This window comes from Furipterus horrens, unplaced genomic scaffold (genome assembly GCF_987537825.1).
Source record: "Furipterus horrens unplaced genomic scaffold, mFurHor1.1.pri manual_scaffold_11, whole genome shotgun sequence".
Classification (NCBI taxonomy): Eukaryota; Metazoa; Chordata; class Mammalia; order Chiroptera; family Furipteridae; genus Furipterus; species Furipterus horrens.
Window position 1 is genome coordinate 6,256 of NW_028327181.1, and position 120,628 is coordinate 126,883.

Here is a 120,628-nt window from a genome sequence, read left to right on the forward strand (position 1 = left end):
CCGGTATGTAGTCTGAGACACTTCAGATCACATCCCTTCGGACCCAGGATGACCGTGTAGTGATAAGCAGGCAAGCGGGACCATGAGAGGAAGCGATCGGCATCGCACTTGAAGTGCAGAAGCACCCAGAGGCAGCAACCGGGAGCGACGGAACCCCAACCCGTAACACTCCAGTTATACGAGGAGCCTAAATGATGCCAGTCTGCAGACAGCCTTAGCGAAGCTGTCATTCTACAGGATGCCCACAGCAGGAAAGCGGTCCGTCAGAAATGCAGTCCGAACCTTATCATAGGCTAAGCTTGGGCATGTAGCAGAGGCACTTGCAGGTCATCCCAGCAGAGAGGAACCACCGGGAACGGACCGGTTTCCCTCACAAAACCGGGCCTGTGTTTCCACAGCTGCACAACAGCTCGCATTCTTCCTAAGGACCGCCTCACCCTGGGGAGAGAACAGCAGGCATGGATCGCACAACCGTAAAACACTGTCTTGCGGTCCATTCTGATGCGGTCACGGGGAACGGAAGGTGGCAACGGGAGTTTCCCTCTTCAGTCGTGCACATGTGACAGTCTGTCCCGTGACATGCAAGTAAAAGTCATAGAATGCAAGGTTCGGCACAGTGAATCGTAACTGTCTTGGGGGCAGTACATGTACGGGAGCATGAGAACCGTGTTCAGGCTAGATCACAGAGCACTGTCCCCTCTGGGAACTGACCAGCCTCCTGCACTACTCTCCAAAACGTTCTTGCAGCCCCTCAGCATTTCTTCACACTAGCAACAGTGCCGTGGACCCTGCTGGCCCGAGCTCCTTTACCAAGGCAACTTGCATTGTAATGAGGCAACATTCAGAGAAGAGCAGATGGCATGGGGCCATGCACCTACAGGTGTACAGTTTTGTCAGCATTCGGAAACGTCAAGGGTTCCCGGTGCGATTCCCAGGAAGTGGACATTCAAAGCGGACCGCTCCCAAGCACGCTGTATGGCAGAACAGAGGGCAACCGCATGAGGTAACAGCCAACCTACGAAGAGGATCCCATCCTCAGGGGTTCAGAAAGGAAAGGTGGGCAACGGTCTTAGAGCAGGAAACCCATGGGGCAGAACCCAGCCCTCACAGGCATTGAACAAAGGCAAATTCAATCGCCTGATACAGAAGTACAACGTTGCCAAGCACGTCGACGTGGAACGGGGACAACTCTAGCTCAGCTGAACCAAGTGGAAAACAACATCCAGCAACATAGAATCCTTTCTGTCCAGAGTAGTCACAGGTGAGGAAAAGGAAGGCACAGGACAAGCACGGAGCGGAAGTCCTGTGCGCAGAAACGGAAGAGAAACGCTAGCGAAGGGGAGGAGACACGGGCGTCAGCCAGCATCACGGGGCTCTCCCCAGGGAAGGAAAGGCACAGGACGGCAGCAGAGCGGCGTTCCTTGCAACCTGCACTGTGATGCAATTCCCAGAAATGTCCACAAGACGGCAGCACAGAGGCGCTGTCAGAGGTGCTCGCCCTGAACAGGGTCGTGCAAGAGATACTCAAGAGCATGTATTTCAGCTGTGTACTCAGTTGATGCTGCGGTGGCTGAGTGGAGTAAGTGCTTCCCTTGGAACCCTGATGACCTGAGTTCGGGTCTTGGCGAGAGCAGGGACATCTGCACTTGCCCGGGGTGGCCTTTTTTTGGAGCACAGGAGAGACTGCCGTCACCTGTCACTTTTCCCAGGCTCCCCACATCTCCATGAGTCAAGGAAGAGAAGCCATCAGGACCCAGAGCTGACAGATACACACAGCAGTCTCATTGAAAGTGGAGCCAATCCGGTGGTAATAATGCGAGAGAGAGCCACAGGTTGCCAGAGCACCGGGACACAATGACAAGAAGGGACAGTGTGTCCTTCCCATGGAACGGCAAGGCACAGGCAATAGAGTGCCCTTGAACCAGAACTATATCGAGCACCGATAGCCAAGGACAGTGGGAGAGCCGAAAGTGCTCCTGGCTGCAACCACAGGGGACACCTACCACATCACCTCCATGAATTGAAGTAGCAGAGACCACAGTGCTCTGAAGGCAGATCCAGACATGGAAGCTGCTGTAAGGGGTATCTCTTTGGAGAACCACACACCAACCACACTGAAGCTTAAGCTGCAGAAACAGACAGGGGCTGGCCCTCATTCCCAGCGCCAGCAGAAGAAGGCAAGCAATCCCCAACAGGAAGCTCCAGGAGAAACACAGCCCACTGCAGCTCAGTGGAGTAACTGCCATGACACAGGCCAGAGGGTCAGCGGTAAAGTCCCTGTGGTGGGCCAACATTCTGGACCACCGTCGTATTCCACCTTCATGGGCCGACATCCTTGCAGTCACGAAGTGGATCTAACAACAGTGGCGGCTCTAGAATCTTCCCCCAGAAGATTCATGACATGCACAGGAAGAGAACACAAGGCACAATCTGTTCTTGCACTAACAGAGCGCTGTCAAGGAAGGGAAGGCAAAGTCCACGGCAGGAACGCGTTAGCCTGGAGAGCACACGTGCATGGATCACCGAATAGGCCTCCTTTCATCATCATAGGACAGAGGAACACACGTGGAAGGGTGCCACAGTGTTTGTTCCTGCAACGAGGACAGACACAAACGGTCAGGAAGTACAGCAGTGCCAAGGGGAGATGGAACACACACAGGGCAGTCATGCTCAGCGACAGCAGACAGAAAGCAGAGCACGGGGACCCTGAAACCAGGAGTACTGGGCCTCAATTGCCCAGATAAGAAAGCTGCACACACCACCAACCCTCCGTGAACAATGCCAGCAATGAAAGAGAACAAGGAAATCAGACCCAGCACGTTCACCACAAGCACCGGAGACGGTGCGGGGAAGGGCAGAGCAGGCGGTCCTCTTCCCTAGGACCTCTCCAACGCAGTTGCCGGGAACAAAAGCAACAGACAGCACGTCTCATCACAGAGTCACGGAAAGGAAAACGGGGCACAGCAAGCAGTTCTGCCTATTCACCTGCAAAGGCCTGCAGTTCATGGACGTGTCCACAAGACGGCAGCACCGAGACAGCCCAGCGATTCAGTCCAGGTGAAAGCATGCTCCATGCAGCACGGTCAAGTACCTGTGGAAGCAAGCGAAGCGGCGCAGCTGAAAATGGGAAAATGGATTTAGCGCCTGCCTTGCATACAGAAAGGCAGGGGTTCGAATCACAGCGTGGCTGATCGCAACATTTTTACACAGGCGTCATTTTCTGGGTCGCGAAAGAGGAAACCCATCAGCAGAAACCCAGCGGCGGAGGAAACAGCTCAGCCCCACACTGGGGCCCCGCAGGTGCTCAGTAGGGCGCCGCCGAGGGGGTGCGGGCCGAGCGGGAGCCCAGTATCCGAACGGGAAAGGACCGACGAGGCTCAGAGGGGAGCAGCCCGGGAGGCTTCTGGCGGACACTTTCTCGGGACGGCGGGGGGCCTCCCGGGTGCCCAGGCACAATCACCACCCACCTCAGCTCATGTCCCTCCCCGCTGCTGCCTCTGCGTCCCAGGGCAGGCCCGCTTCCCCGCGCTCTGACCTTAGTCACGGGAGGAAAGGCTGTGCCCTCTCTACACACTCGCCTCGGGAAGCCACAAGTGCTTTCCGACGAGGGCAACGTCGCTCTCCGCAGCCGCGCTCCTCCGCCCCCGCTCGGTGCCTCCACCCCCACTGGGCAGATAACACCCCCCCTCCGCCACGTTCTGAAACTTCTGTGACGACCACCGGGCCCCTCCCCCCGCCGTCTCTTCACACCTTCGCGCCACCAACTGTCTGGCTGACGCCCGAGGCGCCCTACACCGGCCACACCCCCACCGCCCACACACACACAGAGGAGTTGGGGGCGGGGGCGGGGGCGGGGGGCGAGTCACAGCCCTGCTCCCGCTGGGCCGCGGAAATAACACAGAAGGGGCGGCTATGGGTGGGAAAGGTGACTGGAATGTCAGAAGACCTAGGGAACACGGGGTGGGGTGGTTTCTGCCATCGGGATTGCAGGGACTCAGCCTTTACGAGCACCGCGGGGGACAGGAGACCCCGGGGGTAGTGGCAGTACCGCTGCTGCCATGGGGGGCTCTGCCCCAGGAATGGTGGAAAGGTGCTGAGGGCCATGACGGCTTCCAGAAGGGTGCTCCTGTGCCCTCAGCAAGGGGGGGGCACTCCCTCAGCCATAGGATAGGACACACCTACAGCCAGGCAGGGGTGGGGACACACAGACATGCAGAGACACACACACACCCACCGTTCACAGGACAGGATACACATTACCCAAAAAGCACACAGGACCCTATGAAGCTCACTGTTCCCATGGAAAGGGAAAACTTCCTTTGCACCAAAGGAAAAGCCATGAGAAGAAAGCACCTCACTCAATCAGGAAGATGAGTGAACGGGAAACAACTCATCTTTGGAGAAGCGTCACAGAAGCCAAGGACCGCACTTGGGTAAAGGTGCAGGTGTTGGCAGACATCTCGCAACCACACTCAGGGAGGCCGTACATTATATAGGCCGCACACCCGTGCCACTATCACGCGGCCAGGGCTGTAGGGTGGCACTGGGAAACCAAGCAGACTCACCCTCCAAACCCCTCGGGGAATCAGGCAACGGTGGAGCCCGGCCCCCTTGGCGGCATCCACATCCCCCTCTTAACAGCTGCCAATCCCACAGGCGGCACCGCCACCGTTGTAGCATCAAGGGACTGAAATAGGAAGCTACCTCACACAAGACAGTCCGCCCTCAGATCTAAGGTAAATGGGGATGGCTCACCCCGGCTCTCCTACACACACCCCACCAGACAAGGGAAGAGCCCCGCTGTAGATGATGGTGCAGTGCCAGGAGGAGCCAGGGCAGACGGAGTGGGCCCTGGGTTGCAGGGTAGCCAAGGCCATCAGACGGGAGCAACTCCTGAGGGTGGGTGGAGGCACCTTATGGGGAATGGCGGAAGGCTCCCAGGTCCCCCAGGAATGATCCCCAGGAGCCCCCCCAGCTCATGTCCCTCCATCAGGGCACCCACTTTCTCCCCACGCAGTCATGGACAGGACCACGGGCCAGCACTTGTCCCTCCTTCCACCACCTCTGGCTCAGAGATGCCCACTTCTCCGCTCAGCATATCACTCTCCATAGGCCCCAAATGACATTCCTCTTCAGTGGCAACAAATTTTCTTAGTTGGGGAAGATACAGAAAAAGGCACAGGCAATCCCCTCAGCCCCCCACTCTGCGGCCACCACCCTGTCGCATCAGCGGCCCAAGGAACCAGGGCCGGGCCCCCTCCGGAGTGTCCTTGCCTCTCCCGAGCACCCTCCACACATACAACACAGATGCGGTCAAACCCCTGCCATGCCAGGATGAGTCAAAGGCACGTTCCTGGCACCATCCACACACCCACAACCCCCTCACCCCGTCAGGACCACAGGGCAATAAAGGGACCACATGCAAGGTAGGGAAAGGCATCTTGAAGAGTGTGGAAAGGGTGATCCAACCGCAAGTGGCCCTCAGCTCCAAAAATAGGCCATACTCCAGAACCCTCATAGACAAACCACAATGGCAGTTCCACATACAGCCAGCCATTCCAGCCTCCTCAGCTCTGAGATGCTGGACACCCGGTCGAGAGTCACGTGACCTCCCTTAAGGCCCCTGTTCGTATCAGGGTCTCCGCAGTGTCTCTGAACTCACTCTCCTCTTCCTCTGCCAACCAGGCTTCTCTGATCAAGGCCAAAACTGTAGCTGCCTCCAGGGAATAACCCAAGACTGCTGGACTCAGCCCCAAACAACTAAGGGGCACACTTGGCAGATGAGAAGCTCATGGTGCAGGGGTGACAGAGGTTGGACCCCACAGACCCATCACAGGAGGGCAGAGAATCAATGTAACCCAACACTAGACTCAAAGGGCCCCGATAGGAAGGCAAGTGGCCCAGGCCGCTCATTCCAACTCTCAAGAAGCCCTTCAGCTAAGGGCCCTCTTTCCCCAAGGCACCGGGGGTCCCATCGCACAGAATGGAGACTGGGACACCTGCCTGCCTGAAGCCAGCAGCACTGCAGAGCAGATGCACTTCCAAGGAACCCAAGGATGGCAACAAATGGGGGAGGGTGACCATCCATCTGTCTACAAGTGCCACCCTCACACCGCTACCCCAACCATAGTCCTCCTTTCAGGATGAGCTTGAAAGGACACACAGGGCCTCTGCTGCAGCTGCCCTACTCCACACGACTGACTGCAACTCACAAGCAGCAGCCAGAAGATCCATGCAGGGACCGGGAGTCCTAAGGCACTCAGAAGGTATCCAGATGTCCACTCCCCAGGCGATGAACAGCTGTGCCGCTGGACCGGTTCCCACAACCCTTCAGAGGGTGCTTTTCCAGTCCTCAGATCTTAGAGCTGGAGCCCCACCCTAGTAAAAGACAGAGATCTAATTACACAGCTGGCCCCCCAAGACCCCACCCAGTCACACTGGGGGGGGGTGCTCCCCGGCACACAGCTATCCCCAGAAAATACAGCGCTTAGTTTCCCAATGGGCACATACCTACAGCCACTCCACAGTCAACAAACTGCTTCCTAAAAGTACACAAGTGCCCGGCATCAGCCACCACACACTGCAGCGCACACCAGGGCCATACGTTTCAGGAAGAGGCAACAACCATTAAACACAGGAACTCCACATACATTGCAAACACAGAGAGAAAGAAGCACACAGGGACAGAGGGAGGGAGGAAAGGACACAGACAAAGAGACACGGGTAACAAACCCACAGTTGTGAATGAACACCTCAACAGCACCACGACACAGACAAGGCAGCACAAGAGTGACCACAAACAACCAACACAGCATGACTCTGTCCACTGTCTGGAAAAGACAAAGCCACCGCCTCCCCTCTATCCTAGGGGGAAACGGCACCTCTCACTTCTCCACTCAAAAGCAGACCAGCTTTACCACGGTGACACAGTACTAACAAACACGGCTGTCCTAAAGAAAGTAGGAACGGCACACGTCGCATGGACATCCGCTGCACTGAAACTGACACAGAGCACACCTGACTACAGGCTCCACGAGCCACATACGTCATCGTCACAATGGTGACAGAGTAAAACCAGATTCTTTCACGTGGGCCCTTGGTGTAAAACCCAACTAGTGTTGAGGAAAACGGGTCTTTACTTTCAGTATCCCAACCTGGGGGAGACATTAGGCACTTCAGCTCACTAGCCCTCTTCTCCCACAGGACCCAGCACATCCCTTGCTCCCCAAGCCAAAAACAGGCCCAGAAGTTCCCCATCCCAGATCTGTCACCTCTCTCCTTTGGGATCTCCTGGACGATGTCCTCTCTCTCCTTATAACAATCCAGGAAAACGTGTGCTTGGCCCTATTAGAGCACCATCAAGTTCTCTGCACTCCTGATACACGCCGTGGATCTCATCCCCCCCCTCTAAAATGTTGCCCCCTTTTCTTGAATCCCTGACTGCGTCCTGTAACGCGATGGGCGTGGTAACGAGTTCTGACCACTCACAGAACTTTGCGCAGGCTCTAGGCTCTTTCTGCACCGTTCAGTGCTCAAAGCCCTGCCCATCGCCTGGGGGCCTTGGGAGAACCTGAGCAACTCAGAAACTAGAAACTGGCCATTGTCATGCAAAGGTACCTTAAAACGCTTCCTCAAAGCTGTTTCCTTTTCCCCACCCCCCAACCGGCAGACTCCAAGGACTTTTGGAGACCACCACTCACCTCATAGGGAACGAATGTAATAGAAAACTCGTGCCTACGACCCTAGTTCCACCCTCCCGGGCCCTCTCCCATCCTACTGCCTGCTCTTCCAGCTTCAACAACGAAAATGACCGCAAAAACAAAAATTCTTGAAACTCTTAAGCATCCTTCCATAATACCTGAGGAGACCATTTCGGAACATATTCACATTCCAGGGCAAAATACATGGAAAACCTCAGATAGGGCCTTGGAAAAAACCCACTCACACTTCTAAGGATCCGTGACCAAGGTCCTACGAGGCAGACACCTTTCCCTCTCCGTACAAATTCAACTCCCTTACCCCTACCCACCCCCAAATACGTCCCTCCTCAAAGCAAAGGACTGGCACTCATGGACTCCAAGGCTCTGGAACGCCGTGGGCAACCCGGCCGACCTACTGCAAGCTTCCCACCCTGAGCTTTGCCCACCCTACCCTTGTTGCTCCCCTTCACGAATCAAACATTCCATGCACACTAACAGACTTCCTGGTACCTCATACCTAACTTTATTCTCTAAGTTCGGAAACATGCCTAAAGCCCAGAACACCCTTCATTTTTTCGGAAACAAAAAACATGCTGTGACAAAAATGGCGACGTACACCATACCGGCCTGCAACATTCACCAGAGGACCCCGTCACTGGATGGCCACCGGGTCCAGGGTGGGTGCTCTGTGGCAGGCTTCCCTGGGAACGTTTCTTCCCTGGTCCTAAACAAAATTTACTCTTCCTAGGACAGTTGAACCTGACGACCCCATCGATATACACAAATCACTTCATTCCGTTTCTGGGTCCTTGAGAGGAGGCAACTGGAAATGATGTTCTGTCAGGTCATGGACACCTGAACTTTGGTGATCAAACAGACCCTGCATCTAGCATTTCCCAAAACATAGGTGAAGAGACTGAAACTTTCCAAAAGGAAATGCTCATAGACTAAGCCCAAAATGTTAACTAAGCTGCTGTGGGAGGGGGAAACCCATGAGATGTTAATATCCGACTAACACTAAACATATCAATAAGCAAACTCCCCCTTACCAAAAGGGCTAAAAAATAGCTGCCTGAAGACAGGACCTACCATGGCGATTCCTACGGGACCACCAGGAGGACCAGAAGCTACCCCCACCGCCTCCGCCACCCATCTCCCTGGCTCCTAAGAGACGTTCATTCAGTACGGAGAATTTCCTTTCCCTTGAACACCCTTACCTCTTCCTTGGCTCCCTCAATAAACCGGTGATCTGTTCCCACAGCAGTCTCTAGGTGATTTCTCACAGCAAGGCTACCCTAACAGCTTCATATTCCCCCAAAGGGCCCAAAGGATCCTCTGACCCTAGGGAACACCATCCACAACCTCACTGACCCTAGGCTTTCTTCTCAGCTACGAATGGAACCCAGACCCCCTATACCCACACTCACCAGACAAGGGCACCAAGAACTATCCCACGCCTCCCTTCATACAACAGACACTTTTTTTTAAGAGTGGAATAACCAGCAACAAAGAAGAAATGCATAGATTAACAGAAACATGAAGAAGGCCATGGTTTTTTCTGTTGTAACAAAACCCACGGGTTTCTACGATGGAAACATATCCCACAAGCTGTGCGGTTCTTACGTGCCCGATGGCCCACCACCAGAAGCATAACTCTCCATACCACACTTTAGTGACAATTAAAAATTTTCCTTCTTTCATAGTTATAGACAGTTCCATGATTTGCAAAATTTCTGCATTTATGTCTTATTTTCCCTAAAAACACCCTCAAACACAGTCTGGTCTCCCCTATGAAACCAGACTCCTCTTAAAAAAGTCACACATACAGTTTACTCTACTTTCTAGACACAGTTTAACTTGATCGGCATCTCCAAATCCTTCGACCCTGACTGGGGACTCATTCCCTATGGTGAGCTGCCCTCCAGCTTTTCGTCCAGAAACACGTGCAGTTCCCAGCCTTCTTGGGAACTGCACAGAATTCTCCCTTTCCTTTAAATCCGCATGGTGTTCTCACCTCCAAGCCACATGATGTTCTGTCCCTAAAACCTCTGCCACTTACTAAATCCCTGACTGCACCTTGGACGCAGTGGACATGATAACCCGTTATGACCATTCACAGAACCTTCAACACACTGTGAATGCTCTTCCACACCGTTCCTGGTTCCTGACCCCCTCCCATTGCCTTGGACTTGGAAAAACCAAAGTGATTTGCACAACAAGGACACTAGCCCATACCCAAACACGTGGGAAGACACCTTCCTAGGAGTCTCCTTTCCCCATCTCACAACCCACAGTCTCTGCGGATTTTTGGACCCCCCCCATTCTGTGACACTGCCACTGCCAAATGGCCACAGTCATGCCTGGCAGAACGATGACATGTCCTCTGCTTCCTGAACTACTTCACTAAGCTTCAAACTCTCCTGCTTCCCAACAGTCTAAAACCAGGCTTGGGTAGGCTGTGCGGGTGTCACAGACCTTCCATCGTCACTTTCCACAGTCTGACATAATTGCTCAACACCTGTTCCTTGGCTGACAAGGCTCACAAGGTTCTAAATCTCTAACACCTCCCACTGGGCTCCCATACTTTGCAAAGAGTCCTTCCGATATCTCTGCGATTCACCTTTTTCTTACCACAGAAAATACATTCTCAGCCGCTCAGGATTCATGATGACTTTAAAGCCCCTGCCCATGCTTCTCAAGGAAGGAAATTCTACAAGAGTCTATAACAGCCTACTGAAAGTTCTCTTCCACCTTCAGGTATTACTTCACCGCTCAGTGAGGCAGTTGTATATTCACAGATCTGCAGCCCTTCCCACAGCCAAAAAAGCCAAACCTACGTACATAATGAAGAGATGCAGCTGGCTGCTTCTGTCCCTAATAGCATCTAAAGCCGCCCACCTCCCCTGTCCCCCTCCTTCTCTGTGTTTCATGCTGGATACTCCACAGTGGCAATCACACAGGATGACCTAACTTCCCTCAAGGTGAAAATTAACTCACGTTGCTCCGGTGATAGGTCTGCCACCGATTCTCCTTTCACTTTTCTCCTTCTGGTTGGCTGGGCTGTCCAATTACATTTTCCCACTTCCAGGACCTTGGTGACAACGACCTCCCCTCCTTTCATCTCCGATATCCTGGGTCCTCAGAAGCTATCAGAGTTAAGCTGTGGAAAGCCCCTTTCCTCATTGGTCAACAGGCTAATACAGTCCATTCTGACTTACAGACCCTCTAATGACATTTGCCCTTGACTCCTAATTATTTTTCACTGCTTTGGGACTCTCCGCTTTTCCTTTTTTCTTACAAAAGGCTGTCAATTCTACACTTAAAATGACAAATACCTGCCTCTCCGACACAGCATAGAAAACAGGGTCACGGTAAAACTCGGCCCATTTCTCAACTACTGCCAGAACCTTCCTCTCCTCTCACTGCTTCTCTCCAGACCCTGCCCTCAGACAACAAGTACCATCGTAGAGGAGATCCTTCTAAAACAGGTTAGCCTACAATCCCAGCCCACCTCTCACCAGGAATACTTTTACACAGATGCCTTGATGACTCCTCTTTAAGAGCATCCTCCATTTTCCTAAAATATACCCACCAAAGCTAAAGTGGAGTAAGCCAAAGACATCTAGGGGGCAGATGTTTTAAAACACTACAAACCTCTCCGGTTCAGTGCAAGAGCATCCTACCAACCGACATTCCTTGCATAACATCTCCAATCAAACTTCTACCATTCCCCCTCTCCCTCCTTCTCCTGCTCCTTCCAGGAAAGTAGCCACACAGAGAAAAACACTGACATGGATAGAAATGATCCACCTTCATCTAAAACTATCCCTGCTCTCTGGAAAACAACATGGATACAACAAATCTCTGCAGCCTGACCACAGCATCATGTCACCAGACACATACACTGCTTTTCGGTGGGGAGCGACGGGACACCCCGTGAACCGCTGTCCACCCCCTCAGGTGATCCAGGGGGACACTTCCAAATACAACAAGCAACTCGCCTTCATTCTATCTCCTCTCACCACAGATATCCAATAGCTTTATGCTGAAAAACCCAAGGGACACCCTACATCCCACTAGCTGACTCCGGGAATAAGGACACGGGGATCCTCTCAGAGCCCAGAACTCTCTTATCTTTGTGTTTCTCTTTCTCCTGGACCATTCCTTCTCTCACCTTCTCTTCCCTCCCCCTCCTCCTCCCCTCCCCCTGCCTTGCCTTTTCTCTTCTTTTCTTTTCTCAATAGGACACCAGCCAAGAAACAGAGATGCCCTCCATTCCCACCCCAACCCCGCTCTATCACAGCTGGAATTCACTACTCTCAACTAGGACAACTTGGACACTCAAAAGTATCACAACAAAGAGGCTCATTTTCTTCTGCAGTACAATACAGATGGACCTCCACACAACGTAGGGGACAACGGGACATACCCTGACTGTCAGAATAGGGATGATGGCACCCTACTCCGATGCCATCGACTCTACTTGGAGGCCAGAACAATAGCCAGAGATTCTGAAAAGACACATCTCTTCTCTGCCAAAGAATAGATCCACTTGGGTAACTGGCGGTGACATTCCAATGGACACCCATTCTAATTTCCGCACCCATCTCCCAAAAGTAGGCAAGGGAGGCTGCCTCCCCTATATTCACAGGAAAATCTACTGGACCCCAGCACACCAAGCACCCAACCCCTCAGTAGACAACGATGACTTATCCTCTACCTTGCTCCACCACATACCCAAAGTGGCCAACTCAACAACCCACTCCATCATGGAATACTGACAAGAGACAGGACTACCTCCCATCCCTATCTGCCCTCCTACCCATGAGACAGATGGCACGCATGAAAGGCCCCACTCGGGGACACACATCCTTCTCAGTAGCTCACCTGCTATGACACTGGAAGACTTGGGCAAGCCTCCCTGAGGATCCCTCCCTGCTTCCTACATGACTTGCATATCTTCACCCTTCCCTGGGATATGGCCTACAGACACCTGTTTTTTTGATCACATGCTGCTCTAAAAAGGAAAAGGCAATCATTTCTAAAACACAGGGACCTAAAACAAGCAGACCAACTTCATACTTCAGACACTGATGAGAACGTGAGCATGGCCCCTACAAACCAATGACAAGCAAATTCCTGAACCGCTCCATAGACCCATGAAAAAACACCACAGGGACTTCCAGCAAAGATGGAGGCCTAGACGGACACGCTGCATCTCCCTCCACAACCGAGAAAGAATACAACGACCTCAAAAGTAGACACAACCAAAAGCTCCACAACATCGAGCTGCACGGAAGTCCAGCAAACTAACGTGGAGAGAAGAAACACTCACCAAGTAGGAGCAGCACAGCATGGCCAGATACGGCACGGTGTGGTGGCACTGGCAACAGCAGCACGCCAGGAGAAAGTACACCCACACGTTTTTGAAAACTCAGCAGAGACACCTGGGCAGTGCTCCCAGCACCACACCAGGTCTCTCAGCACCCAGTCCCAGCACCAAACCAGCCCTCTCAGCACCCAGTCCCAGCACCTGGGAAAATCAAGCCTCATTGCTTCTGACTATACAAACCAGTGGAGGTTGAAGCAGAGGCAGAAACTGATAGTCTCAGCACAGTCTGCTTTTTTAAAAGGACCCCAAGGTCCTTGAATGTCCACAGACCCACCCACCCACCCACCCACCCACTCTGGGAACAACGGCCAGGAAAGCAGCTAGAGGAGCACCAATCCAGTGTGCAAGTGGGACGGGTGCCTATAAAAGGCACGCGGCTTGGTGAAGGGGCCTTCTCCATGTGGGATAAAGAAGCTAAGTTCTCGATGTGGCTTAGAGAAGGGGTCTCCAGGCTGCTTTAAGAGGCTCTCGCCATGCGGTTTTGAGGAGAGGAGATCCATGCGCTTTGCAGGAAGAAGGCAGTTTCCAAGGAGGCTGAGAATCCAGGCGGTTCTGCATTAAGACCTGGAGGGCACCACAGCACAGAAAGGACCTCCCTAATCAGAATTGAGTGATTGGCAGCTGCTGCCAAAACTGAACTGTGTTTGGAAAGTGGGGAAACGGTTTCTCTAACTTTTCTAAAACTAGCCTGGTTTGGTAGGGGGGAGGCAAGGATATGTGTTTATGGGTGTTTTAAAGAACATAATACTTAACAGCAGAAATCCGCATATAATCTAAATCTAGATAACTGTTAAATAAACAATTCTTTTTCTTTTCACTAAATTCTGGTATTCAGAGTTATCATTTTGGTGGCGGGCAATCGGGCCCCTGACTAAAGAGCCCGTGGGTTTGTTTTCAATTGGAGCAGCCCAGGGGTTCTGTCACATTGCCTCCACGGTCACTGAGAGGCTCATCCTGCTCAGATGAGTCTCAGGACCTGAGCACCCCCACCCTTCTTGCTCCTTGACAGCGGGTCTCAGACATGGTTGCAAATCACTGGGGATTCCATAGAAACGCTGATTTTGGAATCAGGGCTGAGTGGGTCCCGGTTTCTCATTTCTGATGGGGACACTGCTGGTTCCCTGCCTACTTTGCAGCGTGGTGGAGAGCAGAGGGAAGAGAAGTGTGGGGGGAAAGAGGGGTTGAACAAGATGGCGGGCCTGCTGGAAGCGGCAGTGTGCGGGAACAAGATGGCGGAAGTGCCCCGGAAGTGCGGCAGAAGGTCAAACTTCCCGGAAGCGGCTTCTAAGTCCTCCGGGGGCGGGGACGAGGTGCCGGAACCCTATCGGAGGATGTGTAAGACCTTCGGGAGCCGGACAGAGGACCCCGAAGTCCCACGGGGGCAGGGAGGAGGACGCGGCAGTTCTTCAGGGGTGGGGACAGGGTGGCGGAAGACTCCCGGAAGCGGGGCGAGACCGAACACCCGGAATACCTTCGGGGTGAGACCAAGATGGCGGCGCAGGCTGCGTAGACCTTCGAGGGTTGGGCCTCGGCTGCGTGAGACCTCCTAGGGCGGGAACAAGATGGCGGGTCCGCCGCAAGCGGAAGTCGCCCGGAAGTCCTCTGGGGTGGGACCGGGAGGACGGAAGTGTCCCGGAAGTGCGGCGGAAAGTCAGACTTCCCGGAAGCGGCTCCTAAGTTCTCCAGAGGCGGGGCCAAGGTGCCGACAGCCTGTCGGAAGCGGGGCGGAGGGTGTGTAAGACCTTCGGGAGCAGGATAGAGGGCCCCGAAGTCCCACGGGGACAGGGAAGAGGACGGGGTACAGAATACAGAATGACATGCACACCTACCACACCCACTAACTGAGATATGGCGAGGCCAAACTGGATTTTTATCTTGTCATTCGTGGGTGTTCCACAGGACGAACCCATCTTTCGTCGCCTCGAAATAAATCCTTAAACAAGCTATCTTCATGTTTTGCAATAAAGAACGGTTCAGCTTATCCTGTCTAACAAATTTTTAAAAGTTAGCGTACTGGCTTCTCTCCTACAAATAACTTTTAAAAGTTCGTCATCATTAGTGAACCAAACTATTAGTTAGGCTATTATTAATAGTACTTTTAAGATGAAATATTAATACAATTCTTTGTGATCAATAAGGAACACGCCAGTTCAGATATGTTTTTAAGTTAAATCAGAGGACTCTCATGGAAATAGGCAGAGTTCCATAAGAAGCACTTGGTACTCAGTACAGACTTATTTAACTTCCGAGTAACAGAAGCCTGTAAATGACCAGTTAGGGGGTTGCTTGACACAAAATTTCAAACCTAGAAAACATGTATGGAAGTAAAATAAACGTATCAACGGTAGATGTAAAATAAACGTGCTTTAATTTACATGTTTTTAGAAAAGATTTTATTGATGTATTTTTAGAGGGGAAGTGGGGAGAAGCAGAGGGGGAGAAACATCAGTGTGTGGTCACTTCTCATGCACCCACACTGACTGGGGACCTGGCCTGCAACCCAGGCCTGTGCCCTGACTGGGAATCGAACCAGCAACCCTTTAGTTCACTCAATCCATGGAGCCACACCAGCCAGACATACATGATTTTAATATACAAAGATATATGAAGTACATAGTAGGTGCTCACTTTGTTGAATGCATACATGAATGAATACACGAGTCCATACCATCTGACAATTCCCTTTTCCTTCCAATATTCGGAGTTTCATCGTCGGTCACGAAACAACTTTCACCTAGTTGCAGAAATTTGCTATTAAGGATGATGAGGCATTAGCCTGCGCTTCTTAAAATTGGAGACCTAGTCTTACTCAGATTTGAGTATGAAGAGAGGGGATAACAGCACGCTGGTTAAGAACACAGGATTTTCAGGTGGACGGCTTGGGTTCCTTCCAGCCTCTAACACCTGCTGTCTGACCTGAAAGCAAGTTACCTCCTTCTCTGCATATCAGTTTTGCCTTCTGTAAAACTGACCACGGTGAGGACGAAATAAAACTGTGCATGGAAGTGCCAGCACGGGGTCATTCTGATTATTCCACAAATGACTACTAGAGTAATGGTAACTGATAGACCTCCAAAGACACAAATACACAGAAATATTGCAACAAAAGCAGTCACTGCCTGCAGAGCTACTGATTCTGCCTGAAACCTCCCGGAGGGCCACTAAAGGTCGTTTCCCTACAGATCACCCGAGGAACGGAACCTTGCAAAATACGAGGGAAGAGCTTGTCTGTGGAACTGGGCACTCTCTGCACAGTACAATGACAGTTCAATAAGAAGCTTTCCCAGAGTCTACACCCTTTAAAGCTAATAATGATAATTAGAAGAGCAACCTACTAATAGCACACAGATGACATATTTCAAAAAAAAAAAAAGTGAAGGGGTTCAAGCAGTGACGCACACTAAAAACAGTATAAGAACAAAAATAAGAAGGTATTGGACCAATAGTTAAAAATACAAACAACACGGGAGAAAAACTGGGACAACTGTAAAAGAACAACAATTTAAAACAAGACCAAAAAATTGCCAATAACAGGAGACAAAGTAAACTGGATACATAAAAGGTATAAATAAGAAACATGACATTAACACTCTGAGAGACTTAAGTTTTGGCTGTACAAATTCAATTTTAACTTTGAATATCATTTCTCTAGTACTGTCTCAAATTTGGGGAGTTAGAAGAATGATTTACCTAAAAAGTTTGGTGATTAAGGAAGGACAAAGGACTGCAAAGCTGAAAACCTTATTTTGAATACTTGGCACCACCACTCGTTTAGCTGTGAACCTGCACATGCCACAATATCCTAACCTACATCAATATGGATATCTATTGGCACAATGTCAATAATTGTTAAAAGTGTATGGCAAGAACTCTTCAAGTCATTATATTTGAATGTTTTATGTATGTTTAAATTTTTTAATTCTAGAAAATTAATAAGAAAGAATAACTTCTGCTTTGCTGCCTCACTGTTGTGCAGAAAAAATTAAATAAGCTATATTATCTCACTAAGTCAGGTAGTATCTAGGTAGTTTGCCATTCTTTTTTTTTTTTTACCCCCGCTACGACTACTCACACTTAGTGTGGTGGGACAGACGCGCGCTCTGCACAGTCTCTCGCTGGCCTTACTCCTCGCTTTCGGGGTTCCTACAGCCACCCCGAAAGAGCACTGGGCCTGATGATGGGGTACATACGAAGCGTTTCTGGAAATCTGTTAGCTCTTCTGAAGCTCCATCCAGGAAGGCTAAGTCTATTAAAGATAGAAGCCTGTTAACCCTAGGCTCATTAACGCTAAACCTATCAACCCTGAGCCTAGCCATCTAGCCCTATCCGTACAGTGGACTCGGTGAGCTTCCCTTAGCTGTAATTCCCAGAGTTCCCCACAGGAGGGCAGCACTGAGACAGACGGGGAGCCACAGCCGGCAAGCACACTGACAGGTTGATGGAAGAGTTCCTCTGGAGCGCACAGGAGCAGGTGAAGCGCGTTGAGTTCAGTGGACTTAAGTGGCTTCTTGGCAATCCCAGAGCCTGGTGTCTGAATCGAGAGATGATGATTTGCACTTTCTAAAAAAGTCTGAGCACCATCAGATTAAGTAAATGTTGAGTTTACTATTGTAATTTGATACCGTAAACCTCTCCATAGAATTGCGGAGGACGTGTAAGACCTTCGGGAGCAGGACAGAGGACCCCGAAGTCCCGGGGGGGGGGGGCAGGGAAGGGGACGCGGCAGTTCTTCGGGGGCGGGGACAGGGTGGCGGAAGACTCCCGGAAGCGAGGCGAGGCCGAACACCCGGAAGACCTTCGGGGTGGGACCAAGATGGCGGGGCAGGCTGCGTGGACCTTCTGGGGTTGGGCCTCAGCTGCGTCAGACCTTCTAGGGCGGGAACAAGATGGCGGGTCCGCGGGAAGCGGAAGTCGCCCAGAAGTCCTCTGGGGTGGGACCGTGAGGGCGGATGTGTCCCGGAAGTGCGGCGGAAGGTCGGACTTCCCGGAAGCGGCTCCTAAGTCCTCCAGGGGCGGGGCGAGGTGCCGGAACTCTATCGGAGGATGTGTAAGACCTTCGGGAGCAGGATAGAGAACCCCGAAGTCCCGGGGCGGGGGTGGGGCAGGGAAGGGGACGAGGCAGTTCTCCGGGGGCGGGGACAGGGTGGCGGAAGACTCCCGGAAGCGGGGCGAGGCCGAACACCCGGAAGACCTTCAGGGTGGGACCAAGATGGCGGGGCAGGCTGCGTGGACCTTCTGGGGTTGGGCCTCAGCTGCGTCAGACCTTCTAGGGCGGGAACAAGATGGCGGGTCCGCGGGAAGCGGAAGTCGCCCGGAAGTCCTCTGGGGTGGGACCAGGACCGCGGAAGTGCGGCAGAAGGTCAGACTTCCCGGAAGCGGCTCCTAAGTCCTCCAGGGGCGGGGGCGAGGTGCCGGAACGCTATCGGAGGATGTGTAAGGCCTTCGGGAGCAGGATAGAGGACCCCGAAGTGCCAGTGCGGGGCAGGGAAGGGGACGCGGTAGTTCTAGTTCTTCGGGGGCGGGGACAGGGTGGCGGAAGATACCCGGAAGCGGCGCGAGGCCGGACACCCGGAAGACCTTCGGGGTGAGACCAAGATGGCGGGGCAGGCTGCGTAGACCTTTGGGGGTTGGGCCTCGGCTGCGTGAGACCTCCTGGGGCGGGAACAAGATGGCGGGTCGGCCGCAAGCGGAAGTCGCCCGGAAGTCCTCTGGGGTGGGACCGGGAGGGCGGAAGTGTCCCGGAAGTGCGGCGGAAGGTCAGACTTCCCGGAGGCGGCTCCTAAGTCCTCCAGGGGCGGGGCCGAGGTGCCGGCAGCATGTCGGAAGCGGGGCGCAGGGTATGTAAGACCTTCGGGAGCAGGATAGAGGGTCCCGAAGTCCCACGGGGACAGGGAAGAGGACGGGGTAGTTCTTCGGGGGCGGGAGACACAGAGTGCAGAGAGAAGAGCATTCCAGAGAGGGTGAGGGACAGACAGAGGGCGGTCCAGAGGGGGGGCGGGGGTCCAGGACAGAGCATCAGCAACAAGGCAGTGGCGAGTTGCAGGTCAGAATGAAGAAAGTGGACTTTATTCTCAGGACGAGGGAAAGCAGGGGCTGATTCGGGTTTATATATAAGATACTATCTGTGTGTGTGTGTGTGTGTGTGTGTGTGTGTGTGTGTGTAGCGGAGTGGGAGGGTGTCCTCTTAAAGCAAAAGAATACGGCAGTACAAATACAAAATTGGGTATCAAACTGAAAATCAGAATGAGAAACTTCACCAAATTACCGCAGTGGTTCGATGAGCCGACATACCCGTAAGGCACCCCCCCCCGCCCCCCCCCCCCCCGGCGTTTCCGGCATCACGGGACCTGAATCCCCAGATGGTAACTGCACACACCTTAAGGATGAAGTTTGCCACAGACGAGCTTCTGACTTGGCACATGTCAAGCCCTGTTCCTCTCCCACTGTCCAGGAACTTCCAATGATGGTGACAACTTCTGTTCCTATGCCTTCCTGTCACTATACTGGGTATGCAGGCTCAGCGGGTGGGTGAGGAACACGTCCTGAGAGCCATTTGGACCCTGAGGTGAGTAACAATAACCTCACTACGCATGGAAGTATCTGCGAACAAGTATGTTCCGCTGCAGAAACAGACGGTAGCGCTTATTAACCGCAGGTAGAAGACCTTACTTTTGCAGACTTTACAAAAAGCACGAGCATGGAACACATCGTGAGGGTCCCTTCCCAGGCCTCCGAAGCGAGGGGTCCTGAAGCTTAAGCTTCACTCACTTCGCAGCAGATCTGTGAAATTCTCGCATGGGGAACCGACGGAAGGGTTCAATGTGCTCTGAGGAGAGCTGGAGGGGACAAGTGTGGGAGGCCGGCACTGCGGCGGTGGCCCTGGAGCCTTCCTGGGCTGAGACCAGGGCCCCCCACCCCACCCGCCTCAGCCAAGACCGACTGCTCTCGTCTGCGGCCCCTTTTCCTCTGTGGCCATAATCTCTCCTGCACAGGACCTGCCACGCGCCCGCCGTGGGCCTGCCGCGGCGTCCGCAGCTGTCATCCCCCCGCCCGTCTGGTCTGGGTCGGCTCAGCCCACGGTCGTTCTTAAACCAAGCGCTGGAGACGGAGAGAGGGCACACCCAGCCACCCCGAGGGATGTGCCACCTGGGGCAGAGGAACAGACAAACGCATTGTAAGAACCATAGGTAAGGGGAAAGGTAAACTCGAGTTCTCTCTCTGGAGTAGAGGGGGAGAGGGAAATGGGATCTGAGGAATCCAGAGGTGCTCAGAAGCACTGATGACTGATTACTGTAGCGGGTGCAGGGCTTGCACTGTAAACGGGCCTTTCACGTGTTTTCGGAGCGGTTTGTGTGAACACGTGTGTGTATACATGTGCACGCACACACTTCCGGTCCTAGGAAGAGCCATCGATGTCGATGGCTGGCAACAGGTACAAGAATGTGATTCCCACAGAGGCCGAGGGCCACGGGTTCTCCAAGACGGTAGGGACACAGCAAGGGAGGCCTTCAGGGCACAAGTCCCATCTTTCCCTGCTGATGACACTCGCACCCACCAACTTTAGCCTCTTGTGTCCCGGCACCTCCAGGGCTGCCCCAGGACACTGAAGCATGAAGGATCACAGACCCACTAACCCCGGTGAACAACAGTGACTGCTACAGACAATTCTCCTTCACCGTTTCCATTCTTACCGAGTTTTATTCCCAGAAAAGGGGGGAGGGGGGTAGAAAGGCCCATGAAGAGCAGTCACCGCTCAACTTACAGAAAGGCGAGGCCCCGATCAGAGGCTACCATCCCTCTTTCCCACCGTCCGGGTTCAAAAGCCAACACGTGCTCACTGTGGAAGAGGGCGGCTGAAATGGGGCTCAAAAGATTTATAAGACCCCCAGTTCTGTCTTCCACGTATCCTTTTCTTTTTGTTCTTTTTCTTTCTTCTCACGCTCAGCCTTAGCTTCTTCTTCCTCGTGTCTTCTGATCAGCTGTTCCACTTCCTTCTGTCCGAGGACTCCGATGACCGTCTTTTCATTCTCTCTGGTCGGCGTGGCAATTTCCACTGGGGGCAAACACACACACGCACGGCTGCGTTATAGCAATCACAGGTGCTAAAGTTGTTGCAGCTACCTTAAAATACCGTTTACATTCATCGCCGTTGCAAAATCACGTTAGGTACCTATCGCTAGGTTTTACAGCAACACAGAAATACTCACGGCGCCGTTATTGCCAATGCGTGCGGCCTTCCATCCCCCGTAATTTCCGCTTGGGTCGCTCCGATAGAGCTGAAAGCTGTAACGCTTATCCCAGCCAATGGACAGCAGCGAGACGCCAAAGGCACGTTTTTCCCTTTAACCAAAAAAAGAGGACCGTCAAGCACATCAGCCGCCCAAAGGCAGTATCGCTACAGTCACTCGAGCTCCCCGAACGTAGCTGAAGCACCTTTCTTGTGAAGCTGAGCATTCGTAAGTGGCTCTGTTCTGGCCACCACAGACTAAGGCCCACCAAAACGTCCACTTGCTTCCGGGAGATGGGCACAGCCAGGAGACGGAGTTAAGACCCGGAGGACCGCTACTCCGTGCTGAGTTTAATTATTAGGTAAGAAAAGCAATCGGTTCCCAGATTTAAAAAGGCTATTTCTGCCTCTCGATGGTCTATTAATAAAACATATGATAATACATATCGCGGAAACCACGAAGCGCAAATGTACAAAAAGTTTTTCACTTACTTTTCAATTCCTTTTTACCATCTCATAAAAAAATTATTACCTAGAAAATGTTTCCCCTTTCTGGAATAAATATGCCCCAGATTTCCTACCTCCAAACTGCGCGTACGCTTGTTTGATATCACAGAGCGCTGTCACCAACTGCTCATGAGGAATTGGCTCCCGATACTGTAATAAATAAATACCTAGGATGAAAACACTGGCATAGTCATCATTTTTTCCTAAGACACAAAAATCTAAGCAAAACATATTCTGGACATAAACCTGCGCCATGGGGGGACATTGACAGTCACCTGTCATTTGAAAGGGGAGCAGGGGAATGTCAACATCCTAACAATCTTATGACCATAGCATTTTATAAGTTCGGGTTAGAAAAAAGAAGCAATTTTCAATTAATAAATCTGCGATGACTCTCATCTTGGCAAAAACGAGTTCTCCTTAGAGATATCAAGCAAACTGACTTATAGATCACCAGTCACACTCTCTCTGAACATACCTTTGGGCAATGAGCCTCAGTTCGTTGGTCAGAACGTTAGCGTCAGAAGTTACGCCGGCCACGGTGCAAGCCATGCCCCTGGAGGAAGAAAAAAAAAAAATGTATTCATGTGTCTGTAAGCAGAGCAGGTGTCTGAGAGGGCCTTTAAGAAGTATTTGCAAAGCCCCAAGTTCCATGATAAGTTTACCATGCTCGTGTCAATGCTCTGGTTTTCTTCTGAACAGACAGAAACTACAGAAGGTTTATCTTTGCAGGACAAACCTGACGTCGTTTATAACGTGAAAGATACACAGCGCCCCCTCCAGTTCTTCGATAGGCGTATTCAGCGCCACGATGCCGAACAGGGCGAGAGAAGGAGCACTAGGAAGCTAAAGCAAGTCCCGAGAGGGTCCAGAAGCAAGACAGAGGTTTTGCCAGAGAGGAAGAAAAACTACCCCCACTCCTGGGTCATCGGTATTCTCACCTCCAAAGGCCTGGCTGGCCGGGGCGGAGGGAGGGGGCTCAGGGGCTAGGCTCCCAGGAAAGGCGCCTTTCCTTTCTTTGCTGCAGCTCCCCGAGGGCTGCGCTGGCTCCCCTAGAGCTGGCACCCTCTGTCACCTGCTGTCACTAAACCTCCGCAAGCCTGCCGACTGCCGAGTGGCCCGTGGCCCGGCGGTGACTCTGGAGGGATGACGCTTCCTTGGACACGCATCCAAAGGCCCTAGAACCGGCACCCGCCTCGTCCCCCCACTCAGGGGGGAAGTCTCTGACGGGCAAACCCAGTGCCCCGCCGGCTAGGAGTCCCGCGCGCCCAACGACGCGAAACTGACGGGGCTCATCTAAACTGTTCCCAGACCTCCAGGGGTAAGATTCAGGACACTTCCACACAATTCCCGAGTAGCCGTTCTGAACACTCGGGGAGCCTGCCACGTGTCAGACCCTGCGCTAGTGTATTTCACTCGTTTTACTCTAGTTCATTAAATGGCCACCACCACTCGAGGCGGCACCGAAGCCCAGAGAAGGAAAGCAACGGGTGCGAGGCCACACAGACTTAACCCAGGCCTGCACACCTACCACGCCTGTACTCCGAACGGCATAGAGTAGTTTCTCCACCTAGGGCTTGGCCCTGCACGTCAAAAGAATAACGCATCGTCCTAAGCCTCAAGCCTCAAGGAGTTTCAAATAAGAATCAAAAGTGTCCACCAGTAAAGGCACAATAACAAGCGTTCGCTTCAAGTTTACTACGGCACACGGGCCAGCCCTTCCGAAATACGTGAGATCCTACGTATGTGAGCACGTGAGATATTGAAACCCTCTCCCCCCTGTGAGCTCACTTACTCATCATCGAGCTTATAAATTTTTTCAGGGACAACAACTTCATCAAGCAGCTTGTGGATGTTGCGTCGCTCTGCTGCAAGCCAAACACCGTCGTTCGCTAAAGTTCCCGGACAGGTGCCCGCACGTCCGATGGCCTCCATGGCGTATTCAAGCTGGTACAAGCGACCTGCAAAACACAAGCGGTGAGAAACCGAGACTCCCTTCTGGATGCTTGCACCACTGGGCCAAGAGAGTCAGCGGGAACCCTGACAGGCTCTACCCTCGAGTCCCTCTCTCGTTCTCTCGTGCTGCGCGTGATCGACCTGGTGACCATAATGACATCAAAACACAAGAGAGCATGAACTATACAAAAAGTGTCTTGACTTCCGCCCCCCCACCCCCACCCCCCCAAAAGTCAAGCACTTAAAAATACTTTTGAGACAGATTCTACAATTCCTATTTTGCCTCCTGGAGAAAATATAGTGGTCCTGGAGTCATAGCTTCGAGACCGCAAAGGAAAATATATACCCATGACTCCCGTCCACTGAAAGTAACTCCTGCATAAAACACATCCTGGCACCCAGAGTCCAGTGTGTAGCAGGGAACCGATCATTTCTTCCCACTCCCATTTTCTCACGCAGGTCCGTGAGCTGAGTACCAGACCCTCTGTCAGGCGATAGATTACGGACGTGTGCGGAACTTACCGTGTGTTCTGAACTTTACGTCTCCTGTCAAAAGAAAGTAAGATCCTTACTAAAACGAAAGTTACAACTGAAAAAGCATTTCCACGGCTTAAAACCGTTCCATCCACCCCCTTCTTTGGCCGAGGTGAGGGACGCAAACACGATTTGACACAGGTGGAGACCGAGGCACCGGGGCTGGAGGGGAAAATCGAAAAAGCCCTTTTTTGGAAAAAAACCAACGCAGAAAAGGAGCCCAAATGAGACACGGTAGAGGCAGAAAGAGGGATGAGACCCTGCAGGTCCAAGAGGAAGAACTGGGGAAGGAGAAAGAACGGGGCGTCCAGGCGGAGCAGGAAGCTTCAGCAGAAAACACTGAGTCAGACGCCTCACGGGCAAGAGACAAACGGCCGAAGCTCAAAAAAAAAAAAAAAAAAAAGAATCGCAGCCGCTCGAAAGCTAAGCCAGTATCCCGACCACGGAGTCCAGGAGGACGGACACGTGAAGAGGGGCAGAGGCTTCTCCCGGGAGGGCTGGGGTCCTGCACGCGGAAGGAGGCGAGGGGTTGGGGGTGGGGGCGTGGGGCGACCTCGGCCCCCAGAGCACATTTCCCAAATAGCGGAACACCAGACGAAGGCCGCAGGACCGGCGCGCCCAGACGAGATTTCTTAAAGGTGGGCCGGGCCTCGGGGCCTGCCTGGCACTTTGGGAGGCGGTGACCTGCGACGAGGCCGCCGGAGAGTCCTCATCCCCATGCTCCACGCCGGCGCAGCCGGCACCCCCGCGGCGCCCGAAGGCAGGTAGTAACCGGAGAAGAAAAACTAGAATCGAGGGCTACACGAAGGGCCTCATGCCACAGGAAGAACCCACTATCGCCCCGCCGAGTGTCCGCTGCCCATGTGGCCCACGCGCGTGCGCAGAACGATCTCGCGGGGTGGGGGGGGGAATGGGGCGGGGAGAACGGGCCGAAGATACGGAAGTCCTCCGGGAGGGCGGGGCCGAGGACAAAGAAGCCCTTCGGGGGTGGAGACAAGGTGGCGGAAGACTCCCGGAAGCGGGGCGAGGCCGAACACCGGGAAGTCCTTTGGGGTGGGACCAAGGTGGCGGAAGCGTGGCGGAAGTGCGGCGGAAGGTCAGACCTCCCCGGAGGCGGCTTCTAAGCCCTCCGGGGGCGGGGACCAGGTGCCGGCAGCCTATCGGAAGCGGGGCGGGGGCGGTGCAAGACCTTCCTCCACATCTTTCCAAACAGTACATTTCACTTACAGCGAGTTTACGCGGCGACACATTCAGCAGGCTATTTATATCGCCCTGCTTTTCTCCCCGCCAGGCCGGTCATGTATCATGCTAAGTCCATCAACATTTCTTCTGAGAAGGAGCCAAGTCCATTTTTATTTCCTCTGGGAGATGCTGGGACTAGGTTCATTTGCATGCAGTTCATTTGCGTACGTCAAAAGTCCGGGTGGGCGTTCCAGCCGCCGCCAGGTTCTGATGCCAAAATCTTTGTCAAAGCCAAAATCTCCGAGTGGCCAGCCTGCCACTGCCTCTCTGACCTCATCTCCTGCACTCCTCCCCAGGGGTCCCTCGCCTCTAGCCACACGGGCCTCCTCGCTGCTCCGCAAACACACCGGCACACGCCAGCCTCAGGGCCTTTGCACTCGCGACAGTTCCCCGGCCTGACACACCCTCCCCGGGGTAGTCCCACGCCCGGCTGCTTCTCAGGGACACCTTTCCAGACCATCCTATTCAGACCCCGACACGCCCTGTCCTCCTTCCCAGTGTATTCTTCTCCAAGCTCAGCAACACCCAAGGAGCCGAGGCACAGGCTTGAATCTCTGTGAAGCTGCTACGTAGAAAAAAATACCGAGGCCACAGCTAGAACGGCAGCTTCGTAAAGCTTGTACTACACTCTGCGTCCCTAGAGTGACGCCGCCGCCGGGCGTCCCTAGAGTCGCGGAGAGGACAGAAGAATAAATAGCTTAGCGGACGGCCCCCGAGCGATTTGACCTACAGAGGAGGATGGCATTGAATACAGAATGACATGCACACCTACCACACCCACTAACTGAGATATTTCGAGGCCAACTGGATTTTTATCTTGTCATTCGTGGGTGTTCCACAGGACGGACCCATCTTTCGTCGCCTCGAAATAAATCCTTAAACAAGCTATCTTCATGTTTTGCAATAAAGAACGGTTCAGCTAATCCTGTCTAACAAATGTTTAAAAGTTAGCGTACTGGCTTCTCTCCTACAAATAACTTTTAAAAGTCCGTCATCATTAGTGAACCAAACTATTAGTTAGGCTATTATTAATAGTACTTTTAAGGTGAAATATTAATACAATTCTTTGTGATCAATAAGGAACACTCCGGTTCAGATATGTTTTTAAGTTAAATCAGAGGACTCTCATGGAAATAGGCAGAGTTCCCTAAGAAGCACTCGGTACTTAGTACAGACTTATTTAACTTCCGAGTAACAGAAGCCTTTAAATGACCAGTTAGGGGGTTGCTTGACACAACATTTCAAACCTAGAAAACATGTATGGAAGTAAAATAAACGTATCAACGGTAGATGTAAAATAAACGTGCTTTAATTTACATGTTTTTAGAAAAGATTTTATTGATGTATTTTTAGAGGGGAAGTGGGGAGAAACAGAGGGGGAGAAACATCAGTGTGTGGTCACTTCTCATGCACCCACACTGACTGGGGACCTGGCCTGCAACCCAGGCCTGTGCCCTGACTGGGAATCGAACCAGCAACCCTTTAGTTCACTCAATCCATGGAGCCACACCAGCCAGACATACATGATTTTAATATACAAAGATATATGAAGTACATAGTAGGTGCTCACTTTGTTGAATGCATACACGAATGAATACACGAGTCCATACCATCTGACAATTCCCTTTTCTTTCCAATATTCGGAGTTTCATCGCCGGTCGCGAAACAACTTTCACCTAGTTGCAGAAATTTGCTATTAAGGACGATGAGGCATTAGCCTGCGCTTCTTAAAATTGGAGACCTAGTCTTACTCAGATTTGAGTATGAAGAGAGGGGATAACAGCACGCTGGTTAAGAACACAGGATTTTCAGGTGGACGGCTTGGGTTCCTTCCAGCCTCTAACACCTGCTGTCTGACCTGAAAGCAAGTTACCTCCTTCTCTGCATATCAGTTTTGCCTTCTGTAAAACTGACCACGGTGAGGATGAAATAAAACTGTGCATGGAAGTGCCAGCACGGGGTCATTCTGATTATTCCACAAATGACTACTAGAGTAATGGTAACCGATAGACCTCCAAAGACACAAATACACAGAAATATTGCAACAAAAGCAGTCACTGCCTGCAGAGCTACTGATTCTGCCTGAAACCTCCCGGAGGGCCACTAAAGGTCGTTTCCCTACAGATCACCCGAGGAATGGAACCTTGCAAAATACGAGGGAAGAGCTTGTCTGTGGAACTGGGCACTGTCTGCACAGTACAATGACAGTTCAATAAGAAGCTTTCCCAGAGTCTACACCCTTTAAAGCTAATAATGATAATTAGAAGAGCAACCTACTAATAGCGCACAGATGACATATTTAAAAAAAAAAAAGTGAAGGGGTTCAAGCAGTGACGCACACTAAAAACAGTATAAGAACAAAAATAAGAAGGTATTGGGCCGATAGTTAAAAATACAAACAACACGGGAGAAAAACTGGGACAACCGTAAAAGAACAGCAATTTAAAACAAGACCAAAAAATTACCAATAACAGGAGACAAAGTAAACTGGATACATAAAAGGTATAAATAAGAAAAATGACATTAACACTCTGAGAGACTTAAGTTTTGGCTGTACAAATTCAATTTTAACTTTGAATATCATTTCTCTAGTACTGTCTCAAATTTGGGGAGTTAGAAGAATGATTTACCTAAAAAATTTGGTGATTAAGGAAGGACAAAGGACTGCAAAGCTGAAAACCTTATTTTGAATACTTGGCACCACCACTCGTTTAGCTGTGAACCTGCACATGCCACAATATCCTAACCTACATCAATATGGATATCTATTGGCACAATGTCAATAATTGTTAAAAGTGTATGGCAAGAAATCTTCAAGTCATTATATTTGAATATTTTATGTATGTTTGAATTTTTTAATTCTAGAAAATTAATAAGAAAGGATAACTTCTGCTTTGCTGCCTCACTGTTGTGCAGAAAACATTAAATAAGCTATATTATCTTACTAAGGTAGTATCTAGGTAGTTTGCCATTCTTTTTTTTTTTTTTTTTACCCCCGCTACGACTACTCACACTTAGTCTGCTGGGACAGACGTGCGCTCTGCACAGTCTCCCGCTGGCCTTACTCCTCGCTTTCGGGGTTCCTACAGCCACCCCGAAAGAGCACTGGGCCTGATGATGGGGTACATACGAAGCGTTTCTGGAAATCTGTTAGCTCTTCTGAAGCTCCATCCAGGAAGGCTAAGTCTATTAAAGATAGAAGCCTGTTAACCCTAGGCTCATTAACGCTAAACCTATCAACCCTGAGCCTAGCCATCTAGCCCTATCCGTACAGTGGACTCGGTGAGCTTCCCTTAGCTGTAATTCCCAGAGTTCCCCACAGGAGGGCAGCACTGAGACAGACGGGGAGCCACAGCCGGCAAGCACACTGACAGGTTGATGGAAGAGTTCCTCTGGAGCGCACAGGAGCAGGTGAAGCGCGTTGAGTTCAGTGGACTTAAGTGGCTTCTTGGCAATCCCAGAGCCTGGCGTCCGAATCGAGAGGTGATGATTTTCACTTTCTAAAAAAGTCTGAGCACCATCAGATTAAGTAAATGTTGAGTTTACTATTGTAATTTGATACCGTAAACCTCTCCATAGAATTGCGGAGGACGTGTAAGACCTTCGGGAGCAGGACAGAGGACCCCGAAGTCCCGGGGGGGGGGGCCCGGGAAGGGGACGCGGCAGTTCTTCGGGGGCGGGGACAGGGTGGCGGAAGACTCCCGGAAGCGAGGCGAGGCCGAACACCCGGAAGACCTTCGGGGTGGGACCAAGATGGCGGGCAGGCTGCGTGGACCTTCTGGGGTTGGGCCTCGGCTGCGTGAGACCTTCTAGGGCGGGAACAAGATGGCGGGTCCGCGGGAAGCGGAAGTCCTCTGGGGTGGGACCGGGAGGGCGGAAGTGTCCCGGAAGTGCGGCGGAAGGTCAGACTTCCCGGAAGCGGCTCCTAAGTCCTCCAGGGGCTGGGGCGAGGTGCCGGAACTCTATCGGAGGATGTGTAAGACCTTCGGGAGCAGGATAGAGGACCCCGAAGTGCCAGTGCGGGGCAGGGAAGGGGACGCGGTAGTTCTAGTTCTTCGGGGGCGGGGACAGGGTGGCGGAAGACTCCCGGAAGCGGGGCGAGGCTGAACACCCGGAAGACCTTTGAAGAGGGACCAAAATGGCAGGCATACCGGAAGCAGGACAGGGTGCATAGACCTTCGGGGGTTAGGCATCGGCTGCGTGAGACCTTCTAGGGCTGGAACAAGACGGCGGGGTATGCCGGAAGCGGATGTCACCCGGAAGCCCTTTGGGGTGGGACCAGGAGGACGGAAGTGTCCCAGAAGTGTGGCGGGTGGTCAGACTTCACGGAAGCGGCTTCTAAGTTCTCCAGGGGCAGGGACGAGGTGCCGAAACCCTATCGGAGGATGTATAAGACCTTCAGGAGCAGGACAGAGGACCCTGAAGTCCCACGGGGACAGGGAAGAGGACGCGGTAGTTCTTCGGAGGCGGGAACAGGGTGGCGGAAGACTCCCGGATGCGGGGCGAGGCCGAACACCCGGAAGACCTTCGGGGTGGGACCAAGATGGCGGGCCTACCGGAAGCGGGACAGGGTGCGTAGACCTTCAGGGGTTGTGCTTCGGTTGTGTGAGACCTTCAAGGGTGCGAACAAGATGGCGAAAGTGTCCCGGAAGTGTGGGAGAAGGTCAGATTTCCCGGAAGCGGCTTCTAAGTCCTCCAGGGGCGGGGACGAGGTGCCGGCAGCCTATCGGAAGCGGGGTGGAGGATGTGTAAGACCTTCGGGAGCAGGATAGAGGATCCCGAAGTCCCACGGGGACAGGGAAGAGGACGGGGTAGTTCTTCGGGGGCGGGACAGAGTGCAGAGAGGAGAGCATTCCAGAGAGGGTGAGGGACAGACAGAGGGCGGTACAGAGGGGGGGGTCCAGGACAGAGCATCAGCAACAAGGCAGTGGCGAGTTGCAGGTCAGAATGAAGAAAGTGGACTTTATTCTCAGGACAAGGGAAAGCAGGGGCTGATTCGGGTTTATATAGAAGATACTATGTGTGTGTGTGTGTGTGTGTGTGTGTGTGTGTGTAGCGGGGTGGAGGGGTGTCCTCTTAAAGCAAAAGAATACGACAGTCGTCGTCGGCAGCCGTCCGTCTCGAGAGACGATGGTGTAGCTTCTCAAGAGTCTATCTGCACCGCCGAGAATGGCTGTGCAGTCTGACTCGGGAGTGACATGGTAGTATCTGTCTCCCGTGTTGAATCAACATCTTGCGATGACGCTGAAGCTACAGAGCCTGGGCAGGGTGATATGGAGGGTCTGCTGTTGCCCATGCAGCAGACCCCCCCTCTCTTCGCAGCTTAAGGGTCCAAGGGAAAGACGGAGTCAATACAGCTTGGCTTCAGGTACGCCGCAGGAGTTGCCGGTGTTGACTACAATGTCAAACCGCCTTAGGGACTCCGGCTCCGGATTTTCTGTCGGGGTTTACTCCCTTAGCCTTTCCCCTGAAGAGGTATGCCGCAAGGCAGCGGAGGTTTTTTGGAGTCAGAGCTTTCCTTCTCAGTACAAATGCAAAATTGGGTATCAAATTGAAAATCAGAATGAGAAACCTCACCAAATCACCGCAGTGGTTCGATGAGCTGACATACCCCTAAGGCATCCCCCGGCGTTTCCAGCATCACGAGACCTGAATCCCCAGATGGTAACTGCACACACCTTAAGGATGAAGTTTGCCACAGACGAGCTTCTGACTTGGCCCATGTCAGGCCCTGTTCCTCTCCCACTGTCCGCGAACTTCCAACGATGGTGACAACTTCTGTTCCTATGCCTTCCTGTCACTATACTGGGTATGCAGGCTCAGCGGGTGGGTGAGGAACACGTCCGGAGATCCATTTCGACCCTGAGGTGAGTAACAATAACCTCACTACACATGGAAGTATCTGCAAACGAGTATGTTCCGCTGCAGAAACAGACGGTAGCACTTATTAATTGCAGGTAAAAGACCTTACTTTTGCAGACTTTACAAAAAGCACGAGCACAGAACACATTGTGAGGGTCCCTTCCCAGGCCTCGGAAGTGAGGGGTCTTGAAGCTTAAGCTTCACCCACTTCGCAGCAGATCTGTGAAATTCTCGGAAGGGGAACCGACGGAAGGGTTAAATGTGCTCTGAGGAGAGCTGGAGGGGACAAGTGTGAGAGGCTGGCACTGGGGCGGTGGCCCTGGAGCCTTCCTGGGCTGAGACCAGGTGCCCCCCCCGCCCCCCCAGGCTGCTTCACTGGTAGGGAAGCACTCAAGGTGATTCTAACATGCAGCAAATGGAGCCTCAAACATTTGTGCAGAGCTTGTTAAAACAGACGTCTGGGCTCTACTCCAAGATTTTTCTTCATTCTGTGGGTCTGGGACGGGACACCAGAATCTGCACGGCTGTGGATTCGGCGCCGCTGCAGGTGAGAACGCCCCGCAGCGCCACGGTCAGAGGCCTCGAAGGAAGCAGCAGCAAACCTAAGCGGAGCCCCCCCCCAGCCAAGACCGACTGCTCTCGTCTGCGGCCCCTTTTCCTCTGTGGCCATAATCTCTCCTGCACGGGACCTGCCACGCGCCTGCCGTGGGCCTGCCGCGGCATCCGCGGCCGTCTTCCCTCCACCCATCTGGTCTGGGTTGGCTCAGCCCACGGTCGTTCTTAAACCAACCGCTGGAGACGGAGAGAGGGCACACCTGGCTACCCCCAGGGATGTGCCACCTGGGGCAGAGGAACAGACAAACGCATTGTTAAGAACCGTAGGTAAGGGGAAAGGTGAACTCGAGTTCTCTCTCGGGAGTAGAGGGGGAGAGAGAAATGGGATCTGAGGGATCCGGAGGTGCTCAGAAGCACTGATGACTGATTACTGTAGCGGGTGCAGGGCTTGCACTGTAAACGGGCCTTTCACGTTTTATCGGAGCAGTTTGTGTGAACACGTATGTATATACATGTGCACGCACACACTTCCGGTCCTAGGAAGAGCCATCGATATCAACGGCTGGCAACGGGTACAAGAATGTGATTCCCACAGAGGCCGAGGGCCACGGGTTCTCCAAGACGGTAGGGACACAGCAAGGGAGGCCTTCAGGGCACAAGTCCCATCTTTCCCTGCTGATGACACTCGCACCCACCAACTTTAGCCTCTTGTGTCCCGGCACCTCCAGGGCTGCCCCAGGACACTGAAGCATGAAGGATCACAGACCCACTAACCCCGGTGAACAACAGTGACTGCTACAGACAATTCTCCTTCGCCGTTTCCATTCTTACCAAGTTTTATTCCCAGAAAAGGGGGGAGGGGGGTAGAAAGGTCCATGAAGAGCAGTCACCGCTCAACTTACAGAAAGACGAGGGCCCGATCAGAGGCTACCATCCCTCTTTCCCACCGTCCGGGTTCAAAAGCCAACACGTGCTCACTGTGGAAGAGGGCGGCTGAAATGGGGCTCAAAAGATTTATAAAACCCCCAATTCTGTCTTCCATTTATCCTTTTCTTTTTGTTCTTTTTCTTTCTTCTCACGCTCAGCCTTAGCTTCTTCTTCCTCGTGTTTTTTGATCAGCTGTTCCACTTCCTTCTGTCCGAGGACTCCGATGACCGTCTTTCCATTCTCTCTGGTTGGCGTGGCAATTTCCACTGGGGGAAAACACACACACGCACGGCTGCATTACGGGACGCACTCGGCACGCACAGGCGACCTGTTCAACCCCCCCCCCCTTGTTGGCCTTCGCTCACCACCCCTTCGTGTTTTGTGCTTCATATGATTCACGGATACTTTTATTCACGTTTTTGCGTCAACAATCTTTCTTCTCCTCACCCATTCCAATCTTCTAAGCTGCTGTTTTGTCCCTTCCTTAGAAAAAGTCCCACGAGCCAAGTGCCCGAGCCAACCCGCTGTAAGCTGTGCTGACCAGAAGGAACCGCAATTTCCTCGTAGGAACCTCTCTGACACGGTCCAGGAAACTGACCGAATCAGAGGAGGGGACATAACCTACCCTTTTCAGCAGAGAGCTTGCTCACGTCCATGGTCTTGTCGAGGACTTTGACAGCTAAAGCAAGTGCTGACTTCTTTGTAGTCTTGTTTTAACATAGACACAGCTGCCTACGAAGCAGAAATAATCATCAAAAAGAACGTCCTTTAAATGTCTGCATTTTTCAGGAACGTGGACTGGGCAGAAGACTGATGCCTGAATTATTATTAGCATGTAACCAATGTAAGCAATTATGCTGGGGGGCGGGGGGACATGGGATGGGGTGGAGGGGGAGTGTCGACACTCTGTGAATGGAATCTTTAACCCGGGGCCTCAGACCTCCAAGACTTTGTGATAGAATTCAAGGGGATTATCAACCAGGATATGAAAAAAACTGTATCTTATTTCAACAACTTGCCTTTGAAAATTACTATTTCCTTTTGTTACAAACGTAGGCAATAAACCCCAGTGGTATTAGCAGAACCTGCGACTGCATCACCAATAGCAATCACAGGTGCTAAAGTTGTTGCAGCTATCTTAAAATACCGTTTACATTCATCGCCGTTGCAAAATCACGTTAGGTACCTATTGCTAGGTTTTACAGCAACACAAATACTCACGGCGCTGTTATTTCCAATGCATGCGGCCTTCCATACCCCGTAATTTCCGCTTGGGTTGCTCTGATAGAGCTGAAAGCCGTAACCCTAACCCTAACCTAACCCTAAACCCTAACCCCTAACCCGACCCTGACCCTGACCTGACCCTGACCCGACCCCGACCCCAGGCACTGTAGGGCAGTGGGGTTGTCAGTGGGAGTTCACCTCCCAGGCTGGCGGGTGGGCGGCTCCTTAGGGTCTCCTGCTTCACCTGTCCTGGAAGCCAGGCCACCCACCGCCATGCCACTGAGCAGGGCCTCTGGATCTTGGGGTGTCTACTAGAGCCTGCTAGGACGCTTGGGAAAGTCTGTGACACAGACACAGGAAGCCTGACCCTTGGGGAGGCCCAGGGTCCTTAAAGATTCCCAGGAGGCATGGTTTGCCCCTAGAGGGTATTCCCTGTGAGGAGCAGTCATGAAGGCTGGAGTGGCCTGGGTTGTGTGTGCACAGGTGTTTGGGCATGTGGCGTGTGGGCACAGGATGGGGCCCCTGGGCCGTGGGGAGCCTGTCTCAACTACTGCAGGGCTGTTGTGAAGTGGACCCTGGGGCTCCTGCCAGATGGTGCCCAGCTCGCCAGGGCTGGGAAGCTGCCTGGTGGTTGGCCGGCACCTGACCTCTGTGCCACCACCGGGGGCCTGACTCTGAGGGAGTCTGTGGGTGGCCTCAGCCGAGGTCTCCCCCTCAGGACTCCCAGGACACCCCTCCTGGTCTTCATGCTGGAGGCCTGTTGCCCAGCCCTGTGGTCACAGAGCACACTGAGCCAGTGTGTGTGTGCTGGGAGAGGGTGAGTGCTGGCTCTCCGGAGGGTGAGTGCTGGGGGAGGGTGAGTGCTGGCTCGCAGGAGGGTGACTGCTGGGGGAGGCTGAGTGCTGGCTGGGGGAGGGTGAGTGCTGGGGGAGGGTGAGTGCTGGCTCGCAGGAGGGTGACTGCTGGGGGAGGGTGAGTGCTGGCTGGGGGAGGGTGAGTGCTGGCTTGTGGGAGGGAGACTGCTGGGGGAGGGTGAGTGCTGTGGCTCTTGGGAGGCTGAGTGCCGGCTCCCCTGAGGGTGAGTGCGCGCCCAGGAGGGTGAGTGCTGCGCGCTCGCGGGAGGGTGAGTGCCAGCTTGCCAGAGGGTGAGAGTGCGCTCCGCAGAGTGTGAGTATGCACTCCCCGGAGTGTGAGTGTGAGTGCGCACTCCCCGGAGTGTGAGTGTGAGTGCCCACTCCCCGGAGTGTGAGTGCGCACTCCCGGGAGCATTGCAAAGAGGCAAGAAATGGAAAATCAGGAGCGCGCGATAAGGGGCATAGCATGAGGATGGGTTTGTAAGCATGCTGCACCATCAAGGGTTCCCGATGGGATTCCCATGCAGCACACATGCAAAAGGGATCTCTCCCGAGCACATTCTTTGCAGGCAAGATGGCAACCACAACCGAGTAATAGCCTACCTAGGAAGAGGATCCGACCCTCAGGGTGCAGAAAGGACAGTTGGACAGCGGTGCAAGAGAAGAAGATCCACAGGATACAAGCCTCTCATAACAGTCAGTGTCCAAAGGCTAAATCGGAGACTTGACGGGAAAACGGTATGTATCCAAACACAGTGATATGACACAAGGGCATCTCAAGCTTACCTGACCGACAGGGAGAACAACATCCGGCAAAGTGGAATCCTTCGCATCCGGAATAGTCACGGCCAAGGACATGACAAGCACAGGACGAGAACGGGGCTGAAGTCCTGTGCGCAGAAAGGTAAGAGAATCACTTGTGAAGGGGATGAGAAAGAGGCATCAGCCATCCTCACATACCTCTCCCCAGGGAATGGAAGAGACAGGACCGAAGCAAAGGAGTGTAACTCGCAACCTGCGTTGTGATGCAATTCCCAAGAATGTCCACAAGACGGCAGCACCGAGACGCTGTCAGAGGTGTTAGCGCTTAATGGGGCTGCTCGGGAAGCACTGAAGAGTATGTGTCTCAGCTTCATTCTCAGTTGAGGCAGGGGTGGCCGAGTGGAAGAAGTGCATTTGCAGGAACCCTGGAGACCTGGGTTCGGGTCTTGGTGAGAGCACAAACACCCACAGTACCCCGTTTTTTGCCTTTTTGGAGCACAGGAGAGACAGCCATTTTGTGGCTGTCACCTATCACTTTTCCAAGCCTTCCCACCTCTCCATAAGTCCAGGAAGAGAAGACATCAGGACCAAGAGTGAAGCGACGTGCAGATCAGTCCTACTGAAACCAGAGCCAACCAGTGAATGGTAACGGAAGGGAGAGTCACACACTCCCAAAACGCCATGACACAAGGAACACAAGGGACAGGGGGTCCTTCCCATGGAGCAGCAAGGCCCAGGCAGCACAGTTTCTTCCAACAAGTTGAAGAACTGTATGAAGGTTTCATGGCAAAGGACAGTCCAGAAACAGGGAGTCTGCAGTGGGAAAGCCCTCTTGGCTGCAAGTGAGGGCAAGACCTAGCACATCCATGTGAAGAAGTGGAAGTGCGGATACCACAGTGTTCAGAAGACCAAAACACACAGGCGAGCAGCTGTAAGGGGCATTTCAGTAGACACCCATGTACCAAAGGCACCTGCGAGAGAATCAGCAGCCGAAACAGACACTGGGTAGCCCTCCTTTCCAACTGACCGAGGCACAGGAGAAACACTTGCACAACAGGGAACCCCAGGAGAAGCTCAGCACACTGCAGCTCAGTGACGGGATCACCATTCTGCAGTCAGCGGGGACCCGGAAACGTGGAGCACAAAGTCCTCGGGAGCCAACCGAAAGAAAGTGTCCGCGACACCGACCCTCTGTGAACAACCCCAGCCCGGGCAGACAAGAACCAAGAAACCACATCCAGCGCATTCATGACAAGTATCAGAGAAAGTGTGGGGAAGGGCTGAACAGGCATTCCTGTTCCATAGGACCTCAGCAAAGCAGTTGCCGGGAACCGAGGCAACACACAGCACCTGTAATGATGGAGTCACCGAAAGGAAAAGACGGCACAGCAGGAACGGGAAAGCAGTTTTCCTGCTTACCTGCGCAGGCATGAAGTTCCTTGACGTGTCCACGAGACTGGAACGTGGAGACGGCCCATTGGGTCGGTGCAGGGGACGCACACTCCACGCGTCACGATAGAGAACCGGGGAGAGTGCGTGAAGCAGCGCAGGTGAGTGTGGGCGAGTGGATTGAGCGCCGGCCTGGGATACAGAAAGCAGGAAACTCCGTTCACACCCGGGGCCGCACTGAGTTTTTAGACACAGGTGTTGTGTTCTGGGTTGCCTAAGAGAAGAACTCTCAGCAGTCAACCTCATCGTTTTTGTCACCTCATGTGCAAAGTCCTGTGAGCATAGGAAAAAGAAAGACTCGGGAGGGGAGGCACAGCAAGCATCCTAGACTTTCCAGTAAAAAGGGAGTAAGAAACCGCACAACTCAGGGAACCGGAACCACACAGCGACCCATATCCAAATCGTGCATCTCCTCTAAGAGGCGCTGATTGTCATTCCAAGAACTGGCAGACACAGAAGAGGCAGATCCTTTACAGACATCATAACAGCTTAGGAAGGAAAAAATTCTGCAACCCATACAAGTCTATGTGGAAACCTAAGGGGTCTGAGAGTGGGGTGACATGGAGATTAGCAGGGTAACAGAGAAACAAGTTTCAAGAAAAGTGACAGTTAGGTGGTCCAAAGCAGACGGGGACATAGGACAGAGTGCAGGAACTGAATTTGTAAGGCTGCATCCTATGAGTGACGAACCTCAACAGTCATGAGATAAGAATAGGAAGCGAAACTAATAAGAAACAAAAGGGATGAGGAAATGCTGAGAAAGCTCTGTGCGGCACGCTCTCACATACTCTACAAGTAACTTTTACAGAAATGTAGCAGTCAGGCTGTTCCTTGCTCCCACTTAGTCGCTAGCCCCCCGAACTCCATCCTCCGTGACCCATAGGCTACATGCTGCACACATAGTCACTGAGGCCAGACCTTCAGAGGACCAGATCCAGCAGCAAAGGCACATAATCCAGCAAGACCTCGCAGATCCATGATCCCGGCCAAGCATGGCACTCTTCCCTTTGTCAGTTCAGCTGTCACCGTCCCTGACAGGAAAGAGTCCATGAGAGGCCTGGAAGTCCTGTCCAATGCAACAGAGCGACACAGCTCGTCCCGGAGCTCCAGGAAAGGCATGGAGAGGAGTGGCAAAATGTTCTCAAGGGAACATGGGACAGAAATGCAGGTTTTCTCATTGGCCGCTTGGAAAACCAAGGAATGAAGCAAACCATTGCAGCAACGAGGACACTCACAGTGAGAAGCCGCAGAGGGAAGTGCCTGAGAAAGGAATTGACTGAGGTACCGAGAGAAAGAAGCAGGGACCACCCTGAACGTTATGTCTCAGCAGAGCCAGCGGGCAGCAGTGGAACAAAAGGGTAGCTGCCTGGATTCCCAGCGAGGGAACAGATGAGGACAACGGAAGAGATGCCCTGTGGGAGATCCTGAGAAGCAGCCACGGGAAAACGCGCATCTCCCTGGAGGTGTCCAGACACACATCTCTGCATAAGTAGAGGCTACCTGATGCTGTCAAGGCAGAAAGGAGAGCAGCAGTCACAGGGGGCACCCACAGCAATGCACAGAAGGAGTGCAACCTTCGAGACACACAGGGAGGAGGCAGAAGTGGAGTCAAAGGAGTGACGGTGGCAACGGCCGATGGTGATTCAACCCGTATCATCAGAGCCGGAACACACAGGTCCTGTGAAGAGCAAGAACGATAGGATGGGGACCTTGATGGCACACATCGAAGAAAAGGAGGGTGAAAAGACTGTCCTGCGAGGTTCCTCGTGGGCCCTTGGGAAACAGACAGGAAAGTCGGGGTAAGAACCTGCAGGTGGTGGCAGGACACAGCACTGGAAAGGGAAGGAGGGAAGAAGCAGCCCAGACAACCAGTTTCCTGCCTCACGCATAGCCAGTGACGTGCAGTACCCAGAAATGTATGCAGGGCGGCAGCAAGGAAGTACCCTGGGAGGTCATGCTTGGGAGGAAACTTAGCTGAAAATCTATCGAGACCAAGCCCTGAACCTGCCTTGACAAAACAAATGCAATACAGCTCAGTGGATAGCATTCCGGTATGTAGTCTGAGACACTTCAGATCACATCCCTTCGCAGGGAGAGCACACCGGTTTTGCAGCATAAATCCTGTTCCTGGGTTGCAGGAGAGGCAACTGTACACACAGAGTGGGAACATATCAGGCACCTGTTGCATCTCCTGTCTACAGAAGTGAAACCATGCCCTCTCTAGAGAACTAGGCAGACTGAACCGGCAGTCATAGCACGGAGGAAACAGAAATCGGTCGATAACCACAGGAAACTTTGAGAATCAGAATATCCATCACTAAGTACCCAACCGAAATGAGCATTCTCTACACCCACTGTTCAGAAAGGGTCCATGCACATCGTAGCAGGGAAAGCAGAAATGCTGCCTTTCACGATGTGCTGGCAGCAAGGTTCCTAAGCCCCAGGAGACAGGAAAAGGAAAGGGCTCCCTCCTCCACAGCCATGAACAGACACTGGGAAAAGCTTGAGTAACTATTGCATTATGGAGGGACTGACCAGTGTGTCACCGGGAAGGGGAAAGGACCACGGGACAGCAAGGTCTCCTGTCTATGGCAGAGGCAGAGAACAGTGCCGTGGCCCACTCTGACCCTCAGAGGAGAAGAAACTGCATGTGATTAGCTATCCCCCGGGAGGGACATTCCTGCCCTGCCACCATGAAAATCAGCAAAGGAAACACAGTCCAAGGAGAGGTTGACTGCTCACAGGGCTCTCATGGGAGGCAACAAAGGAACATGTGCAGAACGCAGGAGCGAGAAAACATGGAGCAACACATGCTGTGAGGCTGGGAGAGGTCAGGGTGCATGCGGCCATTTTACGGGGAAGCACACTTTAGCCAGCACAGAGGAGCAAGAGAACAGAAGAGGTGGTGAGGCAGAAGTGCTCATAGAGGAATGAAAAGCAGAACGCTCTCACATGACATCCAGAGAAGTCAGGGGCATCCTCAGAAGCAGTGTCTTCACGATAGACACCATAGGTGAGCAGTGTTGCCGGCCACCTAGTCTCAGAAGTATTCCACGGAGAATGCCAACACAGGACTGGGGAGAGGCACACTCAGAAGCCATCCTGTGCTGTTCCCGGAGGAACAGAGAGCTAGCAGGCCATCCCCAAATACAGAGGGTTCCAAGGATCAAGCGCACACCTGCAGACCGTAGGACCACAGACTCAGTTCCTGACGATGCCGGACACTGAGCCACGGCCACGTGCACACCGGGGAGCATTTACCAAGAAGGATGATCATGCCCCTACCCCTTCCCCTCCCATCCCTCTGCATAGCCAGCGAGCAAACAGGGACTGGTGAGAAGGAGAGTGGCGTGCGTGAGCATAATGCAGCGCAGCATGCCGAGCGAGATGGAGTGCATGGAAATGAATGTCAAAGGCGGCAGACCCCAAGGCGGCACAAAATACCAAGTGATAGCTATGCCAAGCCTCCACGAAGCATGCTCTTCCCGCGTTGGCGGCCCGCGATCCAAAGAAGTCACACCCCCCAGCGGCGTAACATTTGGGACGAGAATCAGATCGCATGGGTGACTGCAAACTCCCCTCCCATTGCAGCCTTGAAGAAAACCTTTACGGAAGCAACGCAACAAACAGGTTGCCGACCACACGCGATCAAAATGTTATAGTGAAGAAGGAAAACTAGGTACCCGGCTGTCCTGTCCCCCACCCACAACTGCTGGTATCGAGGACTGCCTGACCCCCGACAAAACTGCGGGGATCCTTCTCTGCAGACTGGACCTCAACTATGTCCGTCTGGTCCAACGGGGGACGGAGGGGAAACGGAGGCGGGCCCGCCCCTCACCCGGGGATCTCACAAACTTCGTGGAGGAGGCGAGGAGCACTGGCAGATCGGCCTCAGCCGCTGACCCGACGCTCCTGGGCCTGGTCTCAGAGTGCGGCCGCGCTGTCCTGAAATCACGGACACTCGATCCTGGCGAGGGAGGAGGGAAAGCCTTCACATGCTAGTACCCCTTCCACGACCTGGGAGCAAAACCCCTGGAAACTGACGGAAGAGCGTCCAAAACAACACTCACTGAAATTTGTTGGAAAAGGCGCCCGGACATAACTTGCAGTCACTGCCGCGACGTCGGTGCGCTGCCGGCCGCAAACCGAATCCCAACCGAAACCATGATTGGGCCTCATGGACCCCGACACGTACCTAAGTTCGGGGAGTCGTCCTGACGCCTCACTCCGCGGTTCTGAGGACACAGGCCTCGCTTGACACGGCCCCCACGGGGCCTGCTGCCGCCGGACACTGCCGGACTGCTACCGAACGAGGGCGTTCTTTCGTGGGGCGCCTCGCTGGAGCACCCAACGACGAGCGCGGAAGAAAACGGCTCTGCATGGAAAATATTCCGACCTGGGCAGGGCTCTCAGAGGGAGCGCTCGCGGCCCGATTCTCTCACGAGCGCCGGCGCGTCCCTTGACCCCCAAAAGGAGAGAAGCCACACACACACAGAACTTCCCCGTCCCTTCCCCGTCTGCTCGCTCCTTCGGGATCTGGGGCCTCCAGATCCAGGCACGGGCCTCCACGTAACCATCTGCTGAAACCTCTGTGGTGCCGCACGGCACCCGGCACGGTTCTCGTTCCCCCTTCCAACGGCTGCCGCCGTCTTTTCAAGCTCCCGACTGCAGCCCCACAGACACTGGGCCTGGTAACAGGCTGCGACCTTTCCCAGAACCTGCCGGAGCCCCTGAACTCTTTGTCCTCACCTTCCTAGGGTTGGCTCCCCTCCCGTCTCCTGGGAGACAGAACGACCAAAGCCATTTGCATCACTAAGACCCTATCTGTGCCCCATACATATGCAAAGGCCTCTCCAAAGCTCTCCCCTTCCCCCATGCCCCACACCGCAGGCTCTGAAGAACTGGGGGACCCCAGCTCTGGACCTTCACCCCCGACCGCTTGGCTGCCGATAGTGCTGAACACGGCCTATGTCCTTCCTGGGATCACGACCTGCAGATGGGAACGGACCGACTTCTCTCATCTCAGATGACACTCCCCCTCCCCCACCTCCACCTTCTGCGGGAAGCCCCTTCGACTCCCCCCTGCCTCTGGCTGCCCTGAAACCCGGCGTTGTCCAGAGGTGGTGACTCTTGGACCGCCAACCTGCTGGCTGGACAAGGGGGTCAGTTAGCCAACCTTGGACTGCTCACGCGTTTAGTCTCCGTGACAAAATAATACGTGGCTAGGAAAACACAGTTACATGAGTGCATATTGAAGGCACATGGTACCGCTTTCAAAGAGGATCAAAACTACCCATTCGGTGCTTCTCAAGCCGAGAACCTCTAACCCCCAGGCAAGAAAAACAGCTGTTTGAGATGGCCATGAGGGTGGAGGAAGGGAGGCTGCGGCAAATACAGGTGACGGAGGCCGACGACCCAAACAACGCCGGAGGCAAACCCCCAGGTGGATGAATGACCCGCCAGATAAGTCAATGGTGCTGAGATCCAGACACCCTGCTCTTGATCCACAAGGGTCCCTTTGCGCCCTGGACCTGAAAGGCTGCCTTTCCATCTGCTGCCAGGAAAGCGAACTGAAGTGACACGAAAGACCTGCCTTCTTGCAGCTATCGAGGAGGAGTGCCCTAGGCTGAGAAGCCACCCGAAAACAGTTCAGAGGCAGAGAAAGATCTAACTGTTACAGAGCCCCTGGGCTGCTCCAATCGAAGCTGAACCCATGGGCTGTTTAGTTAGGGGCCCGATGGCCCACCGCCAGAATTAGAACTCTCAATACCAGAGTTTAGTGAAAAGAAGAATCGTTTATTTAACAGTCATATAAATTTAGATTATTTGCGGATTTCTGCCGTTAAGCCTCATGCTCCTTAAAACACACACACACACAGATCCTTGCCTCCCCTAACAAACAAACCTAGCTCTAGAAGAGTTAGAGGTACCGTTTCCCTACTTTCTAAACACAGTTCAGCTTTACCAGTAGATGCCAACCATCCAATTCTGATTAGGGAGGCCTTGTCTGTATTAAGGTGTCCACCACCTTTTAATCCAGAGCCGTGTGAATCCCCACCCATTCCATCCCAAAAACCACAAAGGTATTCCCCCTTTGTGAGAAACGCTCACAATAAAAACTGGGACACAGGACTTGAGCAGTAAAGCGAGGCCTTTATTCACGAGTCTGCAGAGCCGGGCGCACCCTCATAGCCAGGAGAATGTGCGCCCCAAGTAGACAAAGGAACCTGGTTTTATAGTCTTAGCTTCCCCACCCTAACGCAACTAGTTTCCCCTCCCCTCTCCTCCTTCCCCGTTTCTCCATGACTGGATACTCCGGAGGTACAATCTAACGCGTTCATCTAAATGCCCCTATTGTGATTTGTGAATATGCTAATGTTATCCACTCCCTTCTCAGAGATCTTTTAATTACATTTGCCTTTTGTTACCAATGACTTTGCTACTGGTTTGGGAGTCACTATGACCTTGTTTCTAACACCTTCTCCAAGCCGCAACTTGTTCTCAAAGCTGCATGGTGTTCCCCGTTTCTAATCCGCATGGACAGCACCTTTGCCCTTCTAGCAAACTGCGTGGAGAATCCTGCTTTTTAAAGCACCATGGTCAGTGACCCCCATTTAATCCACATGGTCAGTCTAGTTTAAAATGTCTGCCGCTTATTTTTAAATCCCTGACTGCGACTTGTGACGCAGGTGGCATTGTCCCCAGTTCTGACCATTCACAGCCTCACACAGGCTCTGTGTGCTTTTTCCATACCATCCCACGGTCCAAGACAACCCCCCCCCCCATCTCCTTGAGCCTTGGAAACATTCAAGTCATTTGCATAACAAAAACACTAGACCCTAGCCTCAGGCATGGGAAGGCATCCTGAACGCTGCTTTCTTCCCCCAATTCCCCACCCACAAGCTCTGGGCAGTTCTGGACACCCCCTTTCTGTAAGAGAACCACTTCAGACACTCCATTGCACTGGCGTAAGACAGAAGAGGTGCCTGAGGATCGATCGTCCCTGCCTTTCAGGACTCACCAATCCCTTGGAGAACCGTCTCCTAATGGGACTTAGAACACTTCCTCTGACTCCTTCGCTTTCCACCGTTCGCCATCTCCAGGTTCCCTCTTCGAAGAGGTGGACCTTGGCCCCATTGGCTGTTCCTCGGCTGACAAAGGGTCCGGGCCCTTAACTCATAGCCTTCCTTTTTGAGACTTTTCCTACGTACCCTGCCTGACAAAGGATAAGACAGGGAGGAACACAGGGGCAGAAACGTCCGTGGGTCACCTCTCAAACGCCCCTGACCGGGAACCCTGCCCGCAACCCGGCCGTGGGCCCCAATGGGGGATCTGACCAGCGACCTCTCGGCGTCCGAGCAGCCAGACGCCCCAGCCGCTGAGCTGCACATACCGGCCGGAAGGCCCAGGGATGAGGTCACTGTGTGATGGGCCCCTTAGTGCACTGAGCACTTCCCAAGGACGACTTTTCCTCTTCCTCACCTCAGCTTACTTCTCGCTACTTTGCTTCCAGCCTTAGTCCTTCCCACGTCCCACCCGGCTGCAATACTGTCCTGACTGCTCCCGCGTGACACCACGTTTACCCTGATGGCTGGTACATAGACACTGATAAGTGGGACGCGTACATTTCAGTACAAGGATGGGGAAATGCTGTGCGGAAATAAATACGCTCCATAGTGTCAGGGCAGCCCTGCTCTGGTGGAAGGGGAGAGGCAGCTCCGGGACCAACTCAAGGGCCCGTAGGAGCCAGGGGAATGGGGAGACAGGAAATGGGGTCTCCCAGTCCTCCTCGTGGGCCCGTAGGAGTCCAACCTGCACTTCTGCAGGCACCTTTTCTATACTTGTCACCCACACATGTCGGTGAGGGTGAGTTTGCTTACCAACACATTCAGTAGGTCATTCACATCTCAGTGCTCCCCTCCACACACACACACACACACACACACACACACACACACACACACACCAGGTTAGTTAACATATCGGACTAGGTTCATTACCACTTCCCCTGGGAACGGCTTCTGTCCATCAGCATATCTTTGGGAACAGCTAAGCCCGGGGCCAGGGTGCTTAGCATCTATCAGCAGTCCAGGTGTGCATTCTGGCTGCATCCATGCTCTGACACATAGGTAGACAGACTCAGTGAAACACATTTTTAAAACGACTCCACACAACCAAAAATGCTAACAAGAAAACATGGAAGTTAATTCACGGGTGATGGACAAGACCGACGGGAACAACGTTGGAAAATGATACACGACGAAAGAAACCTTCGCCAATGGAAAGTGTTCTTGGACTTCACACACACACACACACACACACACACGGTGCCGCCTATTCATCACAGCTCTACACGTGTAACATGTTCTAGGTAGAATCACAGACGTGGACCCCAAAACGGTCTGGCCGCCCTTTCCCGTTCCTCCCTGGCCCTGTTCCCCGGCCCCTCGCCGGGGCCCGCGGGCGCCGGCACCTCCCCCTCCCCCTCCCCCGCACGCAGCCGCGGGCGGCGTACGGACGGGACACAGACGTCCTCAGCGCCGGCCAGAGGCCGACACCCCGCTGCGCACGCGCGGCCGCCGGGCGGGAAGGCGAAGGGCTCGGGCGCCCCCTGCCGGACACACCTGCGGCCGCGCCTCACGGCTCGGGGGCGGGGCTCCGGGTCCGCTTCTGGCGGCTCCGCTTCCATCCCCTGCATTTGGGGGAAATTCAGACACAGAAACGGAGCCACGGAGCCCACGACTTCCCTGAAAACAGGGAAAGTACAACTGGAAGCCACAAGCCCAGCGCTAGGGTTTAAAACCCGGCCTCGCACCCTGCCCCCCTCATATCAGCCTTCCGGGGTGACGCCCGCACGCGCCCTCCGTCCGGCCCGCCCCTCCCCGCAGCGCTCCCGGAGGTGCGATGCTCCTTCCAAACGCGCCACCACCCCTTCCTCTCCCTCCCCCGCCACCCCGCCCTGCCGGGATCGCGACCCCACCGTCACCTCCTCCCCGCAAACCCCCTCCCGGGCCCCCGCGCCGCCCCTCCCCGAGCGGGGGAACGTCTCCGACCGACGTCACTCGTCGCATCCCTTCTCCTCTCCTTCCCGAGACGGTCCCGGGCCCCACACTCTCCCGCTGACGCCCCTCCCGAGTCCCTAGAAAACCCTGGAGATGACTGTAGCTGGAAACCACACGGTCTGGAAGGACGCGCGCGTGAAATGATGCCGGTTTCCATTTCCTTTATTTCCCTGCCGACCTCTGCGGGGGGGACGGGGAATGCGCTTCTCGTTCCTCGTCCGTCCAGGACGCTGCGGCGGCCACAGCAACGGCGCGTGCCCGGCAGGAGCGCTGGCAACGCTGACAGACCGGACTCCTGGCCCGGGAACGCCGCTCACACCGGCCCCTTCTCCCGCCGAGGACGCGCTGGCGTGTCGTTCCCCGAAACGCCCACGAGATGGCAGCACAGACGCACGATTGCGACGGGCTCGGCCCGACTGTTCCTTCGCTTCCCACCCGCAGCTCCTGCCACGCCTGGCGGGCACTTCTTCTTGTCACCGACAGCTGGACAGAAAGGCGTGAACCCCGTTCTCTTCCGACGTCCTCTGCCCCCTCCCCGGCGACTTCCCCATTCCGTCTTCTCGAAACGTTTCCGTCCTTTGCGGCGGAGACCTCTCCCGGTGCCTCTGGCAGCCTGGCGCAGAATTAAAACGCTTGTGCCGTAGGAGAATCTGGGAAACACCGAGATAAACGGCAACCCTGAAGGGCGAGGTCTACGGAGCACTCCCACCTACGCTCTTGCCTGATCCTGATGCCTGCTGGCCCGCTCCCTGCTCACTGAATGCAGGTGCGTTCCCTCCGGCGACGCTCTCGGCCGCTTGGCCCGAAGGGTAAGGGCACCTGTTCAAAGGCACTGCCTCGTTTTCCAGAGGGAGCGTTCCTAGGCGTCAAAACAACCTCGTATCAAAGTTCAAAGTCTGTATGCAATGACCGACATAAACCCTGATGATAAAGTACAGATATAAAAGGAAACATAATCAAATATATACTCAGTATCAATTTAACATACTTCTTTTTTTCTTTTTTTTCTTTTCCACCGGACCAAAACCCTTGTTTATTTCAGCATCAGCAACATCTCAGCCATCACAAAAATAAACTCTACCTAGGGAGACAAGTCTCTACAGCGAGGCTTTAAGGGCTCAGCCGCCAGGTGGTGAGCATCAGGGGTGCATGGTGGGCACTGCCCGAGCAATAAGTTAGGAAGCAGCAGGGCTGGAGGCCGTGACAGGTGTGGGCCAGGCTGTCACTTCTGGGCAGGCACAAGGTCATCGATGGCCTGGCCCTGTTCCAGCCGCTGCTCCATCTCAATGAGCAGCTTCACGCCGTCCACCACCATCTGCACCAGCTCCACTTCTGAGAAGCCCAGGCGGTCCGCGTTGGAGATATCAAAGACCCCGCCCACAGCAGCGGTGTCTACGCCACCTGTGCCTCGCTTCCGGAGCCGCAGCCTCTTGAGCACTTCCGAGAACTTCTCGTGCTTGCCCAGATGGGGCAGCTTGATGTGCACACCTGCCCGAAGCCCTGTGCCCAGGTTGGACGGGCAGGTGAGGATGTAGCCCAGGTGAGGGTTCCACATGAACTCGTAATTCTTGGACTTGAACAGTGTTTCAATCTGGGTGAGGCCATTGCAGAATCGGGTGAACACCTTCATGTTGCCCCCCTTCTGCATGGAGATGACTCGCAGGTGGTCCTCCTCGTTGATCCACACCAGGAAGGTCTTATTGTCATTATGCCAGATGCCGCGGGCGTCCGGCCAGTCCCGGGCCATGCCTCAGGCCAGCAGCAGGGGCGACACGGGCTTGTCGAAGAGGAAGTGATCGTCGATGAGCTGCTGCTGCTCCGCGTCCCTCATGCTCTTGAGCGCATAGTACCTGCCGCCCAGGTCGCCCTCCAGGCTCGACAGGGCTTCCACGGCGAGCTTCTCGATGGCGCGGCGCTCCCCGCGGCTGCAGTGCGGAGGAAGGCAGAAGCCGCGGATGCTGCGGCCCGTGCGCACCCGCGAGCTCAGCACATAGCTGGGGTCCAGGTCGTCGCCGCCCTGCAGGTTGTCAGGGTTAAGGTCGGTCTTGTGCTCGTCAGTCGGCTTGTAGCCGCCATGTCGGTCCTCGATAATGGGGTCAAACACATCCTTGAACACCTCGTACGATTCCTCGTCACCTGCCACGCAGCCCACCGCCATGATATATGGGTGACCCGGGTTGTCCACTACAGTCTGGATGACGTCGTCCAGCGTGAAGCCACTCGGCGTGCTCTTGGCGCGCAGCTCGGCGTACAGCTTGGGGGTCAGCACCTTGGCCATGTGGTTGTTGTGGCTGCTGAGATCGGGGAACTCGTCCTCCGCGGGGAAGCGCAGCTTCAGCGTATTGTGGCTGTTGGAGAAGGGCATGGCGGCGGCGGGCCGGCGACCGGGCGTGAAGGGAGCACTGGTTCTTTCCACAGCTCCGGGAGCAGCACAGGCGAACAGCTAACATACTTCTTCATAGCTTTAACACACTTATCTTACTTACAGTGAGAACAAACATCTTTTAAAAATGGTGGAAGCCCTGGCTGCAGTGGCTCAGTGGATGGAGCATTGGCCTGCGAACCAAGTGTCACTCGTTCGATTCCCAGTCAGGGCACATGACTCGGTTGCACACCAGGTCCCCAGTTGGGGACGCGTGAGAGGCAACCACACGTGAATGTTTCTCTCCCTCTCCTTCTCCTTTCCCTTCTCCCTAATAACAGATAAACTAAACTAAAATAAAATAACCTTGCTAAAAAATGTGCAGAAATTAAATGTTCCTGAATCTTATAAAACTTTTTTTAAAAGCATGGAAACCCACAAAGATGATGAGGGATATAGAAAAGGTAACACAAACAGCAGATTGGATGACATATTGCCACTTCTCCCACTATACCCGACAGCATTCCTACTAACCCACTGAGCTGTTACTCTGAAGATGCACACAGAACCTCACTCAGACGTTTCCAGGAAAAGGAACATTCATACCTGAATACCATGTTTCGATGAACTTCCTTAGTGTGAAGCTAATTACATAAAGTGCTTTTCTTGCTCCCCTTGAAGTACATCTGAAAACCAGTAACGACAGAATCCTAGATGGTCCTTATTGGTGGAATTCACCTAAAATACTTCTAAATACTCCCAAAAACAAATTGAGATGATATTTAGAAAATAAATTCCACTCTGGGATGACAAAAAAACTACATACTGAAAGAGACAGCAACTTGTACTATCTAACCACAGCGTATACTAGGAGAAGAGAAATGCTGAAAATGTACAAGTCTGACTCCAATCTTCAGGACCTATCCCTGAAAAATTAAGATAAAGTACAGTAGAATAACATAAATGTTCAATGACCAATGACTGAAAGAGGACACACTTATAACTACACCACTTTATAGACTTCTTCAGGTTGGATTTTACATCAATTTTGTTTTCCTGTGTCTCTTCCGAAAACTCTAATATAAGCCATTTTTATTTCAGAACAAACTTGTAGTAAATATAGGAAAACATAGGATAGTACCAATTATAATAATGGACATCATTGTGCCGGCAACAGCACAAGCCTCTTTCATTTTCATGGAAAATATTGGGACACCAATGGCTAACGATATTATACCACTTTCAGATTCATAACTTCAAGATACATCGTCTGAACACTGTATATTCTGTTCACCGCCCAGATGCTAGTCTCCATCCGCCAACATTTATTCCATGCTATACCCACCTCCGCCTCCCCCTGCCGGCGTTTTCGGGCCTCACCCGGCCTGGTCTGGTCTCGTCAGTCAGCGAGGAAAACTGTTCTTTCACACTGCGTAGCCCAGACGCCTCCTGTATTGCACTTCTTTCTCTGCCATGAAAGCATTTCCGACTGAGGAAACAGAAACGTTCCATCTCTAGGACTGATGGGAACCTGAGCCTTCCACTGACACGCTACATTCGTTTGGATATGGAACAAAACTATCACAATCCTTTTGTCTTCTCACTTGCAAAATGTCTCCTTTTTATAGCTGAGAACATTTCCTGCTCAATGACCTGGACTGAGACAAAGCTCTCCCTCCTGAGCGCCTGTGAGGCCAGACATCAACATGCTCAAGCACACTGGGACCAGAACTAGTGCGTCCCCAAATCTTGCCTATGGTCTGCATGACGTGTTCGTGAAAACTAGTCCCAAGGAATCAGTCGCCTGCATGGAGACCTGAGAAAACCTTCCCTCCCCTTCTCTGATACACTTTTGGCTGTTTTCTTGTCCTTGGCTCCTCACCTCACAAACCCACAAGCCAACACCACTCAGCTACTGTGCCCTAGGCCCTAAAATATGCTTCCATGATATAATGACTATTTCAAGCCAATTATCCTGAAAGATACTTTCTGTATTTGCTTTTAGAAAAAAGAGAAGGCAGGGGGAAACAAATAACAACTCTGAGTGCATCGATTGGTTGCCTCTCACACACCCCTGACGAGGGACCTGGCCCACAAACCATGTGTGGGCCCTAAATGGGCCTCTCTGGTTGGAAGATCAGTGAGGGCTTTCACATAGAGGTGGCGCCACGGAGACTGAGCCTTGAATGTTTTCAGTCACATGAACACAATTTGCATAATCCCACTTGTGTGCTGCTGGAACATGCCAGAAGGGCCCAGTGTCGCTTGTGAAACATTTCCTCTAAAACGCATAAACATCCTGAATGGCAAGTCAACATCACACCTGGCCACTTTGGGGGACATGATGCACAACACCTGCATGGGAGACAGGATAGGGTTTGTTCTGAGTTTTGGACATAAATTAGGAAAATTCATTCCATTTAGTAGGGTGTGGCAATCAGAGGTATCACTATTGACGTGATTTTGGCCTTCCTTCCTTCCGACCAAAATTCTGTGCCTGAGAGAAACAGGTAAAGGGATGACACGAGACGGGGCGCCAGCTCTAATTTACTCTCAACTCTGCATAATACATATTTATCTCTACAGACCTCAGCCTTTTTCTACTTTTGCTTTTTTAAGTCAATATTTGAATACTGAAAGATGGGTGCTCTGCAGGAACAATGACTATAAAAGAATGTCTCTGCTGGAAGTGAATACTGTACCTTCTGTTCAGGCATGTGGTTTGGTGATGAGGGTGGTAATGCCAGGGTTCCCAGGATTTCATGGCGGAGTAAACGTGGAGGAAAACACAGCCACAATGGCAGAGCTCAGTGGCTATCAGCTGAGGTGTGTCCACTCCGGGTACCTCCGTGTCTCCTCACTCAGGCACTGGCCTCCACCCATCCCAGTTCTCACTCACCCCTCATTCTCAACATCCTACAGACAACTACCCAAAACTGCCTACTATACCTGTCTCCCCTACTATCCTGTAAGCAAGGTGGGCACAACCCTCACTCTGTTCCCAATGCATCACACAAGCTGCCTAGAGGAGACAATCGCAACTGTCAAACTCACCTGTACCAGGCAATCACATGTAGAGGGACATGTAACATACATGGCCCATAGTGCCCTGTCAGCATCAGCACAGCCACTCGCACCGCCAGGATGTTCCTTGTTATACTGTGATCATTACATAAAGGGCAAATGGCTAACATGTCCCCTGTGATGAGGCTTACGAAATGGACACATAAGAAACAATGCAGATATCCATCAGCAGCCTGTGACACACAGGTTGATGTGCTCATGTTGTGAAATGCTCGCTGAGGACCAACAGCAAGAAGATGACGACACACAGGTACAGAATACAATTAGTGAAGTGAATAAAAATCAGGCATTCAAAACATTCAACTTTAATTGTATTAAACATACAGTGTACTATGCAAACATCATGAATTACAACCTGAGGAGGGAATGCACCCACCCCACCCTCCTGGACCACCACATGGCCTCTCGGCAACAGCCCCACAGGCCCTAAAGACTCGGGACGCTGCCCATGCCTGGTTCACCAAGTTACCTGTGTGGGAATCTGGCCTGTGACAGGACAGGTGGAAGGGTGGCCGGCACTAGAACATTCTCCTTTGCCTACAAAGGCCTTCCCTGCCCACAACATGCTTAGGAGCCAGGCCCTACGATCTAGCACTGCCTCCATGTAACATACCCACCTTCCACTTCTCAACTCATGAACGTTTCTGAAATGCTTCCTCCAACATTGGGAGCTGACAACCAATCTATCCAAACAAATCATGAGCCAAGGACCCCACAACGCTTATCAGTGGAAACACCAGAGAACATGGGGAAGGGAACCTCCTTTTTCCATCACAATCAGGCTCTGTAACTTGTGTTGAGCGGTCAAACATCCACATCTGCTGCCCTGAGGCACCGGCCTGGCTCAGAGGGGAGGCTCAGCCCAGGGTGCCCTCCGAAAGCTCAAGAAGCATCCTGGCCACCCAGAACGCATCGCCAGATTCCTGACTGTCGGACCACTGCGCCTGCAAAGCCAACACAGCATCACATGCACAGGAGGCCTCTGACGGCTCCCCCTCCCACCACACACCGGCCCCACACTGCCCGCCCCTTGGATCCCCTTCTGGTAACATCAGCCTCGAGGGCTCCACAGCCCATGTTCACTGTGGCCCCTGAACCAGGACTTAGGAAGGAAACCTGTGTTACCCACTAGGAAGCCTCACCTGGCTGGATGGAGGGGGCTCACTCAGCTCCACGGCAGGCACAGGGCCAGGGAAGGTGGAAGGGACAGTTGCCAGCTCCGGAACGCTACAAAAGGGACACATCAAAACAGGCCTCTCTCAGGGGGCACCATGTTACACGTTACACTCCGTGTGGAACGTGCCCTGAAGGTCTCTCTCTCTGCACCGCAAGCCCCTCCAAATGCCACATGCTTAGAAACAGCTTCCTCCCTCAGGGCCCCAAGGTATGCAGGGCACTGGAGGGGCCCAAGGAACACCCAAACACAGGGCCTGGCAGGTCAGAGTCCGTCAGAGCAGGCTCACAGAAAGGAAATGTGAAGGAAAGGAGGCTACATTGAAGGGACAGGCCTGCAGGGTGAAGGACACCAGAGGACCTTAGGACCTAAACAGAAGGAGCAACATGGACAGGAGGGGAGGTGACTGACAACTATGGCTCCTAGGGACGACTGTCCAGTAGTTCCTTCCAAAGGCAATCACACACATACCCTGTGACCCAGCCGCTCCATTCCTAGGTGTATGTAGACAGCAGACACAAAATGTGCTGATGCACATACAACACACATTTGAAAATGGTTGCCACTGCCCAAACCCAAGGCTCCCAAATGCCCTACAGTTGATGCGTCAACACACCCTAATCCACCCACAGCCACCATGGGACCTGACAATGAGAGCACATGGCGGCAACAGGGCAAAGCCAGTAGACAGGACAGGTAGAATAAGCCACACAATATATATACCACATGATTTCATTTATATCAGATTCTAGTAAATGCAAGTGCAGAAAACAGGGCCTTGGTCATGCACGTGGCAGGGGAAGACTTGTATTATCTATGCGTGCTGGTTTCGCAGCTCACAATGTAGGGGCACCAAATAGTCCCTGTAAAAAGTTTCAATATGTAAGTACGTAAGGGCTTTAACTGTTCTTTCTAAGAAGTAGCAAGGACTTGCTAAAAGGCCTTGGAAAAAGGAATGTAAGAAGGAGTCTTATAGCAATTAGTGATTTACAAGCTAAAAGGACTTCAGCCTCTATCACCTCCCATTTGCTTGCTTGTGTCTGGTTTATAACATTTGTGAAGGTTGTGCTTTGCAGAATGTCTAGCCCTTTGAAAATAAATTGCTTCACAGGGAGTTCGTCCCTGGCTGAAGAGCTATACTGCCATCGAAGATAACCTTTAGCCTTGTGAACTTCTGTTCCTGTTACTGCCAAGACACCCCTGCAGTCCTGCCCAGCCCCCTCTTCCTAAGGCTGTTCCCCGCCAAAGAAGAAACAAAGAGACTGCACCAGTATAAAAACCCAGCATTTAGACTCCATTGGAGGTTGGAGCATGTTAGAGACCAGCTCAGGGTCTGCCCAACTCCTGGCCATCATTAAAAATCCTTTGCTTAACTTTATACACCGCTTCAGAGTGTTCCATCTCGCCTATGTAGCCATAACAACAACAGAGACAATCCATCCGTATAGTCAACATTTTCCATCTGGCTACTCCATAAGGAGCAGAGTCTGAGACTTCAGGGACTGTACCCCTCTCTCTCATGTCCCCCTGCCATTCTGCCCTCACTGGACACCTGGCCGACATCTGCAAGATTACAGAGACCCAAGCCCTAGGGTCACGCTCAGATTCCCCCTCCAGCAGAGGACCCCGTCACACTCCTCTGTCCCTCCCATCTGCTGCCTCCTATGCCACTATCCCAGCCCCACGGCCACAGTGCACGCCACCCAGGCTGCCCATGGTCCTCTCAAGCCCCTTGAAAATAGATATTTTGGATATAAAACCAGGATCTTTATCATGCTCAGACACTCTTAAACAGCCTTTCTATGGAACAAAGAAGATTCTAGAAAGAGGGTGATAAGGAACAGGGCAATCTCAAGGGAGAGGCCTGCCTGCCCAACATCCCCAGGACAGACATCCATGCCTACTCTCAGGCTTCCATGTGTTATTCTGTCTGAAGTGAAACAACCCTCTTCTTTTTTATAGATGCATGCTCAGGATGGGGTCTCTTGTCGTTCCCAAAAACCTGTAAGCAAAGAACTTCATCGTTACCATAGGGGCTGGGGTGGGGTGTGCAAGCTCACCTCTGGGGAGGGACAAATTCCGGAGCCTGTTGGGGGGGCCGTGTCACCAGGAAGCTCCCCGCCTGTCCTTCTGCCTGCCCAATGCTGGTGCTGAAATCCTCCTCCACGTATGTCCTCTGGGGGTCTCTGCCCGGTGCATCCGTGAAACCTAGACAGGAGCAAAGCCTACAACCTGATGTGGAAAGGACGAGCCTGGCTCACGTGCAGCACAACCAGGATGCGTAAGCCAGGAGTGTCCGGCCCGGCTGCCCCCAGCTGCAGCCTCCCTCTCACAACAACGACCAGCCTCAACTGTTCACCTCATCAGCCCTTTCAGGCTTCCAGAAAACAAAAGGGGGGGCACATTATGATTTCTCATTCCAGACCTCCTCACACCATCCCCACCCAAAAGACTCAGCCCCCAAATCTGCCCCAGCCCCCACTGCCATGTGGCAAATACACTTCTAGGTCATTTTCACCTTTCACCTCAGGTGTCACCAAGACTTCACTGAGGTACAAGGTGCCACCCCCTCACCTTGCCCCTTTCTCTTCTTAAATTGTTTCACAGGAATCTGTCAGAATATCTCTTAGGCTCATAGACAACTTTCGAGGTCTAAAGACACTTAGGAGTCCCATGAGCTGAGCAGGAGCTGCCCTCAGCTGGCCTGGGGGTGGCACCAGGCCGGGCGGGCCTGACGTCAGACCCACAACAAGCAAGCGGCCCTGGCTGGATTCAGGTGCAAAGCCCTGGCCCTTCCAACACCTCTCTATGCTCCCAGAGACCCCAATAGTTGCAGCTTCTGGTACAGAAACTCATGGTCCCTGTGGAGCAGACTCACCTGTGGGGCTGGCCTCCACCACAGTGGTGACAGGCACGGCCATGGAAGCATCTGCAGGGCGTTTCATGAACTCCATCCCAGGACTGCGGACAAGCAGTTCCGTCTGAAAGGAAACGTCCCCAGAGGATGCCAGCGCAAGGGGCTTCGGCCATGACTTGGGGCCAGCAGAAGAACGGTCTGGCGTGTCACTGCACGCAGCCTGCACGTCGAGGCCAGGGTGACGGCAGACGGCAAGGACAGCATCAGGACCATGGCAGCGCCCCTCCTGGTACATCTCACCGCCCGGCAGAGACCTGGGAGACACCACGAACACTGTTTCTCGGTGGACAGAGAACCACTCAGGCCAGGGCTGTCACTGAAGGCACAGGGACCACCACCCCCTAATCCCAAAAGCTTCACTGCCCTCCCTGTGGCTGCAAACGTTCCGGAGACACTTAGAAACACCACTGTGAGAAACCTAAGGGCCACCAGCAGTTCGTCTGCAAGGACCTTCAGTGAAGCGTCCTCCACAATACGGAAAGCGGGGACCGCTCAGCAAGAGCCTGCTGGTCGGCGGCAGGTGATAACACCATTAACGATCCTTGTTCCACAAGTGCTCCCGGTGTCTCAGGTGATGCTCTTGGGCTTTTGTCAACAGCCCCACCCCCAGGGACCTTCCTAACAGCCCACACGGCCGTCCTGCAGCTCCCGCTTCACTCGGGCAGCGCTGCCTGTCACCAACTCTGCAGGACACACGCCGCACAGAACACCGGAGGCGACCAGCCGTGAGAGCCGGGTGCGCCTGGAGGCGGTACGTTTGCGTATCTTTCTTTCGGTGTGTGTCTTACCCACTCTCCACAACACACGTGTAGCCACACTCCTGTGAACAAGTGCGGGGCCCCTGACCTGGGCTCCCGGCCGCAGGCTCCGCCACCCCTGGGGCCACGGCTGGCGTCACGGCTGGCGTCCCCGTGCCCACCCCAGGCCTGGTCTCCTCCTGAAAGGAGGGGGCTGAACAGGGAGAAGGTCCCCAGCCTGAGGGGACGACGGTACCTGGCAGTCAGTGGTCTTGCCGTGGTCTCGTCCCCAGAAAAGTCGGAAGCCAGGGACAGAGGCTCCCACGGCCCTTGCGGGGCCACCGGGGACCGTGCGTGCCCGTTCTCCTCGCCTCCTGTGGGAAGCCGACCAGATGGGACGGGAGGTGGGACGAAGCTCCGGTTCCAGCCTCCGTCCCAGCAGGTGATCAGGGGCCCCGCTGGCTGGAAAAGGCTGGAACCAGCGAGTCATCCCAGGACTCTCTGTCCCCCACACCCTGGCGCTGGGCCCCCTTCCCAAAGGGACCTGACTTCCGGCCCCGGCCACACAGAGGCCTCGAAACTCAAAACGGTGGCGGCAGCTTTACCCGACCCTCAGCCTCAACGTCCGCGCTCCCATCGGGGCCCTCGGGCCACTCACCTGACCACGGAGGCCGCTGCACACGCCCGAGGCCGGGCTGGCGTGAGGGCTGCTGGGGGTCCGCGGCCGCGTCCCCCGCCGGCTCCGCGCGCTGCAGCTGTCCGACCCTCCGGCGCCGCCGGTTGTTGGCGAACCAGTTGTACACCTGCTCCGAGGTCAGGCCGGTCTCCGCGGCCAGGGTGTCCTGCGGGGAACAGCGACCCTCGAGCCCCGCTTCGGCCCACGCAGCACTGTCGCTCGGGGCTGCGGTGGGGCGGAGGGAGAGCAGCGGCCAGGCCACCTACAGGGGAGCCCTCGCGCCGAGACCCGCCGACGGCCACCCAGAGCCGGAAGCCTCGGGACGGACGTGCGGATGCGGACACGCCGCGTCCGCAACCAACCACGGCCGACAGAAAGCACGCACCCGACCCTTCCTCAGCGGCCGGCACAAAACTCTGCTGTCACAGTAGGCGGGGCAATCATCGGAGGGCCCTTCGGATTGGACGGGGAATAAGTCAAAGGGGTGGGGGGCGAAAAATCATAGAGATAGCCCTGCCGATTGGATGTCGGAAAAGCGGGCGGGCCAATCGCAGCAGAGCTGAGAGGAGCGGACGGAGCTGGGCGGGACTCACAGCTACAGCCCCGCTGCTTGGGCGGGAAACAGCGGGTGGGCGAACATTAGCACCGGAAGTGGCACAGCGCCCTCTTGGGAGACCTTTCCTAAAGCGAAGGACCACATTTCTGAGCCGCGACAAACTCCCTCCCGCCACGTGGTCGCGCCGCTTCTCTGCGGGCGGCAGCCTCGGGGCTCCGGCCTCAGCGCCTAGTGGGCTACACCGGCATCTGACTCTCCTTCACGAAGGCAGGCACGCAACACCCTCCCCCGGGGACCCCGTGCCAGGCGACAGCATCTCTTGAAGCCACACGTGACCTCACGTGAGAAAACGAAGCCCTGCACGTGTGCAGGCTGGACCGTCATGGGCTGCCAGACAACAATCTCCAGTCCCCAAAGGAGTTCAAGGAAACCTGCAGACCGCCAGCGCCCTGGCAAGCCGGACCACGGGGCAGGCATGGCGGATGGGCCACCTAAGGACGGGGTGGCACGTGAGGGTGGAGATCGAACAGGGGCACGGCTGCCTGGCCTAACTCGCTTGGGCTCTTACCCGCTGGGCCTTGCTGGGGTTGATGCTCACACTCGAGGCGAAGTCCTGCAACTTCTGGCGAACCTCTCGAGGGAAGTGCCTGCTCTTCAGACCCTCAGGGCAGAGGGACGGGGGTGGCGGGTTCCTGGGGGACGGCAGTAGGGAGGTGTTACACATCCCTTCCCCTGAAGACTCCCCAAGTGCTGCAGACCATTAGGCGCTTCCTCTCATCACACTCACTGCTCCTTGGACCTCTCTGCTGGGGCCCATGCCCCCAAGGAGGAAGGGGTTCACCCGGCAGGCACTGCGCTCCACACATTCACAAACGTCTCGCCACTCAGTGAGATGCCAGTGCTGATGAATGGCCAAAAAACTGTCAAAGCTGGATGGTCAGGAGATTGAGGTTGGTTATGCATCACTATTGTGTAAATTTTAATTTTTGCAAAATAAAAGTGACATATAAACAAATAGTACCTGTCTATACAGAACTGATATCCAAACACCAACTGAATAAATCCCCATGGACATCAAAAACACATCCCTCCCACTCATCCCAAAGCCCAAAAGGAGCTTTATCTCCCACACTCCAAATCTTCCCCAGCCCCCACCCTGTGCACGTTGATGAGAGACCACCCTCCTGCCACTCCAGCCCAAAACACTGCATTTCGACTTTATTCGTCCTTTCCTCTCCCAATACATTCAAGCCATCAGCAAATCCTCCAAAATCTATCTTCACACAGCCCTTTCTTATTCCACTACCAGTGAATCCAAGAACCTCCTGCCTCTGCTGCTCAACTGACCATTTGCTGTAACTCCAATGTCACTCCCTCCTTATGCCTGAGGTCCACTTGCTGAGGTTTCTCCTCCAAGGAGTGCACAGGTCTGCACATCAGCCCCTCCCCACAGCAAAGAACAGTGTGTCATAGTCCACCTATGAAGACCTTGCCTGGCATACCTCACTCTGAATTAGGGAATGTGCTCTGTTTCCTTGACTACTATGTATCATCCACACCCAAGGTCAGCTCCCCACCAATTAGGAGCCTCTTCACAAACACCATCCACTCGTCCCAAACCATATTGTTTGCTGACCTGCATTCTGGCAGGCCGTCCGTATCCATACGGAGGGACCTGACTACATCCCCAAAGACCCCAAGGCTCATTAACGCTTGGGCTTAAGGGCATAGCTCATTCGATTGGGTGGGAAGCATGAAAAATATCCTCTCTGGTACGAAAGGAATCCATCTTTTCTGATAACCAGGCCCCACAGCTCAGGAGTCGCAGCAATTACGCTACGAGGAGCCCAGTGTCCCTGCAGAGCAGCAGGGGACACCCAAGAACAAAGGCTGCGTGGCCTCACTGTCTGGGCTGGAATCCTGGCTTTAACTTGGTCAGATGTGTAACCTAGGCAGGTCACTAACTTTTCTTTACCTTGGTTTCCTCCTCCATGAATGGTGACAACGGTAACATGAACTACTAGTAGTAATGCTTCTTAGTGCTGATTATGGTCATGGTGGTAATTATTATGTATAAAATGTACTTAGTATCTCCTGGGCCACACAATCTTCTAAGCACCCTCTTTGTTTAAGCTCTAGAACAGCGGTTCTCAACCTGTGGGTCACAACCTCTTCGGGGGTTGAATTACCCTTTCACAGGGGTCACCTAAGACCATCAGAAAACACATATATATTTACATATTGTCTTTGTGATTAATCACACTATGCTTTAATTATATTCAATTTGTAACAATAAAAATATATCCTGCATATCAGATATTTACATTACAATTCATAACAGCAGCAAAATTACAGTTATGAAGTGGCAACAAAAATAACTTTATGGTTGGGGGTGACCACAACATGTGGAACTGTATTAAATGGTTGGGGCGTGAGAAAGGTTGAGAACTGCTGCTCTAAAACGTCCCACACCCCTGAGGGGCGGGGCTGGGACCGGAACCACCTGCGGAGCCTTACCTGAGGCACACGTGCTGGGCTGCTCACGCTACACGGACAGAGGGCAGTGAGGCCACACTACCCACCTGGGGCAGTAGCTCTTGCTGCAACTGGAATTCTCTGCCTGGGCTCTGGGAACCACTCCCTCCCCAACTGGCAAAGGTGGGAATGCACCCCCATGGCCAACTGTATCACGCACATTGGCTAATCATGAGCTTATTATCTTTTGACTGGGTGATTCAGCTGACTTTTCTTGCCCTAATCATCCTGCCTGTTTCTCCTAAGCCCTTCTGGATGGCACATCCCTCAGGACCCCTGGGGAACAAGCACAGATAAGGCCCAGTGACCTACCTCTTCCTACAGCGGAACTTTTGCACCGGGGTCAGTGTAGGCACACCCAGCCTCTTCATGGTCAGATGGTAGTGAACGTCATTCCAAAGCTGTACCAGCGCCTGGCTGCCTCCTGGCACATTGCACCCCTGCCAAGAAGAACCTGCTGAGACCCAACTGGCCACCATCACCCACCATGGAGCACTGCCATCTGACATGACCTGACCTGACCTGAGCCTCGGGAAGAGCTGTTCACTGATGTGCTGAGCAGTAAGGGCATGACCAGGCGGCCAGTGCTCTGATCTCCACTGGGTGCAGTGCTGTGTCCCCGGTGACCCAGCGGGCCACCATGACCATCAGCACTTCAACCCTCCCGAAAAGCACTAAAGTGAGTGCTGTCTCAGTCACTCCTCACAGGTGAGGCAAAGGGCAGGCACATGACTGGACGATGGTCACACGAGGCAGAGCTGTGGTGGGACCGCGCTGTCAGATTTGGGGTTTTAAAGCTTGACCCAAAACTTATGTGAAAGATTTTTTTTCTCCCTCCAGCAGGCTGGCTACTCAGTGCTCAGTGACAGCATTCTGAGATGAGCCAGAGGAAGCGGTCCTAGTCTGTTCACAGAACCAGACTCTGAAGATGACCAAGGACATCTGGCACTGGCCTCCTCGGACACTACACTCAGGGTGTGTCTTTGGCCTTGAACTCCAGTGTTCTCAGGACCCTCTTGGTGAGGGAGCCGCTGAGAACCAGAAAATACCCATGATGCTGGGCTGGGACTTGCAGTCTCCAGCCAGGACCAGCACCGGCCTTGAGCACAATTCTCAGCCACCCATGGGAACCTCATGGCCTCCAGGACATGGCCTGGGTGGGAGACGCCCTTTCTTCGTGTGGTGTGCCCACGATGACCTCTCAGGTCTCAGCTACATGCCATCTCCTCAGAGACATTCCTGGACCTTCCTGACAGATTTTCTCACCCCTTCCTGGGAGACTCCTCAACAGGGTCGCTCAGCATCTCATCAGGGATACTTTCATGGTGGTTATCACAAGTCTAATTCAGGGTTCCCTTGTTTCTTTACTTCATCCATTTATTTGGACACATTTAAAACACTGAGCACCTCCTATGTCCCAAGTGTTACACTGGGTCTCATCGGTTCTGTGATGAGAAAGGGGCGGCCCCTCCCTCCCAGAGCACACAGTACAGCGAGGGGAGGCAGAGGAAGCACGTACTGACAAAGAATTCCAATTACGGCCGGAAGGTGTCCGCGGATGGAATTTGGCGCTGCACTGGGGGATAAAGGGGGCACTACCTAGACATGATGACATTTCTTTTTCTTTTAATATATATTTTTAAGTGCTTTTAGACAGGAAGGGAGAGTGAGAAATATCGATTCAAGAGACAGGCATGGATCTGTTACCTCATATATGCGTCTGGAGAGCAGATCATACCCACCTGGACCTGGCATCAAACCCACAACCCAGGCATGTGCCCTGAATGAGAATCAAACCCACAACCTTTCTGTCATGGGATGATGCTCCAACCAACTGAGCCACACTGGCCAGGGCTACACAGGTGACATTTAAAGCAGGAACCAGAAAGGTGGCAAATCACCAGCCTGGAACAAAGAAATATCTAGGAACAACAAGAAAGCCATCATGGCTGCTGTGGAAAAGGCGGGGACAGAGTGTGGAGTCACGCGTGGAGAGCGGGCAGGCTCAGATCCCCGGGCCTGAGGCCACTACCCTGGCGCACACACGGTCCCATGTGCAGTTTTACGAGACAGACGTGGGGGCTGGACGACACCCCACGGCTGGGAGGGGAAGGAGTGGAAATACAAAAAACTGGGGAAACTAGTATCTTTAAAGTAAACTCAACATGAATTATGCATAGACATGCCCTCAAATCCCTTACTAAAGCCCACTAAGCTGTTTGTTTCTTGGAATTCAGAATTGCTCAGATTTCAGGAAGCAACACAGGCACATGGTATATATGATGTGTGCCTATGTAGTCTGGGGCAGGCAGCAGCCTCCAATCAAACATGCCAGTATTTAGACAGACGAATACACCAGTCATCTTATGTGGGTAAAGAAAGGTCCTGCTTGGCTGGTGTGCTTCAGGAGATTGAGTGCAGGCGTGCAAACCAAACGTTGCTGCTTTGATTACCAGGAGGGCCTGGGGTACTGGCCTGCCTGGTCCACAGCTGGGGTGTGTGGGAACTACCGATGTTTCCTTCACATAGCGATGTTTCTCTCCCTCTCTGTCTCCCTTCCTCCCACCTCCCTACAAATAAATAAATAAACAAATACATTGATAGATAAACAAATAAAACCTTTACATTAAGACCACAGCCCTGACCGGTGTAGCTCACTTGGTTGGCTGCATTCCTCAAAACAAAAGGTCACCGGTTCCATTCACAGTCACAGCACATGCCTGGGTTCCATCCCTGGTCTGCCTGCATATGAGAAGCAACCAGCTGATGCTGCTCTCCCTCTCCCTCTCCCTCTCCCCCTCTCTCTCTCCCCCCTCACCCATCCCCCTTCTCTAAATAGGAATACATTAAATCTTTCTTGAAAAAAAAAAAACAAAAACAAAAAAACCATAAATTCCTTCACATCAATACAGGCCAGTTTTTGATGCCAAATGACTTGAGGCCCCAGTACCACTGGATGGACGACAAAGATACTTTTGGTTTCGGAGTCCCTGACTGCATACCCCCAGCTACAGGACCGAGACCACGGGTCTGTCTTGACTACTGAGCTCGTCGATTGGGACGCCAGCCCTCCAAGTAAGGACCACCACTCAGTAAACATTTGAAAAATGGATCGTTTTTCCTCACATCACCCAGCCGTTTAGAACTCACTAAAGTGAGACTGGACCATCCTGGCTCACGTATAGCCCCTCTCCTCAGGCCCTTGCTGACTTCCAGGTATTCCACCTTCTTCAGGCTGCCCCTCTCTGCACCGCCCTCACTCCAGCCCAGTCCTACCTGCAACAGCCGGCGTGCGGCCTGGTGCTCCTGCTGCTGGGCCAGCATGCGGGCGCACACCAGGGCCACATCCTCGTTGTCCAGGAGGTACATGCGGAGCTGGCTGCCCAACACAGCTGTGACCAAGGGCTGCACCTGGGCAGGGTCGTCCTGGAGGTCCCGGCACAGCCTGCCAGCGAGGGTCACCAGCTCCTCCAGGGGGACACTGGGGCACCTGCTCCCCCTCAGCATCTTCAAGAAGCTCTGCATCCTGTGTTCACTTGTACCACTCTATAAACAAGGTGACGGTCATGACAATGGCCAGTGCTGACCACAGGCAGATTATAAGTCAGTCCTCACACCAACTCTGAGAGGCCCGTCCTGCCCACTGGCAATTGTAAGTTGGCAATAATGACAGGCACCTAAGAAAAAGCAGAAGGGACCAGAGGCCTGTGGCATTTCTTCTAAGTCCCCCCGCTGTCCACCCCTCCTGAGCAAGATGCTATCGCTCATTCCTCTGCACCTTCCCTCCATTCTCCAGGGGCCTGCACAAGAGTCCCACCCTGGGCGTCTAACCACCCCGTTTCCCCCTGTTCTCATACACAGTTATTAGGTTTGCTTTCTCTCGCCCTCTCCTCTGGACTCGGTGGGTCAGAGACCATGTGTGTGGGGTCAGCACACTTCCCAGCATCTGCGAGACGGATGCAAAAGCGTCTACCAGCCTTGAGAGCTGCCCTGTGCCGGCGCCGGGCAGAGGCCATTTACATTCCTGACAAGAGGAGCCATGGGGCCTGCAGGAGGCGGACAAGTCCCATGTGGTTTTAACTATTTTGACTTTGAAAACAACTCAAACTTCTGATTTGAAAAGCACCAAGCTGTAAAGATTGCCCTGATCACACAAATTTAAAAAAATACAAAACGAAACCACACACCCTCGCTTGGCCTCGCTGCGCCACTAATGGCGGAACTGCAGCTCCCGCCCCTTCACAGCCACATTCCGCAGCGGCGCTGACTGAGGCCTCGGGTAATTGGCCCCAGAGGGATGACCTCAGTGCCCAAGCGAAGATAACGGAGCCATTACACCCCAAGGCCCGCGCTTCTGAATTTTAAGGCTTTCTGAGGTTTTCTTTTGTGCGCACACCTATATTTTGAACAGCACGGACATACTGCTCATCCCACTAGTACCACAGACGTTTCCTGGCGCGCTGGCTTGATGCGGCAAAGCGTCCCATAAAAAGAGGGTCGGTCTGCCACTTGTTCAACTTTCCTGCCCCTGTGGATATTTAGGTAACTTGTTGTCACTGCTTTTCAAAATAACACGTGATTTCTGTGGACCAGGCACCCAGGGGTCCAATTCACAGGCAGTGCTGTGCGACATCTTAAGTTTTTAGCAGATGCTGCAGAACTTCCCACTACGTTTGCGAAAAATCTGTATGCGCTGCGCTCGCTCCTGGGTCTTGGACCCCTCCCCCCGCCACGTCCTCCCGGCTCCATGCCCGGACGCCCACGCGGGGACGGGACGGGCTCTCACCTATGCCGCCACCTCACCGGGTCCTGACTCGGGGCCCTGCGATTCTCCCTGTCCTGACGGGCAGGAGGCCCAGACCCCGCGTCCCTGACAGACCTGAGGCTCCAGCGGTTCCATGGGAACAGGAAGCGGAGAGCTAGCCTCACGACCCGGGTTTCTTCCAGTGTCAGCCCCACGGAGCTCCAGGAAAGGCAGGAAATGGGCTAAGGGCCCGGCTCCCGCAGACGAGCCCTGGACACTGAGGGGACCGGGCCCTGGGCGGGGGTGGGGGGGATGGGAGGAGGGTGGGTCCGCTCAAACGTCTGACCCCTACACCCCTCTGGCTGCGCCCCATGCCACCTACCTTTCAACGCACACGGCTCGCAGCTGAGGCCGAGCCCTGCCCGGCCGGATCTCCTTTTGGGCGCGAGGTTCCCCCAGGGGTGCCCTCCACGGCCCACTCACCTCGGTGCTGACCCGCTGCACACGCGCTCTGCCGGCGCCGCGGCGGCGGCCAGGCAGCACAGCAGGTGCGCTCGCTACAAAGTATCGAGGCTGCGGCCAATCCCGACGAGGGGCCCGCCCCGCATGGCGCCCCCGTGACCGGGGTCCGTGCTGTCCGGGGGGCAGCAAGAGCTTCTGGCGTTTGGAGGCGCCAGCGACCCTGGGCCTGCAAGTCCTCAGCCCCTGGACGGAGCAGGCGGGGCCTGCGCACTGCAGCGGAGGCGAGGGCGCCACCCCACCAACCCCACTCACGGGAGGCGGTGACTCCGGCTGCCCCCAGGCCGCCTGCAGAGGAGCCGAGCCCCGCCTGGGTCGCTCCCTGGCCCCAGGGGACGACGGCGCCTTTCAACCTCGGGACCGAGGCAGCCCCCCCCCGCACCAGGGATCCGGCGCGCTGACCCCCGGGTGATCCCGAGCATCCGGCAGCGCGCTTCGGCTGCTTCTTCACTGGCGAGGAGGGTGGCGGCCCCGGACTCTCGCTGACCCCGGTCAAGGCCCGTGGGCCTCGCAGCTGCTGCCGCGCTGCTCAGACACGTACTTCGGTGCAGTTCATCCTCGTGGAAGTGCCTGCCGGCGCGCGGACGCGGTTTCAGAAATGCCAGCATAAGACTGGGGATCATGGCACATCGTACAACGCCAGGGGCGAGTTACGAGACAGTTTCAGTGACATGGGCCCATCTGAGAAGTCGACATAAAAGGTTAACACCTGGGTGACCCTGGGTGATAAAATTATTATTACGCATTTTCCTTTTTTCCTTCTTCATGCTTTCTAATTTTTATAAAAAGGTATTGTTTTTCTATTTTTAGATTCTCTATCTCAGCAGCATCTTTCCTCACCTTTCTCTGCCAGCATCACACTTGTCCTACCACCTGTAAGAGTTACAGGATGAGCCAGGGGAGTTAGTAGGAAACCCCTCTGAGGTGGGTTCTCCCGGACTCTGAACAGTCATGGCCGTCCACGGGAGACTGAGGTCTGTGTGTCCTCCCCCCTTCACTCTGGGGGACCTCTCCTCTCGCTAGCTGCACCAAGGATCAGAGCAGCGATATATTTTTTTCTGACAGCTTAATTTCTTTCTTGATGCCTTCATTTTACTGTTTTTACTGCATTTCCTGCCCCCGCATCCATGAGTCCTTCTTCCTTTTTGGCCAATCCCCCCACGGCCTAACCTCCCCCCACCCCTAGCTATCATCCTGCTCTCTGTCTGTTGGCTTGTTCAGTTCTTTTTCTTCATTAGATTACGCATGAGTGAAATCACAGGGTATTGGTCTTTGTTTAACCTGAATAAAACTGATGGGTATAAAATTGGAAATTTTTTATTTCTGCCCTAATCCCCAATTCCTTATCACTTTTTCAAACCTTGGCTAGAACTTTCCTTATGCTGTTTAACAAACTTAATGACCAACTCTGTAATTTTCTTAAAGGTGGATGTCTATTGTTTTACCATTACGTATGACATTAATCATTTTTGCAAACATACTCCTTGAAGTAGTTAAGCAGGTTCATTTCTAACCTACTTTAATATTTAAAAATATCTATGGCTATTAAATGCCATCAAATGATTTATCTACTTACCTATTGAAATGATAATAGGGCAGTGTGGTTATTTTCATAAAATGATTTTGATTATTATCTTCTTCCAAACACCTTACCGTAGGGTCAGATTCAGCTATGGGGACCACAACCAACTGTTCTCCCCACCTCCCCTGCCAAAACGGTGGCTGGAAAGTGGCCGTGTCTTGTTTTTGTGTAAAACATACCCAGATGTTGGAAGCAGACGGTGGCTACAGTGGCTCCACCGTCCTTGGGCACAAAGTCTATCTTCCGTTGCATTCTGCAGGTGCCTACCTCCTCAGCATTTCAAGTTCTAGGATAGCTGGTGAAACCAAACCACGACATGCTCCATATTGAAGAGAAAAATTAAAGGACACCAGGGGCATCTCCCAGTTGTTCATTTTCCTTCTTGAGAACCTTTCCATTAGACCCTCCCAGCAACTTGTATTCCCATATCATTACATAAATACACTGAACTGCAAAGAAAATGGAGAAGTGTAACCTTTTGGCAATAAACATTGCCATTAGGAGAAACGTTGTCATTCTGTTGGTTATGAAGGAAGGCCAGGCTCACTACTAGGGGTCTGCCACACTTAACAATGTCAAGGCTTTTAAAAATACATATGTGATTACATGCATCTTAATAAAAATCCCATTTACGGGGTTAAAATCTATGTTCATAAGTATGACTCAAAAGTCACCCCCTACCCTGCAAATGTCTCTTCCCTGGGAAACATTGTAAAATGTTGCTATTACCTTCCCTTAAGCTTTTCTGAAAATTATCAACTGTTACTGAAAAGTCTCTGGAACCTCTTTGTCTTCTGGGGCTGGGCAGAATTGGAGGGAGGGCCTAAGTACTTTCACACCACAGATTCCATTTTTTATATAAGTTCTAGTTCTTTTTTTCTTTTCTTTTTCTACCTGCACATCTATTAATTTCTGTTCAGTTCCCTTTATCTGGTAAATTTTCCATTGCATTTGAGATTAAAACCAAATCCAGCACTATCCTTTGCCACATAATTTGATCACTATCTTCCAGGTTGCATCTGGATTTGAATCATATAATGCAGCAACTTTAAAAATCTAACTGACCTGACGTAGTAGGAAACTGATGTAGATTTTCAATACGATGCTTACGGTTACTGTATCTTCATTGGAACATCAATGATAAAATACATATTCATTATATTTTTCAGATTTAAAGAATATCCTTTAGCAAATATCTGAAATTATTTCTTTATCCAAGCTTTCTTTTCTCTTCTGTGATTAATCATTCTTCATGCCAGGTATCCTGAGATTGTAACCTGTATAACGTGCTAAACACAGTAAGGATTAGTCACCCAGATTATTACATACCTCCTTCAAAGATGAAACAGGACATACATTCCCTCCTGAAGCAAAGGGTACAAACTGGGGGGTGCTTCAGAAATATCTATGGTTTGCATCCTCATATTGCTCCAACATAACCCTAAACTAAATGCAAAGGACCCAACTCTTTCCACCTTAATCTTCATTCACATAAGAAAGCTGGTGAAGTTGTGAAGCAAACAAACTTTGTAGGTTGGCGAAATGATTTCTCACCACCCTGGTACTACAACCATATGTACATGTTTCAGCACTGCTTAACTGTGTTACAGAAAACACCATTCAGCTACAATTGACAAGTGAGCTACATTACTAATAACAATAGTGTCCTGGACGCCTGGCTCTGTCGGAGCATTACCCTCTGAACTGAAAGGTTGTAGTTCAACACCAGGTCAGTACACATACTTAGGTTGTGGGTTCAATCCCCATTCACAGCACATATGAGAGGAAACTGACTGATGTTTCTATCCCTTTCTCTCTTTCTAAACTCAATAAATATATTCTCAGATGTTTTTCTTTTTTTTTAAATGACAATAGCTAAAGCTATACTGGGTAACTGAGATTAAAGGAACTAATAATTAAAAGATGCTAACAGAGAACAAGAGCTCACTTTGCTTTTCTGTACTTAAGGAGTCCATTAAAAATTTAAAGTAAAAAACACCCCAGCCTCCTTTGCTGATAAACCCAACTCCTTGGAGGAGCATCTTGAATGAGTGCATACTGTGATGGACTATGATTCTTAGAAGACATTAGGATATTCTGACCAGTTGAAATGTACACCATATTAATGTATATAGCCAAAAAGGTAGCTGCCAGGCCCACTTACAAAGACAAGTAATAGAAACGGTTTCTATTATTGAAACATATTTTTAGTAATATTGCTCTGCAGAGCAGAAATTTCCAGTTATTACAATCACACTATTTAATAAACGATGGATTTCAAAGGAGTATATTCTGTATTAATTTCCTTTATGAAATTTCCACTTTGAGAATTTTATTATATGTAAAAAATGACTTTCCAACATTCATTTCATTACTTTGGCTCCTCACTCATATACATTTACAAAAAGTTATGACTTACAGCCAAAAAGTTTAATACAGTTCAATTATATCATGAAGTTTCTGTGTGTACATACATACTGATGTGGTTTTTTGTTTTTAACATGTAAAAACACCTCTCTGGGGCCCTGGTGGGTGTGGCTCAGTGGACTGAATGCCAGCCTGCAAACCAAAAGATTGCCGATTCTATTCCCACTCGGGTCACATGCCTGGCTTGCAAGCCAGGTCCCCAGTTCGGGGCATGTGAGAGGCAACCAATCATTCTCTCGCTCAAACAGTGGTGTTTCTCTCCATCTCTTTGTCCCTCCCCTCTCTAAAAGTAAATATTTTTTAAACCCCGACCTTTCTGGGGCCCTGGCACAATAACTCAGTTGGTTAGTGTCGTCCCGGTATGCCAAGGTGCGGGTTCAACCTTGGTCATGGCATATACAAGAATCAACCGTGAATGCATAAATATGTGGAATAATTTAATGTTACTCTCTCCCCCTGTCTTGTAAAGTAAATAAAGAAAAATTAAAAACAGCTTTCTGTGGATGCCCTTCCACATGCTGTACATTCTCAAGTTTTTATTCAGTATGACTTCTCTGCTATACAGGATTTCCTTTAGTTTCTCTTCTACATGCACTTGCTGGTTATTTCCTGTAAATTTACTTTGAGAGAAAGTTTCTTACATTTAACTCTTCAATAGGTTTCTCATCTGTATGAGCTCTTTGGTGCATAACGAGCTGTGACTTCCAACAAAAGGCTTTCCCACATTCAGTGCATTGAAAGGGTTTCTCTCCTGTGTGAGTCCTCTGATGTGCATTGAGAATGGATTTCTGAGAGAAGGTTTTTCCACATTCTTTACACCCATAGGGTTTCTCCCCTGAATGAGTTCTATGATGTACAAGGAGCTGAGATTTCCTAATGAAGGCCTTTTCACATTCACTGCATTCATAGGGTTTCTCTCTTGCATGCATTCTCTGGTGTATAACGAGATGTAATTTTCCACTGAAGGATTTCTCACATTGACCACATTTATAAGGGTTTTCCCTGGCATGAGTTCGCTCATGTACAATGAGTAGTGACTTCCAAATGAAGGCTTTCCCACATTTGTTACATTCATACGGTTTCTCTCCTGAATGACCTCTCATGTGTATAATAAGGTATGACTTGCTACTAAAGGATTTCCCACATTCGCTGCACCTGTAAGGTTTTTCCCCAGCGTGAGTTCTCTGATGTGAAATCAGTTGGTCTTTCCTATTAAAAGCTTTCCCACATTCACTGCACTCATAAGGATTTTCTCCTGTGTGAATCCTCTGGTGTACAATGAGGTGTGAACTGAAACTGAAGGATTTCCCACACTCATTGCATTCGTGTGGCTTCTCGCCTGTGTGAGTCCTCATGTGTATGACGAGGTATGACTTGCTCCTGAAGGCTTTCCCACATTCACTGCATCCATAGGGTTTCACACCTGTGTGGCTTCTCTGGTGTACAATGAGTTGTGATTTTAAACTAAACGCTTTTCCACACTGGTTGCACCCATAGGGTTTTATCCCACTGTGTGTCCCCTTATGTACGATAAGCTGTGACTTGAAAGTAAAGGCTTCCCCACACTCACTACAACCATAAGGTTTCTCTCCTGTATGGGTTCTCTGATGTACCAGAAGGTTTGACTTTGTGTTAAAGGCTTTCTGACATTCACTGCATTCAAAAGGTTTCTCTCCTGTATGAATTCTTTGATGTATAATAAGCTGAGAGTTCAAACCAAATGTTTTTCCACAGTCACTACATTCATAGGGTTTCTCCCCTGCATGGGTTCTTTGGTGTGAAATAAGCTGATATTTATGGCTGAAGACTTTCCCACATTCACTGCACTCATATGGACTTCCTCCTGTGTGAATCCTCTGGTGTACAATGAGCTGTGAAATGAAACTGAAGGATTTCCCACAGTCCTTGCATTCATGTGGTTTCTCGCCTGTGTGAGTCCTCATGTGTATGATGAGGTATGACTTGCTCCTGAAGGCTTTCCCACATTCACTACATACATATGGTTTCCCACATGTGTGACTTTTCTGGTGTACAATAAGCTGTGGCTTCAAACTGAAAGCTTTCCCACACTGAAAGCACCCATAGGCCTTGACCCCAGTCTGTGTCCCCTTATATACAATAAGCTGTGACTTGAAAGTAAAGGCTTCCCCACACTCGCTGCCGCTGTAAGGTTTCTCTCCTGTATGGGTTCTCTGATGTACCAGAAGGTTTGACTTTGTGTTAAAGGCTTTCTGACATTCACCGCATTCAAAGGGTTTCTCTCCTGTATGAGTTCTTTGATGTATAATGAGATGAGAGTTCAAACCAAAAGCCTTCCCACATTCATTACAACCATAAGGTTTCTGTCCTGAATGAGTTCTCTGGTGTGAAATAAGCTGGTCTTTCCTACTGAAGACTCTTCCGCATCCACAGCACTTACAAGGATTTTCACCTGTGTGACTGCCCTGATGTATGACAAGTTGGGAACTGAAATGGAAAACTTCCCCACATTCACTGCATTCACATTTCTCTCCTGTGTGACTTCTCTGGTGTTCACTGAGGTGGGCCGTGGGACTGAAGTCTCTCTCACATCCATAACATTTGCGGGGCTTCATCTCTGCAAGAGTTCGTTGAGGCACTATAAGGTTTGACTTGCTGCTGAAGACTTCCCCACAGTACCTACACTCAAAGGGCTTTCCTCCCATATAGATTTGATGGCACATGAGTTGTGACTTCTTGATGGCAATTTTTCCAGATCCATTATTTTCACAGTATCTTTCTCCAAAAATAGTCTGTCCATGTTCAGAATGGAGGAATGATTCCCTTTGAGTATAAAACCCATTAGAATACTTTTCAGCATAATTACTATTGAAGTCTATGTTATACTTCAAACTCTTTCCACATGTGCCATATCTGTAAAACTTTTGTCCTGAAGGAATACAATTTGTAAGAAGACAGAGTTTTCCAAAGGCAGTACACTCGTAGCATTTTGCCATACTTCCCAGCTTCTCTAGATTTTCCTGATAACGTTCCATGTGATTATCAATTTCCCAGACTTCGTCTAGAAATAAAAGTATGTTATAAATAATAACATGCTGCTGGTATAGCATAAAATTGCATTAAAAATGCCATGTCATGAGTTTATTGTTTTATATTCAGATATCAGACCTGAATATAAGTCTAATCTGCAGTATAAATGTCCCCAAACCAACTCCTGGGAACTAGAGAAAACTAAGCAAACCCAAAAAAGGAGATGAGCATAGACAACTGATGATACCTAAAGAGTGGTTTGAGTTTAAAAGGTTTGCATAATAGATAAATAATGCAACGTACGCAAAAGGAAAAATTAGCAACATATAAAGAGAAAGGATGAAAGAGCAAGAACAGGCAATGAAGTGTGAACAGAAGTCGGTTAGTGTGCAATACGACAGGTGGTGCACTGGGGTCCTGATACAGGAACGCACTTGGCAAGGACAGTGACAACATCAGAGTGATGAGCATGGAGAAACATGGGAGGGGTGGTTTCAGGGAGAAGGAAGGCAATTGGGGCTGCCGTTGTGTAATATAAGTGCAAGGTATTTAAAAATATAGTTAAAAAACAGGAAGTTGAAGGGATGTGAAAGTCACATCAAGCGATGTCAAGAGGAGAATCCTGCTTAGATGCATGGGAACGTAAAAGACGACTAAGAAAGCCAGAGAGCAGAGCAGCTGAGACAGAATGTTACAGCCAAGACAGTAAGTACCAACATGAGGATGACATCACGTCAGAATTCACACCAATTCCAAATAAAAAGGAAAAAACAATCTAAGTCACCTTGACTTGGAACTTGGGCCTGCATCATCCACAGCTCTCCTTGTTCCGGAGGTACGATGACAGTAGGATCCGAGTGCTGATACCCTGTGAACAGACAATCACAGACAACCTCACCAACTCTGCCTGGGCTTTAAGGATACTGCAGAAATGGGGAAGGTTCAGGCAAGAGGCGGCATGATGAGCTGCCCTTTCCTGCTTTGGCTAAATAAACACCATTCAAGTAGCATAACCTGATGACAAAGGGAGACTAAGAAGATCTGGCCACTACAAGTAAGTCTAAAATCTCTTAAGTATTTCACAAAAGCTCCACCCCCACCTCCGCGCTTAAAAAAACCAAGAGACAGCCAGGTGATCACACACACTTCCCCCAGGACATCAGCACTCACCCAGGGACACCAGGTTGCTATAGTTCTCCAACATCACACTTTGGTACAGGTGCCTCTGAGCTCGGTCCAGCAGCCGCCACTCTTCCCAGGTAAAGTGCACAAACACGTCCGTGAATGACAATGACCCCTGAAATGGCATATTCCCATTCAATTTTAGATTATCTTACTGAGTGTGCGGGAAACAACAGACGGCTTACTGAAGGTTTCCACCAATTACATTCTGCTTTGTGAGAACAGCAAACATTTGTTGAAAACCTTTCCATCACTCACTACGGGCTATTATTAGTCAGCCTTTCCCGCAACAGATGAGAATACCAAGTACCAGGTATTCTGCTGGGCACAGGGGGTGAAATGAAGCCCTGCCCACACGTGTTCAACAGTGCATAGGAAAGTTAAACACATATCAATGCGACTGGGAGTCAAAAGAGGCCAACACAGGAGAACATAGAGAATACCACACGGGCACAGGGAAGGAATTAAAAAATGCTGCTCGTTAAATACATACAGGCACACCCCACAGGTACTGCGGGAAGATTCCAGACCACGGCAATGATGCAAATATCACAGGGAAGAGCAACATAAATGTTGTGATTTCCTAGTGCATATAAAAGTCATGTTTGTACCACACTAAAATCTATCAAGTGTGCAATAGCATTTTGTCAAAATCAAAAACAACATATCGTCGTCGTCGTCGTCGGCAGCCATCCATCTCGAGAGACGATGGTGTAGCTTCTTAAGAGTCTATCTGCACCGCCGAGAATGGTTGTGCAGTCCGACTCGGGAGTGACACGGTATCTGTCTCCTCCCGTGTTGAATCGACCTCTTACGATGACGCTGGAGTGTCCTCTCCAGCGAAGCTGAAGCTACAGAGCCCGGGCAGGGTGATATGGAGGGTCTGCTGTTGCCCATGCAGCAGACCCCCCCTCTCTTCGCAGCTGAAGGGTCCAAGGGAAAGACGGAGTCGATACAGCTTGGTTTCAGGTGCGCCGCAGGAGTTGCCGGTGTTGACTACAACGTCAAACCGCCTTAGGGACTCCGGCTCCGGATTTTCTGTCGGGGTTTACTCCCTTAGCCTTTCCCCTGAAGAGGTATGCCGCAAGGCAGCGGAGGTTTTTTGGAGTCAGAGTTTTCCTTCTCTGATGTGCCCTGACTGGAAGATCGAACCAGCGACACTTAGCTCGCAGGCCGACGCTCAATCTCATTTACAACTAAGAAAATACACATAAAAAACTACACTGAAATTAGAGTTTTCACAAATAGATTTGGAAACTACAAAAAAATGTGGTAATACACTGGTCATAGAGGGTGTGGGGAACAGGAACTCTTATTCACGGTTACTGAGAGTGAAAGTTGGTACCACTGCCTGGCGGGCAGCTTGGCCGTAACAGCCACTGAAGCACAAGTACACATGACCTTGGCCTCAGCAATTGCACTTCTAGAACTTATTTTATGCATGCATGCACAAAGATATACCTATCTCTAATATAAAAATGGATCATAGATATTCACTGCTGCATTGTTTTGCAGCAAGAAAACTAGAAATTGTAGGAAACTGGTTAAATAAATTACTAAATATATTTAGTAATGTCATATATATATATGAAATATGGTCTGTGCAGAAATTATCCAGCCATGTAATATAAAAAATAGAGACATTATTGAAGAAGGTACAGGATACAAGAAACATTGTACATAGGACAATGACACCTCAGTCCCCTTCAAAAACAACATATATACCTTAAATAATAAATACTTTATTGCTAAAAAATGGTAGCCAGTATCTGAACTTCCGTGAGTCACAATCATTTTGCTGGTACAGGGTCTAGGAAAAATTGCAATATCTGCAAAGAACAAAAATGTGAACTGCAATAAAGCAAAGTATCTTCAACTGTTTAAGCTATCCTACGAGCCATATGTACAGGGTAACCAACTGTCCCAGTGTCTCCAGGAATGCAGGATTTTTCGAGACAAGGACCGTTGTAGATAACATGGCGGTTGATCACCCTCCTTCTGCCACAGTTACTGACCTACAGCTGCTAGGTATTCAACTAAGTGCAGGCGATACAAAAATGGAATAAAGTCCTGCTCCCAAAAAGCATTCAGTGTTGCAGAGAAAAAAGCAGAGTTAAACACATACAAATACAACAGCGCATCAGAGGCCAGGACAAAACAACACGGCACCTGAAAGGCACCGAGGGGAGCAGAGCGATGCTGCTAGAAGGTGTCTGGCAGAGTCTGGGGAATGGTACTGCTGTATAAGTGACCACTGCAAGACAAGATGCAATGACACTGGGGGAACAGGCCTTGGCTGGGTAGCTCTGTTGGTTGGAGCGTCGTCCCAAAGCAACAAGGGTACAGGTTCAATCTCTGATCAGGGCACATACAAAAAAATCCACCACTGAATGCATAAATCAGTGGAACAACAAAGTAATGTTCCTCTCTCTCTCTCAACTATAGGCTGTCAAGAAGAGACTCACTTTAGATCCACAGATGCATACACAAAACATTCTACCCTATGACAGCATACCTGCTCTTCTCAAGTGCACGTGGGTTATTTTCCAGGATAAACAATATGTTAGGTCACAAATTAAGCCTCAACATATTTTTTAAATTAAATATTATACAAAGTACTGGCCCAGGTCGGGCGGCTCAGTGGGTTAAAGCATTATCCAGATTTGACAAAGGTTATGGATTTGATCCCCAGTCAGGACACACACAAGAAAATTTGGCCTTAAAAAATTACTCAGTAAAATACTAGCAAATCAAATTAAACAGCATCTTTAAAAAATTATACACTATGACCAAATGAGATTTATTAAATATAATATACTTCATTAATAGAATAAAGTAAAAAACAAAACCAAAAATATTACAATATTCAACACCCTTTTATGATAAGAATGCTCAAGAAACTAGAACTGGAAGGAAAGTGCCTCAGCAGAATAAAACCCACATCCTGAGAGACCAGTCAACATCACTCTCAATGGTGAAAGACTGAATACTTTCCCTTTAAGATCAGGATGCCTGCTTTGCCCTCTTCTATTCAACATGGAACTGGAAGTTCTAGCCTGTCCAATTAGGCAAGAAAAGATAAAGAAGGCATCCAGGTTACAAAGAAAGTAGAATCATCTCTACTCAGAGATGATATGATCATATATATACAAAACCTTAAAGAGTCCATCAAAACAAACAAAAAGCCAGTTATAACTAAAAAAGTAATTCAGCAAAGTAGCAGCATACAAAGTTGACACACAAAAAATCAGTTGTATTTCTATTCACCAACAATTATTAATCTGTAAAGCAAATTATGAAAATAATTCCATTAATTATTATATCAAAAAATAAAATGATTAGGAATTAGTAAGTGAACCCAAGAGGTAAATGATTTGTGGAACAAAAACTAGAAAACCTTGCTGAAAGAAATTAAAAAGGACATAAACAAACAGAAACATATCGATGGGAATAGCGAATGGTAGAGCTGCTATGGCAAACAGTACTGGGGGAGGGGTTCTCTCACAGTTAAACAACCGGCAGATCAAAGAAGTGAAAAGAGAAACTACTAAATACTAAGACTTGAGCGAAAACCAGACACAACACACCAAAATTTATGGGCGTCAACAAAAGCAGTGTTGAGGGGAAATTGGGGTATATGCCATCCTTAAAGGGACTGAAAGCAGGGTCTTGGGGACACCCACCTCCACTCACAGCAGCGTTACAACAGCTAAAATGTGGGAGCACTCCAACTGCTCATCAACAGGAAAAGCAAGTGTCATACACACACTCAATGAGACACCATTCAGCCTTTACAAAGAAGGCCGTTGTGCAATACGTTACACTGTGGATAAACCTACGCACATTACGTCAAATGAACTAAGCCAGATTCACAAGGATGCCTCCTGCGTGACTGCACTTTAGGGCAGGATCCAGAACAGCCAAAGTCACAGAGGCAGAACAGAGAATGGTGGTGGCCAGGGGCTGTGGGGAGGAGGGAACTGGGAACCAAAAACACATACACAGCAATAATGATACACACACATTTTATAAACACATAAACAAAGGAATATCCATAAAAAACTAATTTTCTGCAGGGGGGTAAGGAGATGGAAATAGAGTATGGAAAGATCAGGAAATACAGAAACAAAGGTAGCCACTAAATAAATAAATAGATAGATAGATATATACATAAATAGACAAATAAAAGTAATAAACTGTGAATCAATAAACAAGCAACTCACCTGGGACTTGGTGATTTTTGGCTGTTCCCGGGAAGTAAATAGCCACTCTGGGATCTGCTTTGCCTGGTGACTCTTAGGCCTCTGGTGAGGGGTCCCTTGACCCACAGTGGGTTCCTGACATTGGAGCCTTCTGATTCTACTGCCTGAACTGTCTCGTTCCTGAAGTGGTGGGACCTGTAGACTCAAGAGCAAAGTACTTTATTGAGCATTTATCCTCTGGGCCCCAGCCTTGGTATCTTTTGCCAGAGAACATGATTGCAAGAGGCCAGAATGGGTGTTCTGCACTCTGTGGTCTTTGTCACTGTGGGCCAGAAATGAGAGAAACGAAAATGGGAAACCTAGCATACTGAAGACAGTCTCCCCCAGCCCAGACTCTGCAACGGCCCCAGGAACTCCACAAGCACAATGATGAATCACCCTGAGATTCAAAAAACTTTGGGCAGCCCCTTAAATAAGAACAAGATGCCAAATGCTCAAAAGTAAATGCTGTTTTAGGCAGGGTGTACACAAGCAATAGATTTTGAATAGAATAGTCTGTTTCAGTCAGATTTCCTTCTCCCACTATTCTGATATTCATAAATAAGATCACTTCACTTCTCCCACTGATTGCTACTTTTCATTGTTAAAACACTGATAATAGGATGAGATCAGGGTAGCAGTGTAGATACTTTCCAAAATCCACCAATAAAAACAAGTCACCAGCCCCGGCTGCTGTGGCTCAGTGGATGGAGCGTCGGCCTGTGAGCCCAGTGTCACTGGTTCGATTCCCAGTCAGGGCACATGACTAGGTTGCACATCAGGTCCTTGAAAACATGATAAATGAAGCCACATAGAAGGCCACATATGTTATGGTTCAATCTATATAGAACTGTCCCAAGTAGGTAAATTCATGAAACCACACAGTAGATTAATGGTAGCCAAGGGACAGGCGGAAGGAATGGAGTTACTGCAGATGGGGGCAGGGTTTCTTTGTGCAGTAATGATGTTCTGGAATTAGACAGTAATGACATTTGCACAACTCTGGGAAGACAGCCGTCGCCCCTCGTCCACTGTTTCTCTTTCCTTGGTTAACTATGGTCCAAGAGCATTAAGTGCAAATTTCAAAAAAATAAACAATTTATAAGTTTTAAATTGCAGAGCGTTCTCAGCAGTGTGATAAAATCCTGCCCCATTCCACTCTTTTCCACCCAGGACACACCGTGGGCTGCAGCGACATCAGCCACTGTGTTCAATCAACCCTTATTTTACTGAGTAACGGCCCCAAACCGCAACAGTACTGACGCCGGAGATTCGAATATGACAGAGAAGCCATGAAGTGCTTCCTTAGGTGGGAAGAGATGTACGCACCCTGGAAAAGGCAGGGTCTGCAGGCTGCGGTAATACCCGAGGCTTCAGGAACCCGCCCACAAAGGCGGGGCTCCTGCACTACAATGGAGTGACTGACACACCTTAAACGGACGGATGTAACGGTATATAACTTACACCTCAGTAAATTTCAATGAGGAGTGATTTTTAACTTCAGTGACCTTCAGGAATTGGCTAGTGCTGCAACAAGCATGTCATCAGGAGCCACTTCCAGCACCGGGGCAGGGCTGGCAGGGGCACACGTCAGCTTCAGGGGCACCTCTGCACAAAGGAGAGAAAGCCCCACTCACCCAGACGGCAGCCGTCCGGACCCTGGTGGCCATCCCGGCGCCGTCCGTGCCCCGCGGGAGGCAGCCGCGGGGCTCCCCGCCTGCGCCCGAGCCACGCACGCGGGCGGGCGGGCGGCAGGGAGTCCAGGCTAGTCGGTACCGTCCGCTGTCTGGAAACGAGGGGTTCGGTGTATCGGCTCCTCCGATCCCTGAGTGGGCGGCGCGGGGCTGGGGAAGACTGGCCGCCTCCACCTCCGGATCTGCGGCCAGATCGACTTCGTCCTCGCTCCTCACTTGGAGGCGCCCCTCCTGGCCGCTTCCGCGATGCCCCTCAGGGAAGACGAGAAGAGCCCACTGCAGTTTGGGTGACCGCGACTACGGGTAACGGCCGCCGGATGCAGAACGAGGAACTCCGGCCCTGGGGGAGCCAACGGCTGCCGACAGTGACGCATAGGAAATGCGTCAGTGAGACCGAGGGCAGGACAAACTACAACTCCCAGAAGCCTCTGCGGGAGCCCCCCCCCCCCCCCCCCCCCCGCCGTCCGGACCGCGCAGCTGCGGGGAAGCTCCGGCTGTCCTGCCCAGTGCTTGGGCGCGGGCGCGGTAGACTTAAAGTAATATAAATTAAGTACTTGACGGTAACAGCACAAAAACGGCAGTGGTTTAAATTAAGTGTGCTAAGGTCCCTGCTTCTGGATAGTTCTAATTTACACTAATAACTCAAAAGATGCAAAGCAACATGTTAATAAAATTAAGTCGCCCTCCCCCCCCACTCCCAATTTGGGGTAGCATTTTAAAACTAACTTTTGAAGGCGGGGAAGGACTCTTTTAACTGTGTCACCCAAAGTCGTGTATATTTATTTTTTATATTATAATAGCTAATTTTTAAAGGCCTCTATTAGATGCCACACATCGTAGGGAGATCTGCCACACACTTGATAGTTATTTCTCAAATGAAGCTCCACCATTTACTATGTGAATTTCGGCAGTTTACTTAAAAATTCCAAACTCCAGTTGCCTTAACCGAAGGGGTGTAATATTGTGTTCCTCATAAGGTTATAATCTAATGCATTAGAAGGCTTAGCAGATTGGCAACCTCATATTAAACTCTCCGTGGCTTTAAAAATCAGCAATTACTATTACTCTTGTTATTAGCATCCACTTGGAACTGCAGCTTTTGTTTCCCAAAGTCCCTGGTTTTCTGAGTATTTTCAGTCAAATAAATTGAGCTTTAATTTATATACAACCTGGGTCCATACGAAGCGTGTTGACAACTGAATAGTCCAGGAGCCGCCAACAACATACACATTATTTACGGTCCTGCCTAGTCAGTTACTCTCCCATCCACAGCCACAAGTAGGCACTGGTGTGTGTGTTGTTACAGACCGTTTTATAAGTTTATAGATGGGAGTCATGTACTGTGCACTCCTCTATGTCCGACTTCTACTGAGAACGTCTTTGACATTTCACCCCTGCTACAGAGTGTAGTGTATCATTAGTTTGTTACATTTCACTGCTTAGTACTATTCCATTACAGGGCCAAACCACAACTTGTTTACCAATTCAAATGTTAACTCTTATACACGTCATGTGTTTACATGCTTTCAAGGAATGCAACTGATGGGTCACATGCTATCAGCATGTTTACCACTTTGAAGACACACCAAACTGTTCTCCACAGAGGCTGCGCTATTCTATCACCCCAACAGCAGCGCACATGTTATAACCCTAACACCTCCAATCCTACTAACAATGGTTGGACCCATTTCTTATCTCACTCATTCTACTGAGTGTGGAGTGCTATCTCACCACGGTTTGATTTCCCTTTCCCTCATGACTAATGGTGTCGAGCGTCTTTACATGGGTTGGCTGGACAATCATATGTATTCGTATATACAGGTGAAGCATCTGGTAAAACATTGTTTTCATTGGGTTGTCGTTGCATTATGGAAACGTGTCTTTGTCAGATACACCTATTGTCAATGAATACTAGTTTGTGGCTTGCATTTTTATTTTTCTTGGTGGTGTTTTCAACACACTGACGTGTTAAATTTTTAAGAGGTCCAATTACCAATTCTTCTTTTATGATTCATCTTTTTGGCGCTATAAGAAATATTTCCTTAGACCAGAGCCATAAATATTTTCTCCTGTTTTCTCCTAGATATTTAACCCTTTGAGTGCCATGTATAATTTGAAATTTGGATCAACGTAAGAAAAAGTCATATCAATATATAACCTGAGGTACAAAAAAAGAGAACAAAACTTAACACATGAATTATTCCATTGTTATTTACATTTACAGTCATTGAAAAAAGTCACTGGGAGCGACGCTGGCACCTTTGGGAAATTTTGTCAGCATTGCTCACAGCGACGTTGCCACTCAAAGGGTTAAAGGTTTTGCTTTAGCATTTAGGTTTTGTGATGCATTTTCAATTTTTTTTTAATGTAATGTGAGGTCAGAGTTTTCTGTTCCCTCCAATACAAAAAGACCAGTTTTTACACCATCATTGGCTTAAAAGACTATCTTTTTCACATTGAATAATTCTGGCACTTCTATCTAAATGTAGGTGACAATGTATGCGTAGGTCCAATTCTGGACTGTCTTATTGACACATACCCTCATGCCAGCATTTCACTCGTGTGGTTCGACATCAAACTTTGAAATTAGGCAGTGTAAGCCCTCCAACAGTCTTCTTTAAAAAATTTTTTGCATTATCCTAGGTCCTTTAAATTTCACACAAGTGCTTCTGAAGCTAAAATCTAATTTGGGGACAACTGCCATATTAACAATATTGAGTTTTCCAGTTCTTGACCACAATGTGATACTCCATTTATAATCTAGTGTGTATTCTTTATTTTGTGTTCCTGAACTTCAGCACTGTTTTATACTTTTTACTGTACAGAACTTGCTTCTTTCATTACATTTATCTAGTTCACATTTTTGTATCATTGTAAACACAACTGTAGTTCTGACTTCATCTTCAAATTGTTGAATGCTGGTACATAGAAATGAAATCGATTACTGTGTGTTTATCTTGTATCCTGTGACTTTGCCCAATCCCTTAAAGTTCTAGCTTATCTGTAGATGAGACCTTTGCAAGAGGAGATATTTTGTCACTGACAAGATTGTTTTCCTGACCCTAAAAGTAATATGTATTCTTTGAAGAGTTAAAAAAAAAAAATTTTAAGGAAGAAAAAAATAAGTAAATGCAAATCTAATACATAGGTTAACTGCTATTAATCTTCTAACAAAGTTTTTTGGAGTTTTGAACAACTTTCATTTCATTTTTTACACTTCATTTATTTTTTCAAAGTTTGAGCTTATTCCATATTGACATTTATCATGACTCCTCCTAACACATGACAGCATCAACATTTTTCCTGTTACCAAACTTTTTCTCTGCATAATTTCACTGTCTGCATAATATTACATATACACTATAAATAACCATTTTGCTATTATACGTTTTTATATTGCAAACTTTGCACTATCATGAGTAATGTTTCAGTGATCATTTGTAGACACATCTCTTCCCACATTCCAACACATTCAGTACTTACTCTGTGCCAGGCACTGTTTTACGTACATCATACACAGTATCACATTAATGCGCATAACTCTCTGAGGTAGATACTAGTAGTACCCCCATTGTACAGCTGAGGGAAGTAAGCCACAGGCTATCAGGAAGCATAAAGAGCTCAGCTAAGTGACTGCTTACTCTTGCACTCCCACAAAGGGCCGCTGCTTACACTGAAAACCGGTTCTACAGGAATATGACACACACGTCCATGGCACATACACTGGGCAGCGCAGCAGGAACTGAGAGACCTGCGATCTAGGTCTGGGTCTGCCTTCACTCAAAACCTGAGCCCTGAGCCAATTCACTGTCTCAACTATACAATGAAGACCCCGAGTTAAAATAGTTTCATGTTCCTTGTAGTTCTGAAATCTCATGATTCTAACCATGATTTCTAGATTTTTCTCCTCAGAAAGGTATAAAGATTTTTTTTTTTGTCTCAACAATATATATCATTCAACAACCAATCACTTAGCATTTATTTTGCTTGCTAGAAAACGGCAAATAGTGGTCAGTCCCTCCCTACACATAGAACCATTTATACAATAAAACAAAATTAAGACGGATTCTCTTCCTAAATCATGGACTTACCAGAGAATCTAAAGATTAAGATCCTCTCCAAGGAAGAGAAAAACCTTTGTATGAACACAATGATTTTGTATAAAATATTAAAACTTGTTAATTGATGATCAAAAATGAATTCATACACCCACTATGATTCAATGATAAGTTCTGATGTATCTAAAAGGGAAAAACATGGATGACTGGAAGGGAACAGAGAACTCAAATTCTTATTACCACTCAAGAAGCTTTAAATAACAGACACTAGGGTGAAGCAAGAACAATATTAATAACCACAGTTAATAACTGTAAAGCACTTAATATGCCAGGCACTATTCTAAAACGGTTCATATGTTTACTCATTTAATTCTCACCACATTCCTACAAGGCAAGTAACACTACTCCTAACTTACAGAGGCTATCTACAAGTTAGGCACAGAGGACCTAGGGAGCACACCACAGTTCACCCAGCACACTTAGGGCAGAGGTTGGGTTTGACCTTAATTTCAGCTTCAGCTTAATGCTCTTAACCACGAAGTCATCTTTTTGTTTTTTTCTCTCAACCAAGGACATGCTTATTGAATTTAGAGAGGGGAAGAGAGGAATAGAAACATCGACGGGAGAAACACTGACTGGTTGCCTTTCACGGGCACCCCAACCAGGGACCAAACCTGCAACCTAGACATGTGCCTGGACCAGGGGTCAAACTTGTGATCTTTTGCTTTGTGGGACAATGCCCAACCAACTGAGCCACACTGGCCAGGGTCCAAGTATTCTTTATAAAGACAAAAGACTACTTGGAAGGAAGGTGCCTTTGAGTAGTGCTGTTTTTATATCCTGAGCATACTTGCTCCAAATATCACCCGGGCACCTGCTCCCACTCAAATGGAGACCTTCCCTGGTATGTTCGTAATACCCAAAGTTCCTGTAGGTAACAATGTCCAGAGAATCACTATTTTCAAATTCCCAGGAGACTTTAACACCCTGTTCAAAGAGTACACTTCTATGACCCAAAGTAACTTAGAATTAATGGCCAACTTTGCTATTAGCTGTTTCTCAAGCTTCCCTGGTTATGGAATACAGAAACTAAAAAACCTTTTTTAATATAACACTGAATAAGTTATAAAATTCACTCATTATCCCATTATCTAACAAAGCAATTATATTCATTTATCCCTAGATACTATTTCAATTCTTGCCTACATGCAAATATATTTTAAAATGGGCACTACTACTACTAAATGTATTGTTTCCCGTTATAAGCTTTTTCATTTCCCTGGCTAAACAAAATGTGGTTATATCAGAGTCATAAAATAGACTAAAGAATTTAAGTGTCCGAGAAAAGAGTAAAATCGCATATTAATTCGCTGGAACATTATTTTCCATCTTTTGTTACAAGAGCTATCAATATTCTATTCTCAGCAACAACTCCTGTCTTTTTTTTTTTTTTTAATCCTCACCTGAGGACATTTAAAAAAACTTTTATTTATTTATTTTCACTAAGAGGGAGAGGGAGAAAAACACAGATGTGTGCAAGAGAAACATCTATCAGTTGCCTCTTACATGCCCCCAAATGGGGACCTGGACCACAACCCAGGTATGTGCCCTGACTGGGAATTGAACTGGCGACCTTTCGGTTCATAGGCCACCGTTTAATGCAATTAGCCACACCAGCCAGGGCTCATTTGTTTTTTTGAAGCAGCATTATCATTATTTACTGTTCGGAAGAAGGTAAGAAAGCTGCATCATCCTTTAACAACTCCCCTACTTAATGGTTCCTTGTCCAATTTTAGCACTCACAGCTTGGTCAACAATGCTCCCAGGCCACTTACTTACATAGAAGCTTGCAAAGAGAAGAAAATCTAATGTATTTGTGAACAAAAGTGAAATCTGTGGGGTTTTCCCCCTCCAAGACCACTTGTCTAGCACAAAAATGGGTAGCTACAGCACTGAAAGCATTTCCACATGGATTATTTATGTACAGCTCTTCCACAGAAGTTATCCAAAGCTAAACAGTCACTGTTCCTTATGAAAAGTTTTCCATATTCATTATACTAATAAGTATTCTGTCTAATATGACTTGTCTGGTATCTAGTAAGGTTGGGGTTATTGACAAGCGCTGTCCCACACTGATTACATGTTAGGAACTGCTCTCCAGTGTGAGCTATTTGATGGACTATACGTGGAGAGCTCTGGCTGAAGAGAATTCCACACCGATTACATTTATAGGTCTCTTCTCCAATATGGATCCTCTGATGCTTAATAAGGTCATTCTTCCGAATGAAGGCTTTTCCACACTGACAACATTCATATGGTTTCTCTCCAGTATGAATTCTCTGATGCACAATGAGGGCAGAACTCTGGCTGAAGGATTTTCCACAATCATGGCATTCGTATGGTTTCTCTCCGGTGTGGGTTCTCTGGTGTGAGAAAAGGTGAGAACTTCGGCTGAAGCATTTTCCACAGTCTTTACACTCAAAGGGTTTTAGTCCAGTGTGAGTTCTATGATGCACAACGAGGTGAGATCTCTGGCTGTAAGACTTCCCACATTCGTTACACACATAGGGCCGCACTCGAACATGAGTTCTCTGATGCAGAATGAGATGTGTGCTCTGTCTGAAAGATTTTCCACATTCAGAACATTCATAAGGTTTCTCTCCCGTATGAGTTCTCTGGTGCCTAGTAAGCCTGGAGCTATGAACAAAGGACTTCCCACACTGGTTACATGTGTACAGTTTGTCTCCTGTATGAGTTCTCTGATGGGTGACAAGGTGAGAGAACCAGCTGAAGGATTTTCCACATTCTTTACATTCGTAAGGTTCCTCACCAGTGTGAGTCTTTTGATGTCCAATGAGGTGAGAGCTCCGGCTAAAAGATTTTCCACATTCTTTACATTCATAGGGTTTTTCTCCGGTATGAATAAGCCGGTGCCTAGTAAGATTAGAACGCCAGCTGAAGAACTTCCCACATTCCTTACATTCATAGGGTTTCTCTCTATGTATACCCTTCCCTATACCATGCATTGTGCCATGACTATGAGAGTTATCATTATTGGGGCATTTATAGGATTTATCTCCTGTTTGAGTTCTTGCAAATTGAATAAGGTGAATGTTCTGACAGAAGGTTTGGCCACATTCACTACTGTTACTTACATAGCTTTCCTGATGACCACTAAAAACTAAATCATCTTTTAAACTTTTAGTGTGTGACTCATGTTTGTGAAAATATTCTCTCAGTACTAATTGAGCAGGAAGGAGACAGTTTCCCCCAAATTTACCTTTTTCACTGACTCTCTCTGGAGTAAGTGGTTTCTTTTGGGTGAACGACACTTGTCGCAGATGTCTCTCCTGGTTTTCCTGGTACTTGTCCAACTGGTCTTCACATTTCCAGACTCCTTCTAATGACACATACCAGAGATCACTCTTTGCCATTCCTTCCATTTTAATGTCATAGGGTTGTTTATCTTTAGAAATGCTCTGATTGGAAATTGACTTAGTTTCAAATGCAGTATCCCAATCTGAAAGAAATTAAAAAGCGTTGTATAACTAACAAAGTATTAACATTAGACTGGTGGGGCACGTTCGCTTCAGCAGCATATCGAATGAAACTGGAAGGATACAGAGAGGGTTAGCATGGCCCCTGAGCGAGGATGACACACGAATTCATGAAGCGTCCGTATTTTTATTAGAAAAAGAAAAAGAAACAAACAAAAGAGTGGCGGGCTTCACGTGGAGACCAAGGGTGTAAGCATGGGAGGTGCTTCCAGACGTGGCTCTGTAACGCGATAGAGACGAGAAGGGAAGAACACAGCAACGCAGCAGCAAACAGGACACGCGCTGGCCAGCACAGTACACAAAAGGCGCAAAAAGAGTAAGAAGCCGCCTCAGGACCGGGTGTGACACATGGGGTCAGGGTATCGAGTGGCAAGGAGGCCAACAAAGGAAGCCCCCCAGGAGAGGCTGCAGGACCTTCTTCTAATCTATTACTGAAATAAGAACCTAGGCATCTACTGTTGCCAGGCACTCCCCTGACACTCCTTCTTCACACCACAGCCAGTGCCATTTTTCTGAACCACGAATGCAACCATGACAGGCAATGGCCCTTACCTACGTCACCAAAGTACTACAGCATCATGCCCGGACGCCTGCCATGCGAAACCTCAGAAGGACCAGGTGACAGGCTGGAAGAGCCACCGCACAGAAGTCACCCAGGCACAGATGCTAATCTCAGTTTTCCGCAACTAGTGCTGAATTTAGAGAAGTTGATAAACTTTACAAAAATCACTTTGGTTTTTTTCACTGTTACGTGTAGCACTAATTCCTGTGTAAGACTATAGGTATTACGTAAGGTGTGAGCTCATCACAGTCTGACACAGGCATGGTCAAAGCAATGCCATTTATAATACTCGTCATTCCCATCTTCTATCTTAATCCCTTCGTTCTGAGAAATCAAGACTTAATGGCTAACAGGACTAACATCACAGGATACTAACTCAGAATCTGGACCTTAATTCAAGTTAGTCGTGACTTGTTGCCCATCTGCTGATACTCATGTATATTACCACAAATTATTTCCCTTGGTTAAGACCCTGTTTGTCTCTCAAGGCCTTTAAGGTAACATGATTGGTTCTGACCCTAGAAATGAAACACTGTTTACACAATACCACCCCTCCCTACGTAAGTGGGGTGGTGATAATATTCCACATTTACCTGATAAATGGGTTGAATTGTGACCCCCAAAGAGTATATGTTAAGGCCCTAACCCCCGATATCTCAGAATGTGACCTTATTTTGAAAAGAATCACTGCGATGTAACTGGTTAGGATGAAGTTGTACTGCAGCAGGGTGGGCTCTAACACATCACAACTCGTGTCCTTAAAACAGGACAGGGGACACCGAGCTAGATATCCAAGGGAGGTGGCCGGGTGAAAATGGAGTGATGCATCTCCCAGGCAAGGAACGCCTGGGACCACCAGAGCCGGAGAAGCATGGAGGATCCTATTCCATGGAGAGCACGGCCCTTCGGACACTTTCATTTCAGACTTCTGACCCCTAGAACTGTTACGACAATCGACTGTGGTTGTTTTAAGTCACCCAGTTTGTGGAACTTCATTTCAGTAGCACCAGGACACTGACACGTACACCTGGAAACTAATCCCTGCTCCAGGCCCCTGACTGCCTTCTGTATACAACCCGCTTACCACCACCCTAACTTTCTTTATCTCATTTTTTTTTGAAGAAAATATTAAATATTCACATCTTTTTTTTTCTTTTTCTAAATGTCAGAGTTCTCAGTCAGACTTGAAAAAGATTTAAAACAAGTTCTTTGGCAATATCCAAATTATTCTTGGTAACCATGCTATCCCTCTACCTAATTTTCTTTCAAAACTTAGAAGTATCAAGCCCTGGCTGCTGTGGCTCAGTGGATTGAGCATCAGCCAGCAAGCCACGTGTCACTGGTTCGATTCCCAGTCAGGGCACAGAACTAGGTTGCACATCAGGTCCCCAGTTGGGGGCACGAGTGAGAGGCAACCTCACAGTGATGTTTCTCCCCCTCTCTTTCTCCTTTCCCCTCTCTCTAAAAATAAATAAATAAAAATAAACAAACAAATAAATTAAAACAAACAAAAAAAACTTAGCAGTATCTTCCCCACCTAACTTCTCTGGTTTTACTGTTGTAAATACACGTAACATAAAATGTACCATTTTAGTATTTAAAACTATATATTTTATTTAGTTATTTTTAGAGAGAGGGGAAGGGAGGGAAGAGAAAGTGAGAAACGTCAACGTGTGACTGCCTCTCCCTCACCCCCAACGGGGACCTGGCCCGCAACCCAGGCCTGTGCCCTGACTAGGAATTCAACTGGCGTCCCTTTGGTTTGCAGGCTGGCGCTCAATCCACTGAGTCACACCCATGAAGGCCATTTTAATCATTTTTAAGTGTTGAGTTCAGTTACTAAATAGATTCACATTGTTATGTAGCTGTAACTGTCATCCATATCCATAACACTTTTCATCTTGTAAGACTGAAACGCTACACCTGTTAAACATTAACTTCCCATTCTCCTCTCAACCCAGCCCCTAGAAACAACCATTTTACCTCCTCTCTCTGATTTGGATGACTTTATGTACCTCACATACCTGAAATCATACACTATTTGTCCTTTGCGACTGCCTTATTTCACTTAACATAATGACCTCAAAAGTCATTCATACTGGAGCATAATGCAGAATTTCCTTCCTTTTTAGTGCTGAATAATATTCCATTCTGTGTATACATGTGTGTGTGTGTGTGTGTGTGTGTGCGTGTGTGGAGATACAGAGACAGAGAGAGACAGAGAGTATATAAATAAAAATACAAAAATATTGCCACTTGATGAATTTTAATAGGAAATAAATATGCCATCTTCCCTTCCCGCCCCTCTGCTCAGGGCATCAGAATCTCACACGGAAGTTTTTCAAATTACAAATGCCAAATGGAAAATTATAAAATGAACATATGTCATGAGGAATGTAGACTAGGAATGATGGAGAAAAACCCTGAGTGAAGTGTTTGAACATATAAACGGATGCTTTCCTTTATTAGAATCCTAATAATCTTCTCTGTATTATGTAATATAACCACTCAAGTGAGTTACCTTCCAAATCTTTAGCACCCACTAAACGACTGATCATCCGAATTTTTAAGGCCATCACTTCATAATTTTCATTCTGAGAGAAGGACACAGAGCTGTGAGCTCCCTTAGATTCCATGTGTTTAAGCACGTGGAGTTTTAGTATTTCTTTTGATCACAAACTCTCAATAAAAATCTAAACTGCTAGATCTAGTCAATTATTTTTGGATAACTGTCAACAGACACCCAGGAAAGCTTGCTAAATAAAAGTACATATTAATGGAAAAAATAAAGAAACTAACTGAGAACAATCTTGCCTCCTATGTGTCTTTGAGATCAGCTGACTGATCAAGTGCTTAACAGCGCATTGAAAGACCTGCCCTTGAGACAGGAATGTCGTACAATCACTTATAAGACCAAATGCAAAAAGAAAAGTCAAAAAGGGTTTACGATATTTAAAAGTGCAGTAAGTCCTCAACATCACTGATAGGTTCTGCAACTTAAGGCAAAAAGACATATAACAAAACCACTGTCCCCCTAGGCTAACTGATATAAATAAAGAATTAAGTTCCTGCTGCATCTCATCAACGCTGCTGTGAAACAGTGTGGAACGAAATGATGTCAACCGAGCATCTGCTATAGACTTTACCAAAAGTGGAGACTCAGAAAAATTTCACATAGAAAGGACAGGAGGCGAAACTCCGAGGACAACTAAGACTCTGACAGACTTTATTTACGTCACACTCAGGGCCTGAGATGCACGGTTGTGCCTGGGCTTGGAAAGCGCGATGTCTGTAGGAACCTACAGGGCGTCACTGGCAAGTGTCCTGGCCTTTCTGCGCAGGCAGTCACCTAGCGGGGGCAGGACTCAGACGCGCTCAGGGGGCGGAGGAGAAAGCCGTCTAAGTATTGGGCTCAGAAAGAAAGATCACGGAAAAGAGCGCTCACAGGGAGAGTAAAGGAGGAGGAAAACTAAAGACTACTTTGTAGTTCTTAACCGAGAAGGCTCACTTTCTATACACACAGAAGTTGGGAAAAGAAGTGACGTTAGGAAACCACATGATGCTTTGCATTTTACATGTAAAGATTAAAATAAAATACGTATAAGTTGAAAAGAAAAACACTAAATAGAGCCAGCACGGGGTGAGAACACAGGTGTGTGTAAGAGCAACAGTTCTGGAGGAGAACAAAGCAGCGCAAACTGGCGCGCTCTGATGCTCTAACTGACAGAGACGCCTGAGCACAGTGGCAGGTGCTGGGGTCCCACTGCAGAGCCTACACAGAGCCTGTGGGAAGGGGCCACGTGAAAGGGAAAAGACAGGCAAAAACGGAAAACTGATTCTATGAAAACGAGAGAATGGGGATGCTAGAGTTAGTGGGACTAAGCAGGGATCAAACCAAGCACACTGAGAGAAAGGTGATTTTAACAAAGGAGACACCTTTGTCTATGAGTGCAACGGCCCAGACCGTAGAACCACTAGCAGTGGGGAAGCAGAGGGCAAATAAACTGAGACTTCTCAGAAATTAGACTCGTGACCACTATCTCTAAGGATGCCAGCCCAAAGGGTCATATAGGCTACTGCCCACAATGCCTCTTCCCTGGTCCTCACCTGGGGGGGTGTCCTGGCGAATCCCTCTCTCCACCAGCCATGGCTCTTCCCCTTTCTCCAACTGGAGGATCACATCTGGCTTGGGAAGCTGATGTCCTGTTCACAGTGAAAGATGAAGAATTGGGCAAGGGTTGGGAGCTCTGAGCTGGACACCGAAAAGCATCCCAGATTTAACCCGAACCCCCAAACCCTTCACAGCCCTGGGGAACTCTGAAGACAGAGAAAGTGAGGCTATAGAGGCAGCAAAATGTACCTTTTTACAAATTCAACAAGTTAAAATAATATATATATTTTTTTTTTACTAAAACAGTAGTACAAAAGTCCTGCTCTATGCCCCCCCGAACTGAGGTCCCTGAACCGAAGCTCACACTCTGATACGTGCTTCAGGGTCTCTATACCTTTTGATCACTGAAGAACCAAAACCACCGCAGGGAGCGCATCTCCAAAAACAGAGACTAGCCTTACCCAAGGACACCAGATGCTTGTAGCTCTCCAGCATCACGTCCCTGTACATGACCTGCTGAGCGGCACCCAGGAGCTTCCACTCCTCCCTGGTGAAGGCCACAAGTATGTCCTGGAAGGTCACTGGCATCTGCAACACAACACAAGTTTGCAGTAAGCCTGACGCGGATCACTGCCCTCCCTTTCCTGAACCCTACAGAGAGAGGTCGGGGAGGCAGACTGTGCCGGGGTCGGGAAAGAGGATGGATCAGAATTTCCTCGAGGAGTCAGTAGTATTTACGTTGGATTCTGGTCGGGTCCTAAAAGAACAGCTAGCTATTAGGTGACTAAGTTCTTAACACCAGTTCTGTTACGCTTTAGGGTTAGAAACTGTCAGAAGCACTTCAATTTAAGTCAAGCTGACGAGAAACAGTTACAGCCAGGAGAACCAGAAACCGAAAGTTAATCCATGTTTATATTATGTGAAATAAAGAACGTAAATTCAAGGCAGGAAGAAAGGGGGAAACAGTCTTGAGTTCAGGACAACTTAATGCTTGAGAGACCAACCTAGCCATGTTTTAGGACCTAAAATAATCATCTCTAAACATTTATAGGCATAGAAATGGAGACGATATTTTTATAGTAGCAAATAATGTGACCAAAAAAAAACAAAAAACCAAAAGGTGAAGAAACAAGGCCTTTACTTTATTGCACATCAAAAAGAAGTGATGCCCTGGCTGGTGTGGCTCAGCAGACTGAGCTCTGGCCTGAGAACCAAAGGGTCACCGGTTCGATTCCCAGTCAGGGCACAGGCCTGGGCTGCAGGCCAGGTCTCCGGTTGGGGGAGTGAGAGGCAGCCACAGATTGATGCTTCTCTCCCTCTCTTTCTCACTCCATTCCACTATTTCAAAAAATAAATTAATAAAATCTTAAAAAAAAAAAAAAAAGAAGTGATGACTGCATATATGAATAAGCCCTATTTTAATGACTGAGGATTTTTTATCAGAGGCCATGAAGGTCAGAAGACAGTAAAATAATATTTTTTAATGCTGAAAAAAAACAATTGTCAGGCCAGAATTTCTAGGTACAGTGAAAATATCTGGCAGGAATGATGCAAAACACATTCTCAAATGAAGTAAAACTAACAGCATTTATCATCAGCAGACCTGCTCTAAAAGACATGCAAAAGGCAGTTCCTTCAGGCAGAAGGAAATAATACCAGAGAGAAGTTTTGAATCTCAGGAATAAAGGAGAAGCAGCAAAAACAGTAAATGTAATGATCTGGTTCTCTTCTGGTAAATCCTTCAAACCGTGCAGGACAGCTGAGACCAAACCGACATCGTTTTCTGGTGGCGTTCTCTGTGTGTGTAGAGGTGACAAGTGAGGAATCCCATGGGGAAGGAGCTGGCTGAGGGGCAGGGAGCCCCGTCCCCGATCTAGTCTCTCAGGGCTGCTGCTCCCCGAGGCTCCGTCCCCCTGGCGCTCATCCTGCCCGTGATAATTCCGTTACTTGGCCCCGAGCTCCTCCCAGCAGCCCACCCCCTCCCCGCGAAGGGGCTAACACAGCCAGAAGCACACCCAGGGCAACCAGGAGCTTGAGGAGGTCTGCCAGGCGCCAACATTCTCAGGTCTTCCATCTTCTTTGGAGGAGGAAGCTTGCTGTGGGCTCACTTGATTCCTGCCCAGATTACTGGTAAACTTGTGTATCTTTAATACAAAAGGAAATGAAACTACTACTAGAAATAAAACAAAATGGTGCTAGTCTCAGACCCTAAGAAAAAAGGTTCCCAGTTGGAAAGAAAAAAGGAGGCAGCTCAACTTACGGGGGCCTGGGCGGCCAGCAACGCGGTTTCCATGCCCTCGCGTCCTCGCCAACGCCTTTCGGGGCAATGAGACCCCAGACGGCAAAGCTGGGGAAGAGAACGACACTTGGTGTCACTTTGCTGCGGCCGCGACGCTTCCTACATGCTCAGTCTAGACCCCGCTTACCGCGCAGAGGACCGTCAGAGACAGTCCAAAGCTCACAGCGGGAAGAAAAGGCCTAGATTGCCTTTCCCTCTTACCCTCCAGAGCTCAATGCCAAACTTCATTTGGAATCAAACGGTTCTGCTGCTACAAATTCTTTCTTAAGGTTTTAAATTCTCTCATAGTTCAGTTAAACTTAATACTAGGTAATTTCTTGCAATTGTGAAAAAACTTTCTTTTTACAAAGGTATGCACTAGCTTGGTGATGAAAGCAAGCAATCTGTTAACGTACACACTTCCTTTTCAGTAACTTTACTAAAAACTCCATGATGTTAACTGATCCTCTCATCCATGGTGAGAATATAATTAACTAATAAGGATAATTTTGTAATCTCTCTTCCAGATAGTCCTTGATTCTGTGTAAATACTGTACTGTCCTAACCAGAATTTGGAGACAATCTGTAAATGAAACGTTGATAAACAGACTTCCTCATTTAATTTAGAACATGTATCTCCAATCCTTGCCCTGTGACTGGCACATGCTAAGAGCTCAAGATATTTGTGTTGAGAGAAGGAATGAAAGGACAAGTAAGCATTTTCAAAAAAAGGCAGAAATGAGTGCAATTCACCATCCAGGAGGCTCTGCAAGACAGAAGATAATTTTAATGGAACAGATGAGGAGCAGATTAGGTCATAGGTCATAGAGAAAAGCTAGTGCAGTGTTGGGATGGCTTAAAAAGAAGTATTTATTTCCCAGGGAGACAGTAACTGTAGTCGGCATCTCTGACCTGACTGACGTTTGTTAGGTAGCATTCTGGATAACTTTCTGTCTCCCCTTTTACTTCCCCCTCTTTTTTTTAACAGTATATTCTTCTGTTTAGGTATACACAGAACTGAAATTCTTCACCTTCTCCATGTACTTTGGGTGGGATCTATGGACCCCTGACTTCCCTACTAGACGTTCCTTTGACATTTCTATTAGATGTTGGATGGTACATATCATCTCTATTTAATAACTCAGTATCAAAAGGAAATAAAATTATAGTAACTTTAGTTGTCTCTGAAAAATAAAACTGGGTTAAACACATACACACAGTTTAAAAAAAGCTAGGACCTAGAGATATGTTATTTTTTTATGACAACACACAAACCTCCTTGATCTTAAACACCCTAAATATTGATGACTGATACTTTAATGAATATTTTTGTTTGTTTATATATGTATTTATTTTTAGAGAGAGAGGGGAAAGGAGAAAGAGAGGGAGAGAAACATCACTGTGTGGTTGCCTCTCACTCGTGCCCCCAACTGGGGACCTGGCGTGCAACCGAGTCATGGGCCCTGACTGGGGATCGAACCGGCGACACCTGGCTCGCAGGCCAGCACTCCATCCACTGAGCCACAGCAGCCGGGGCCTTAATGAATATTTTTAGACTAAACCGAGAAATAGAAATCTGTCCAGCTCTTTCTGCCACCAAACTTATTAAAAGGAGGTTTTCGTCGTAGATGCTGGTAGCAGTAACTCCCACAATACCCTCGAGCCTAGCAGTATGTTTTTAAAAACCAGAGGGACCAAGGTGGATTTCTCCTAGAAACGAACTTGTTCTGTTCGGAAATTGCCTGCTCCAACCCACAGGAGCGCGACCGCTTTCACGGGGCTTCCGACCAGCCCCAGGGGAGGGCTGGGGACGCGCCAGCAGAGACCGTGTTCTGCGCTGTCGAGAGCACCGAGAACACAGGACTCAAGGTCACCAGCACACGTGCTGTCATTGCTCCCGACAAACGTTTCCATGAACGCCACGGAAAGGCTCCACAAGTCCCGTCCCGGGAAAGAAGTCACTCACGCAAAGCGTAAAAAACTCCCGTTAATGAGAACTGCTCGCTGATGAAATCACTGTCTCCCCAACGCGACGAGGCTCAGCAGCCGCGGTCTCACCACAAGGGTCCGTCCGCACCTGCTCGACTGCACGGCGCCCACGCACCCGGCACTGTCGCGCGTACCTGCGAGGAGCCCTGGAAAGCCGACGGGGAGCAATCCCGTCCCGGCGGCGGCAGCTACGGCTCTTCAGTGAGAGTCCGGTCCCCGGGGGCGGCGCCGCAGAGCGGGCGTGACAGCCAAGCCTGGAGGTCTCTCCGCGCCGAACGGTGCCTCGCCGCGCGTCCCCGTCCCCTCGCGCACGCGCACTCACGCGCCACGATCCCTCACGCCCACGCCGGCCCGTCCAGGCGCGCACCACCCGAGCCTCTCGCGCATACTTCACGTCCCGCGCAGCGGGAACCCCTCTGCCAGAAACCGTGGCCGTGACACGAAGCCCAGAATTCCTCCGCGAGGCGGCGCGAGGACTCCTGGGAAATGTAGTCCAGGCCCTCGCGAGACCGCCGAGCCCCGCCTTCCTCCACGCGGCCTCAGGGCGCTTCCGCCCGCCTGGAGCGCTGTCTTCTGTCTTCTCGCGGAAGCCGGGCAGGTCCGAAGCTGAGAGGCGGGTACCCTGACGACAGGTGAGCGCGCTGGAGCCGGTGGACCTTGAGGAGACGCGGCGAGTGGGAGGGGAGACGCGGAGCGGTCATCCAAGTTCTGCCGTGGGCGGGGAAGGCCCTGGCCTGAAAGCAGCCGGGGAAACGGGGGCTGAAAAGCCGGGAGCCAATCGCAAGGGGTCGGGGGGACGCGGTCTCAGGGTGCCCTCCTAGGCAAGACCCTTCCCGGAGTGGGGGGACCGGGCGCTGGCACGCGAAGGGGGGTCGGGGGCGTTCCCGCGCCGCTGGAGTGTGACAGAGCCTTACGTTAATGCGCTGCCCTGCTCGTTGTTTCACGCGGGACGTCTCCAGTGCTCAGAGTTGTGATGGGACTTCAGTCTGTCTTTGTGCTGTTCGTCCTGTAAAGACTTTACAAGTCTCAGTAATTTGGGAAGCACACCTTTTTTTTCTTCTTTTCTGTAAAATCGGTTTTCCCGTAAAAGTATCGGGTTGAAAATCTAGTGGAAGATACTTATAATTTATTTGTTTTTTTCAGTTGATTGGTTTACGTTCTGTAGTTCTTACTGACTCAATTTTGGGCATTAAAGTTATTCACATGACCTGAATTTTCAAGTTTGTTTGCATAAAGCTGTTTATGCTATCCTTACAATGATTTTTTTTTTAATCACTGCTTTTTAGTGATACTTAAAAATCACTGCTGTAATTGTTGCTTATTTTGAGCCTAATATTTATTTGGACCATCTTTTTTAGTCTTGATTTGCCCTGCAATATATATAACTCCATTAATCTTTCAAAGACGCATAGAGGATTTTTTTGTGATCTACTGGTTGTGTCTTATCTCTTTGTATTTTGGTTTTCTATTCTCTAAATATTGCGGTCAATTTTTAAATTTTATTTTATTGCTATTTTTCTAATTCTTTTTTTTTTTAATTATCTGTTTGTTGCTTTATTTATTTATTTTTAGAGAGAGGGGAAAGGAGAAAGAGAGGGAGAGAAACATCACTGTGTGGTTGCCTCTCACTTGTGCCCCCAACTGGGGACCTGATGTGCAACCGAGTCATGTGCCCTGACTGGGAATCGAACCAGCGACACTTGGCTTGCAGGCCGACGCTCCATCCACTGAGCCACAGCAGCCAGGGCTTATTTTTCTAATTCTTGATTGCTTATTTTCTCTATAATTTATTTGTGTTCCAAAAAATGTGTATATATATTTTTTAAAGTCCAAGATGTTAAAAGGTTCATAATAAAAACGGGGCCCCTGTTTCTTCTCAGTGGCAGCCTATGTAAAATGCCTTTCAGTTCCTTCTTTCTCAAGGTAAAAATCCATAATACAATCTCATCATTTTTTTCTTTTCCTGAACACATATCCTCCTCCTAACAGGACCAGAAGTTTTTTCAACCTTTTTCATCACGTGGCACACATAATCTAATTACAAAGATTCTGTGACACACCAGCAAATGTTTTTGTCCAATCTGACAAAAAACAGGTATACTTTTGATTCAATCACACCAGATGGCTGTTGCTGTGTTGGCTGTTAACATATTTTTGACATTTTAAAGGAAAAGAGGCCAGTGCCCGTGATAAGTCAGTCACATATTGCATGTTTTACAAATCCTGGCAGCACAGCGTGCCACAGCACACGAGTGAAAATTGCTGATCTAGCCTGATCAACTATTCTTTGTGCGTGCAGCTAAAGTAAAAGTTATATATGTTTCTGGTTTAGGGACATAGAATCTACCTGTTTAAATTAAAGTGCCAATTCTATAATTTTGTCCACTAAAACTGAACTCTATTGAGGTATAATACTGAGGTAAAGGCTTGCATTTGAAGGTTCAAAAAGTGAGACCTGTATAAATATTAGCATAACAAATTATTGAATGATTTGCTGTGACCCTTCAAGGCCCCAGGCATTCATTTCTCTTTTGTATTCACACTGTATTGTTTTGTGTTTTTGTTAAAATTATTCACAAAAGTTCATTGCCATCTAATATTGTTAAGGCCTCACTCCCAAACCTTGGAACATAGTTCATGCTTCCTTGTTGATCCCATTTAAGTTTTACATAGATTAACTTATCATAAGGAAATATGGACTTTGGGGACATTAAATGGGGGTACATAATCAAATGAACAATTGTTTCAAAATCACATATCTACCTTCCAGTGAAATTCCTAAGTAAGGTAGCAGCCATATCATCAGTCCTATTAATCATATATGAGGTTAGTCAGGTAAACCAAGTTATATGTAGAATAAATTTACCTAAAACAGTAGTTGTAAGCAGGAACATTATTTTTCCACTCAAAAAAATAGCTTAAAAAGTAGCAAAGTATGTATGAAACTTAATTAAATAGCCATGTCTTTTTTTACTCATTCTCTTTACCTTTAATTTCTTTTTACTTTCAGACACTCAAGATGGCAGCTATTAACCTATCCCCCATATGGCTTCTGACTGCACAAGACTCTTCCTATTCCTTTTATAAGTTTTTTTATCCTTACACGAGGACATTTTTTCCCCATTGCTTTTAGAGTGAGAGGAAGGGAAGTGAGAGAGAAACATTGATGTGAGAGAGAAACATCAGTTGCCTCCCATACACACCCAGACTGGAGACTGAAGCTGCAACCCAGGTACGTGTCCTGAACGGGAATCGAATCCACAACCCTTCAGTTACAGGACGCTCCAACCGAGCCACGCTGGCCAGGGCAGGACTCTGCCTGTTCCTATGTGACAGATACTGAGGAAGAAAGGATGATGGCTGGATTTTCAGCAACCTGGTTACAGGGACCGGTGACCTTTAAAGATGTGGCTGTAGAGTTCACACCGGAGGAGTGGATGATGCTAGACTCTGCTCAGAGAAGTATGTATAGAGATGTAATGTTCGAAAACTACATAAATCTCACCTCAGTAGCATATCAATTATGGAAACCTTCTGTGATCTCCCACTTGGGTCAAGAAGAGATAAGAACTATGAAAAGGAGAATTCCCAAAGGCACCTATCTAGATTGGGAGATTCAAATTAAAACCAAAGAATCAACTCCAAAGCAGAATATTTTTTGGAAAAAAACATCCAATGGTAAAATGGTAAGATTCACAATGGATGACTGGTCTTCCACATTAATAGAAGACTGGGAATGCCATAATATCAGAAAACAGCACAAGATCCCAGAGGGTAATTTGAAGCAAATGACATTTACCCAAAAGGAAACAGCATATCAGGAGAGAGTCTATGAATACCATGAATTAGGGGAAAACTCTAAACGTAGATCAAAACTTGCTTTTTCGAAGAGAGTCTTCACCAGCAAACATTGCCATAAATGTTACTTAACTGTCGAGTGTTTGAACCATAAATTGATCCTCAACAATTATGAGAAAAACTCTGAGAGTGAGCAGCTCTGTGGAAGTCATGAATATGATGGAGTTCTGTGGCATCTTGAAAGAACTCAAAAAGCACAAAAAGAATACATATGCTCCAAGCGTGGTATACACTTCAAACATAATATGCTTCCTATACACAACAATTTTCATATGGTGCAAAATTCCTATGAATGTAATAAAAACAAAACTTTTTATCATCATTCATCTCTTACGCAACAGGAGCAAACCTCTACTGGAGAGAAGCATGAATGTAATCAGTGTGGAAAGGCCTTCAAAAGGATTTCTAATCTTATTTTGCACAAAAGAAGTCACATGGGTGAGAAGCAATATAAATGTAAAGAATGTGGGAAAGTCTTCAATGACTCCTCAACCCTAAAGAGACACATAAGAACGCACACAGGTGAGAAACCCTATGAATGTCATCAATGTGGGAAAGCTTTCAGTCAAAAAACATCTCTTAAGGCCCACATGAGAACTCACACTGGAGAGAAACCTTATGAGTGTAATCATTGTGGAAAGTCTTTTGGAACAAGTTCTTACCTTATAGTGCACAAGAGAATACACACTGGGGAGAAACTCTATGAATGCAGTGACTGTGGAAAAGCCTTCAACACAAGTTCTCACCTTAAAGTTCACAGGAAAATACACACTGGAGAAAACCTTTATGAATGCAATGACTGTGGGAAAGTTTTTAGTGGTCTCTCGTCCCTTAGAATGCATGTGAGAACTCACACTGGAGAGAAACCCTATGAGTGTAAAGAATGTAGGAAAACCTTCAGTGTGTCCTCTTCCCTTAGGAGACATGTGAGAACTCACACTGGAGAGAAACCCTATGAATGTCTTCAGTGCGGAAAAGCCTTCAGTCAGAGTTCTTCACTTATGATGCACAAGAAAATTCATACTGGAAGAGAATCCCTTTAAGGGTTTTGAATGTGGAGTTGCATTTTTCATTCTTAGGGTACACTGCAGGTTCACTAGTTCAGTCTTTGTTCTCTAAAATAAGCATTTAAGGCTATAGTCCTCTAAAAACTGCTTTGCCTATACAGCACATATTGGTCTATGTTGGTTTCTTTTGTTTTAATTCTACTTGTCTAATATTTATTATGACCTTCTGATTCATAGCTGTTGATATATATATATTTGTAATATGTGAGGTAAGGTTTTTAGTTACCTTCTTATTGATTTCTAAATTGATTGCATTGTGTAGAGTGTCTGGACTATAGTACTTTATTGGTATCTTCTTGAGATTTGCTTTCTGGCCTGCTGGGCAGATACGCTGTGGCCAGTTAAACCAGTTCCTCCTTCCCTCCTGATGGCCCTGTTCTGCGCAGTGCCAGTATGTCCTATCACAAAAGTTGTTCGTGGTCTCTCATCCCTTAGAATGCAGCCAGCTGCACGGCCTCCGTACAGCCAACTGTGGCCCTACCCCTCGTTCCTGACTAACAGAAAAGCACATGGTGTCATTCGTGACCTGATTCTGCTCTTTGTCTCTCTACCTTCCCCATCAGTCTCCCTTTCAGTTCTCCGTTCCTGGAGCTGAAGGAACCACCTTGTGACTGTGAGAACGACAACTGTAGCCTCAGGATGCAGTAGAATAAAGCTCCTGGTTCCTGAGACATTTTTAAATAGTTGTACCAGCGCTGCACTTTTATCTGGGCCTCTTTTTATGTGGGAAATATAAGCTTACTTATTCTCTTAGTAGCAGTATGAGAGATACAGTAATGTTGTTTAAAAAATAAAAGACTGCAGAGGCATGTAGAGTTGAATTTTGTATGTTTGATGTACAGATGTAGTCCTTGTGTGAGATTATCTTAAGTGGAACTCAGGAAGGTGTGCTCTGCTTGGCTGGGGATTGTAACTTATGGGCAAGTTTCGGCCACGAAATCTCGGCAGGCCAGCAGCTACTCAGGCGCAGTCTCACCCACGCACAGGGTCTTACTGCAGCAGCCTCACGGCTAGTTCCTCTGATTTGAATCTTACTTTATTCCCGTATGTTTTCTATGCAGCTTCCACAATGTCCTTTTATTATTTTTTTATTTTTTATTCTTGGTGTTTCTTAAATATGAAATACATGCATATGAAGAAAATGTAAAACCTGTTCTACACAAGAGAAAGTCCTCAGATTCTGCCTTTGATTTTTAACATTGTTGATGACTGTGCATTCTTACTGTATTCTATGTACATACAAATATTTTATAAAAATTGTCACTTTTCATTCCTTTTTAAATATCTGTCAGCACATGTAGTTCTATTTCATTCTTTTTTTGTAAAGACTGTATTTATTTAATATTAGAGAGAAGGGAAGAGAGGGAGAGAAACATCAATGTATGCTTGCCTCTCCACCCCAGCTCCCTGGCTCCCCCCCTCCTACCCATCTGGATGAATATGGCTTCTTTAAATCCTTGGTTGTTGGGCTTCCATGCAGTTTGATTTTCTGGCAGTTCTGGGTGTTTAACAAGACCTTTCATGCTCAAAGTCTTATCTGTCTTCTCAGGCCATATCCCTTGCTAGTGCATCTCATCACTCTCTCTGGACCTTAACTGGCCTAGTCATCTTTATGATGAATTATCCTATAATTGCTTTAAGAAAACTTTCCACACTTCCCCAGTGTTGTCTAATTATATCTTCCCCTCACAGATGTGAGCTTTGGTAAGGTGGAAATTTTATCTACACTGTTCACTGTTTTACTCCTAGTACTTAACCTGTAGTAGGAATTCATTTAAACATTTAAGATTTTTACTTAGTATTTCTGTGGTGGCTTAACTTAAAGTAAGGCAGAAAGTGCACAGGATAAAAATTTCTTTTAACTAAGCATTAGAATCACACTTGGCATTGAAAGATATTACACCATGACAGACACTCAGAAACCTAAAGACTGTCAAAGAACTGCAGTTTAATTAGTTTCTTCTTATTCTCTCCTCTCATTCCCTCTTCCCTTACGCCATTTCAAGCTCATATAGATTCTTTTGTATGGTCAGTGTTCATATGGTGCCACATTGTGCGTTATATTCAAGAGTGAAATGACCTGGTATTGGTGAGGGAGCAGTGTTCTCCTTTAGGCTACTGATGGAAGCATCAAGTAATACAGCCTTCCCAGGTGACAGGTAAGCAGTGTGTGTCCAAAGCATTTTTAAAAACTTTTACTTAAAATAAATAATTAAAAATTCAATTAAAATACCTTAGTTTATGTATAAATAAGAGCAGTCATCTCAGTTTCACGCTCTAGTAAAAAAATGGAAAATTCCTAAATTCCCAATAATAGCTAAATGGGTTTTTTTTTAATTATGTATATCCATAAAATAGCATATAATGCAGTCATTAAAATGTACTTATATATTGCCCTGACCAGTGTGGCATGTTGAACATCGTCCCCAAAGTGAAAGACTGCCAATTCAACTCCCGATCAGGGTACGTGCCAAGGCTGTGGGTTCAGTCCCCAGTCAGGGCACACATGAGAGGCAACAGACTTATGTTTTTCTCTTACATCGATGTTTCTCTCCCTCCCCCTCTCTCTAAAAATAAAAGATAAAATCTTTTTAAAAATATAATTATATATTTACAGATATGTGGGATGTATTTAATGTATTCTGCTTTTTAAGCACAACCACAAAATATTAAAGTATGACCATGTTTTTATTAAAATATATAGTCAGTGTATATGTGGATGAGTTGAAAATATCCTGGAAGGATATATACGAAAATTGATAGCAGTGGTTATTTTTTATCAACTTAAAAAAAAAAATTCCATCATGACTCCTCAATTATCAAAAAAAAATAACTTTTAATGTCTTCAAATTTTTAAAGTAATAATTTGCTTAGACTGTTGTTGGGTATATGGATTCTATGCCTTTTATAAATGTAAGATTAAAAAAAATTTTTTTTTTAAACCACCTATCTAACATTTTAAAGGCAACCTTTTAAAAAATGTTAAGGGGCATGGGCTCTTAGACTTCATAGGGGGCGGGGAGGAGGGACAAGATTTAAGTACAATAGCAAAAGCAGAAGTCCTCATTCAGACCTTAGCATGTTTATTTAAAAGATAAAAAGCCAGCAACTAGAAACTGTTGGGTAAGGGGGGAAGGAGAAGAGTATATGAAACCAGGTTGGAAAGTGGCCAGATCATAAAACCCTTACCAGCTATGGTACAAGCTTATTTCTTTACTTTAAAAGAGCCATGAGAAAGTCTTTAGTAATCTTTCCTAAGAGAATGAAATTGTTTTGAAAGGCCACACCGGCTGTGTCCCATTTCCTTAGCATACAGAGTTCTTGTAAGACAATAAATTTGAGACATTTTAAACATAAACAGGAAATTCTCAGACTACTTTATGTCATGACTTAAACTCCCTTGTGTTTTATGAAATGCATATTATATTCCAGACCTTAGAACCACAGGGGCTCCCGGTTGTTACCTTCTGCCAGAGTTCCTCCCTTCCTCTGACTCTGACAGTAGGAAGGGGTAATGGCCTCAGTCCAACCACGGACTGAGCTGGGTCAGAGCCAGGTTGAATATTTTCCTGTTTAGCCTCTGTATGTTGGATATTGATTTCCTAGGCCTTTAAATCTGAGGCTTTGTGGGGCTCGTCTCCCGAGCGTCTCACCCACGCAGCTTCCAGTTCTGACCAGCGGCTGAGGGAGAGGCTGACCGTGTGTTTGGCAGTTACCCTTCCCTGGCGGGCTTTCCACTCCCAGGCACTGCAGACCCTGCAGGCATCTCACTCTGCCTTTGAGAAGCTTTCCGTCCAAATCCCTAGCCCCCTGCACAGCCCTGCAACCCAGCACATTCCCAGGTGAGAGAACCAGCTGTGTACCCGAGGCCTCTCAGGTGTCTAATCTGCCACCTCAAGTGACCCCCTAAAACTTTGGTGATTTCTTTCCTCAATGCCCACACTGAAAACAGGAAATGCTCACAAGGGTAAAATAGCCTGTAATTCTCAAGTTACCTGAGGATTCCCCCTCTGTGGAATTTTGGTTCATCTAGTGCTCTGCTTCCACAGCTGCAAGATGCCCTTTTAAATGATTTTTGGAGGTTATCATGCTAAGTAAAATAAGCCAGAGAAAGACAAATAACATGACCTCACTTATATGTGGAATTTAATGAACAAAACAAAGAGACATGGACACAAGGAACAGACTGACAACTGTCAGAGAAGGGAGGGGCCTGGATGAAAGGTGAGGAGCAGGTGCACGCCCCATGGACGCGGACAACCCTGTGGAGGTGGCCAGAAGGAAGGGGGGGTAGGGGTTGGGGCAGAGGCGGGCAAAGGAGGGGGGGCTAATGGGGACATCTGTAATAGTGTCAACAATAAAAATAAACAAAAATGGTTTTGTAATTTATATGCTTTACCTCGTCACTGCCACAATACTACATCCTATCTCAAAGTAGACTTTGCAAAGATATAATAAGTAGCAGTTAAACTCAACCTCATAATAACATTCCATTCAGTTGAAGAGATAAAAGTAAAAAAATTGACATACACTGCATGACAGCTGCATCTAGGAGTGTGCCAAAGTCGATAGTCATTCAGCTGTACAATTACTTTGATTGTATACAAGATTACTCTGAAGGCGAACACTAATTGAGAGGAGGTGTCACACAGAAATTGTTATATAAGGAGTCATGTTCCAGTGAAGGAACCATGTGCTGTGTGGAAGATTACCTAATGTGCTTTTCTATAAAGGACAGATCTGTTGGGAGTGTGATGGTTTTATAATACATGGTTATTTGAATAACCATGACAACAGAGTAAGGAAACACTGTGGTTGCATTCCTAAGTATGTTTCCTATAAATCTCACAAATCTTGAATAAGCAAACCTACAACAATTGTGTCTGAAATACAAACTTCTTACATTACATAGATCAAAACACTCAAACTGGATGTTTACCCCTTCATATGTATTGAATGGTCACATTAATATATCACCATTGTTTTTGTCTCAATACAAATTAGAACTGAAATATTAAGTAATTTAAAGTGCAACATCATATACTTTTCTCCTGCTCTTTGCTTTTATATCTTACTGTGTCTTGCTATTGTTACTGAATTTCATCTTAAAAAAACAGGCAACATGTTACTGTCTTCTACCTCTGCAAAATGCCACAGCTTATAACAAATGATGTGTTAAATAGGGAAAGATGTAACAGATTTATGTTCTGAAATTGAGTGAAAGAAAGCAGCTATGAACCTTGCACCTTGTGGCAATAACAAATGAAGCATACTGTACAAACAAAAACATCCACGAAATAACTCATTTTTTCATTGGTGAATGTTTTGACATCTCTTACTGTATAATCTAGGACATATCTGTATTTTGGCTTTTTAAAATAATCTTTATTTTCTGAAATATCTTAGCACAAATTAATGAGAGGACTTTTTGCATCTGTTCTGTAGTTTTGAATGATGTTGCATGAAGGGAAGAGAAAACTTTTATTTCAGATAAAATGACTCAGATAATGTACCTGTCAGCTCAACTTCCTGTAAAGGCACTTCCTGCCTGATTGCCCCTCACTTACCTGAGCACAGGCCTCTTGTCACATTTTTCTCCATTACTCTTTCCCTTGCTCCAATAAGGAGGTCACACTGGGTTTAGAAATAGAAACTCCTGCTTACGAGAGAGAAAACATACTTCAAAATATTATAGTTTTCCTCAGCTCCAGACTCAACTTTTTAGTAAAGGGAGGAAAAGCTATTGTAAGTACAAGAGCAGGAGAAAATGCATCCACTTCCCACTTCTACCTGTTTGCAATCCTTTCCTCAAGGACGAGGAATAAGAATGCAGCCAAGCAATTTGGAGCCCAGGCCCTGCCCCCAAGACGGAGGTAGCAAAGATACTTAAATTCAGAATCAGAACTTAGTGGAATGGTAACCTACTCAGACAAGCTTCCCATAGTTCTCCATCATTGCATTCCCATATAAATTCTTTAGGGCAGGGTCGTCAGCCCTATTCCTCCTGAGAGAAGTCTATGGCCACATTCCTGACTGTTACAAACCTGTGAAATGACAAGTCCATTCTTGCTCACCTGTCATCCCCGCCTCCCCGGGGGCTCCCCGCCCCCATGGTGATGCTAAGGAAAGTAACTATGCTGGCAGCACTCTAGGGAAAGAGAGGGTTTATACAACAGAATTGTTCTGGTAGTTTAATTCATTGTGTAATTCTAGAAAAGTCATTAAGCAGCAGCTGTATGTTCTGTTGTCACACTGAATGGGAAATAAAATGTCAGCCTCTCATTTTGTGGAAGATTTTCATATACGTGGAAAAAATAAATGAGGCCCTTATTCCAGTACTAAATTACATATTACACATGCTAGATGCAAGGCAAGTTCTTAAAAGAGGCAATCGGTTGCTTCAAAGAAGATAAATCTTTACCTGGGACATTAAAAAATGGGCAAGGTATACACTGAAAGTGAACATAATTTATTTAGATAAGTATGGGCTTACAAAATAAATGTCTCACTATAAATGCAACAGGAGGAAAACTACCCTCGGCATTTTCCTGTAATATGCCTTATTTACATTTATTTCTGACGAATACATGTCGAGTCAGATTCAAGAATGAACGTAAATTAGCATAACCTTTGATTTAAACACTGTCTTAGTTAAAACCATAAGACACCGAAAATGTTTCCATAATTATGTTTACCTAATGTTTCCATGACAGCACTCTACTCCTGCTGATGTCAATATTGTGATAATGGATTTTCAGAATCATATATGCTATGGGGAAAAAACTCAGCAAGTACCAGATTAACTATAAATCAAAAAATTTATTTATAGCTCTTTTCTGAATATGATTTCTTTTTAGAAAGAGACCAAAACAAACATTCCTCTTGTAAAAAAAAAAAAGCTTTCCCGTACTGAAGAACTCTTAAGATTTCCCACACCCATTACAACAGTATGTTTCCCCCAGTGCAGTTCTATCTATAGGTTTAAAATATTGCAGAAAGTCAAGCTATATTCAGTTCATTTATTGGGTTGCTTTTTCTTCTTAAGAGTATTTTTAAATTCAGTCAATACTGCATGGTACACGAAGGCATTCCTAATTACTGTGTTTGTATGCCTTTGCTTCAGTGTAAATTTCCTGATGTTCAGGAAAAGGCACACCCTTCCCCTGCACTCCTCTGTGCTTGAGCCGGCAAAGGCAGAATGAGAGCTCATCTCTAAGTGACACCTTCCTCGTACGCACTGGACTTGCACCCTTTCCTGGTAGGAATCAATAAACATAGAGTACGGGAATCCTACCAGAGGACTGCATTTTCTGATACTACAGAAAGAGCAGCTTTAATGGCTTTCCCACATACTTCTGGGTTTTTTCTCCAGGTATGGACCACGTATCTTCAACTTCAACACATTCACTTAAGGCTCTCAAGTCAAAGTAAGGCATTAGCTGCTTTTTTAAAATCCATACATTTTTAGGTTTTCTCAAGTGTGAATTCCCTGGTGTTCAGTAAGGAATGAGTGGTAATCAAAGGAATTTTCATATTCATAGGGGTTCTCTAGACTGTGTGTCCTCTGATGTTTGGCAAGGTTGGAACTCCAGCTGAAGGGTTTATTGCATATCTTACACACATAGGGCTTCTCCCCAGTATGAGTTATCTGATGTAGGATGAGGGAAAAGCTCCGACTAAAGGTTTTGTCACATTCGGTACAGGCGTAGGGTTTTTCTCCAGTATGAATTTTCATATGCTGTATCAGGGATGCATGCCATGTGAAAACTTTACCACATTCATGACATTCATAGAGCTTTTCTCCAGCATGAATTCTCTGATGTTTAATAAGGAATGAGTGGCAGCGGAAGGCCTTCCTACATTCGTTACATTCATAGGGCGTTTTGGTGGTGTGAATGCTCTGGTGCCGAGTAAGGTGTGAGGAACGGCGGAACGCCTTCCCACATTCAGTGCATTCATAGGGTTTCTCTCCAGTGTGTGTGATCTGATGACGGATGAGCTCCGAGCCACTGCTAAAGGCTTTCCCACATTTCCTGCACATATATTGCTTCCTTCCTATGTGAATCCTCTGATGCCGAGTGAGGTTTGAGGCACGGCTAAAGGCCTTCCCGCATTCAGTGCACCCATAGGGTTTCTCCCCCGTGTGTGTTCTCTGGTGTTCGATGAGGAATGAAAGGTAACTGAATGTTTTACTGCAGTCCTTACACTCATGGGGCTTCTTCCCAGTATGTATCATCTGATGCTTCACGAGGTTTGAGATCTGACTAAAGGTTTTGCCGCACTCCTTACATACATACGGTTTCTCTCCCGTGTGAGTTCTCCGGTGTAACACCAGGGAAAAGCGCCGACTGAAAGTTTTTCCGCAGTCACGGCACCCATAGGGCCTCTCCACGGTACTGATACTATGTTGAGACAGGGCTTCTTGATGAGAGACTGCCACTTGCCTGATACATCCCTGATTTCTTTGGAGCATCTCAGTAACATCCTCACATTTCCAGCTTCCTTTAAAACAGGAATTTTCAGGGCCTTGACTCAGAATCCTCTCCTTTATCGAATACTGGGATGAAGCACCTTCACATATAACGCGGTTTGGACAAAACTCTCTGACTGCACCATCTGACCCTGAAACTAAAAAAAAAAAGAAAAAAGCAATGCTTCTTATATTCTGAACGGAGTAAAAATAAAAGCCATTCTTCCCTTTTTAATTAAAGACTTAAAGAATTAAAATACAAAATGTTTTCACATTCGTCATACGTGACTTTGAAATCTAAGCATTCTACTCAGTAACTAAGAAGACATCAAACAAAGGAAAGATTTAGTTGAATAGGGAGAAAGATGAAATCTAAGTAAGTAGAAGTGAGGGGAAAATAGAACTATGAAGAAGATTAAGTAACTGGGAAGGACAGCTTATTGGTCTCCTCCCCCATTTACTTGCTGCAGAATGACTTGAAAATGACAATTTCGTTATGTTAATGAACTGCAAGTGCCCCTCGGTCCCGCAAAGACAGCAGACTGCTCACCCAGTGCCTCTGGGTTACCTTAGGGTAACTCACTGTAAATAAAATAACAAAAGGGTTCTCTGAAAATCACCTTCTGTGCTGTTCACTCTACCTCTACTTTCCAAACTGGTATCTGAAGCTCAACTTTGCTGTAACAGTCTTTCTAGCACATGCTTCTACTAGACAAGCATAGGCACTGATTATATCCAGGCTAGTTTTCTTTTTAATATTTTTTTACTTTTAGAGAGAGGGAAAGGGAAGGAGAAAGAAAGGGAGAGAAACATCAGTGTGTGAGAGATGCATTGATAAGTGGCCCTCCCACGCCGCCAACTGGGGACCTGGCCTGCAACCCAGGCATGTGCCCTGATGGGGGATCGAACCGGTGACCTTTTGGTTTACAGGCCAGCACTCAATTAATGAGCCACACCAGCCAAGGCTCCAGGCTAAATTTTAAAAAGACACTTTATCATTTTGGAGGAAGATAATTTTATAATAATATGAAGGTCTCTAAAAATAGATATTCTCTCTGTTGTGGAGCAAGTGCGAGAACCAACAGTCAGAGACAACCAAATTAGAATTTAAAGAGCCTTTATTAATTAGCTGGCCAGCGACTGCCCACCCGTCCACAAGCCAGACTTAGGTGGACAGCCCCAACCTAAATGAAGTCTCCTGAATTTGATCTACGTCATGCTTCGGTCCACATTAGTACTTTCTTCCCACACTCTCCTCTATGTCCTCCTGAAGATCTCTAGCGTGGGACAGGGACCAGCACCACTGCCCTTAAAGGCAGACCTGTTTTCACAGCACCTTCTGTTCCCTCACCAGTTCTCCCAGTTGCTACTTCTCTGTAAATGTAAGCAGTCCTCCAAAGTCAACAGAACCACTCTCTGAACGTCAGTAACCCTCCATTAGAAGTTGGTTTCAGAATCAACTCTAGAACTTACAGAACTTTTCATAAATACATATAACTTAGGCTCCCTAGATATTCTACTCGGAATCCTCATGGGTGGCATTTTTAAGGAGCTTCGCCAGCAATTCTACTGTCAGCGTGATGCGAAGAACGCGTTCTGAGCACTTCTCAATCAGCCTCATGGCTTCCACTTTTGTTTCCTGCTGTTAAGGTCCCCATATCCGCATCTCTGACATGAGTTTTTTCCCAGCCTTCATTCCAACGGCCTGTTGCATACCTTCACTTAGAAATAACATCCTCTACTCCCACCAAGGGTACTTCAGACTAAGTTATCACATTTCCTCCAAAACCAGCCTGTCTCCTATTTCTATTACTGCTGTCCCCATCCAAACCATCCAGGCCCAGAACACCAGCTGGGGGTTCCTCTGTTCTCACTGCTGAACTGCCAATCTCAGGACCTCTAGCAAAGGCACAGACAGACCCATTTAATCTCACTCGGTCATAACTTCCTTAATGGTTATTCCACTTTTGTACGCCTTCTTCTCTCAGCAGTGCATGAAGAAAAGTCTTACGATTAACATTTAGTAAGTAATTTTAAGAGAATATATAAGTGAATAAATAGACCCATCACTTACTTTAAGAGTAATAAATTAATCTTTCAAAGATGATTAAGTAGAACAGCAGTACAAAGAAAAAATACATACCTTTGAACTCAGGCAATAGAAACTTGTCAATTTCAAGAAATAAAGGGAGGAGAAATAAAAAAGAAATGAAATTCAGAGGCCAGAAGAGCTAACAATGGAAGGAGAGGACACACATGTCACTGCGAGAGAGCAGGAGAGGCTACAATGAGAACTGACGGCAGACGGGTAAGTGACGTGAAGTGGTCCCTTACGGAGTTGTGGGTAAGACTTTTTAGTCTCCGTATCTCTGGTATCTGTAAGGGGAAACTTTCCAACCAACATGTAAAAAAGTATTGCTTTCTCATTTTTGAAAACCTCCCCACCACCTTCTAACTCACTCACCTGAAAAGACATCTGTTCTCACATCTCCTTTCCCCAGCCAGGGCTCTTTCCCTTGCTCCAATAGGGAAACCACATCTGGCTTAGAAATGTTAAGACCTGCTTGAAGAAAATGAAATAAATTCAAAATCAGTTCTTGAATCCTCAGAAAAGGACCATTAAAGTATGAAAAATGTCTAAAGATTTGGCAGCATTATAATCCCCATATAAAAACTAATTTTTAAAAGAGGAACATACCTCCCTTGGAAATATTCAAGGAGATAATCAAGACTCACAACCATCACACTAAGGTCAAATCTCAAATTCTCTGTGAGCGGAGAGGAGGAGGAACACTTACCCAGTGAGACCAGGTGGCCATAATTCTCCAGCATGACATGTCTGTACAAGTTTCGCTGAGCAGGCTGAAGCCATTCCCACTCCTCCTGGGAGAAGTCTATGGCCACGTCTCTGAATGTCACTGACCCCTGAAATGACATCCAGGTATCTGCACGAGCACCAGTGCTCCCCAAGGCCCTGACCAAGTAGGGAAATGCATCCCACTGTGGAGGGTTGGAGCACATGTAAGTACCGGCAACAGGCGTTTTCAGAATTCTGCGTGAGAACTGACAGTGTAACTAAGAGGAGAGCTGTTTTGTTCTGCTGTATAATGGAGAAAGTGAGAAAAAAATATGTGATTTGTCTTGAGATAATATATAATTTTGTGAAAGTTAAAAGGATTATACCTGTGAATAACATGGATTTCTGGCTTTGGTTGTAAAAATTCTTAATGCCTTACAGCACTTTATGAATAGTGAAGACAATTCCTTCATGTTTAATAGGCAATGGACATTGTCCTTAATACCAGCCTATTTTAACAAGATTTGGCAGTAACTTCTTGACAACAACTGTCTGTAGCGGAGAGCAGCAGTACCCTTGAAATGAGCATGCAGTCTCGAGTTTATGATACTCGTCCCCATTCCAGAAAAAATAGCTGTGAAATTTAATTTTTAAATTGATTTTACAGATAGAGAAAACGAGAGAGAAACATTAATTTGTTGTTCCACTTATCTATGCATTCATTGGTTGATTCTTGTACATACCCTGACCGGGGGATCAAACTCGCAACATTGGCATACACGGGTAATTCTTTAACCAAGCTAACTACCTGGCCAAGAGACAATTTTAGCAATGTCACAGAACAAAGAAGACAAGCAGCAGAGGATAAGAACCTCCAGAGGAGGGAATGTAATACTTCCCACGATGGAACCTAATGCTTCTTCCCTCCAGGTCAGAGGGAACAGTAAGTGCTGAGTTTTGCCCCAGAATGATCCTCATAACTGTTAGGCCTGAAAAGGAATTTTAAAAGGTACCAAACCAGTAACAGCCCAAAATGTATGGCAAAGTTATCATCGTCATCGGCAGCCATCCGTCTCGAGAGACGATGGTGTAGCTTCTTAAGAGTCTATCTGCACCGCCGAGAATGGCTGTGCAGTCTGACTCGGGAGTGACACGGTATCTGTCTCCTCCCGTGTTGAATCGACATCTTGCGATGTCGCTGGAGTGTCCTCTCCAGTGAAGCTGAAGCTACAGAGCCTGGGCGGGGTGATATGGAGGGTCTGCTGTTGCCCATGCAGCAGGCCCCCCCCTCTCTTCGCAGCTGAAGGGTCCAAGGGAAAGACGGAGTCAATACAGCTTGGCTTCAGGTGCGCCGCAGGAGTTGCCGGTGTTGACTACAACGTCAAACCGCCTTAGGGACTCCGGCTCCAGATTTTCTGTCGGGGTTTACTCCCTTAGCCTTTCCCCTGAAGAGGTATGCCGCAAGGCAGCGGAGGTTTTTTGGAGTCAGAGTTTTCCTTCTCTGGATGAGCCAATAAACCAAAACAAAAAGGAAAAAAATGACTTTCTTTCTCATATGTAACAAGAAACACTTTTTTTTTTTTAAAGAAAGAAATTTATAAGTGATAGATTATTTATAAGTGATAGGTTATTGAGTAATAGAGGATAAAAATGTTTCCTAAACAGTGGCATTTGCAACACAAGTGGGACTTGGACTCCTGAGAAAAACTCAGAGAGCTCGGGATTCGGAGACAAGTCGGACAAGGAGCAGAACAGAGAAGTCGATGTGAAAACAGAGGGGCTGCCCTGCGCCATGTGGCTCAGTTGTCTGGCTGTTGTCCTGCAAAGTGAAAGGTCGCTGGTTTGATTCTGGGCCAGAGCACACATCCAGGTTATGGGTTCAGTCCCCAATTTGGGGCGCACATGAGAGGCAAGCAGTCAAGGTTTCTTTCCCATCCATGTAGCTCTCCCTCTCCCCATCGCCATTTCTCTCACACCGACGTTCCTGTCGCATTGGCGTCCCCCCCCCCCCACCCCAAGAATAAACACAAACAGGCGTTTCTAACGAGCTCACTGGTTCCGGGATCACCCTGAGCCTCAGCACCGGCGCTGAAAGCAGACGCTCATGTCAATACGAGGAGATGGATGAGAGGCAGCTGGACCGAGAGACACAAAATAAAGCTCTTGGCGACCGAACATGGGGGCACCAAGAGGCCAGAGGCCAGCTGGCTCCCGGCCTTCGGTTCCCACGCCCCGCCGCCGGAAGCCGCGTCCACACCGGGACGGCTTCCCGCGAGCCCTCCGCCAGCCGCCCCGCCCCGGCGCCCGGGGGGGAGGAGCGAGGCCGGGTCGGGAGGCTCCGCGGGGCCGCAGGTCCCTAACCGCCGACAATCACAGCTTCCTTCAGGAAGAGGAAAGGCGGCCCCGGCTTACCTGAGACATGGCTCCCCGCGGGGCCGAGGAGAACAGGGCAGCGGAGACCGGGCGAGCTGGCGGGAGAGAAAGGAGCCCTGAGCGCGCAGGCCCGCGGGAGCCGGTTCCCGCGCCGGGGCTTCCCGTCACTCCTCGCCCCTCCGCCCTCGGCACACGGGGTCAGGGAGCCCGGCAGGCCCGTGGTCCGCCCGGTCCTGCATCGGCAGCGCCTCCTCTTTCAATGAGTCCCAGGGCGGCGTGCTTCCTCCGCGGTTCTGGCAGAGGAGGGGAGGCGTCCCGAGCCCCAGACGGTCATCGCCCGGACCAGCCGGCGGCAGTGCGGGCGGGGGCGGCGGGCCCTTTACCCAGCTCTGGCCCAAGAACCCCAGACGCTCAGGTTCGCGTCCGGGCGCGAAAACTGCGCCTTCCGGAGCCTCAAGGGCCGAACCCCAGTACCAGGCCGCGGGCTCCAGACAACTGCACTCCCCAGGATCCACCGCGGCCTCCGCGCGCGTGGGAGAAAGGCTCCCGTCACACAGTACAACGCCCAGAGCCCCCCACGACCACGGCGCCGGAGACCGAGTGCGGGTCCTAGACGACGGCATTTACCGATTCCCCGCCGGCGAACCTGCGGGAGGAAGGCGCCCCTCCGCAGACTACAGCTCCCAGAAGCCCTCACGCCCAGGGCGCCAGCCTCTGAGAAAGCGGGTCGCAAACAACCACACTTCCCAGGATTCTCCGCGGCGTCAGCGCGCTGTGGAGGGCGGGCCCCAATCACACTACAACTCCCAGAACCCCCCTGACCACGGCGCCAGAGACAGTGCGGGCCTCACAGACTGCGCCGGAACCTCAGCAGGTGTGGGGCGCAGTACGGCTCTCCGTCACACACAAAAATACACCCAGAACACCCTACCACACAGCACCAGAGACAGAGGCCCCGGCCCTCAGACGACTGCATTTCCCAGGAAACACAGCAGCTTTAGCCTGCGTGGGGGAAAAAAGTCCCCGACACACAAACTGCCAGAAAGCCACGCGGCGGAGCTAATGGCGCCTCCAGGCAAAGGCCATTGTCCTAAGGCAACCACAAGGTCCAGAAAGCTCCGCGGCCTCAGCCTCCTGAGACCAAAAGCTCCATCCTCAGAAAACTACAATTCCCAGAACCGACTGGGCCCCGTCAAGACCGCCAGCTTCCGCCCGCTGTGGCCACCAGAATCCCCGCCGCGAGGGACTGCGACTCCCAGAGGCCCTCGCGGCCAGTGGAGCGGTCCAACCAACCACCGGCCGGGCAATGGCGGGCTGCCCCTCTGCACAACTGTGGTGTTGTCCACAAAGCGGAAGGATACATAGTTTTCAGCGCCAGTGTGGGTTCAGGAATGGCCAACCACTATTAGCGATGATCCTTCAGTGGCTCTGTGCTCTTGGTTCCCAAGGTGACACACTTCACTGACAGAGGACACAGCAAATTTTGCACTTGATGATCAGCTACAGAAACGACGTGGGAAGGGATGCTTGACTTTGCGGAGGAGGCTGGGCTGCCGTTACACTACAGGGCGGGGACGAGCGTAAGCGGATTCAGGGGACCCAACCGCCGCTTCCTGCGACTTCCTTGCCCAATCGTGATGGTAAAGGGACAGATACTTCAAGTCGGGGATACGAAGGGCATGTGACCGGGGCTCAGGAGTGAGGGTCGGGGTCACGCCACTAATGGAGCCACCATGTCCCCAGAAGTGACTGAGGAGAATCTGGACTGGGTAGCAGGTGAAAGAAAACTTCAACAGTAGGGGCTGCACTTTGCCCTACTAATCTTCCTTTTTATAGTCTCTCCTCAGACCTGAATTTGGGTACATGGACCTAAGTAGTGGAAGGACGGGGCTGTGTATTCACCAGACGCATCACCCAGATCAGATGCCTCCTCAAGGGCTTGCTGCCCGGCGGCGGGAAGGCTGGTCTGCTGACCGCCCCCAGGTGCCAGCCTTTTCGGGTGGCGGCAGCTGACAAGAGCTGATTCCCCTGAGATTACGCCCTTCCTAAGGCAGCCCGTCCCAGATGACTGAGCAACTCAGGACAAAGCCTCACCTTCTTGGCCCAAGATGAGATGCTCTTCTTACTGGCTTGGCAAGGATTTCCACAACCTGCAATGCGTCTTGACTTCTAGCTCTAATCGGCCTATTCCTATTTATTCTCCAATAACTTCGCAGCCATTGATAATTAACATCCTGCACCCAAAACTTCACTCCAGTACCTGCTTCCAGAGAACCTAACATGACTTAATGAGGAATATTTGGGTTGCAAGTAACGAACAAAACCTGAACCAGTTGAAGCAAACATGGGGATTTATTACATGGATATTTGTGATATCTCACAGTAGAATCCAATGATCAAGGCGTGAAAAGGGCAGAGATGAATATGCACATTAAGAAGAACCAGATTTGGGGGCTCACTCGGGACTGTTCCTTGATTTGGCTTCTATAATGGCGTCATTCTTCTCTCACTGCAGACTATGCTTCTCCGTGTGGCAGAAAACATAGCTACTGAGAAGCACTCCCACTTACACACTAAAGCTTCAGTCTCTAAAATTATAGACAAGATAGTCCCAGCTTTCCAGAAGCTTTCTGACAAAAAAGATAAAACATGCAATGATTATATTATCTAGTGACAAATACATGTACAGGTTCATATAGGTTGGATAGGCATTAACAAGAAACAAGCACATTTCAGTGGCAGTAGATTTGCAAAAAGCACCTGAGATTGTAGAAATTTCAAGGAACTCCAATTAATTCAAGGAGGCCAAAAAATAATGTACAGGAAAAAAGGTAAGTATTCAGATATGATGGAGGCATGTATTTGTATGAAAGTCCTCACATCCCGTAAGTATATTACACTTTCTGAAGTCCATAATTAGCCACACAGCATTTCGGCATGAGTGTGTCATCAGAATTGCATCTTAAAATAACATAAGTGTGAAAATAGACTAAAAAAAGGATGAAAGCAAGGTTGCAAAAAATGTGCATAGAGCTGCAAAGGGCTACGGTTAATTAGAAATCAGGTGAAAACTAGATAACGAACATCTGAAAGATTGGTGCCATTATTTGTCGACTAACAAGCTCACGAAAATGAAAGAATTGGGTATATATTTCTGGAATAAATGACTGTGGTCTCAAGTATAGATATCAAATGACTATTGATATTGATTTTTAATATCTCATATTAAATCTGGTATTGTTCAGGTTCATTTCAGCATTCTTGAAACCAAAGTATCAGGATCTATACAGATAACTGTGTCAGAAAATATAAAAGCCCACAGTGAAAATCTAAAGCCCTGACTGGTGTGGCTCAGTGGATTGAGTGCCGGTCAGGACACATGCCTGGGTTGTGGGCCAGGTCCCCGGATGGGGGCGTGTGAGAGGCAACCTGTTGATGTATCTCTCCTACATCAATGTTTCTCTCCCTCCCTTCCCCTCTCTCTAAAAATAAATAAAATCTTTAGGCTTAAAAGAAAAAAAAATCTGAACGGACAGGCCTCAAAATTCAGACTGGACTTCCAAAAGACCCATTATTTACTGAAATGTACACAATAGAAATGGTCCTCTGCAGAACTGTCTCCAGGTGAGTGGAAGAAGCTGGATGGTAAAAGAGGAAAGACTACGCTTCCTATTTTGTCTCAAGTATTTTATCGCAATGTAAGTTGAAGCACAAAGCTTCATGGAAGTGTAAGTACTGTAAATCAACTTTTAACTTTATAACTGCCTTTCTTCTTGAGTGGGCTTTGCAGTAGGACTCAATGAGGGGAAATGTAGAGACATATTTTTTTCTTTTCTAATTTACAAAGGTAATTTAAAAACTGAAAATCTGATTTCAGAGTCAGAGCCCTCTTGTGAAATATCAGAACACTAGCTTGCCTTCGGTGAGTTCTGCATCAGATATTTTGATAAACTAGACTTCTGTTGCCAGTGTCGGCCCTCACTATGAGTAACACCTGACCATTGCCAAAATAAAATGTTCCTGGGTATTCAAACTAGTGGCCAGTGCTGAAGTTCCACTGTCTAGTGAAGGAAGTACTGATTAACATTTAATAAAATCTAGAATTGGAATAAACAAAATGCAGAAATTTTTAGACTGCAGACTCCTAAGCTCAATCCAAGACCTAATATAATCAATCTCTGGGACTAGGGAAGAGTCATGATAAATGGGGGGGAAAAGTGGGGAAAACCACAAAGTAAAAATCACCCAGCAACTCTTCGTTCATTTACAATGATCTGTTTCCCCCCTTCGGGTACTATGGAGAAAAGTAGTGAGTCCACAAATTTGAAGATTAATAAAAACTTGGGAAATTGGTCACTTAAAATTACCATGTGGAAAGACATGATTATCTGGCTATTGAAAATTCAAATCAATGGTTAATAAAATTATTCTCATTTAAAAATCCCAATTTTTCAACAATCATGTAAGTTAAATAAATTATTCATAGGATCAAAGGTGCAATACACCATGCTGACAAAACAACTTGTGCACGAGAGAAGTCCTGATTTTTTCCAAGACTGGAAACAAGGTCCATGATAAGACTTTTCTGACTTTAACCCACACGCATTAAAAAAAAAATATTGTTGGCTTTGTCAAGGAACATTATAGAGAGATCACTAAAATATTCCAATTGAGCTAAGGAATGGTTCATGCATTTTCAAAGGGTGCCATACTTATATAATGGTAAATTCAAAATGGAAAGTTTCCAACGTGGATGATGCAACTGATAAAGGTGAAACAAATATCTCCGCTGATGATGAAACACTTGTTTCCTGAGATTTGTCCAGTAATCACAGAATTTTGCTAGAAGGCAAAACAGGTTTCCTTGAATGCATCAAAAATACAATTCTCACCACATAAGTCTTTATACTTTACATTTTCTGAAGTGTCTCTTAAGTAATTGGTTTCTCCATTACTATTTTTAAGGTATTTTATGTAATACCAAAAACGACAGCAACACACAGAATCTGTGACATGTTATCATAGTAAATTAAAATGCAAGCTGTATTCGGGTTACAGAAGAACTTTCGATCTTTCACATGGAGGGATCTCACTAAATGAGAAAAGATTTTACACAGCTCTACAACCATTCTGTTTGAATGCTGCATAGTACAGTCACACACCTTCCTTGTGCTCACTCAATATATCATGAGTACTCCTGCAATTCTCTGGTCACTGCCTTTGAATACTTATTCACCAGGTGTTATATAAACTGTGTCTCAAGACTGAGGATGCAGAAGACTATAAAATGTTGGCTTCTGTTACTGAAGACAAAGTTAAGTAACAACAATAGACCTCTTTTAAATTCTAACAAACCATAGGAAAAAATGTTCTTACTTAAGCTCTTATTTAGCAATAAGACATGCTACATTAGTTAACATTTTTATATCAGTAAAACAAAAAACCTGTGGTATGTGGTGTGTCTTGACAGACATTAGAGGCATGTCTATTTCATGCTCCCAACTACGTTATGTGCAATTTAAAAATGACACATTGTTACAAAGGAAAGTCATAAATACCACTAAGAAATCCCTTATTTAGATTTTTCAATGACTCAGTTTATTCGCATATATTTAAAACTTCATACTTAAGAGTGAAAACCTTTAAATCATTTATAATTCGGTATTTTTGGTACCCACATGTACAAAAATTACACAGCTTCCCTTCATAGCACTATTTCTAGGGGAACATATTTCCAATGTCTTTAAATTGCTAGGTTTATCCACAACATGAATTGTCCAGAATACAATGTGATTGGATTACTTGCTAAAGACTGT

The 120,628-nt window shown here is 48.7% G+C and overlaps 5 protein-coding genes, 1 long non-coding RNA gene, 1 other non-coding gene and 1 pseudogene across 9 annotated transcripts; 2 read left to right on the forward strand and 6 right to left on the reverse strand.

Moving 5' to 3' along the window:
* Positions 1-20,763: 20,763 nt before the first annotated feature.
* On the reverse strand, positions 20,764-21,694 carry LOC149996666 (uncharacterized). The gene is made up of 2 exons (XR_016514095.1): positions 21,300-21,694; positions 20,764-21,145 (listed from the first exon to the last, which is right to left on the reverse strand). It is a non-coding gene; the product is annotated as an uncharacterized LOC149996666 (long non-coding RNA).
* A 25,576-nt stretch (positions 21,695-47,270) lies between these two features.
* LOC149996667 (creatine kinase B-type pseudogene) lies at positions 47,271-48,691 on the reverse strand (annotated as a pseudogene).
* A 3,341-nt stretch (positions 48,692-52,032) lies between these two features.
* ANHX (anomalous homeobox) lies at positions 52,033-63,989 on the reverse strand. The gene is made up of 9 exons (XM_090291832.1): positions 63,571-63,989; positions 60,607-60,734; positions 58,328-58,451; positions 57,186-57,369; positions 56,784-56,901; positions 55,752-56,044; positions 54,934-55,081; positions 52,842-52,926; positions 52,033-52,643 (listed from the first exon to the last, which is right to left on the reverse strand). The coding sequence occupies exons 1-9, from the start codon at positions 63,817-63,819 to the stop codon at positions 52,557-52,559; spliced, it is 1,416 nt and encodes a 471-aa protein (XP_090147958.1). The 5' UTR covers positions 63,820-63,989; the 3' UTR covers positions 52,033-52,556.
* An 8,894-nt stretch (positions 63,990-72,883) lies between these two features.
* On the reverse strand, positions 72,884-79,683 carry LOC149996669 (zinc finger protein 268-like). Its single transcript, XM_090292345.1, has 5 exons — positions 79,636-79,683; positions 77,981-78,154; positions 73,746-73,872; positions 73,360-73,443; positions 72,884-73,094 (listed from the first exon to the last, which is right to left on the reverse strand). The coding sequence occupies exons 1-5, from the start codon at positions 79,666-79,668 to the stop codon at positions 72,958-72,960; spliced, it is 555 nt and encodes a 184-aa protein (XP_090148471.1). The 5' UTR covers positions 79,669-79,683; the 3' UTR covers positions 72,884-72,957.
* A 5,575-nt stretch (positions 79,684-85,258) lies between these two features.
* Positions 85,259-94,118, reverse strand: ZNF10 (zinc finger protein 10). The gene is made up of 4 exons (XM_090291297.1): positions 93,996-94,118; positions 92,442-92,568; positions 91,977-92,072; positions 85,259-87,270 (listed from the first exon to the last, which is right to left on the reverse strand). The coding sequence occupies exons 2-4, from the start codon at positions 92,566-92,568 to the stop codon at positions 85,808-85,810; spliced, it is 1,686 nt and encodes a 561-aa protein (XP_090147423.1). The 5' UTR covers positions 93,996-94,118; the 3' UTR covers positions 85,259-85,807.
* LOC149996671 (U6 spliceosomal RNA) lies at positions 87,331-87,437 on the forward strand. The gene has a single exon (XR_016507393.1). It is a non-coding gene; the product is annotated as a U6 spliceosomal RNA (small nuclear RNA).
* Positions 94,119-99,418: 5,300 nt separating the features above from the next.
* Positions 99,419-101,615, forward strand: ZNF891 (zinc finger protein 891). Its single transcript, XM_090291302.1, has one exon. The coding sequence runs from the start codon at positions 99,601-99,603 to the stop codon at positions 101,146-101,148; it is 1,548 nt and encodes a 515-aa protein (XP_090147428.1). The 5' UTR covers positions 99,419-99,600; the 3' UTR covers positions 101,149-101,615.
* A 6,356-nt stretch (positions 101,616-107,971) lies between these two features.
* ZNF140 (zinc finger protein 140) lies at positions 107,972-115,515 on the reverse strand. 3 transcript variants are annotated; one of them, XM_090291305.1, is made up of 5 exons: positions 115,440-115,515; positions 114,852-114,907; positions 112,441-112,567; positions 112,107-112,205; positions 107,972-109,800 (listed from the first exon to the last, which is right to left on the reverse strand). In XM_090291305.1, exons 2-5 carry the CDS (start codon positions 114,858-114,860, stop codon positions 108,647-108,649), a joined length of 1,389 nt encoding a protein of 462 aa, XP_090147431.1. In that variant the 5' UTR covers positions 114,861-114,907; positions 115,440-115,515; the 3' UTR covers positions 107,972-108,646. The 3 variants fall into 3 exon arrangements, with proteins under 3 accessions (XP_090147431.1, XP_090147430.1, XP_090147429.1); XM_090291304.1 differs by lacking the exons at positions 114,852-114,907; positions 115,440-115,515 and having other exon boundaries at positions 112,107-112,202; positions 112,441-113,479; XM_090291303.1 differs by lacking the exons at positions 114,852-114,907; positions 115,440-115,515 and having other exon boundaries at positions 112,441-113,479.
* Positions 115,516-120,628: the final 5,113 nt, after the last annotated feature.

Coding starts and splice junctions, on each gene's coding strand:
- ANHX (XM_090291832.1), bottom strand. CDS start 63,819: ATGCAGAGCTTCTTGAAGATGCTGAGGGGGAGCAGGTGCCCCAGTGTC. Junction 52,927..54,933: donor GAATTTGTCCCTCCCCAGAG/GTGAGCTTGCAC, acceptor TCCCTTTTGTAG/CGTTCCGGAGCTGGCAACTG. Junction 52,644..52,841: donor AGCCCCCTCCATCCAGCCAG/GTGAGGCTTCCT, acceptor TTGGCTTTGCAG/GCGCAGTGGTCCGACAGTCA.
- LOC149996669 (XM_090292345.1), bottom strand. CDS start 79,668: ATGGCCACCAGGGTCCGGACGGCTGCCGTCTGG. Junction 73,444..73,745: donor TAGCAACCTGGTGTCCCTGG/GTGAGTGCTGAT, acceptor GTCTGTTCACAG/GGTATCAGCACTCGGATCCT. Junction 73,095..73,359: donor GGCCCAAGTTCCAAGTCAAG/GTGACTTAGATT, acceptor ACACAACGGCAG/CCCCAATTGCCTTCCTTCTC.
- ZNF10 (XM_090291297.1), bottom strand. CDS start 92,568: ATGCCAGTGACCTTCCAGGACATACTTGTGGCCTTCACCAGGGAGGAG. Junction 92,073..92,441: donor CAAGCATCTGGTGTCCTTGG/GTAAGGCTAGTC, acceptor CACTGTGAACAG/GACATCAGCTTCCCAAGCCA. Junction 87,271..91,976: donor TCGCCAGGACACCCCCCCAG/GTGAGGACCAGG, acceptor AATTTCTTTCAG/ATTGGGATACTGCATTTGAA.
- ZNF891 (XM_090291302.1), top strand. CDS start 99,601: ATGATGGCTGGATTTTCAGCAACCTGGTTACAGGGACCGGTGACCTTT.
- ZNF140 (XM_090291303.1), bottom strand. CDS start 112,663: ATGTGCTCCAACCCTCCACAGTGGGATGCATTTCCCTACTTGGTCAGG. Junction 112,206..112,440: donor TGGCCACCTGGTCTCACTGG/GTAAGTGTTCCT, acceptor ATTTTCTTCAAG/CAGGTCTTAACATTTCTAAG. Junction 109,801..112,106: donor GAGAACAGATGTCTTTTCAG/GTGAGTGAGTTA, acceptor TTTTTTTTTTAG/TTTCAGGGTCAGATGGTGCA.